At 36.9% G+C, this 136,909-nt stretch overlaps 2 protein-coding genes across 3 annotated transcripts; both read left to right on the forward strand.

Annotated features, from left to right (window-relative positions):
* The first annotated feature begins 43,389 nt into the window (after positions 1–43,389).
* Positions 43,390–91,154, forward strand: LOC131157440 (cyclic nucleotide-gated ion channel 17). 2 transcript variants are annotated; one of them, XM_058111609.1, is made up of 9 exons: positions 43,420–43,618; positions 43,714–43,964; positions 44,055–44,130; positions 44,250–44,817; positions 52,525–52,737; positions 52,944–53,245; positions 72,970–73,081; positions 89,101–89,337; positions 89,977–91,154. In XM_058111609.1, exons 4-9 carry the CDS (start codon positions 44,737–44,739, stop codon positions 90,703–90,705), a joined length of 1,674 nt encoding a protein of 557 aa, XP_057967592.1. In that variant the 5' UTR covers positions 43,420–43,618; positions 43,714–43,964; positions 44,055–44,130; positions 44,250–44,736; the 3' UTR covers positions 90,706–91,154. The 2 variants fall into 2 exon arrangements, with proteins under 2 accessions (XP_057967591.1, XP_057967592.1); XM_058111608.1 differs by lacking the exon at positions 44,055–44,130 and having other exon boundaries at positions 43,390–43,618.
* A 14,450-nt stretch (positions 91,155–105,604) lies between these two features.
* On the forward strand, positions 105,605–106,321 carry LOC131158620 (uncharacterized). The gene is made up of 2 exons (XM_058113485.1): positions 105,605–106,051; positions 106,115–106,321. The coding sequence occupies exons 1-2, from the start codon at positions 105,605–105,607 to the stop codon at positions 106,319–106,321; spliced, it is 654 nt and encodes a 217-aa protein (XP_057969468.1).
* Positions 106,322–136,909: the final 30,588 nt, after the last annotated feature.

Raw genomic sequence — 136,909 nt, forward strand, 5'->3', positions numbered from 1 at the left:
TTCTATCAGTGTAGCACGTATGTGAGAGTGTCAACGACAATCTGTGTATTTCAAGATGTTCAATCAAACACGCTCACACAAAATATCAAGCAAGCCTCAAGAGTATCGAGAATATCTCAATCACATAAATATGTATATGCTTGGACTTGCAATATATATATGATCTTTGTTTTTAGCAAAAATATATGAGTGAATGAATATTGCAACAAAGATGTTTCACCTTAAAAACAAATATCTCCTCAAATGGTTTTCAAAATAAAGAGCAATAGATATATGTAAATGATTTTGAAAATATTTCGCAACCAAAAGAAAATGTCAACTTCTCAAGATGTTACAACGAATATGCAATCTTAGAAGATCTAGTGAGGTCTTCTTAGGATGAACTTATCAGCAAAGTCTCCTAAGAATCCTTTTGGGTTTGGCTCTCAACAAAATGAAACAATCTCACAGCAAAGAGAGAGCAAACCTTTCAATCTAAACACTCAAGAACACTTACAGACGATTTAACAACTTTTGAAGGTAAGCTAGAGTGTATTTGGAAAAGTACGAGTAATGAGAAATATTTTGCTTGAGAGAGAATTTGATTTTCTATTTTTGCTAATCTATATTTAATTCTCCCAAATGAAAGAGTATATATAGACATACCAAAATATTTTACCGTTGGGGGCCTATTAGGGATTGTTAGAAAAGTTAAATGACGTTTAAAGCATTTTAACCCTATTTAAAAAATTTAACTGCGGTAAAAAATAAGGTGTAACCCGAGAGGACCAGTTGACCAGAACAAGTTCGGTTGACTAGGGGAATTTTGAACTAAGGGCTCGGTCAACCAGGAGAGGGCGATTTCTCAATTTTTTGAGGTTCGGTCGACCAGGCCATTTTGAACTGGCTGGTTCGGTCAACCAGACCATTGGGAATTTTCCTGAGGACCCTCGCTCGACCAGGTAGTTGGTGTACAAACCTGGCTCGGTCGACTAGATGGTCAAACTTTTGACCCCAGGGGGTTTCGGTCAACTAGGGCTTTTTTGAACTACCTGGTTTGGTCGACCAGGTGGTCAAAATATTGACCAAAGAGGGTTTTGGTCGAATAGGGGCTTTTTGAACTATTCTAGTTCGGTCAACCAGAACCTTGGTCAATTAGTTGACCCAGGGATGTTTTGGTCGACCAGATCAAAATGAACTGACTTGGCTGGTCGATCGAAAGTGCACCATGTGTGCATTTCGGTCTCGTTTTGAAGCATACAAACCCTATTCAGGTGCCTAAAAAATATATGTGTAAATGTGTGTGCCTAGAGTCACTTAGGGTCCAATTTTAAGACACGGAAAAAGTCCAGTGTTGGTCGACCGAAGGGTAAACCCTAAGGTCTTTCTAAGGTCACTTTTAGGTTTGTATCTGGTTTGAGCTTAGAAAATAAACCAAACATGTGATGTGTGTGCTTATTACAAACCAGATACCCTAATTACTATTACAGACAAATTTCACTACAAAAAATATTACAATCAAGAGCATGAATTTGTCTTCAAACTTTGAGCTTTCACGTGTCATTAATGATCTGCTAATATAGACCTGCACATGAACTAGATATTTATTAAATACAGGAGTATTTATCATTATCAAAACCAGGTGCGACCTATAAGGTCAACATTCTCCCCCTTTTTGATGTTGACAAATACAATTGGCTAAATATAAGGTTAAGCCCAAGAAGGCTCCCCCTCACAATATGCATCCAATTTATTTTTAAACAAACCCATTAATTATTTTTGCCCCTTTCCATCTCCCCCTTTTGGCAACAGCAAAAATGGCCATTTGAATTAAAGTCCTAGGCAATGGGTGATTATTAAATTTATACAAGAATAGTTTTGGAAAGAATTTTTGAAAATTTTGGCAGAGTGCCATTTGTAAATCGAACTTTCCAAAAAAAACTGTATAAGTGTAACCTGTTTGAGTTGAAATTTCCTAGCAATTTATCCACAACTACTCAAACAGTTCAGTATGGTCCAATACTTAAATATATACGTTCAAGATGATCATTTAATGGACAATTTGTGCATCTCAGATGATAATCAATATAAGCATGTGAAAGAAATATAAACTGTGCATACAATCAATAATTAACTTTTCACAGAGTCTCAAGCAGGAAGATAAGTCAACAATAGAATTAGTTGCTAAGACTTGAAAAGTTCCCATGAGAAGAGCTCCCCCTAAAGTTATGCAAGATATGAGACATTTAAGTTTAGGAAGCTTCTCTGCCATGCATTAAGCCTAACTCACATCTAATTTGTATGAACCTATCCTCGGATAGTGGTTTAGTGAATATATCGGCCCACTGTTCATTAGTGCATACAAACTCAAGAGCCACATCTCCTTTTTGCACATAATCATGAAGAAAATGATGTCTAATCTTAATGTGTTTAGTTCGTGAATGTGAGATAGGATTTTTAGAGATGTTGATTGCACTAGTATTATCACATTTAATTGGTATTGTTTCATAATGCAACCTAAAATCCACAAGTTGTTGTTTCATGTAAAGAGTTTGGACACAACAACTTCTAGTTGCAATATATTCAGTTTCGGCTGTGGATAAGGCAACTAAATTTTGCTTCTTGGAGAACCAAGAAATAAGAGATTATCCTAAGTAATGACAAGTGCCGCTAGTGCTTTTTCTATCAACCTTACTACCGGCAAAGTCAGCATCAGTTTAACTAACAATCTCAAAGGTAGTATGCTTAGGGTACCACAATCCTAATTCAATAGTCCCAAATAGATACCTAAGAATTCGTTTAACAGCTTTTAGATGAGATTCCTTAAGAGCAGCTTGAAACCTAGCACACAAGCATACACTAAACATAATGTCGAGCCTAGTAGCAGTGAGATATAGGAGACTTCCAATCATGCCACGATATAGTTTTACATCAACAAGGATTCCTTGCTCATCTTTATCAAACTTTATGGAAGAGTTCATAGGTGTGCCAAGAATTTTACAATCTTCCATATTAAATTTCTTTAGCAAGTCCCTAATGTATTTAGATTGGCATATGAAAGTTCCATGATTAGCTTGCTTAATTTGTAGACCTAAGAAGAAACTAAGTTCACCCATCATGCTCATTTCAAACTCACTTTGCATGCATTTGGAAAACTCATTACACCAACTCATCATTAGTTGCTCCAAAAATGATATCATCCACATAGATTTGAACAATGAGCATATCATCATTTTTGGATTTGAGGAAGAGTGTAGTGTCAATTTTGCCATGGGTAAAACCATTTTCTAGTAGAAAACCACTAAGCCTCTCATACCAAGCTCTAGGAGCTTGTTTCAATCCATACAAGGCTTTAGACAACCGGTGAACATGATCGGAATATTTATGATTCTCAAAATCGGCTGGTTGTTCTACGTATACTTCTTCATTAATGTAGCCATTTAGAAAAGTGCTTTTAACATCCATTTGAAACAATTTAAAATTTTTAAAAGCATCAAAGGCAAGTAACATACGAATGGCTTCTAATCTAGCAACAGGAGCATATGTTTCATCAAAGTCAATCCCTTCTTGTTGGTTATACCCTTGGGCCACTAGTCTAGTTTTATTCATAGTTACTACCCCATTCTCATCTTTCTTATTTCTATATACCCATTTAGTTCCAATGATAGTGTTCTCATTAGGTCTAGGAACTAAGGTCCACACTTTACTTCTTTCAAATTGATTAAGCTCTTCTTACATGGACATCACCCAAGATTCATCTTCTATGGCTTCTTGAATATTTTTAGGTTCTTCTTGGGATAAGAAAGCGGAATGATTCACTATATTTCTCAAGGAGGATCTTGTGGCTACACCATGGGATGGTTCACCTATGATTTGATCTATAGGATGACTTCTAATGTATTTCCAATCTCTAGGCAACTCCTGATTTCCATTTTCATTATTTCAAGTGATTTTTCATTTGCTTCTTGATTTTCACTTGCATTATTTTCAATTGACATTTTCTCTAAGCATTTTCTAATATCAATATCATCTTCATCATCTTTATTAGAAAATGGATTAGACTCATCAAACACAACATGAATAGATTCAATCACAGTTAAGGTTCTTTTATTGAAAACTATATACGCTTTATTGTTAAGTGCATAACCTAGGAAGATGCCTTCATCAAATTTTGAGTCAAATTTTCCTAGGTGTTCATTATCTCTAAGCACAAAGCATTTACAGTCAAACACATGAAAATAGGAAATATTAGGCTTATGGTTGTTCCACAATTCATAAGGGGTTTTATTAATTGATGGTCTAATTAACACCCTATTCATAACATAGCATGTAGTATTAATAGCCTCAGCCCAAAAATATTTAGGTAAGTTATGCTCATTCAACATAGTTCTACCCATTTCTTGCAGTGACCTATTCTTTCTTTCTACTACACCATTTTGTTAAGGTGTCCTGGGTGCAGAGAAGTTATGTGATATGCCCTCTAAGTCACAATATTTTTCTATGCTTTCATTTTTGAATTTTGTGCCTCTATCACTTCTTATGTGAGTGATTTTATATCTCTTTTCATTCTGAATTCTCCTCCAAAGTTTGGTGAATTGTTCACATGATTCATTTTTATGCGCAAGAATTAACACCCATGTGAATCTAGAAAAGTCATCCACAATTACAAAAGCATAAGATTTACCACCAAGACTTTGCACGGAATTAGGTCCAAATAAATCTAAGTGAAGCAACTCCAAGAGTTTACTAGTAGATATGAATTTCTTTTTCTTAAAACTAGATTTTGTTTGTTTACCCATTTGACATGCATCACAGATTTTATCCTTTACAAAAGATATTTTAGGCAAACCTTTAACCAATTCTTTTCTAACAAGTTTAGACAATAAATCCATGCTAGCATGTCCTAAATGTCTATGCCACAACCAACTAGCTTCATTTATAGCAGAAAAACATGTTACTTGTTGTGAAGCTAAATTATCAAGTGAGGTAGTGTAGACATTTTCATGTCTATCAGCAGTAAAGAGCACTTTGTGGTCCGTTTTATTTTCTACTATGCATTTGTCATTTTCAAAAGGTACTTTATATCCTATGTCACACAACTGACTTATGCTAAGTAGATTATGCTTCAATCCATCAACCAGTAAAACATTTTCAATAGTAAGAGAGGAATCCTTACCAACCTTACCTACCCCGATGATGCGTCCTTTGGCATTGTCCCCAAATGTTATGTAGCCTCCATCCTTGGGAACAATTGATGTGAATTTGCCCTTATCGCCGGTCATGTGTCGTGAGCACCCACTATCCAAGTACCACTTGTCCTTGGAGGAGGACGATCTTAGGCATACCTGCAAAATATGCTAGATAACTGATGCTGGTCCCTAAATTTTGTTGGGTCCACGGGGGTTAGTAGAAGGATCTCCCTTAACTACCCATATCTTCCTAATTCTAGCATACTTATTTCTAAGTGGACAATCAAATTGGATGTGACCAATCTTTTTACATTTAAAACATTTCAATCTACACTTAGGTTCTTTAGGAGGAATATGAGATTTTGACTCACGTGTGAAATGTCCTAAGTAAAGATTTGGTCGTCTAACATTTTCAATGCCATTAAAACCAAGACCTTCTTTACTTAAGGAGTTTCTTTGTGCACCAAGTAATTTTTCAAAATTTTTTTTGCCCTTTGTGAATTTAAAAATAATTTTGGAGCAATCCTCCAATTTCCTCTCAAACTCAACAATAGTAGTATCCTTTTCTTTTAAAATAGATGCATGAGAGGTTTTTGCCATATTAAACAATTTTGACCAATTTTCACATTTTTTTTTCAAATCATTATTCTCTTTGGTCATTTTGCCAAGCAATTTTGAAACACGAATATATTCAAATTGTAATTCTCTAAATGTAGGCATGCTGTCAAAATCACAATCATCAGATGAATAATAAGAGGATGATGAACAAGAAGACAATACCTCATCCTCGTGTGCCATCAAGCACAGATTAGCGACCTCCGTGTCACTATGATCTGAATCCGAGTCGCTGCTGCTGAATTGGTCCCATGAAGTCCCAGCCTTCATGGCTTTCTTCATTTTCTTAGCTTCCTTTTTCAGCAGTGGGCAGTCAGGTTTGACATGCCCCACCTTGTTGCAGTTGTAGCATGTAGGAGCATTTGATTTTTCCTTTCTTTTGCTAGACTCTCCCTTCTCATTAGTGGAGTCCCTGTACTTCCTAAATGGCTTCCGGTTCTTACTGAAAAATCTGCTAAACTTTTTAGTTAGCATGGCCATTTCATCATGAGTGTCAGATTCACTACACTCACTAGATGTGTTATTAGATGCTTTTAGTGCAGTCACTTTCTTAGCCCTGTTATGCTCATTAAGTCTTTCATTTATGGACAATTCATAAGTGATTAAGGAACCTATTAGTTCATCTAAGCTCATGGCTTTAAGGTCCCTACCCTCAGCAATGGTCGTAGCCTTGGCTTCCCAAATAGGAGGTAAGCCTCTAAGGATCTTCCTAATCATCTTATATGTGGGATATGTCTTTCCTAATGCATGCAGTGAGTTTATGATGTGTGTGAATCTAGTGTACATGCTCTAAATGGATTCACCTACATTCATCCTAAAAGCCTCATACTCACCGGTCAACATATCTATCCTACTGTCTTTCACATCTCTAGTACCCTCATATGTAACCTCTAACTTATCCCATATTTCTTTTGCAGTAGAACATGCCATAATCCTGTTAAATTCATTTACATCAAGACTAAAGTACAAAATATTCATGGCAGTGGCATTAAGACTAACAGCTTTCATATCATCATCATCATAGTTATCCTCAGTTTTAAGAACCCTAGCTGCACCCTCAATTTTCATAGGGACATAGTTTCCCTTAGAGACAATCCTCCACACCTTCCAATCAGTATTCTGAAGGTAGACACGCATCCTCTATTTCCAGAAGGTGTAATTAACACCACTGAAAATAGGAGGTCGTGTGGAAGATGGTCCCTCAAGGAAAGGGGTCACGGAGTTATGAGCCATATGTGATTTTTTCGCAAAATAACAACTAGCCTATGCTACGTGGCTCTGATACCAATTGTTAGCTTTACCGTGATCCCAAAAGGGGAGGTGAATTGGTATTTTTAAAACCTATCCCCTAGGTATTCCTCCTAACAGTAGTATGTTCACAATCTTATGGTCAATCTAGTGCAAGTAATATCATAAATTAAATAAAGCAGTTTAATCAATTACACAAGCACTAGAAAGCAGTAAAGATAAGGATGACATACAAATATGTTATCGAGGTTCAACCAACTGCCTACGTCCCTGCCTTGGCTAACCAGCACAAGGATTATCACAATAACTTGCTCACTTAAATGGGTGGAGTGGCACCTATACAAACCAGGTCAAATTAACACAGGGCTAACCTCAACCTTTACACCAATCCTTACCGGGCTAGATTACCGCCCCCTCCGGCCACGCCTGGAATCTCTCAGATATACAATCAAAAGGTACAATATAAGGGTGCTTTCACGTAAAGTAAATTTGTACCACAAGTGCGCACAATCACAAACCCCACAGATGATTTAAAATATAAGCTCGATGTGGTCTAAATAGTTCAACTCTCAAATATATTTTCTATCAGTGTAGTACGTACGTGAGAGTGTCAATGGCAATCTGTGTATTTCAAGATGTTCAATCAAATGCACTCACACAAAATATCAAGCAAGCCTCAAGAGTATCGATCAGTAGAATATCTTAATCACATAAATATGTATATGCTTGGACTTGCAAAATATACATGATCTTTGTTTTCAGCAAAAATATATGAGTGAATGAATATTGCAACAAAGATGTTTCACCTCAAAAACAAATATCTCCTCAAATGGTTTTCAAAATAAAGAGCAATAGATATCTATAAATGATTTTGAAAATATTTCGCAACCAAAAGAAAATGTCAACTTCTCAAGATGTTGCAACGAATATGCAATCTTAAAAGATCTAGTCAAGTCTTCTTAGGATGAACTTCTCAACAAAGTCTCCTAAGAATCCTTTTGGGTTTGGCTCTCAACAAAATGAAACAATCTCACAACAAAGAGAGAGCAAACCTTTCAATATAAACACTCAAGAACACTTACAGATGATTTAACAACTTTTGAAGGTAAGCTAGAGTGTATTTGGAAGAGTATGAGCAATGAGAAATATTTTTCTTGAGAGAGAATTTGATTTTCTATTTTTTCTAATCTATATTTAATTCTCCTAAATGAAAGAGTATATATAGACATACCAAAATATTTTACCGTTGGGGACCTATTAGGGATTGTTAGAAAAGTTTAATGACATTTAAAGCATTTTAACCCTATTTAAAAAATTTAACTGCGGTAAAAAATTAGGTGCAACCCAAAGCACCGGTCAACTAGAACAAGTTCAGTCGACCAAGTCTCATATGGTTCGGTTGACCAAGGGAATTTTGAATTAAGGGCTCGGTCGACCAGGAGAGGGCGATTTCTCAATTTTCTGAGGTTCAGTCGACCAGGCCATTTTGAACTGGTTGGTTCGGTCGACCAGACCATTGAAAATTTTCCCAAGGACCCTTGGTCGACCAGGTATTTGGTGTACAAACCTGGCTCAGTTGACCAAATGGTCAAACTTTTGACCCCAGGGGGGTTTCGTTCGACTAGGGCTTTTTTGTACTACCTGGTTCGGTCAACTAGGTGGTCAAAATGTTGACCAGAGAGGGTTTCGGTCGACCAGGGCTTTTTGAACTATTCTGGTTCGGTCGACCAGAACCTTGGTCAATCAGTTGACCTAGGGATGTTTCGGTTGACCAAGTCAAAATGAACTAACTTGGCTGGTCAACCGAAAGTGCACCAAGTGTGCATTTAGGTCCCATTTTGAAGCATACAAACCCTATTCAGGTGCCTAAAAAATATATGTGTAAATGTGTGTGTCCTAGGGTCACTTAGGGTCCAATTTCAAGATACCAAAAAATTCCGGTGTCGGTCGACCGAAGGGTAAACCCTAAAGTCTTTCTAAGTTCACTTTTAGGTTTGTATCTGGTTTAAGCTTAGAAAATAAACCATACATGTGATGTGTGTGCTTATTACAAACTGAATACCCTAATTACTATTACAGACAAATTTCACTACAAAAAGTATTACAATCAAGAGCATGAATTTGTCTTCAAACTTTGAGCTTTCACGTGTCATTAATGATTCGCTAATATAGACCTGCACATGAACTAGATATTTATTAAATACAGGAGTATTTGTCAAAACCGGGCGCGACCAATAAGGTCAACACCCCCCGCCCCAATGCTTTATCACCCCAAGCTAAGTCTATATAGACCTTCTCATTATAAGAACAAATACATAGATTTGAAGTTGAATATAAAAAGAAGCATTTCTTTGCTCGAGCTTGTTAAGCTTTTTCCTCTCCTTGTGAGTGAGTAATGTGAGGCTACAACATTCTCTTCAGTGATCAAGTGGTGAGAGACTACTAATCTATACAATGACTCCATCATCCCCTCCTCCATCTAACACTCTCATGAGCTCCATCAACACCACACGGTCACCACCAACATACGTCCACACTGTCACCTCCCTGACACTCCATAGTTGCATTCGTCTTGTTGTTACAAAGCTTGTATGAAAGACCTACGGTGTGATCTAAATGCATGGGGATAACATCAAGTCATCCAAATGAACCTCTTGGTAAATTCGGTACTTGTTTGCATCCTTGTTTTATTTTGAGAACCATTACTCGTAGCCTACAAATCCATACTTGAAAAAAAAAAAAAAAAAACCTCTTGAATCCAGAGATTGCAATATTGATACTTGCTAGTTAAAATCAAATGTATGAATGTTAGCTTGGTAGCTTAGAACTTGTAATCTTAGCTTTGAAAATAACATCTATATGCATAAGACTTGATACCTCGATCGGTAACTCTTGGGACTTATTTTCTCGACAAACACATACACCTTTTCAAAACTCCAACAACTTGTGAAAGATAACATAAATTTATAGTATTTATGTTGGTTAATTAAATTCCTAAAATAAAGTGTTTTAATTGTATGTGCTTGTGTGAGGGTTGAACTGTAGGAAATTGGCTGAAAAATCCCGTACTACATCATCTTGGCATCAGAGCCTAGGCCGAATTAGGCGAACCCTCTAAGTCCCAATATCTTCATTTTTCGGCCACTGAATTGATGTACAATTTTATCTATCAAAAACTTCCCATCTTCAAAAACATTAAACACAAAAGTTGTGGGAAATATTCTTATCTTTCTTTTAATACCAAGATCACCCTATTTGGAGTTCTCTAACAAACGTTATACTCCAAATACTGAAGGGAATTCGTGGGTGAAATTGCCTATCCAACTAGTGGGATTTCAATTTCAGATTGAAACCGTCGACGGTTTTAGGAAAATAGGTGACAGTTTTTCCTAGAATAGCTTACCCATATTTTGAATTTTGAACATTTGGAACTATAGTTTGGTTAGGTTTAAGAAGAAAACCTTGAAGGAGGAGGATTGTGTTTTTTTATGACAACTCAAGCTGGGAATCATTATCATGGTCATAGGAATGATATAGACCGTGATATACTCTTAGATGACCTACAAGACCAAGTCAATGTCTTAAACCAAGATGTGACCAATGCACTTGTAAGAATTGAGAGGCTAGAAGCTAGTTTAGCTACTAACCCACCTCCAAAAAATTCAGGACAACCCCTTGAAGTTGGCAATGAGCTTGCTTCCCATCACTCTAGGGAGTGAAACCACCCTCCAAGAGAGAGGAAACCACTCCAAGAACAACCTCCCATTCCCCTCCCCCCAACAAAGACCAAAAGCTCCTAGAAGGTTCCAACGTCATGACCCTTATATTCCACACTAAAATGATGAGGATTATGATGAAGAGGATGTCCCACCAAGGAAACCATATCATAGGGAAAATCATGATCTAGATATGGATGTGATGAAAAAAGTAAAAATTGAAGCCCCTACATATGATGGTCAAATGGATCCAAAACTATTTTAGGACTGGTTAGCTAAAATGGATTCAAACATTGATTGGTATAAGATGAATGGCCCACATCAGGTGAGATTTGCAAAGATGAGATTAACCGGGCAAGCAAAGCTTCATTGGGTGAACGTCGAAAGACAAGAAGCTCGCCTTGGTCATAGACCTATAGAACATTGCGATTTAATGAAAGAAAGATTCAAAGAAAAGTATGTCCCAATTTCTTATAGGGAACATCTCATGGATCGGCTCTATAGCCTTAGGCAAGGTAGTATGAGGGTGGCCGAATATATGAGCAGGTTTGATGAACTAACCATTAGATGTCGAGTAGAAGAAAGAATTAACCAACAAATTTTTCATTTTAGGATTGGCTCGAAATCCAACTGAGGAAAGAGTTCCTTCCCCATCACATTGAATCACTTGAGTGTGCTTTTAATTTGGCATGTGACTATGAGCAAATGAAAAAGCTCAAATGGGAAGTAAATTTGGAAACACTTCCAATGACACTTACCAAAGAAAGACCACATCATATGAGAAGACTAGACCCACCAACACAGGTCAAGTAACTTCTATAGGTAGCAATCTAACCATCCAATAACCATTGGACAAAGGAAAAGCACCCATGAATGGGTCTTCAAAACAAAATTCTGGGAATGATGTGTGCTACAAGTGTCACAAAAGAGGCCACTTTGCCAAGCAATGCCTAACGAGAAATTTGGCAATTAAAAGAGAGGATGAAGAGGAAGATTCGGGGAGAAAAACAACCCTATATCCCTGAGAAAGTAGCAAGTGAGGATGAGTTGTCAATGGAGGAAGATGAAAATGCTAATCTGAATGTCATGAGATGCATCATGGTGACCCCTTAAGAGCCAGAGGATTGGCGCCACACTTCTATTTTCCATACTTACATCAAATTTGGGAATAAAAGTTGCAAAAATGATCATTGATGAAGGGAGTTGCATGAATGTAATTTCCAAATCAGCTTCAGAAAAATTAAATTTTAATGTCAAACCTCATCCCCATCCTTACAAAGTTACTTGGTTTAATGTAATAACAATGCCCGTAAGCCATAGGTGCTTAGTCCCCCTCAAGATTGCAGACTATGAAGATGAAATCTGGTTTGACATTCTTCCCATGGATGTTGCTCATATTCTACTAAGAAGACCTTGGCTGTATGATCTTGATGTTGCACACAATGGTTGTGCCAATACCTATACCTTTGGGTGTAATGGGAAAAGTATTGTCTTAAGTCCTTAAGAGCCTAAAAAGGAAAAACAACACAAGAAAAAGAAAAACTTGAAAGGAAGAGATAAAATCGGAAATTCTTTGCATGTTTTAAGCAAAAAGCAATTCGAGCAAGAAAACAAAGAGACACAGATTGTCTATGTTGTGGTAACCAAGGAGAGTGACTCATCTACTTGATGTAAGACGGGATGGATCGACCTATGTCCTACGGTTCAACCCTCACACAAGAACATATACTCAAAATACTTTAAATTAAGAATTTAATTATCTGAACATAAACACCATAAATCATGTTATATTTCACTTGTTGTTGGAATTTTGAAAAGGTGTGCGATTTTGTCCACAAATAAGTCCCCAATATTCTTTCACAAAGGAATCAAGTTAAATGCAAAAAAGATATTATTTCAATATTTCAAGAATGTAAGTTCTATGTTAGCAAACTAACATTCATACAATGATTTTAACTAGCAAGTATCAATATTGAAATCTAATGGTTCAAATGTGCTAGTTTAATATGGAATTTCATATTTTCATCTAAAGGCTTACACAAGATTAAGCAAGGGTTCAAAAAATTTTTGAAGCTACCAAGAGATTTGGTGGATGGCTTGACATTGTTTAACATGAAGCTTGATCATGCTGTAAGTCCTTCATGCAAGCTTGGAGTTACAATATAAACACAGCATAGGAGTGCATGGATAATAGTCGTGTTGGTGTATAAGGAAGTTGGGTGGTGTTGATGGAGGTCGTGGGAGTGTTAGATGGAGGAGGGGCTGATGGAATCATTGGATAGAGTGCTCTCTCACCACTTGATCTCCATAGAGAAAGTTGAAGCCTCGCACTACTCACTCACAAAGAGAGGAACAAGCTTCACAAGCTTAACAATGGAAAACTTCAATTCCTGAACTTTATTCATCTTTTTTCTTACAATAAGAAGGCTATTTATAGACTTACCTTGGGGGCAAGCATGGGAAACAAAGCATGGGCGGTAAGACAAAGTATGTGGAAAACCATCATGGGTTACAAATCATGGGGAGGACAATCATGGGTTACAAATCATGGGGGGACAAAGCATGCTTGCAAAGCATAGGGGGACGAAGCATACTTGCAAAGATAATTACTCCTACTTACTATACACATGCAAGCAAGCTTAATTATCTTACAAATTAAATATAAAACATATGTGAAAGGGAGGCCCAATCTGTGTGGGGCCCATAAAGCTGTGTGGGGCCCACAAAATTGTGTGGGGCCTGCATGGCTTTTAGACTCAACTTCCTTCAAAATATGAACTAAGGTCTTCTTATGCCAAAAGTCTTTAAGTAGTCCTTGAACAACTCCAGGTGTACCTACAAAATAGTTATGAACAAAAATAGACATTTGGAGGTCATCCACGTTCACCATATCTACAAAAGAAATGGGTAAGGTCGGTTGATCCCCATCATCTCTCCCAGACCCAGAAGAATTCTTCTTTGAAGAATGAGAAGTGAACACCTGGGAGTATAATTCTGGGTCAAGACGAAGGAGGTCTTCTTTCAGAATTTAGTTATGCTCAAAAAGTGGTTTACCTCTCGACTTGACTAAGAACTTTTGGTATGATCCTGCTCGTGTAAACGTTGTCTTGTCATCCAAGATCTCTTCAATCTCATCAATGTTCTTTAGCATAGGTAATGGTGGAGGTAAAAGCAATTTCGGTGTTTTAGGTTCATAAGGAGTGGGGAATGGAGTAGAATCACCTGCAAGGTTAGTATTCGATGGATCCATAAAAGAAGATGCTTCAAGAAATGGGTTTAGATCCTCAACATTAAACACATTACTTATGCCAAAATCAACATGAATATCAAGCATGTAAGCATTAGAACTAATTTTCTTTAAAATTTTGAAAGGAACCATTTTTTTAGCATGCAACTTTCTTATCTTTCCTACAGGAATCCACTTAGGATGAATACGGACCATAACCATATCACCGTATGAAAATTCTTGTAACCTGCGATGTATGTCAACACTAGATTTATAATCTTCATAGTTCAGGTTAATTTTCATTCTTATTTCAAAGTGTAGATCATGTATGCGCTTAGCAAAAGCATCAACTTGTTCACTCACTCTAACCTGTGGAGGTAATGGGACAAAATCTATAGGCTTCCTAGGTTGGTAACCAGTGATAACCTGAAAAGGACTCATTCGTGTGGTTCTATTCATTAAACTATTAAATGTAAATTCAGCCATAGGAAGACACAAATCCCACGAACCTATGTTTTCACCTACTAGGCATCTCAATAGGTCACCTAAGCTCCTACTAACTACCTCAGTTTGCCCATGAGTTTGGGAATGGTAAGCACTAAAAAACTGGAGTTTGGTACCTAACATTGCCGACAAGCTTTTTTAGAAGTAACTCACAAATTTTACATCCTGATCAGAAATAATGGTCTTTGGAAGACCATGTAGCCTAACAGCTTCTCTGAAAAAGATAGAGACAACGTTAGAGGCATCATGTGTCATGTTACATGGAATGAAGTGTGACATTTTCGAAAATCTATCCATAACAACAAACACAGAATCATTCCTTCTAGCAGTCCTAGGGAGTCCTAAAATAAAGTCCATGCTAATATCTTGCCAAGGGGTATAGGCCACAGGTAAAGGAGTATACAATCCAGTATTTTGCTTCTTACCCTTTGTCGTTTGGCATGTACCACAATGAGATACAATTCTAGCAACATCCCTTTTTAAGTAGGCCAAAAGAATCTATCCTCTACCATGATCTCTACTAAAGTGACCTATAGCACCACCTACATGCAATTCCCATATCAATTGGTCACGTAGAGATATAGAGGGTATGCATAACCTAGTTCCTCTAAATAGGAATCCACCATGGAGCACAAAATCAAGATGGGATCTAGGAAGTTTTTGTAGGTCAGAAAAGATGTCACAGAAATCAGGACATTGAGAATATTCTTTCTAAATACTCTCAAAGCCTATGACCTTCACCTCTAAAGTTTGCAAAGTTGCCACAACTCGGTTCAAGGCATCAACTGCTTTGTTTTCAACACTGGCTCAATGCTTGAGCACAAAAGTGTATTTTTTAATGTATTCAACCCACTTTACATGCTTATGATTTAGTTTCTTTTGGATGCTTAGTGATCAAAAAATAATACAAACTCCTGTGGGAGTAAGTAATGTCTCTAGTGCCTCAAAGATTGGACCACAACATAGAATTCTTTATCATAGGTGGAGTAACACTGCTTGGCATCATTTAACTTTTTGCTGAAGAAGGCAACAAGATGGCCTTCCTGACTAAGCACTCCTCCTATGCCAACACCTGAAGCATCACAAGCTACTTCAAACAATTTTTGAAAATTAAGGAGGTGTAGCATAGGATCTTTTATTCAGTCCTTAATGTCTAAGAAGGCTTTGGTTGTAGCTTTGGGCCACACAAACTCTCCTTTCTTAAGATAATTTGTAATGGGTGCCATTATGGGACTGAAATTCTTAATGAATCTCCTATAGAATATGGCTAACCCATGGAAACTTTTGGCTTCATGAATATTTCTTGGAGTAGGCCAATTTTGGATAGCCTTGACCTTCTCAGGGTCAATAGAAACTTTACTCTTAGATACAACATATCCTAGAAATATTATCTAAGGAGCCATGAAGGTACACTTTTTCAAATTTGCATACAATTTCTGCTCTTTTAGCACTTCAAATACTCTTCTGAGGTGATTTAGATGCTCTTTCCTTGTTTAACTATAAATAAAAATGTCATCAAAATAAACAACAAGGAAATGCCTAATGAAAGGTCTCAAAATTTGAGTCATCACTCTCATGAAGGTGCTAGGTGCATTAGTAAGGCCAAATGGCATCATCAACCATTTGTACAAGCCATCTTTAGTTTTGAATGCAGTCTTCCATTCATCTCTAGGTCTTATTCTAATCTGATGGTATCCACTATTAAGATCAATTTTTGAAAAGATCTTGGAACTAACCATTTGATCCAACATACCATCCAGCCTGGGTATGGGAAATCTATACTTTACATGTGATTTTATTAATGGCTCTACTAGTAATGCACATTCTCCAAGTTCCATATTTCTTTGGAGTAAGAAGGACAGGACATGCACATAGGCTCATGCTTTCTTGAATAAATCCCTTACTTCTCAACTCATCAACTTGCCTTTTCAGTTCCCCATTGAAATTAAATATGTATTCCCAAGTGGGGGGTGAATTAGGTAATTAAAAATTTATTAGTGAAATTTCAGATTACCTTAAACCTTTTTAATTTAACCTTCCACAACAACCCAATCACAATATCTAAATAGTGACTGTACTATACCAATCGGCAATCCTAGATATGAATATGGAATTATAATTCAATTTCAAACTTTAATTAATTTAGTTGAGCAATTATCAAAATCATATTTTCTGCAAAAATCAATAATATTCTCAAGATACAATTTCAGTAATTCAATCTTGAATTTTCTTACCACTTGTGCTTCAATAGAATAATCAATCTCAAGCACTATACCTTAGCTATTTCAATCTAGAATTCAGATATTAAGGCTTGTCTAATTTTTTAATCCAATCAACACAAACCATCATACAATAGATTTTCTTGATTCAATCATAATCAATTCCCAATATTCAGCAAGTTCCCAATAAATATAAAATCATACACCTAGGTTATAACTTGTAGAAATTTAAAAAGATAAGGAAAAGAAGATCAAACACACAATTTTTTACAAGGTTCAGGCAGTAGCCTACGTCCTTGCCTCAAGCAACCCGCTTTGAGGATTTTCCTTTTCACTTCGTTACCAGGTGAAGTACCCCTCTCTCTGTTCTAGGTGGAGATGCCTCTCTAATGAAAACAATCCTCTTGTTAGGCAACAATTCAAAGCCCTAAATTGTCAATAATAACAACAACAAAACAAGTTTGTTTGTACAATAGAGACACTCCTCAAAAGAGCAGATTTGTACACGTTAGAATCACAATATACTTCAATTAAATCAATAAAGAGATGAAGCTCGAGATTATATCACCAGTAATCTAATTATAGAGTGTGGATTTCAAAAGATCAAAATCAGAATTTCACAATAGTTTCAGTAAGAACTCACAGTGACCCTTTCAGAAAAAGTTTCAGCAGTATAATACAAGTTTTTGAATCGTATATAAGACGTAAGTTAACCTAAATTTGCGAGAATAATACCTTTGTATAGAGTAGAAATATTTTAGACCGTTTTCCCAAAAAATTCTCTAAGTTAGGAAACCAAATCATCCAAATTTAGGAACAAGTTCCGCGTTGTTAACAGTTTAAAACATAGACATCGGTTGATTGGGCCATAGGGTCAGTTGCCCGAGTTCTTTAAAAATAGCGCATTAATAAATTCAGTATTGGGTCAATTGACTGGTCATGATAATTTAGTTGCCTGATCCTATTTTTTTTCGTTCATTAACAAAGTCAGTAGCATATCAGTCACCTGATGCTATATCATCAGTCGCCTGACCACTTAGCGCCATTTTTTTTTTTGAAGTTTGATTCCAAAACTTAAACTTGTAACTTTGAAAACTTAATTTAGACTTTATGAAAATATTTTCCATGATTAATTAAAAATAGGTCTCTAAGTCCATAATAATGCCTAAGATCTTCAATCTTCAATATTGAGATACCAAGTACTCACATGAGACTTTCGAAGAATAAGACTATCTAAGCTCCTAAGTCTTCATATCATATAGCTTCAATGTTTTGTCCAAGCTTTAACAATTCTTCAATATGCTTTATATCCATCTTGACTCATAGCTTTAAGTATCAACCTCATTCAAGCTCTTCAAGCATGTTGAATTAGGTGAAATCCCAAGAGGGGGTGAATTGGGTATTTTTAAATTCTTTGAATTTATTTACCACTTAATCCCTACTTGTATATTTAGCAAACCCAATCTCAGGGATTTATAACAAAACAAATTCAATTTACCAAAGTGTTCTTATTACCCAATTAATTGTGTGCAATATTATTCAAACTACACATGCAATACAAACAATTTAAATGTAGTGCTAAAAGTAAAGAGTAAAGGGAAGAGAGAAGACAAATACAGTTTTTACGAGGTTCAGCCAACTTGGCCTACATCCTTGCCTTGAGCAACCACTCAAGGATTTCACTAAAAATCCTACTCCTTAAATTGGGACAGAGCTTCCCTTACAATCCGCTGCTTACAAGAGGTACAGCTCCTTCCTACTCTGCAGCTTACAAAAGATACAGCTCTCTCCTTAAACCTCGATTCACACATCAAACCATGTATACAATAGAATCTGTAAAAACACTCAAAAATGCTCCCAAACAAAAGCTTGTGAGTACAATTCAAATCCTAATACATTAACATATGTTATAACTTGGAGTTCAAATGTATGAAACGATACAATCGTTTATGTATGGTATGCTTCAACACACAATTCTCTTTTTATCAAATCTCCCAAAATGTTTGTGAGAATCAATACTTTGGAGAAACTTAAGTTAAATCTATGAATACACAAAAATAGTTTTGAAGATTGCAAAGATGTGACACACACTTTGTCAAAACAATATTTCTCTCAAAAGTTCAATCTCAATGTGATCTTGGTAGTATTTGCCCTAATGTATATATATATACATGTGTGTGTGTGTGTGTGTGTGTGTATACATATGTGTGTGTGTGTATGTATAATGAGAATACCAAGTATCAAATACTAATATAATTTTTAGACAATATCCTTCAATACATATAGATCTAGTTATGCTCTTCTTAGGATATCTAATCAACTAGTTTAGAAGTAACTAAAATATCAAATCTTTAACTTTGAACACACTTGAATGATTACTCCTTAAATAATGGCCAAATAAAAACTTTCTCAAGTATTCAACTAGTCAAAGAAATCTTCATATGAACATGAAAACAAAACTCAAAATCAAATTTCTCTAAAGATATTCAATGATAGAAGTTGATATGAGATTCTCTTGAAAAAGCCAAAAGAATCAACCAAACCTCAATACCAATAAGAAGTAAGGTTGTGTGAATGAAAAACCCTTTGATTTTCAAAGTAGATTTGCCCAAGTTTGATAAGTGTAAGTTGAAGTGCGGGCAATCGTGTAGCAAAGTGCTCAACATTCTCAATTCACTTTCAAAAGGTGTTCTCTTTTCTTCTTGTTTTTAAGAGCAAGCGAACTAGGGTTTAGATATTCAGTATATATAGTTTCTTACCTTAGAATTGATCTCAACTGTTGGATCAATGAGACAGCTCGTGAGTTCTATTAATAAAAATTAAATTTTTTAGTTTTCCCGCAAGTTCAAACTACTTTCAAGAGCCTAGACGACTGAAGTCATCTTATCCTTTGGAAAAATAGCCTGGACATAGGGCTAGACGATCGAAGTGCTTTTGTTAGTTTCTATTTTTCCCAAATAAATCGTCAGACGACCGAGCTTATTCTTTAGACATCTAAGGAAATTCTTCAGTCAACCGAACTTAAAGTTCAGTCAACCGAAGTCCCCAATTTTTGAATTTTTCTTTCCTAATTTAAAATTCTGCTTTGCTCTCCTTCTTGGGTCTTTTATAAAACAAAATTTCCATGATTTCAAAAGTTTTTTGAAGTCCATGAAAGTCCCCTAATGATATACATGAAATGCATGAATCCCAAAGTCATTCTAAGTTATGTTGAGCCTCAAATTAAATCATACGAAAATGTAAATACATGAGGTCTAAGTGCCTATTCCCAAGATGTTCTTAAATTTTACCGCTTGCATCTTGATTCTCGTACTCTCTGAGTTCCATGGATCTTGCCAAGATATGTATACTTTACTTGATGGCTTCCATGACTCGTTATTCTTCCATGCATGCTTAATATGGTTCTTGTTCACAAACTCAATGCACAGATCAAATACCAAGTGATTTGTGATTATCAAAACCGGATTGGACTCATAGAGTCAACAATCTCCCCCTTTTTGATGATGACAAATACACGAGCAAAATATATATATATATATATATATATATATATATATATATATATATATAACGAGTTATGCCTAACAAGGCTCCCCCTCAATTAATGCATCAAATATTCAATGAATAACACTATGCTCATGTTCATATACAAAGTGTTTAGCCTGAACCCAAATGAAATATGAAATATGCTCATAATGAATATGCTCATGATTTTTCAACCATGACATCTCCCCCTTTGTATATCTCACCCTTTGCATAACATCAATAACAATTTTTGCTCCCCATTTTTGTTTGCTTCTTTATTATTTTTGCTTTGCTCCCGATTTTTCTCCCCTTTTTGACATCAACAAAAAGGTGTATAATAGTAAGTAATGAATGGACATACCTTTATGTTCTTATCCCCTTTAAAATCTTAAGGTTTTAATCTTGTTCAACCATTAGATTTTTAACAAACTTTACTTCTCCCCCTTTTTATATTAACCATCCCCTTTGCTAATGTATAGGTTTCAAAGATTATGTGAGGATACCAAATATTGATTGATGTGATATCAAACATTGACTAAGATTATCTCAAATGATCATTGGTTTGATACCACGTGATTACATCTTAAGTGACGTTGCTCCCCCTGAATTATGTCATCTAATATAATTCTAAGCAACCTCTCGACTATGCATCAGGCCTAATTCACGCCTAATTTGGATAAACCTATTCTTCGCAAGTGGTTTCATGAATATATCTGCCCATTGTTCATCCGTGCAAACAAACTCTAGTGTCACATCCCCTTTTTGTACATGGTCACGAAGAAAGTGATGTCGTATTTCTACGTGCTTAGTTCGTGAATGTAATATGGGATTCTTTGAAATATTTATCGCACTCGTATTATCACATCTAATAGGGATTGTTTCATAACTTAATCCAAAATCCTTCAGTTATTGCTTCATGTAAAGCATTTAAGCACAACAACTACCTATCGCTATGTATTCAGCCTCAGCTATGGAAAGAGCTATTGAATTTTGTTTCTTGTAAAACCAAGAGACTAAAGAATGTCCTAAGAAATGACAAGTATCACTAGTGCTCTTCCTATCCACTTTGCTACCCGCAAAATTAGCATCTAAATAGCAGATAATCTTAAAAGATGTGGACTTAGGATACCATGACCCAATTTCCACAGTTCCTATTAGGTATCTAAGTATTCGTTTAATGGTTAACAGATGTGACTCTTTTGGTGCTGCCTGAAATCTTGCGTACAAACATACACTAAACATTATATCAGGTCTACTGGCAGTTAGATATAATAAGCTACCTATCATTCCACAATATAGTTTGACATTTACTGGTATACCTTGTTCATCTTTGTTTAATTTTAATGAAGCGCTCATAGGTGTACCTAGTATTTTTCTATCTTCCATATTAAACTTTTTGAGTAAACCTCTAACATACTTTGATTGATTTATGAATATTTCATGTTTTTCTTGTTTGATTTGAAGTCCTAGGAAGAAATTTAACTTTCCCATCATGCTCATCTCAAATTCATTTTGCATTGTATTGGCAAATTCATTAAACAATTCTTTATTTGTGGCTCCAAATATGATGTCATCTACATATACTTGAACTAGGAGAATGTCATCTTTATTAGACTTTATGAACAAGGTTGTATCTATCTTTCCTCTTATAAATCCATTTTCTAATAGAAAACCACTTAGCCTTTCACACCAAGCTCTAGCAGCTTGCTTTAAATCATACAAGTGTTGTTCTACATACACTTCTTCATTTATGTACCCATTTAAAAGTGCATTTTTGATGTCCATTTGATATAGCATGAAATACTTAAAAGTTGCATATGCTAAAAGCATTCGAATGGCTTCCATTCTAGCTACAGGTGCAAATGTTTCTTCAAAATCTATACCTTCTTCTTGATTATATCCCCGAGCTACAAATATAGCCTTATTTCTCACAACTATTCCATGTTCTTCCTTTTTATTCTTATATATCCACTTGGTTCCAATGATTGACTTATCCTCAGGTCTAGGAACTAGAGTCCATACTTTATTTCTCTCAAATTGATTTAACTTTCCTTGTATGGACAACACCCATGATTCATCCTCTATAGCTTCACTCACATTCTTAGGTTCTTCTTGAGATAAAAATGCAGTGTCACAAATCATATTCTTAAGAGAGGATCGAGTGGCTACTCCACGTAATGGTTCACCTATTATTTGTTCAATGGGATGATTCTTTATATATTTCCATTCTCTAGGTGGTTCATTAACCTCATTTTCATTTTGACCAATTTCAATGGATGGTTCCTTAAGTTCATTCATCTTTTCTGAATCATTCTCAATGGATAGTTTCTCAAGTTCTTTGTTTATTTCAATTTCATCTTCATCAGTTCTTTTGGAAAAGGGATTTGACTCATCGAACACTACATGAATAGATTCTATGACTGTCAATGTTCGTTTGTTATATATTCTATAGTCTTTACTATCTAAGACATACCCTAGGAAGATACCTTCATCAGATTTCACATCGAATTTTCCTAAATGCTTATTGTCTCTAAGCACAAAACACTTACAGCCAAAAACATGAAAATATGATATGTTTGGTCCATGGCCATTCCAAAACTCGTACGGAGTCTTATTAAGTGAAGGTCTAATAAGAACTATATTTAGCACATAGCAGGCGGTATTTACTGCCTCAGCCTAGAAGTACTTAGGTAATTTTTGTTCGTTAAGCATAGTTCTAGCCATCTCTTGTATAGACCTATTTTTCCTTTCAACTACACTGTTTTTTTGTGGTGTTCTAGGTACTGAAAAGTTATGGACAATTCCTAATGAATTACAATAGTCTTCCATGCATTAATTTTTGAATTCTCTACCCCTATCACTTCGAATTTTAGTAATTGTATATCCCTTTTCATTTTGGATTTTCTTGCACAAGTTTATGAATTTTTCACATGCTTCATCTTTGTGACCTAAGAATAGTACCCATGTGTATCTTGAAAAATCATCAACTATGACAAAGGCGTATGATTTTCCTCCTAAACTTTGAATTGGGTTTGGTCTAAATAAGTCTAAGTGTAGCATTTGGAGTGGCCTAGTAGTGGAGATCTCTTTCTTCTTCTTAAAGTTTGTTCTTGCTTATTTTCCTAGTTGGCATGCATCACAGATTTAATCTTTCACAAATTTAGTCGTAGGCAGTCCCTTAACTAATTCTTTCTTGACTAGTTTTGAGATTAAATCCATGTTTGCGTGTCCTAGTCTCCTATGTCAAATAAAGCTAATTTCATTCATAGTAGATAAGCATATCACACTCTGTGAAGTTAAGTTATCAAAGCTTGTGGTATATACGTTTTCATGACGCTTAGCAATGAACAATATCTTATTATTAGTTTTGTGTTCAATTATGCACTTATCATGTTCAAAAGATACTTTGTAACCTTTATTGCATAGTTGGCTTATGCTCAATAAGTTATGCTTTAAACCTTCAACTAATAAAACATTATCTATAATGAGTGAGGAATCATTACCGACTTTACCTACACTTGTGATCCTTCCCTTAGCATTATCTTCAAAAGTAACAAACCCTTCATCCTTGGCTATGATGGATGTGAACTTTGCTTTATCCCCAGTTATGTGACGTGAGCATCCGCTATCCATATACCATTTGTCTTTTGAGGATGCTGATCTTAAGCATATCTGCAAAACATAATCAAACAACTAGTTTTGGTACCCAGATTTTCTTGGGTCCAGGGGGGTTAGTGCTAGATTGACCTTTGACCTTCCATACTTTCTTAATTTACATCTTTATTTTTGAAAGGACAGTCGAATTGTATGTGACCCAACCTTCTACATTTAAGGCATGTAGTGTTTCTATAATAATTCTTAGTTGGAACATTTGACTTTGACTCTCTTCTAAAATAATCCATGTAAAGGTGTTTATTCTTTAGATTTTCCTTTCCACTAAAGCCAAACCCTTCCTTTTCTAGGGAATTTCTTTGAGATCTTAGAAGCTTTTCAAAACTGTTTTGTCCCTTAGTAAATTTACAAATAATTTCAGCTTTATCTTTCAAATCCTTTTCTAACTCCTCAATTTTCAAATCTTTATCTTTTATGAAAGATGCATGAGATTCATTTTGGCGTTCAACCAAATTTGAAAGTTCTTTGACTTTTCTTTTCAACTCAGATATTTTCTTTGTTTTCTTCTCAAGCATTTTAATAGAGTATAGGTATTCTTGTTTCAGTTCATTATATGAAATCATGTCATTTTCATTTTCAGACTCACTAGAATGATATGAAAATGATGAAAATGATGATTGTACCTCAAGGTCATCATGGGCCATTAGACACAGATTGGCAATTTTGTCGTCACTGGATTTAGATTCTGAACCGCTAGTGTTCTGAGCATCCTAGCCAACTTTCAGCGCCTTCTTCTTTTTCTTTGAGGCTTTCACAAGCTTGAGGCACTCAGGCTTGATGTGTCCAACTTCTCGGCAGTTGTAGCATGTTGGTGGATCCTCCTTCTTTTTCTTCATGCTAGACTCTCCTCTTTCCGATTTAGAGTTTTTAAATTTTCTGTTGAACTTCTTGTTCTTCTTCAAGAACTTCCCAAACTTCTTGATTAGCAAGCCCATGTCATCATTTGTTTCGGAATCACTTCCTTGACTTGAGTAGCTTGATGATGCCTTAAGTGCAGTGACCTTCTTTGCTTCACTTTGCTCAATCTTCTTCTCATTTATTACCCGCTCAAAGGTGATGAGCGATCCAATGAGTTCATCCACTGACATCTCCTTGAGATTTCTCCCTTTAGCTATTGTCATGGCTTTCGCTTCCCACACTGGAGGTAATCCCCTCAGTATTTTCCTGATCAACTCATAAGTAGGGTAAGTCTTTCCAAGTGCATTTAAGGAATTAATGATGTGTGTGAATCTAGTGTACATGGATTGTATGGATTCATTAGTAGTCATTTTAAATGCTTCATATTCACTAGTGAACATGTCTATCCTACTATCATTGACTTCTTTAGTGCCTTCATATGTAACTTCTAATTTTTTCTAAATTTATTTAGCTGAGTTACATGCCATTACCCTATTAAATTCATTGACATCTAGTGCACAAAAAAGTAAGTTCATGGCAGTAGCATTGATTTGTACTAACTTCCAATCTTCCTCAGTATATTCATCTTCAATTTTAGGTACATTAGTCTTATCAACTGCTTTCATGGGAATGTAATTTCCCTTAGTTACTATTTTCTAAACCTTCCAATCTACATTCAATAGATATATGCTCATCCTACGTTTCCAATAGGTGTAATTTACACCCCAAAAAATGGGTGGCCTAGGGGATGAGTGTCCCTTACCAAATGGAGTTACACCAATGTGTGTCATGTGATCTTTTTAAAAATTGACTATCAAGTCTATGTAAACCCTCTCTAATACCAATTGGTGAATTGGGTGTTTTCAAATTCTTTGAATTTATTTACCACTTAATCCCTACTTATATATTTAGCAAACCCAATCTCAGGGATTTATAACAAAAAAAAAATTCAATTTACCAAAGTGTTCTTATTACCCAATTAATTGTGTGCAATGTTATTCAAACTACACATACAATACGAAAAATTTAAATATAGTGCTGAAAGTAAAGAGTAAAGGGAAGAGAGAAGACAAACACAGTTTTTAGGAGGTTCAGCAAACTTGGCTTACGACTTCGCCTTGAGCAACCACTCAAGGATTTCACTCCTTATGTTGACCTAACTAGGCTTTTCAATCCTTTTTTGATGATAACAAAATGAAGGATGCTTTAACATATGATATTAAGTGATGTGTTTTAGGTAAAAGAACTCTCAAGGTTGATAGGTTGAAGCTCAATGTTAATCTAGTGAAAGCTCCTCAGAATGTTGAAGGCAATGAATGACAAATGAAGAAGTTTAAGGACAAGCAAACCCAAAGTCAAAAGTGAACCTCAAAAGGGTGAAGGAGGCTGAAGAATTTAAGAAGACCACATTTAGAAGAACTGTTGTAAGTACTTCAAAGCCAAATGCTAGTTAGATATGTGAAGCTCTCATAAGTCCAAAGAAACTAAGAAACACCTTGTCAAAAGAGCTTAAAATATGTTTTTTTTTTTTTTTTTTTTCATTTTGAAGATCATTAGGCAAAGAGACTTAGAGATTTTAGTTTAAGTCTTGGAACACATTTTTCAAGGTTAAACTAGTTAATATTCCAAGATTAATTAAGCAAAGAAGAGTTTAATTCAACAATTTAATTAAATGAAAAAATTGTTTTTTTGAAAAATTTTGAATTTCAAAATTATTTCAATAATTTAATGCTACCTAATTTAATGAGGACATTATTCTTTGAAAAAGCCTATAAATACCTCTTTGGGTAATAAAAAAAAAAAAAAAACAAGATAGAGAAAACACAAGAAAAGAGAGAAATCAGATAAAATTTGAAATTCATCTTGTGCTGAAATTCTCTTGAAGTTCTTCTTTGCTCACATCTTTTGCTCGAGAGGAATTCTACAATTTTGGTAGATTGAAAATATAAAGCTCGGTTCCAGGTTGCAATTCCATTTCTCTTTCAAACGAACCATTGGTGACTTCTAAAAACTTTAGAGCTTCATATACTCTAATTTGCTTTGGTTTTTTTGAAGTACAATTTACATCTCAATTTGTACAATCTGCTCTAAATTTTGAGAGTATTTTTTTGTACGCAAAATTTATATTATATTCTTGTTGATTGTGACGATTCTAGGTTTTCTGGATCGTTGGCTAGGCGAGAGATTATCGCTTAGAGAGGTGCTGCTCTAGTCTTCTGAAGGAGTGTGTAAAGGTATTGTTCTACCCGGTAAAGGAACAGGTTTAGTGAATCCTTTGGTGGTTTTTCCAAAGGCGAGGACATAGGTTGTGTTGAAGCCAAACCTCGTAAAATCCTATGTCTCACTCTCTCTTTCCCTTACTATTTATTTTCAGCATATTTATATTGCGTGGATGGTTTAAATTTGAAATCATATACACTACGTATATTTGGAAATCAAACAAACTTAAAGTTTATTTTTGATTTGGGTTGCGGAAACTGAAAGGGAGTACGTTGGTTAAATCTTACTTTATGGAAACCATACGGGAGCACGTTACTTGGTTAAAACACCCAATGAAAATTAACTAATAGTTTACTTGAATTCTGAATTTTGGGAAGAGTGTGGATGTGTGGTTGTAAATCATATAAAAGAAGCAAATTTATTTTAACAAGCATATCATTCAACTACAGGGCTTGATTAATATTTATAAGGCATACATAAACAAACAATCGTCCTAATTTCTTACTACTGTATATCTTAATTTTGGTTTGGTTGTTTGTTTTCAAATTGTGTTTGATTAGTTTGGATAGTGTGGTTGATTGAAAGGTTGTTTGGTGATTTAGTTATTTAAGTGCTTGTGTTGTTGATTGTATAAAAGAAACCAAGTTATTGTGTATTTGACAAATTAAACAAACAAGTAAAAGAATTGGTTAAACAATAAAAGAAGTTAAGTATTCTTAAAAGGAATTAAAAAGAAAGTTTTTAGATTCCCAATTCACCCCCCTCTTGGGAAGTTATCCTAATTTCAATTGGTATCAGAGCCCAGTTATAGCAAAACCTAACAAGTAGCTATATAAATATCTAAATGGCACAAATAGGAGTAGCTCCCTTTGGTGAGGGTCAATCCTCAACTAGGCCACCTATTTTTTGTGGATTAAATTATACCTTTTGGAAGCAACGAGTGAGAATCTACCTATTTTTTGTGGATTAAATTATACCTTTTGGAAGCAACGAGTGAGAATCTACCTTCAAACTATGGACTGGAAGGCATGGGACGTTGTAACAAATGGAAATTTAATCCCCCTAAGGTAATTGATGGAAAAGAAGTACCTAAAGAAGATAAAGAACTAAATGACTCACATTATAAAATGTTGCAAATTAACTCAAGTGCAATAAACGTTTTATACTATGCACTTGATGCAAATGAGTTCAACAGAGTAATGGCATGTAAAACTGCCAAAGAGATTTGGGATAAATTAGAAGTAACCTATGAAGGCACAGTAGATGTTAGGGAAAGTAGAATCGATATGTTAACCAGTGAATATGAAGCCTCTAGAATGAACTCTGATGAGAGTATAACAAGCATGCACACTAGGTTCACTCATATCATAAATCATAAATTCACTTAGTGCTCATATCATAAATCATAAATTCACTTAGTGCCTTAGGAAAAACTTATTCCACCCATGAGATGATCTGTAAAATTCTAAGAGCACTCCCATCTATTTGGGAACCAAAAGCCACGGCCATTACAGAAGGAAGAAATCTTAAAACAACTTCTTTAGATGAACTCATAGGATCTCTTCTAACCTATGAAATGATGTTGAAAGAAATAAGCACAGAAAACAAGAAAGAGTAGAAAAGAAGCTGCGAGAGAGTAGAAGAAGGAAAAGAAGAGCCGAGAGAGAGAGGGTGCCGGAGGCACACAGGAGCATAGGATGGAAAAGGATAAATAAATAGAAGAGGGCTTTTTCCCTAGACCCGGATTACCCAATCCGACAACTTGACCCAATTGGAGTTGACCCAAATTGTTATATTTTTTTTTCATTTTTTTCATTCTCTGTTCATCACAAATTTGACTCTTTTGGAGCCCGTTTCTCACAAAACTCAAAACATGAAAGTTGTAGATAATCCTTTCCTATTTTTCTAGAAATTTGAATCATCTCGATCGAAGCTTGGACAGAAAAGTTATGCACAAAATACGAACAGGTGTTGGTTTTGGTTTCCGAGATTTTTCATGCAACAAAAAATTACCAAAAATTCATAAATTGTGCAATAAAACTCAAGAATGATAATTTTGGCACTTTATTAAAATATTGGACAAATTTTGACATTTAATTAAAAATATAAGCCATAAAGACCGGGTTAAAATGCCCAATTACGCAGTTTTCATGCGTAATCAGCTATGCTTGGCGGGGGCACTAGGGGTAGCACAAGTTAAGGTATCAAGTGATTTCCAATTAGTGGTGGAGCAGGTGAAAGGAGAATTTGAGGTTAGGGATCATAAAATGAAGAAGTATCTAGCCAAGGCCCAAGAATACGCTAAAGCATTCGCTCATTTCGATATAGAGCATGTGCCGAGGGTCGAGAATGCAAAGGCTGGTACACTTGTGAGATTAGCCTCAGCCACTGGCCCAAAATGGAGGGATGCTATTTACCTAGAGTGAGTCAAAAAACCCTCATACAAGGAGAGCAGTGTTAACTTGCTGGATTCTAAAGTCAACGAGGGGCATTGGAGGGCGCCTCTGGAGTGATACCTCCACGACGGATCCTTATCAGAGGACAAGAAGGAATCTTTAAAGGTGAGAAGGAAGGCGGCAAGGTACACACTCATAGACAAAGAGTTGTACAGGCGGTCCTTAACGCTGCCATACCTACGGTGCCTGAGTAATGAAGAAAGAGAGTACGTACTAAGGGAGATCCACGAAGGGGTATGTGGAAATCATCTAGCTAGTAGGGTTTTAACTCACAAGGCTTTACGACAAGGATTCCACTAGCCCACGATAAGAAAGGACGCGGTCGAGTTCGTTAAACGGTGTGATAGGTGCCAGCGATGCGCAGGAATACCTCACATACTATCTAATCTCCTCTCTTCTATGACCAGTCCTTATCCTTTCGCCCAATGGGGACTAGACATCTTGGGGCCTCTACCTCAAGTGACCGGGCAAAGGAAATTCTTGTTGGTGGCAATTAATTACTTCACCAAATGGGTAGAGGTTGAAGCCCTAGCTCATATAACCGAGCGAAACATCACACGATTTGTGTGGACGTCATTGGTTTTCTAGTTCAGAATCCCATGGGCTATAGTCACTGACCACAAGAGATAATTCGATAATGAGCGCTTCAAGAAATTCTGCTCTAACTTGTCCATTAAACTCTTGATCGCATCAGTAGTACATCCCCAAAGTAATGGTCAGGTGAAAAACATGAACTAAACGATATTGCACAGTTTAAGGACACGACTCGAGTCTGCGCAAGGCAGGTGGGTGGAAGAGCTCCCCTCTATAATATGGGCGTACCACACTACCCAATGAGTAGCGGCGGGGAAACCCCATTTATGCTCGCATTTGGAGTAGAGGTCGTTATCCCTGCTGAAGTGGGGATCCCTTCTTGGCGAAGGCAATACTTTGACGAGCAAGACAACAATGAAAAGCTTAGGGTTGAGATAGACCTACTAGAGGAGAGGCAGGAGCAAGCACGTTTAAGAATTGTAGCATACCAGCAAAAGGTGGCGAAGTACTACAATAATCACGTAAGAGTGTGAACCTTCCACCCCGGAGACCTGGTCCTCAGGAAGGCATGGACCAGCCCAGTAGAACCAGGGCCAAACAAGCTAAAGTCGAACTGGGAGGGACCATACCGAGTTACAGTGGAAATAAAGCTAGGGACATACAAATTAGAGGACGTAGAGGGAAAGGAGATAAAAAATACATAGAACTTTGATATGCTAAAAAAATATTACTCTTAAGTTTTTCACTTCACCAAATGTTGTACAAAAGAATAGTGAGTCTCAAATGCAAAATTTGTACCACCAATAAACTCAAAAGTGCATTACATCATATTGAATAAAAACTATAGAGATAGGCTATTTAGTAGAATAGCTGGCTTTGCTCCTCTTTACAGCCTCCTCTTCTTCTGCCTCATCCTCCTTGTCCATCTCATCTATGGACTTGGGACTCTCATTGTGACAACCTGAATAATAATGGGATTTAAATAATAAAGAGGAAAGGAAATGGAAATAGTAACAGAAGGAGGAAGTCGACTTGATTTCGTCAATGACATTGCACTTTGAAAGGAATAACCGAGGGAAATTATCAAGGCCTCATTAATAAAGACAAGATTCGTCGATGAGAAGATACTGAGAGAGGGTTTTGGGGAAGTTTAAAATTCATCGACGAAGGTACAGGTTCGTCGACGAACTTTCTACAGGACTCGTCGATGAGGTGACGTGTCTCGTTGACGAATCCAGTCCTATAAATATCAAAAACCCAGATTTAAACTTCAAAATTAAGAAATCTCTCACTCTCTCTCTCTCTCTCTCTCTCTCCCTTCGGCTCCCTCCTCTTCTCCCTTCAATTGCAGGCCGAATTTCTGCCGGTTTAAGGATCTGAAGCTACCACGACGCTCCCGGGGAAGTTCTCTCCAAATCTGTCAGAGCGGATTGTCGGTGGAACTCCATTGAAAATCATCCCTGAGTTGAGGTAAGGCTTTTTATGCCGAATTTGGTCCTACTATAGTTATAGGAACTGATATTCGCATGAAAATACTGAAGTTTAGTACTGAGAGTTTTCATTTTCAAGATATTGATCAGGAAATCTTATGCGTGTGAGTCTAGAATTTATAGGGGCTTTTCTCAGTAGCCAGGTAAGGGAATAAACTAAAGCAGTTATTTTCCATGCAAATTATTATTATGTATGAATAAATTTATTTTCTGGAAAGCATGTATTATATCTGTATATTACAAAAGGAAATGCACGTTTGGGAAAATACTGCTATTATGTTGAAATGTATATATATTTATGAGATGCCAGAAATTATGATTTTTAGAATACAATGTATAGCTTTATACGGCAAATGTGTGGCATGAATATTACTTTACGTGAAATGTATTACGATATGACTTTGTTACGAATGAAGCATATTTTCAAGAATATGAAATGTTACAGTACAAATGATGTTGAAAATACCTGATAATTGATTTATTTTTAGAATGATATATATGAAACGATTTCGGCACAAGGCCGTATATATATAAGAAATGATTTTTGGCGTGAGGCCATATTTATGAAATGTTCGGCGCGAGGCCGTATATATGGAATGATTTCAGTGCGAGGCCATATTTATGAAATGATTTTTGGCGCGAGGTTGTATTTATGAAATGATGAAAAATGTTATAATATCATGTATTATATGTTATCAGAACCCGGATGTTAGTTTAGTCCAGTTCAGGAGCACGGTACCGTAACTTATAGATCAGATATCTATGATCAGATTGGTGCTAACCACCTCACGAAGGGGTGAGAGATGGATAATCAATGTGGCTTTCAGTAGAGTGTGGACGTCCACCTGGCAGTCCGGACCAGGGTGTGGCGGGCCCATCGTACTTACAGACATTTTTTGACTCGGCAGTAGTTGGCCAGCCATTGTCGGGTCCTGCCTTCGGGCTGCACAACCTATCATGGGGGGTAATACATGACATCAACTAGCTATACTTCCTGGGTATGTTTTCAGTATTATTAGCTATAACAGACATTTCATGATCAGTATGAATTATTAGAAAATATGAAAGCATATGATTATTCCACCATGTTATGATGTATGTTTTTTAGATATATGAAATGTACTGAGTATGTATAACTGCAATAAATATTCGTGTTGCCACACAACTGTATTTAGTATATTTTCCCTTACTGAGAAGTGTCTCACCCCCAAACATTAAATGATTTTCAAGAAACCCAGAAAGACCGGTGGAGCATGATCACCGTTGAGTTTGTCAAGTTATCCCGTTATGAGGGTAAGTCTTGTACTAGGATCAGGAGATTTTTGTTATATGATCCTAGGTTTATTTTGACATTTTTGGAGATTGTATATAAACACAATATTATGGAATTATAGTAGACTCTAGTATTATGTATTCTATGGCTTTGAGAATGTGATTTATATTTACTGTTGCTTAGGTTTCCGCTGTGATTGACGGGTGTCCCCATTACCCACGGGTTCAGGTTGACTATTCTATTTAGTACATTTCATCTTATTGTTAAATAAACAGGTCGTTACACTCATGGTCGTACCCATGTGAACACACACCATCGAGAGGAAGATTAAGGTGCATAGTCATGACCTGCTCTCAGTACCTCCTAAAACCTACCCGATAAGTCTTGGCAATGTCCATGACGAACCATGATGAATCATTATACTCCCTCGCCACAGCTCTAGCAGCATCACCAGCAGCAATAGGAACCTCCTCCCTTCGAATCCTTTCAATCTCTTCTTGAAGGGCCCGCTCGCGGAGCTTGGCCTCATGGAGCTCATTCTGGGCAAAAATGTACTTTTTCCTGACATCCAAGGTCTGTTGATACATCACGGTAACCTTTTCTTACTAAGCCAAGGCCATGGTCGCCAGTTGAGAACAAAAAAAAAGGAAGAATAGGTTTAAAACTCTAAGGAGAAAAAGGGGAAGATGGAAAGACACAGTAAAAAAGCATGAGTTTCAGAGGTACCTGGTACATGGTACATGGTGTGTCTAATCTTGGCGAAAAGGAAATCCAGAAGAGAACATTGAGCTTGCACAAAATCCTTCACGTGAACTGCCCTGCGCAGCACAGGAGCGGAATGGGTCGGCTCATGAAAAATAGTGTCATTAAACACAGCAGAGCCAGGAGGATGTGCTTCTGTCTCCACAGCTGGAGTCTCACTGTCACCTACAGTGGCTGCTTCCCTCTAAGACGACTCTCCCTCGAGTTCCTTCCTCTTCTTCTTGCTCCTGTTCGCTTTTTGTTTCTTAGCTTCGGCTCACTTTTTGTTTCTTAGCTTCAGCCAAGAGAGATTCGTACTTGTTAAACTCCATATTTGCAAAGGGAGAAGAGAAGGTAAGACTACAAAAAACCACTGGAACATCTGGGTATATACATTATAAGATCAAAGGCAAAATAAGACTTGGAGAAATAGGGCTGATGCCCTACTGCACAAGGACTCGCTCCTTGAGCAACTCCTTGTGAGGGACTATCCCCTGTTGACCAAGAGCTCGTAGCTCTTTTAGGACGGTCTGCTTATCAGGAGAGAGCCTCGGAGGTATATGACACACTCGAGCCAAAAGAAAAAGAAAAACCACATAAGCAACATGTACCAACACATAGCTCCTACATACGTAGTAAGTAAATAAAGTCAAGAGAACATCACCATCAAGAGGAGCATACCAAACGCGAGACCAGTATAATTCAACTCCCCGGATACAAGGAAGTACTGATACTTCCAATTGTGTATGGAAGAGCTTCCCGAAGTAAAGAGTTTATAGCTGGACAAAGAGTTGAAGTAGTACAGTTCCTTCTCCACAAAGTGCATCCTTATTTGGAAGCAACTCCAAAAGAGAGGCACCGTGGGCTGATGACCTTTTTTGAGTAGGAGGATAGCAAAGCACACCAGAGAAATGAAAGGGAGAAAAGGAAGTCTAAGACCTAAGTCCAAATAGTCTGTATATAAACAGAGCTCACTGGGGCCAGGATCAAGGGCCGACTCTGAGCTAGTAGGCAACCTAATACTAATGTTCGCAGGAATAGAAAAGAAGTACCAGACATTTTGTATATTTGGGGAGGACAAATCACACTGAGCACTCCTCACTGTGATAGGAGCCCTCGCTGGGGGCGCCGAAGACTCCATGACAAAATCTAAATATGAAGCAAACGAGACAAACAATTTATGCAAACAGATCAAACAGGTGAACCTCCCATAAAAACAAAGAAGATATTGTGCCAAACAAGATCAAATGAGTAGATTTTGCATAAAAACACGACAAACACTATGCAAAAGCAAATAAAAAAGGCAAACTTCTAATAAGAACAACGAAGACCATGAAGAATAAGACAAACAATAATGCCAGATAAAAGTGGAGAAAAACAACCAAGGAAAAGACAGAATGAGAGCATACTTAGCAGAAAGAAGGGACCCTTTGGGTGAGATGAGGAGCGAATAAGGGAGCCCATGACCTTTATAAAGAAAGCCTGCACGGATCCCCAAGAAAGTTGGCATCTCGAGAAGGCGGGAACACATCAACAGGGTGTGCATCTCGAGGGAAAAGATATCAAAATCCCCGTACATACGCTGACGTGGAGCTAGTTCCAAGAATCCTTAACTTCCCGATGTATGACCTATTTGACATGCATTTATTACACTTTTGTAGGGCGGTGGGCATCTGGAAAAGACTACAACGTCGCTTCGAAGTGGTCATATTGATAGCCCAATAAATGAGCATAGCTCATTAGGCAGACAAGACCTAACTGACGAGCACGACTCATGAGGCGGCGCAACCGCCCAATAAATGAACACAACTCATTAGGAAAACAAGGCCCAATTGATGAGCATGGCTCATGAGGCCGCGCAACAGCCCAACAAATGAGCACGACTCATTAAGCGGACAAAGACCAATTGACGAGCACAACACGTGAGGCCATGCAATAGTCCAACCAACGAGCACAACTCAAAGAGCTACTCAGCACAACCAGCTCAACAAAAATGCCCGAAGCAACAGTTTGGCAAAAAAGTGCTTCAAAAAATAGCTCGGCAAAAATGCCTCCAAGTAATGACTCGGCAAAAAGTGCCTCAAAGAGTAGCTCGGCAAAAGCCAGCTCGATAAAAATGCCTCGAAACCACAGCTCAGCAAAAAGTGTTTCGAAGAGCAGTTCGACAAAAATGCCTCGAAGCAAGAGCTTAACAAAAAGTGCTTTGAAGTGCAGCTCAGCAAAAGCCAACTCGACAAAAATGCCTTGAAGCAACAACTCGGCAAAAAATACTTGAAAGAGTAGCTCAGCAAAACCAGCTCGGCAAAAATGTTCGAAGCAACAGCTTGGCAAAAGGTGCTTCGAAGTGCAGCTCGGCAAAAGCCAACTTGGAAAAAATGCCTCGAAGCAACAGCCTAGAAAAAAGTGTTTCAAAGAGTAGTTCAGCAAAAAAAGTTTGGCAAAAAGTGCCTCGAAGAGCAGCTCGGCAAAAAAAGTTTAGCAAAAATGCCTCAAAGCAACAACTCGGCAAAAAGTGCTTCGAAGAGCAACTTGGCAAAAGCCAACTCGGCAAAAATGCCTTGAAGCAACAGCTCGACAAAAAGTGCTTCAAAGAGCAGCTCGGCAAAAACAGCTTGGAAAAAAGTGTCTCGAAGAGTAGCTCGGCAAAAACAGCTCGGTGAAAAATTTCTCTAAGCAACAGCTCGGCAAAAAGTGCTTCGAAGAGCAGTTCGGCAAAAACCAGCTTGGCAAAAAAGCCTTCGAGCAGCCACATGGGGAAAAGTGCCTCGTAGAGCAGCTCGGCCAAAAAAGCTCGACATTAGATGCCAGTGAGAGAAGCTCGGCACAAACAGCTCGGCAAAGTCTCAAGAAGCTATTCGGCAAGTGTCAGGGGGAACAAAATTCCCCTATGAGGGGGCTCGGCAGAATCTGGTTAGGACGATCTGCTCTGCATAAACGAGCAAACTAAGTTGGTGGGAGACGTTTGCTCGGTGCAGGTCCTTGAGAATGGTGGTTTGGAAACAATCAGCTCGGCATAAGCGGGGCGCCACTACGACTCAGATCAATCGTCCTCCCTCAGATCGGCTCGAAGAAGCTGTACCACTCCCCTCTCAGCTCGGTAAGCCGTTTGAGCTCCACCATCAGCTCATATTAGCCATCTTCTCTAAGATCGGCTCGAAAAAGCCGCACCACTCCCCCCTCGGTTCGGCAAGCTATTCGAGCCCCACCATATACTTAGATAAGTAGAATTGGGTTGAAGTCAGCTAGCCGAGCAGCAGATATTCCTAAAATATATATATATATATATATATATATATATATATATATATATATATGATGATAAGGGGTGGGGGACAACTAGTATATATGAGAAGAAGACATATCAACTTTCAAAATTTCTTTTGGAAATTTGAAACTAAGGGGGAGACAACTGATGTGCTCAAAATATATTAGTTAATAAGAGGAAGTCAACACCAAGTCATCACTCCCCAAGTCAGACTTGCTGATAAGAGCAATCAACTCCAACCCAATAAAGAGGAGGAGAGATCCAAGTTGGCACCTTAAACGGTCGGAGTGATACACGTGGGCACTTTATGACCCGGGAGTGATTCACGCCCCTGCCCATAAAGACAATTCAACTCAAGGGTCAACTTTAGCCACTATAAGAAGGGACGCGAGGAAGAGGCCAAGGTAACTCATTCAACACCCATTCTTACTGTTGCATTTAACCTCTCTGAAGTATTTCCCTTACTTAGGCATTAGAGTGATCCCCCGGAGTACACCCCGGGTCCTCCAAGCCTTTCTTCCTTTCCCTTTTTCACATCAACGGAAGTCGGAGAGCAGTCCCGCTGGTCGACGCCAATTTTATCCCGCAGCAAATATATATATTCAGAGAGAGAGAGAGAGAGATAGAGAGAGATCTTTCAAACATACATATTAAAAATTCAGATTATCTTGATTATCTACATAATTATAGTATCATGACCATTATCATCATATCCATGATAATCATCTAATTGAAATTTAAGTATTATTACTATTGGCAAGTTCTTCTAGGTCATTAAAATTAGGATCCTATATGTCAAAAGTTTTATTTTTGACCTCTACCTTTGCTTGAGACTGATAATCACAAAATCAGGTGAAAATATTGACATGCCTTCTTTTTTGCAGCAATCCCCTCATATACTGATACTTGATTTTTTTCTTAATCTCTCATAACATTTGGATTTTACTTCTCGTGATGAGTTTTAGACTCATTTCTTGGACTATTATTTATGGTATATATAAGTAGAGGGAGAAGACAAAAAATGATGTAGGGAGATGAAAAAACTAAGATAAGAATCATTTGGGTAAGTAAATGATAATTGTTGGAGTGTCAAGCTTGATCTGGGACAGATCTGAGCCGTCCACGCTGCTGCAGATCCAAAGGCTGCTGTGGTGTTTTATTTGTTAAAGGGGGCATTGTTGTAATTTGCTTTTAATCCTTCCCTTTACTTCTGAAATTAAAACAGCAGGGAGCAGGGGCGCGAGAGGGAGCTGCGTTGGATCTGGGATAGGCATCTTCGCAGCTTCAAGAAAAACAGCAGCAGGGGGGGTTCTTGAGATTTCTGTTTTGCAGGTTCAGAGGCCAGCTGCACCCGAGCACAAGAGAGGGTTTTCAGCGGCCGTGAGCGAGAGCACTTGCAGCAGGAGGGTTCTTCAGCCGCGCAGGAGAGGAGGCCGCACCAGAGAAGGAATTCGGCAGGAGGTGGGTGCGTCTTCCCTTGCAGAGCCGTGAGGCTTCTTCCTCTACCAACCGCGTGAGAGAGACCTGTGACCTGAGGAGGCCATCACCGCCGAGAGAGAGCACCTGCAGCCGAGAGAGATCCTTCGCCTGTGCATGGGAGTGAAGGAGACGGCAGGAGGGCGGTCGGCGCTGGGTATCTCCAACGGATGTGTACGCAAGGGTAAGTGAAGGTAAAGAAACAGATTTGATTTCTTGGGAGGGGTTTCTTGTAGGGAAATTAGGGAGAACAATAGGAAGAAACCTAGGGTTATTCGCAGGTGCGAAGGGTAGATTTCTTGGGTTGTTCTTGGGCTGATTTCCAGAAGAAATCGGTAAGACAAGAAAGGGTAAATCAGTGTGTACTTGTATTTATTTTCACCGGTTTAATATAGTGTCTCTGGAGGTGAGTTTCTGCCGTGGATGTAGGCCAAGTTTTGGGCCGAACCACGTAAATGTGTTCTTGTGGATTGTGCTTGTGACATGTTTATGCTTTGCTGAATATTGTTTGGTGAACATATATTTTTCTTGATCAGACTTAGCACACGTACACACATCAAAATAAACAGGTTTATGTTTAGGTGTTATTGGGGCTGATTTGGAATTAAATAAAATCTGAAAATAGAATTAGCAATCAGCTGGAATTACACGCAACAAGTGGTATCAGAGCCTGGCTATGTGATGGGGACTGCTAGGTTTGAAATAGAAAAATTTACCGGCAAGAATGACTTTGGTTTGTGGAGGATAAAGATGCGTGCCATCTTGGTATAGCAGGGGCTTGAGGAGGCTCTTCTTGGAGAAAAGAAGGGAGCATCCACTTCACAAGAGGGGAAACAAGATTTTCCCTCCACCGACAAAATGAAGCCCGAAATTCTTCAAAAGGCACATAGTGCCATTATCTTGTCCTTAGGAGACAAAGTGCTTAGGGAAGTTTCCAATGAGGATACGGCAGCTGGAGTGTGGTCAAAACTAGAGAGTTTGTACATGACAAAATCCCTAGCAAATAGACTCCATAAGAAGACTAGACTCTACACCTTTAGAATGACCCCTGGAACATCGTTTGATGAACATTTAGATGAATTTAATAAAATTCTTTTGGATCTTGCTAATATTAATATTAGTATAGATGAAGAAGACCAGGCAATTCTTTTATTGAGTTCTCTTGATTCCACATATGACCATATTAAAGAAACTATGATGTATGGGAGAGAGAGGCTGACTTTGGAAGATGTGCAAGCTGTTTTGCACTCTAGGGAATTGCACACTAAGTTTGAGTCTAAATTAGGGTCAGGGGAAGGGTTAAATGTGAGAGGTAGGTCTGAAAAGAGGAACGAGAAAGGAAAAGACAAGAGGTTTAGATCAAAGTCTAAGAGCAAGGCACTAAAGTGTTATGCATGTCACAAGGAAGGACATTTTAGGAGGGATTGCCCTGAGAGGAAAAATGGTGCAAATGTCACCACCTCTGAATCAAAGGGTAAGGCAGCCGTAGTTTTAGATGGGTATGATAGTGCGGAAGTGTTGAATGTCTCTGATAGAGATTCAGAAAAAGAATGGATATTAGATTCAGGATGTTCCTTCCATTTGTGTCCATTGAAAAATTGGTTTGAGTCCTTTGCATGCTTAGAAGGAGGTCATGTTATCCTAGGAAACAATAAGTCATGTAAAATACAGGGTATAGGGACTGTGAGACTTCTAATGCATGATGGGATGGAGAGAGTGCTAAGAGATGTGAGGTACATACCTGAGCTGAAGAGAAACTTGATTTCTCTGGGTAGCTTAGATAAGACAAGGTACACATTTAAGTCTGAAGGAGGTAGCCTAAGAGTTTGTAGAGGTTCACTGGTAGTGATGAAAGGGGTGCTAAAGAATGGGTTATACGCCTTGGTAGGAAAGACAGTGATGGGTGAGGCTTCACCTATCGATCACAGGGTAGAAAATTAGGTTTCCTAGTGGCATAGTAGGCTAGGACATGTTAGCCTACAGGGCCTAAAGGAGCTGGAGAAACAGGGGCTCCTTGGAGATAGGAAACTTAAGGAATTGTCATTCTGAGAGGAGTGTGTCTTGGGTAAGTCCACTAGGGTTAGTTTTAAGAAGTCCATTCACACCACAAAATAGACTCTTGATTACATACATTCAGACTGTTAGACACTCTGATATTAGTGACTTGCAGCTTGAGGTGGAGCAACCCTCCACTTCTCATAGCCATTTAGAAACAAATGCTGCAGTTTTTGAGGAGCAAAACTTAGAAATGGAAATCTCTGAATTAAGAAAAACTTACCTTCTAGCACGGGATAGGGAGAGGAGGGTCATAAGACCTCCTTAAAGGTATGGGGAAGCTGATATGACAGCGTTTGCTCTTTCTGTTGCTGAAACAGAAATTGAGGTGGAGCCTAGGACTTTTAGAGAGGCCATGGATAGTAAAGAGGCTGAAAAATGGATTCTTGCAATGCAAGAAGAAATGGAGTCGCTAAACCAGAATGAGACATGGGTGATGGTACCTAGACCAAAAAGAAAAAAAAAAATAGAAACTCATAGGATCCAAGTGGATCTTTAAGAGGAAAGAGGGAATCCCTGGAGTTGAACCACCTAGGTATAAAGATAGGTTAGTGGCTAAGGGATTTACACAAAGGGAATGGGTAGACTATAATGAAATATTTTTCCCTTGTTGTGAGGCATAGTTCTATTAGAATTCTATTATCTTTTGTTGCTGTACATGACTTGCATTTGGAACAGCTTGATGTTAAAACTGCTTTCTTGCATGGTACTTTAGAAGAAACAGTTTATATGCAACCTCTTGAGGGCTTTGATACGGAAATGAATAAAAATCATGTATGTTTATTAAAGAAATCTTTATATGGGTTGAAACAATCACCTAGACAATGATATAAATGATTTGATTCTTACATGATTCAAAATGATTTCTGTAGAAGCAATTATGATGGTTGTGTTTATTTTAAATCATGTGATAAATGTCATATATATTTGTTATTATATGTTGATGACATGTTGGTTGCTTGTCAAGACATGGATATGTTAAATCAAGTTAAGCGCATGCTCAAATCTGAATTTTGAAATGAAAGACTTAGGACCTGTTAAAAGGATACTTGGTATGGAAATAACTAGAGAAAGGAATAAAAAGCTTCTCTACTTGTCTCAAAAGTCTTGTATTTCAAAGGTATTAAAAAGATTTGGAATGAGTCATGTTAAATCTACTTCTATTCCTATTGCACAGCATGTTAAGTTGTCTAGCAAACAATGTCCTGAAACTGAAGATGAGTCACTGTTTATGAATAGAATACCTTATGCTAGTATGGTTGGTAGTGTAATGTATGCTATGGTATGTTCTAGACCTGATCTATCTTATGCTGTAAGTCAAGTGAGTAGATTTATGAGCAAACCTGGAAAACCACAATGACATGCTTTGAAACAAATTTTTCAATACTTGTCTGGAATAAAACAGCAAGGATTAATATTTGGTAAAAAGGATATGCATTGTGAAATAGGATTAAAAGGATATGTAGATTCTGACTATGCTAGAAATCTAGATACCATGAAGTCTTTGTCTGGTATGGTTTTTTGTTTTTAGGTAGTGCTATTAGTTGGACTTCGGATGTGATGACTAAAGTAGTATCTAAATCCAAGTTTGAACATGTTTCGAACTTGGTTAACCTTGGAAGCTGTTAGTATTTTGTTTTGCAGGAACCGCCATGGGAGATGCTAAGGAGGTGCAAGGGTTACAAGCTTGCCAAGGTGGAGAATTGTTGGAGTGTCAAGCTTGATCTGGGATAGATCTGAGCCGTCCACGCTGTTGCAGATCCAACGGCTGCTGTGGTGTTTTATTTGTTAAAGGGGGCATTGTTGTAATTTGCTTTTAATCCTTCCCTTTACTTCTGAAATTAAAACAGCAGGGAGCAGGGGCGCGAGAGGGAGCTGCGCTGGATCTGGGAGAGGCATCTTCGCAGCTTCAAGAAAAACAGCAGCAGGGGGGGTTCTTGAGATTTCTGTTTTACAGGTTCAGAGGCCAGCTGCACCCGAGCGCAAGAGAGGGTTTTCAGCGGCCGTGAGCGAGAGCACTTGCAGCAGGAGGGTCCTTCAGCCGCGCAGGAGAGGAGGCCACACCAGAGAAGGAATTCGGCAGGAGGTAGGTGCGTCTTCCCTTGCAGAGCCGTGAGGCTTCTTCCTCTACCAACCGCGTGAGAGAGACCTGTGACCCGAGGAGGCCATCACCGCCGAGAGAGAGCACTTGCAGCCGAGAGAGATCCTTCGCCTGCGCACAGGAGTGAAGGAGACGGCAGGAGGGCGGTCGGCGCTGGGTATCTCCAACGGATGTGTACGCAAGGGTAAGTGAAGGTAAAGACACAGATTTGATTTCTTGGGAGGGGTTTCTTGTAGGGAAATTAGGGAGAACAATAGGAAGAAACCTAGGGTTATTCGCAGGTGCGAAGGGTAGATTTCTTGGGTTGTTCTTGGGCTGATTTCCAGAAGAAATCGATAAGACAAGAAAGGGTAAATCAGTGTGTACTTGTATTTATTTTCACCGGTTTAATATAGTGTCTCTGGAGGTGAGTTTCTGCCGTGGATGTAGGCCAAGTTTTGGGCCGAACCACGTAAATGTGTTCTTGTGGATTGTGCTTGTGACATGTTTATGCTTTGCTGAATATTGTTTGGTGAATATATATTTTTCTTGATCAGACTTAGCACATGTACACACATCAAAATAAACAGGTTTATGTTTAGGTGTTATTGGGGCTGATTTGGAATTAAATAAAATCTGAAAATAGAATTAGCAATCAGCTGGAATTACACGCAACTAAATGAAAAGATTGAAAAAAAGAATTGTTTATACATGGGGAAAAGGTCATAAAAGATGGATTAAAATTGAAAATCTCTTAAATAGTTTGGTCAAATATGTATCGTGGATTTTGCCACAACAACAATTAAGAAAAAGATTTTATGGACAAGTATAATTAATCATATTTGACAACTTTAATGGTTTAAGAAAAATTAATTCAGGTTGATAATTATTAATTAAAAATCACTTAAAATTTAAATATTTAATTAATTATGTAAAATAAGACCCGAGTAAATAATTCAACCCAATTATTTCTCCATTACTTTAAAGCTTAAACAGGCATGTTGACAGCAATGCCCACCGGGCGGAATTCGAGTTCGAAGTTCAGACAGGGCATGTTGGTGCCCCGTGGTCCTATCAATTGGAGCAGGCAGGAAGGAATATTTTCTTTTTTACCAACCGCCGACCAACTAGCGAGTAAGGCAAGAAGTCAAGTCCACATTTTTACGAAATTCTAGTGGGACCCGCCTGGAGATGCAGTGGAAAGCTGGTTTTGGTCGGAAGCCTCTGCGCTGATCAAGGTCAGTTTTTCATGACTTTGGGTCTTCCGTTTCCTCCGTTCATGTTTTATTTTTTATTTTATTTTCTCCCTAGTATTTGTTTTTGTTTTTGGCAGAGGCCATCTTCAATCCAAAGCACGAGTGTACAGAGCAGCCAGTCCCTCCCGGAGCTGCTGGTCGTCTGTCTGTCTGTCTGTCTCTCAAACTCCACTTCCAAACCCTAACTCCTCCCTCTTCCTTGGGAGAGAGGGTCTTGTGGAAGGGGAGGATGAGATTCAGCTTCTCTGTGTTCCGAATATCTTGGGCTGTTGGATTTTTGAGTTAGCCTTGCATGTGGTATGGAGTTTAAGAAAGGAAAGCTCGTGAGGTGGGTAACTGAAATTTTGATCTTTTAATGTCTGTTTGGTTGCTGAGAATGTGTAGGAAAAGAAAATAAAGTTCAAACGTTTATTTTTAGTTTTTGAATATTTAGGACCTTAAGGAAGCAGAATTCGCTCAATTAAGCCTAGGGACCACTGTCTGGGTTGGTTTAAGTGAGTTATCCTTGGCTGTTATGTGGTTTTTTTCTTTTCCTTTCTTTAGTTTTTCTCAGCAACCAAACAAAGAAATTTAAGAAGTTTTTTTGATAAATTTTTTGGTTGATAAATTATAGGTTTTATTCTGATGGAAGGCAAGAGAGAGAATTACCATGGGAAACTACTGATCCATCACGCCCAGCGAAGTCATGTTCTGGATACAAGGTCTCATCTTCCTTGTTGAAAACTGATAATTGTGTGGTAGGGGGCAGAAATAGTTTAACAGAGACTTTTAAATTTGGGAAATCCAAGGTGTTCCCAGAGGACCCAGAGCCATGGCGTAAGCGAATTCTTGATCCGGGCAGCGAGATCGTACTACGGTGGAACTGGGTTTTCATTGTCTCATGCTTGGTGGCACTTTTTATTGATCCTTTATATTTGTACTTGCCTGTTATTGGAGGGAACGCAGACTCACCGTGCGTGAGGACAGATGTAAATTTGCGCATTGCTGTGACCTGTTTACGGACTGCAGCTGATTTCTCCTATTTGTTGCATGTGATTATTAAATTCCGGACAGCATATGTTGCCCCAAGCTCAAGGGTTTTTGGGAGGGGTGAACTTGTTATGGATCCCAAAAAGATTTCCAGGAGGTATATTAGATCCGACTTCTTCATTGATCTGCTTGCTACATTGCCTCTTCCTCAGGTACGTTTTCTGTTTTTATTGCATTGTAATGTGTTTGTATATGTTGCCAGTTTTCAGTTTTTGTTCTTATGCAACAATTGAAAATAATTTTTTTTTCATTTTCTGTAGCAACCTCTAATACTTTATATTGAGAAATTGCTTTTGTGGACTAAATCATTGTGTATACATTTTTTTTAAAAGAGGAAGGATTAATTGAAATGCCCATGTGAGTTTAAAATAATATCTTTTATTTTTATTTTTTTTCCTGTTTTAATTTATTTACGCTTTAAATTTATTTCTAATGTTTAATTTATTAGGGTTTAATAGTGGAATTGTAAAATTTTTTAGTAGTTGGAGGATGTTATGATACTTGTTATTTGATCCACAAGGACAAAAATTATCATGCTGTTCAAACATTTTCTTTACTTTGTTTAGTTTTTTGGGAACCTAACCAAATGTTTTGTGGTCTTTTTGTTTTTAGTTTTTGTTTCCGCTTTATCTCTTTTTCAAGTATATAAATATGTGACTGGATGCAATTATGTAGCTAAAGATTGTGACTGAAATTATATATTTTGTATTGCCCTATTATTTAGTCCAATGTTTTAAAAGGCTCAATCAAGACTAGCCTCAAGATAAGGCATGCCTAAAATACCATGAAACTTACTCTAAAATACCAAATCCCAAAAATTGCCAATGCATTACACACTAAGGCTAACTCATTTGTACTAAAGGCACGGAGTTTGCACCTTTATAGTTGAGGCTTATATGCATATTAGGTGTGTGTCTCACAAGTTAGATTTGGCTAGAAAATTTTAAATCCATATTTATATGAAAGGAATGTTGTAATACTTGATTTCTAAAACTCTTGAACCTGAACCTTTCCAAAGTGATTGAGAGTAGCATCTTAGATCTTGAAAATAATTTGAACTTTGTAATGTTATAGCTATCTCTTGGCATGAGTTACTTAATGAACTCAAGTTAGTATATTTTGAACGGCCAACAAGTCGCCTCCAAATTGTATTTGATTTTCTTAATTTTTCTTTACTTTTGAAATAGATGTAATTTAGTTATATATTTTGTTCAAAAATAAAATTCTCGAAAGACTTATGCCTCGATGCCTTAAGGCTTATGCCTTGTATCTTAAGAATTAAATTGCTTAGCCTTACACACATTTGCCTTTTAAAATATTGATTTAGTTTCTTGTATGTTCTTGAACAAAAATAAGGTCAATGTCTGTTGAAATCGTGGAGATATCCTTGTTTTTATAATATGAGAGACAATGTGTGCAAACCAAATATGAGATAGCTAAAATGTATTTACTAGTTTTGACTAACTGTCTTTTGTATTTCAATATAAACTTGCCTACATATGTGATAATCTAACCTAGACTAAATCATGATAAAATATTTAAATTAAAATGTTATGAAGTTAGAGATGGAGAAGAGTGAAGAAAAGAAGAAGAGAAAAAAGATATATGACAGCAATTTCTTGGAGCCTTACGTACAGATCTAGGTGTGCCCTCTTATATATTAATAATAAAAAAAAGTGAAAGACAAAAATACCCCTACTCACACCACACAATTACTAAAATAGCCTATTCTCTTTTGACACTCCCCCTTAAGCTGCAAGTGTATAAATATCATATTACCCCAACTTGGTACCACCACTAACAATGTAGGCTTGAGACTTACATAATGCCTTTGTGAAAACATCATCTAAATGATCCACATATTTCACAAAAGGAGTCCTCACAACCATCTTCAATACAACATCCCTCAAAAAATGACAGTTAATTTACTGTGTTTTGTCCTATCATGAAACACTTGGTTGCCGATAGCTTGATTATCACAAAACAATTCCATCTTTGACACCAGAGTCTTCAACTCGATAAATGAGCCCTAGCTCGAAATTTTGGTTCGCTACTAGATTTTACTATAGTCGTTTGTTTCTTGCTACCCAAGGTATAAAAAATTACCTTCGACAAATATATAGCATCTAGATCCACCTATCCCGATCTCACATCAGACGTGTTAGGAAAATCTTGGGCATATCAGGATGGTTCAAGGTTGAGCCATGTGAGACACCTTTTATGGGACAAAACTGTGAGGCTAGTGGGTCAAAGCAGCTGATACTTTATGAGTTGGGCTAAGACCGTTACATTTGGTATTAGAGCCATCTCAACATATTGTCATGTGGGTGGATCCTACAGAGAGGTGTAGTTCCCACATGAAGGTGTAGGCAACACTGACGAGGGTGTTAGAGATTGAAAAGGTACGCTTGTTATGATCCGACATAGGATGTGCATTAGGGAGATCTTGGGCATATAAGGATGTTCAAGGTTCAACTACATGAGGTGCATTAAGGCTAGTGGGCCAAAATAGACAATACCTCACCAAAGTTGGACTAAGACCATTACGTGCATCATAGTATCCCATGATCTCACATTTTATATTACATTTATATATTAACCTCGGCCCTAAGAGCCTTTGAAATAATGTAGAATCCTATAAACAACATCCTTGTGTGGTTTGGGATTTTCCATAAACGGACTCACTACCTCTAGAACAAAAGGATAAGTTAGGTCTAGTGATTAACTTGCAAATATCGATATTTTTCTTCAAAGTTTGTGTCCAACATCCCTAAAAAACTTCACGTTGAAAATCATAGGGGTGTCAACGGATTTAGCTCCCAACATACCATTTTCACTTAGCAAGTCCAAGGCATATTTTTTTGCGGAGATAGAATCAACCCTCTCTTACACCCTACAATCTCAATAAGAGAAAGTAATGCAGAGTACCCAATTTCTAGACTTGAAATTTTGCTTAAAGCCATTGCTTGATGTTAGCAACCTTGCTTCAACATGTGAGGAAAGGATTGAAGCACACTAGGAAACATTGACACTCTTAAGAGACTAGGGTATTGGTATCTGACGCATATTAGACACCGACAAGCGCCTAACATATGCTTGACCCATGTCTGAAATGTGTTGGAAATTAATTTCAATGTTTTTATTTTTGGACACGTGTTGGACACTCCAGACACGTCATTGACACTTCCAAATACTTTTGTAGCAAAAGACTATGTTCTGACTTCAAAAATTGCTAAAGAAAGCGAGAGAGGGGTAGAGGATAAATGGGGATAAGGAAGGGATATTTTGGATATCCTTATGTGGGTTTTGAGGGAAAGGAAAAGTGGGATGAGGAAAAGGGTATTTTGGATTTGGGTGTGTGGTTTTTCAATTCTTGGTTGGCTTTTGCTGAGGGCCAATGAATTGTTGAAGAGAGAGAGTGGGAAGGGGAGAGGGAGGGAGGATAACTTTATGTGACAAAGAAGAATCCTCTAAAGGGAACCGTCAAAGACATTCGGCCAAGAGAGCTGTGTTTTTAGTCACCAAATTTCCAAGACCCAAATTGCTCTCCTGTTTAAACCTACAAACTACCTCCCACCTCAGCAAATGATCCCTAAAACCCCCTACACCTAACCAAAGAAAATCTCTCATAATCCTCTCAATCTTACTAGCAACAAATAGAAAGAAAATATGACAGGATACTAGAAAGGCAAGCCTCGATTAGAGTAATCCTACCTCCCAAAAAGAAGGCCTATGTTCCTCTAAGAAAAAGATGGTATCGTCAGCAAACTGAAGGTATGAGAACATAATATGCTCTCTCCCCACTTACAAACCGTTATCTAAACTCTATCCATATCCCTATCAACCAACCTACTCAAAACATCCACCACTAAAGCAAGCAAAACGGGGAAAGAGGATCCTCTTTTCTAATAGCCCTTGTGCCCTAAGCCAAGATTTAGGTTCGCATTTACTATCACTGAATAAAAAGCATTAGAGGTACAACCTTTCATCCATCTTTGCCATCTCTCTCCAAACCAATTTCTCATAAAAATCGTATCCAGAAAGCACCAACTTGCTCTATCATAAGCCTTTTCGAAATCCATCTTAAAGATGAAGCCTTCTTCTTCCTCCTCCTACTGTCCTCAACAGCTTAATTTGTGACCAAAATGGCATCCATCATTTGTCTCCAAGATTCGAAATCGCGGTCGCGGGTAACGTCGCGTAATGGTCTTGAATTTGTTTCACACATGCACAACCATGCCAAAATGGAAGAATAAGCATGAAATCCATTAATATATTATTTTTAATGAATTTTGACTGCTTTTATTCAACATACAAATGCTTTTTAATAAGCATTATGATTTTTATATTAATTTTAGTGCGTTGTTTACAAAAAAAAAAGTCATTTTTTTAATAGCTTGCACTACTTTAATGGGTAAATTTATGTAGAAATGTAATTAAAAGGAAGAATCAATTAATTAGAGACATAAAATTACTAAAAATGAGTCAATACTCAATATACACATACATGAATTTGAAAAATGATTGGTATTAATAGTCAAATGCATGAATACAATATTACAATATAGCCCCATGTCACCACCAAAAAGAATGACGTGGAGGGTCTTCATAATCTGCATCTCTATCTTGAGATTAGGATTGGGAATTATCTCTCCACCCTTGTGGAAATACATAGTTGAATACACTCATGTTCACGTTATTTCGTTGTTGTTATTGAAAATCTATAAGTGGTGAAAATCCAATTGATATAGGAGGTGCATAATCTCCTCCTTGACCATATCTTGAATAATATCCATAAGTTCGGGCTGGGGCTGGCTCTGGGTAGTGTGTAGAAGAAGACTCACTAGATCCCGATCCACTAGGATAAGGATGAGATGCATAATATGGATTATAGTGTTGATGTGGAGGATATGCTTGATGAGATCCATATGATTGTGATGATGAATCATAACCAAAGTCTCCAAAACTACGAACCACACCATATGAATCTTCAACAGAATCACGATCTATGTGTTGGTGACTTCTTCTAGTTTGCGCACCATGACTCCCACTAGGTCCACCACTAGTAGCACCCCTTCTCTTGGGTTGTGAAGATTGGTACTATGGAGGAATACCCAAGTCATAATTTTTGGGTATATTATGTAGTCCATAACGACTAGGAGGATATGTATTCCCTATAAATGATGCCCCTATGTCATACTCATAATCATATTCTGCACCGCCACCACCACCACCATGACCCTCATCCCCAGTTCCAGCACCACTACCACCATCATCATCACTTGGTGGACTCAAACCAAGATTATCATCACTTTGTGTACATTTAGCACTTGAACTTGAGTCATGCATGTTTATTAGGGGTTGATCACCTCCTTCTGCAGTACCACCAACCTCTTCATCTAATCAATTTGAGTTGTCTTGACCGTTGAGTAATGGTGCCTCTCACTCCTCTAGCCATGGACAAAGGATCATCTTTTTTGAAAATATAGTCCAAATTGATATGGTTGAAACTATCTTCGATGTCCTGTTGGCTTCTTCTCATTTTATGTCTTAACTTTAACCTCATGTTGTAATGTACAAAAATAAGTCTTTTTAGTCGCATGTACTTTAGTCTATTTCTTGTTTCGTATGGATGAGGCTAAAGGTGCGCCAATTACGGTCACAGTTCGAAGCTGATGTGATCTGGCTAAGAACTCTGATTGCTATTTTTTGTAGCTTAGGAGCACACATGCCATAATGAATCTACTATTCGGCTGTATAAATAATTGAAGATAAACATATGTCAGTATAGTGTATTTTTGAAAAGTCAAATTTGAACATAAAAATGACAAAATATATCCATTCATCCATTATTTAGCTACATTTACTAGAATTTATTTGTTTTACTGCCCTTTGAGCCAACGGTTTTCCAAATGTCTTCTGCCTATCCTAATATAGCAACAGCTAAAGAAGGAGTATTGTGAAGTATAATTAATTATTTAGATATATATTATAGAATGTATTATACAATACTAAAATAATTCCTTATTCAATAGAATCAGTACTTGATTAATAGCCTATATTTGAGTGTCTATATCGAGTACCAGCTTGGTTATCACTTTTTTAACCCCATCCATGACTTTTCTAGCAACTTTAGGAGAGGGTGGGGCGCCATAAAGAAATTGGTGGTTCAAAAAATATCCTAAAATTGAATTTACAAACATATTAATCAATAATAGTGTTTTAATGCAACTATGCATAATTTAAAAGTTGAAATAATAAGAAATTGTATTTTGTTCATGCTCACCAGCTGCGTGCAAGTCTTGGTGCAATTGAAAACTCCACCGGTTATCAATAATTTTCCTATAATCTTTGTAGAACCGGCAATCTTTTTGAGTAGCCAACTTCGCCTTATCAATTTATTTTTTGCTTGCTATCAACAACCACCTTTTACAGTTACCCTCTGAATCTGACCCAGAACAATGGCAGCATCCAATTCATGCACAATGAGCAATATAGAAGCAGTGATCCAAACTGACTACTACTTTTGGACAAATGGGAAAAATTTCCCCTTATTAAATCACCAATTCGTTAAATTGATAAGGAAAAAATTATACTTTGGTTGGATTTCGAACTGTCCTCAAAGTCACTATGTTCACCTTCCAGAGCAAAAAGATAAGATTCAAAGGAAAATGTACTGTTTTTAATGCTTTCCACTAAAAAGAATTTACCTTTTACTTTACACACCTTGGAAGAGTATAGCAAATTCAAACAAGACATGAAAAATCCATCTTCCAAGTCCCAATCATGCAAGGGTCATCCAAAGGTTGATTCCAGTGTATCCCATTATCTTCTCATGTGATGTTATCAGAAACCCTGAGCATCTTTTTCTACTGCTGTCCTAAACAGATAGGATAATGTACCTTCATAGCCTCTTCCTCACCTCAAATTTATGCCAGGACCTTAGGGTCTTCCACTAATATAAATTAATCCACGGATATGCATTTCAAGGCTTTCTCTTCATTGACTTTGTTAGAATGTCACATTGCCACTTTGCCTAAAAGCTTAAGTTGTTAGGTTGTTGGTCAACAATGTATATAAGCCTTAACACTCCCCTGCACATGCAGCCGGGCAGCACGTGGAGAGATAAACAAATGATAAATAACGCCCATTACATGGAATACAATAATTTTTAAATAGCACTCAATAAATGCGGGCAGCGAGACTAGAACCCAGGATCTCCATGCAACCATGGTTCTGATACCATGTTAGAATGCCACTTTGCCTAAGAGCTTAAGCTGTTAGGTTGTGGGCCAACAACATATATCAAGCCTTAATAGCCTTCATATTTTGATAGCCATTCTGCTGGATTTACTTGCGATGGAGGAGATACCTGTTATATTATTGATGAGATTTTGCAATCATCTAAGATTCGAGCATGTATTGGACTGTAGAGAAATGATCATCTGTTTGTGCTTTTGACCTAGTTAAAAAATTTTCTTAATCTTGTAGTAGATTAATTTCTGTGGTTTTACGATGTGTGCTGTTGTTTATCATCTGAAATTAGATGTAAAAACTAGGAACATGGTAATATATGGGTGCTTGGAAAATTGCGCCTTATTTCCCATTTTCAGCTACTAATCTTGATTCTTTTTAACAAATAAAGATAGCTCATTTAGAATTGAATGACTTTATGGTTAAAACCATGAATAACCTCTTTATTAGTAGTCTCTTGTATCTTTTGCCTGCCCTGAAGTGATTCCTACGACATGGTCGTTCTTTTTACAAAATTAGTATTGTTAGTTGTCACCTATTATATGTCCTACAATTTTGCTAGTTGTGAATGGTGAATACCACTTAATGGAGAACATATTGTGCAGATTGTCATATGGTTCATTATACCAGCAACAAGAAGCCCCCGAACAGATCATAACAACAATGCCCTTGCGCTCATTGTTCTGCTCCAGTATGCTCCTAGATTATATCTGATTTTTCCATTGAGTTCTCAAATTATAAAAGCAACTGGAGTGGTCACGAAGACTGCTTGGGCAGGGGCTGCATATAATCTGCTACTGTACATGTTGGCAAGCCATGTATGTTTGTTGTATTTTATTTTAATTCTAATCATTTTTTATTTATTTATCTATTTTGAAGTCTGCTTCATTCATGGAGGCTTCTAAGAAGAGTAGTATTGCTTGGTAGTCATACTATTGAGCAGAATCATTGTAGATTCTTCAATGTTTTCTTTAGCTGAGTTTAGGACAGTTTTCTAATTTAACTATAACATTTTTGTATGTAGGTTTTAGGGGCAGCATGGTATTTGCTGTCAGTGGACCGACATATTTCATGCTGGAAATCAGAATGCAAAAAGGAATCTGGCCCTATAAAATGCTTTCTTAATTATCTAGATTGCGATGCTTCTAACCATAATGATCGCATGATTTGGGCAAATGGTACAAATGTGTTTAAGAACTGTGATCCTGATAATGATATCAGCTTTAAATATGGCATCTTTGAAAATGCTGTATCAAAACAAGTTGTCTCCACAAGCTTCATTAAGAAGTACTTGTATTGTTTATGGTGGGGCTTACAACAACTAAGGTATGCTTGCATGGCAATACTAGGAATTCCTATGAGTTAGAATCTTTGGTCCTCATTTGTTTGCTACTTGGTATCCTTTATACTTCTACTTTCAGAACAGTGATAATGGTTGTAAGGCCTGTAATATTATGCCGATATTAATGCATGATTTGCTCTGTAATTGCTTTGCTGATCTATATGGCATGGCTTTCATTTGGCTGGTTTAGTAGAGCATCTTGTTGATACTTGTTAGTTATGATAGGTACGTTGGAATTTTATGGATAAGGATTTTGCCAGGAAGGGGTTTGGGGAGAGGTGGTAGTCTTGGATGAGAGGTTTCTTGTCTAATGCTTTCTTTTTGTTTATTGTGAATGGAGACCCTAAATCGTAGTTTAAAGTCATGAGGGTGTTAGACAAGGGGATAGGTAATCTCTTTGTTGTTTGTGTTGCCAATGATGTTTTGAGTGGAATGGTTGAGAGGGCGGTTGATATTGGTCTAGTGAAAGGGTTGGAGCCGGAGGTGGGTAGAGAGGGGTTTTGTGTCTCCTATCTTTCTTAGGTGATCATAGAGATTCTTTGTTGAATCTTCTGATTCTTCTTCAAATATTTGAGAGGGTTTCTGCACTTGAAATCAATCTGGGGAAGTGTGGTATTTGCATCTATTAATATGAGTTCCAATAGATCTAGGGCGTTGGCATAACTAGCGGGTTTTGATCTTTTGGATTGGTCCTTGTCTTATTTAGAAGCCTTGTTGGGTGGTAATCCTAGGTTTGTGGGTTTTTGGGATCCAGTGGTGGAGAGGGTGTCTAGGTGTTTGGATGGGTGGAAAGGCATGTTATTTTCCTAAGTGGGTTGCATTACTCTTATTCAAGCTTGTCTTTCTATTATTCCTCTTTATTATTTGCCTATACTAGGATTCTAGTGGGGACAGCTAGCCAGCTTGAGAAGATTACAATACATTTTGTTTGGTGGTTGGGCAGGAGAGGGATCATTTAGTTAGTTGGGGGATTGGTGTAGGTCTATGGCAGGTGGGGGTTTGGGTCTTGGTAAGTTGGTGTCTAAAAACACTGGTCTTATGGCTAAATGGTTATGGCAGTTTCCTTTAGAGTCTTCTTGTTGGCATAGAGTCATTAGAAGTAAATCTGGCTTGATGAATGAGTGGATGCTAATTTGGTAATCAGATGTTCTTCTGAAAGCCTATGGAGGTGTATTTATTAGATTCACCCCCTTTTGCCCCTTCATTCCTCGTACTAATTTTGTTTTTGTGTAATGGTTTTCGAATTTGTTTTTGGGAAGATATTTGGGTGGGTGATATTGCTTTGTCTATATATTTCCCCATCTTATCACTTGTCTTCTGGGCATAATGATGTTATTTCTTCTTTTTTTATTTCTGAAGGTGACTTATCTTTCTGGGGTTTTCACTTTTGCAGAACTCTAAATGGTGGGGAGGTGGAGGAGATTTCTTCTTTGTTACTTATGTTGGAGATTTGATGTCCTTCCCTCTTTAGATTCTTCAAGGGTTTATTCTTGCAAATCATTATTTGATTTTTTTGACTAATGTTAACATTTTTTTCCTGTCCATAAAACTATTTGGAAGGCAAATGTTCCTTAAAAAAAATCAAGGCTTTTAATTGGTTGGTTGTTCTTAAATGAGTTAACACCAACAATTTGTTGCAGAGTAGGAAACTTTCAAAGGCACTTTTTCCTAATGTATGTTCTTTATGTCTTGATAGTTTAGAGGCAGCATCTCACCTGTTTCTGCATTGCACTTTTGCTTTGAATATTTTGAATAAGCTTTTTGGTATCATGTGAGAAAGTTGGGTTTGTAGTTGGTGGAGGATTTGTTGGTTGTCTCTTTTTGTGATTTTGGTAGACGGGAGGAGCAGATGCTTTGTGGAGCTCTGCAGGGTAGGGTTTATGACTCTGCTTGAATATTTATGGGGAAAAGTCTGAATTCTTCTTTGTTATGGGAGAAGATTGATAATTTGGCCTCCCTTTGGTGTGCTGTGACTGGTTGTTTAAAGGAGTGAGGTTTTCCAATATTCACCAGGATTGGCTAGCTTTATGAGTTTGATGGCTGCTGCATATCTTTTTGTTTTATTTATTTTATTTTTTCTTATTGTTTAGGAGGATTTCTTATTCTCATCTTCTTCTGTCATAAGAAAAATACTTGTTAGTTATGAAGGGGAGAGATTGTACAAGGATGATGAGAAATCCCTGGAACAAACCAGAAAAAACCAAACGAAACAATTACATTCAGAAGACAGAAAAAGCAGGACAACAAAGCCATCTAATCACTCATGAGAGAACCCCACAACAAAGTGAAGAAGACAATATCAAATCAAATTAATAGATGACAACTTGACAAGCATTTCTCTGAAGCCAGAGTGCCCATAAGATGGCAAAAACCGCATGCCACCGCAAAGTGTACTCCTGAAATTTCTGAAATCAATCAGCAGAGATGCCTCCTAAGTCCAAAGAGTAGTCCACGAACAAGCCAAAGTGCTTGTTTGATAGACACCAAGCCATGGAATAATGAAGAAAAAGATGAGCGTGAACTCATCCTCGCCATGCATATAATGCATAACACATACAAAAGAAGATAGAGGCATTTTGTACTTTGTTGTTTTAAGAGGTTTGGAAAGGGGAAGGAGAGAGGCACTTCATGCGTGATCAATTTTGGCTATCTTCTGGTATATTTGGGTGGGGAAAAATGCCAGAATCTTTAAGAACTTGGATACTCCTCTTAACTTGCTTGGAATAGAGTGGTGTTTCTTGCACTGTTCTGGCAAATGGTTTCTTTCAGCATTTACCTTTGTCAGATCTACAATGGGACTAGGTTGCTTTGCTCATAAAATTTGTTCTTTGGTTTTTTAGTTTGTTTTTTTTCCTTGTTGTATCGGGAGGATATCTTATCCTCCCTGTTTTCCTCCTCTCTCTCTCTCTCTCTCTCTCTCTCTATAATAAGATTTTGGTTTGTAAAAAAATGGAGGATGTGATCAATGGATACACAAGTAACACCTGATGACCAGAGTTAGGCCCCTTTATTTGAAGGTTATTGATAGTAAGAACTTTATGCGAAACTTCTTCTCATGCAAATAAAGCAACTTTGGTGAGAACTGGACTCTTGACACCTTTCCATGGAAATGCGAAGCTGATCTGTTTTCATATTCTTATAGTATGAGCTGACAGAAAAAAAGCCATTTTTGTTGAAGGTCCACCTAAGATCAACTGTGGAGTTTGTTATAATCATCCCCATTTGATCTGCAATGGCTTTTGTAACCATACCCATATGACCGTTTAAGTGTTCTTGCACTTGGAAGAACATTCTAAAGGCAAGATATTTAGGTTACGGTTGGTTTGCGGAATAGATATTCATTGGAATAAGATGAAACATAATGAGATATTTGGGAACATAGGAAATGACTATTCCTTGTATATTTCTTAATTATTTCATCCAACATGTTATAAGACAGGAATAGACATTCCTGTGGTGAAATTTGGAAATAATTATTCCTCGTCTATTCCTTTTTATCTATTCATAAAAGTTCACTTGGTTATTTATTTTATGGTAACAGCATACTTTTTTGTGTAACTAATTATAACTAACTTATTATAACTAATCTATTCTTAGGAATAGACATTCTACAAACCAAATGTAACGTTAATATGTTTTGTGCCAAGCATTCTTTTGGAAATGGAAAAACCATTTCTCTTTTTTATAACAACTGGAACCCAAAGAGTCCCTGCTGTTTCACTATGATCTTGCTCTGTCTGTTGATCTTGGTTTCCCTCTTGATGCTATTCTTTCTGCAATTCTAGCAGCTGGATGCTGGAATTGACCTAGGATACTTTCATGTAGAGATGTAAAAGGCCTGGTTTATCTAAACACTGCTATGGATGCTTCCATTGTTTGGATTGTTTCCACATCAGGTTCGTCTCCTTCAATTCGGCCTGGAACTAAATAAATAAGGTTCATGAAGTGAGTTGGCATGCTGCAGTTTCATTCAGGTTTAACATCCCAGAATACTCCTTCATTTCTTGATTTGCAATTTTAGATAGGCTTTCAACATTGAAGAGGCTGTTTCCTTGGGGTGAAATTCAATCCTCTTCTTGCTTGCTGTGTCAACTATCTAGAGGACAGAAATACCTATTTTTCAGCTGTTCTTTCAGTAAAGAAGTCCATCATAAGGTCACAACCTATCTCTATTGTCCAAGTTCATCTTCTAGCTGGAATGAAGGCCCTGGTTTTGGCTGTCCTCTTCGGGCAATTCACATTCCACAGATATTTAAAAGTTTACCTGGAATGTCACTGTCTATCATGAGCGGAAAGCGAGAAGTGCCCTATCATTATTGTGGACTCAATAGTTCATAAAATAGTCTTTTTTGATGTTAGAGGTAGATGTGGTGGTTTTAGGAATTCAGTAGAGTTTCCTTTTCTTCTTGTTTTGTGCTAATATATTCTTATATTACCCCCAGAAAAAGAAGCTAATATTATTTTTTTTTACCTTACCAAAAAATTTTAAAAAATCATAACAAAAGCTAATATGATATAATTAAATTGCATACCTCAAAGTATAGATACCATTTAGGATTATTTGAACTTTCGGTTATGCATGACTTCTATTGACGGCTAAATCAAATCAGTGCCTAAAAATTCTACTAATTTTCTGGAGTGGCATGTTTCCTATTGTGGAGAAGAATGAAATTACGCAGGATTGTAGGACTGAGTTTGGGTTATCTTATTCTAAGAATTTTAATTCTTGTTGAATTGAAAAATCAGGACTTTTTTGTTGGTGCAGAAGGGAATTCAGATGATAAGGGAGTCAATTCGGATGATTTGAAGAGTGAAAATGTTTATGCATTGAATTTGGAAAGGAGGAATTCTTTGGAAGATAATTGGGATTTGTCTGTTGATAAAAAAAAAAAAAAAAATCTCAAAAGAGATACTAAAGTTGGTTTAAGTATGGAGGAGCCAATTGTCGAGAGGGTTAATACAAGTAAGGATAGTAAGACATGGAGCAAGTCTCGAAGGATGATAGCATAGGCAGTAGTGACAAGGGATTGCTTTTTGATCAAACTCGGGAGCAGCTAGGATTTTCTTTTGACTCTTCTTTTGATTGTCTTAGGGATTTACCTTACTTGCCGTGCCGCCTCCTCGTCTGGAAAGTTTAGATGGAATTAATATTTTTGAGGATGATGTTTCTAAAGAAGATCTGAAGGTAAAATATGGAATTTTGCCCACTCTAGTTCAAGACTCTGCAGAGAAAGTCATTCAAACTCTGATTTTGTTGGATAGGTTGGGCCTCATGTTGTCTAATCATAGAGTAGGTGAAGTTAGGCTTGATGGTGGTAAATTTAAGGCGAAGAAGGGTCAGAGGGAATTAGTGTTTGAAGTGTTTGGTGAATTATGATGGGAAAGGATTAGAGAGGGGCTTTCTTGGATAATTTAGGTATCTATTTTTTTTTTCAATTTTTATTGTCCTTATTTATTTATTTTTTGTTCTTTGCTTTTGTTTTTCCTTTTTCTTTTGAGGATTTAGTATCCTCGCTCTGATTTACAGTCTCTTTCTTAATAAATATTCTTTTATTTTAAATTTTTTTACATAATGGTTTTTTGGGCGGCTGGGCCCTCAATACTGTTACACACCGCTAAATTGGTGGGATGAAAATCACATTGTAGCAACCATTACAGACTGCAACTGTTATGTAATGGCCTCTACAACTGAAGTGTAACTGCTATAGGACTGTTATGGAAAAAAAATTATTATCTTAAACTTTTCTTGTCATTTTTCCTCTTTTTTTTTTTTCTGTTTTCATAAATTATTCTTGGTAAGCTACGTGGAATGGGGGGATTATAATGATGATGATAATGATATAGAAATTATTATTTTTTAAATTTAATATTCAAAAAAGGTGCATTAATTAATCATTTGATGTGAACACTATTTTGTTAAAAAATATTTATTTTTTATTAATTTTCTTTTCAACTTCAACCTTCCTTTTCCTTTCTAGTTTTTTTTTTGTTCAAGTTGTTAGTACTTTATTTAGTTAATGATAAATTTTATGACTATATATTATAGTTTTAAGCTTGAGTTATATTTATACAATATAAGTTGTTAGTCAATTTTTTTTAGATTTTTATTACTTGAAATTAATTTAACATATAAAATAATAGAACTAGTTTAATTTATTGTATTATGTGCCTAATAGATTAAAGTAGTGTATATTGAATTTTTTTGTTAATTAAAATTTATCAAACACATGATTGATGAAAAAGTGGATATATATATCCACTATATATATGTATATATGCATTTATATAATTTTCTGTTAATAGTGGTTTACAACTAATGTAAAAATTTGTTGCTCTTATTAAACAATGTTAGCAAGTTGAACTAAAAGATCCAAAATACACTAAAACTCTTTTTAAGAAGATTTTAGAGACTCAAACATGCAAATATACTGATATGCATAGGATTGTGCATGCTTGAAAAAAATTCACGGCCGTCACACTCACTTTCAATTATGTAACATCTGCTACTCCTACTTCTCGCTACACTTGGTACCATTACATTACAATACCCACTACCACTATTTAAACCCATGGTTAGGAGCTTCAAACATTAAAATAAGCCAAAATACATGAGTTTGTGTGTGCTTGAAAAAATATCATGGTTGTTACACCTACTTCTTGTTATGTAACATCCACTACTCTCGCTTCCTGCTACAACAGTTTTACACTACACTAGTCACTATTGCTATTTAAAATCATGTTTGATATGTTTTTCTTGGTTGTGCAAAAATAGGACTCCAATTCAGAATATATCATCTTTGCGTAAAAATTAAGATTTTGGTGTTCATGGGGATTGAATACTTCTTCCTTTTCTTCTTTTTGCTTGTTTATCTTATCAGCAATTCTTTAGGAAGAGAGGTCATAGAGAGGGAGAGAGGAAGTAGAGAGAGAAAGAGTGAAAGAGATTTTGTTTTAGAGAGAATAGGCTTTAAAGAGGGAGTGTGAGAAAATTGAGAATGGAAGGGCAGATTAGGTCACCCAAGCTACCAAGAGCAGCTGCCATGCCTTCTGGATCTCAAGGAAACAGCGAGGGTGGAGAGAAAGAGGCAAGGAAAAGAAGTGCAAGAAGGGAAGAGAGAGGGAAGTAGGAGGAAGGAAGCATAATACGGTTGTGCATGGCTGTTTTCCAGAAAACAGGTGGTGACCAATGGCCCTGGTGGGAGATAGGCGACAGCTGCAACTAGGGGAGCGAGAGAGAGAGAGAGGAAATGAAGATAGGGGCTGCTGTGTTTTCTGGCGGTACAGTAGTGACTAGGAAAGGGTGGTGATGGAGGTCTAGCAGCAGGCTGTGCTTGTAGCAGGCAGCTAGGGTTTTGGAAACCCTAGCACACGAGGATGCGACCTCACCTGCCCTCTTTTGGTATTGTTAACTTGCAGCTGACTTGACCTGATTCAATGTTTTTTTTAAAAAAATTTTTTAATATTTTTATTTTTATTTTTAGTTTCCTTCAATAGATGTTTGAAAATTCCTAAAAATTATCAAAAATAAAAAATAAAAAATTCCCAAAAAATTTTATTATTTTCATGACTTATTAATTGGAATTATTATTATTATTGTTATTATTATCATCATCATCATCATCATCATCATCATCATCATCATTATGATTTTTAGTATTGATTTTAGGCAATGCTAGGTTTTTTAAGGAGCTGTTGTCCTTTCAATTTTTTATTCTTTTTTTTTTTTAGGAAAATTGTCAAAAAAGAAAACAAAAATATAAAATTTAAATAAATGTATAAAAAATCCAAAAGAGTAAAGAAAAATCTTTACAAAATACAAGGGAAAAAAAATGATGGGCTTTGTGTAGAGTTTCACAACACCTTTTAGTCTCCTTCAATACTTGTAATTTGCTCTTATGCTCTTATGCTCTTTAGCTTTCTCCTTAGATGTTCGCACCTATTTTCTTTCATTTTTTGGCCAATGATGCAAGTCCCTAGCACTCGACAATTTCAGATTGCCTCCAAAAATATGAAAATCCTTGTTTTTCCAATCCAATCTTTTTAAACATTCTTTGTTTTTCCGAAGGCATACACAAGTCTAATTTTTCAATTCATTTCATTTTCAAAATTCAAAAAGTAGAGTATGTGAGGCCACATTGTTTTATTTTTTTTTTTAAGTCTCCCCTCTAAAGCTCTAGGGTTTTACAATAATGGCTCTTTAGCCAACCCCATTGTCTGAAAATCACACCATTTTGGTGTTTTGGTTAGTGCACACAAGGAAAGCATCTCTTCACTTTTTTTTTTTTCAAATATATTTTATAACTCATAATTCCAACCTGGACGAGCCCTTCGAACCCTTTCAAGCAGCTCCAAACCAAGAAGGATGTGACTGGCCCCACAACTCCCTTGTGATAAATAAAGAATTGGCCTTCAAGCGGAATTGAACCCAAGACCTCTTCTTACCAAGAGCCTCATTTAATCAATGTGCTGAACCTGAACATGAATGAGTTCATTCATTTTCAGCTCAGTGACAAGGCTTGGTTGGGCTCGTTTCATAGGCGTAGATTAGGCTTGTCTATGGACTTATTTGTCAAGGTTGAATTAGGCTTGATAGATTGAAGTGGACGTAAAAGTAGGGGGTTTTTGGGCATAGGCTAGTTTAGCCCAAACTCTATAACCTAAATTTAGTGATAATGCTACAGCCCAAGGCCCATAGGTTGGATTAGTGGGGGCAAAGAGACCCTAAGGCAATACTAGTCAGAGCTCCTTCGCACCTTTTGTCTACAAAACCCAAAGGGCCCATTTAGTTGTAGAAAGTAATTTTAATTTTCAATTTCAGTTTTCTAAAAAAATTACTAAAAAGTCAGCTAATTTTTCTTTTTTACAATATTTGAATTAAAAAAATGAAGGAAATACACTATTTTCTTGTGGAAATAGTTTTCTTTTCTATTTCTAATTTTTTAAATAATTACAAAAATGTCACCTTGTTTCCAATTTTCCAAATTTATATAGAAAAGTTGATAACATCTTTATATTATATACTAGATTTCCAACTCTTACTTTGCATTGAGGAGCATGGATTCGGATCTTGGACTTTAATTTGTGTGGATTATGTACTGATTTTCTTCAAAAGCCACGCATTCAAATTCAAGTCCCAATATGATCCTACATGCTAAAATTATATAATTTTTTGAAAATTGAAAAGAACTATCTTTTTTTTTTAATAATTATTTTAAAATCTAGAAATGAAAATTGAAAAATTGTTTTGTACATTTAAAAAACTATTTATTTTCTACCTTTTTAATATGAATCTTGAAAAACCAAAAAATGAAATAAAATTTATATAATTCTTTGAAAAACTATGGAAAATGGAAATTGTTTTTTACTACTAAACGGGCTCTAGGAGTGTAATGACTCGGAACATACAAAGCTCTGATACCATTTCTGTAACGTATCTCTGATACCACAGTTATCACTACCTGAAACCCAGTGGGGTCCAGGGTACACCTTTCCATATCAAAATTTAAAACAAACAGCGGAAACACAATAAACCTCAAATACCATACCAGAGTACTAAAACCATACCATTGTTACGTAAGAATTTCCCCAAAACAATATGGAAAAGTAAGGTGTAGTCCCAAGAGAGGGGGGGGGGGGGTGAATTGGATATTATAACTTTCTTTTAATTCCTATGAGAACTTCTTCTTGATTAATTAATTTTAGGCTTGTTTGTTTAATTTGTCAATCACACAAGAACTTAGTTTCCTTTATCCAATCAACAACACAATTAAACAACCAATCAATTAAGCACAATATTCAAACCAAACAACCAATTAATTTCCCAAGTATAAGTTAACTGCAGCACTATTAGATTAATGGAAGTATGCAAGATTGAACACTCTTTGGAATATAAACACATTCAAACTTTAAACCATTCAGCCACAATATATCAATATATTAAATTCAACTTTCAGCTTTTGTTGTCAGCCCTGGGTATAAATTTGAATCAAGCCCTGTAGTAATGGATTTGCTTCTTTAATATGATGTGTAATATGAAATCCAATCAACACAATATCCACACTCTTCCCAATATTCAGAATTCAAATAAACTCTCAGTTAATTTATCTTTGGGATGTTAACCAAGTAACGTACTCCCGTATGGTTTCCGCAAGATATGGTATAACCAACGTACTCCCTTTCGGTTTCGGCAACCCAAGTCAAAATCAGACTTCAAATTTACTTGATTTTCAAATATACATAGTATATATATGATTTCCAATTTAAACCATTCACGCAATTTAAATATGCTGAAAATAAAGAGTAGGGAAAGAGAGAGTGAGACCGGGATTTTTACGAGGTTCGGCTTATACCCAGCCTACGTCCTCGCCTTTGGCAAACCACCAAAGGATTTACTAAACCTGTTCCTTTAACGGGTGGAACAAACCTTTACAACACTCCTTGGTTAAGGTTAGAGCCTGCCTTCTTCAAACGATGTCCCCTCGTTTGGTCACTCCTTAATTAGGCTAGAACCCGCTTCTCTAAGCAATATCCCCTTGTTTAGCCAACGATCCAAACAACCCTTGGAGTCGTCAATCTACAAGATACAAATCAAATATTTGTTTACAAAGAATTTGCTCCTAAAAGAGCTGATTAGTACAACAATTTAGAACTATAATATACTTCAAAGTAAATAATAATATGGAAATTAACTTGAAGCTCAATGAAATATATCACCAATTAATTCTTTCAATGATTGAAATATTTAGAATTTGTAGCACAATTTTGGTGGAAGAAGATCAGCAAAAACTTAGTTGAATTCGTGCAAGTTGAGAGCAAGAGAGAGCCTTGAGAATTTGAGAACAATTGAGAGAGATTTTGAATTTTTGCAGAATTTGAATTCTTGGTGTATTGATTCAATGATCTTTGAGGCTTATTTATAGACTTTAAAAAATATGTAACTTGATCCCCAAGTGACTTGAAGTATTTCCCAAGTTTTCACAAAGTTTGAGCCCCAAGTAAACCATTTAAAAAATGTTTCCGTTGAGTATTTTAAAATTCTGTTCGAGTGGCAGTCGCCTGCCACGATCTGGTAGTCGCTTGCCATGTTATTTTTAAAGGGGCAGTAGGGTGGCAGTCGCCTGCCAGGACAGAAGCAGTCGCCTGGCTTGACCACCGAGGTGCCTGTCATGGTTCAGACAGTCTACTGGCAGAACACAACACTGCTGTCAGTTTTGAGGACCCTTCAGTCTTTCGGTCATAACGTTTTCTGTGTAACTCCAAATTTGATGATCTTGGTGTCAAATGAAAGTTAAGAGAAAATCCTACAACTTTCATGTTGAACACTTTTTAAAATAAAGAGTATTGGATAGAGAAAAATGCACCTCAATGCAGATGTAGAAAAATTGACAGCATTTGGAAAATCCTCTTTTTGGTGCTTTTCATTCCAAAAAAAAAATTCTAACATTTTTGAAACAATTTTTGACCTTATAAAAATATTTTCCAAGTATGTTCAAAGTTATCTATGTCCAATAAATTTAGCTAAGAGCTTCATGCATCCATATTGAAATTCTTTGAAATACTTAACGAAATTTCCTATAAACTCTTTCGAATTTTCAATTCTTGAATTCCTTGAGGTCTTTATGCTTGCTTCATCTTTCTTTGAGCTTTTATCAAGTTATCTTTAATCCTTATGCTCTTATGATCTTCAAGTTTTATCTTTAAATCCATTTTTGAATCCATGCTTTAAGCTTCATATTGATCATCCTTCTTTGAAATATAAACTTTCATGAATTCTTTAACCTTGTATTTATCATTGAGTCATGAAAATACATCACTTAAACAAAACATGTTAAGTTCTACTTGTTTGTTAGCATCAAAACAAGATGTTAAGTCTTGTAAGGTCAATAATTTCCCCCTTTTTGATGATGACAAATAAGAAGCAAAAAATGGAGTGAGGCTTAAAAACTCTCCCTTTCAATAAGCATTAGTGAGCCTTAAAATGACTCCCCCTTTCAATAAGCATCATCTTAACAATATTTGTAAGATCAATATCAATTTCAAATCTTCTTTTACAATCATGCTCATCACTATCAAATACTTCTCCTTTTGATATAAATTATGTTCATGCTCAGTTTTTGCAATTTGCAATTCTATGCTCAATTTTTGATTTAAAACTTCTCTCCCTTTTGACATCCATCAAAAAGGAAAAAAATGATTAAGTTCAAGTAAAATCACATGTTGAGCATATCATCAAACATGCGTATCAAACATATGAATACACTCAATTTATTATTTTTCAATATAGCATGTGTAGTGTGTTATAACATTCAAGTATATGAGTTGTAACTTCATTACTAATGGCTTTTTCCTTTAGACAATATTCAAGATTTCAATTGTTGATTTTATGATACCAATTTAAAATTGAATTCATGATATCTATTTAAAATTCATGATACCAATTGAGAATTGATACCAATTGAAAATTTAATTCATGATACCAATTGAAAATTATCTGAATTGATTAATAGGGAAACAATCATAATATAAGTAATATGACATAATACTCCCCCTGCATTCAATACATTTAGTTTTGTTATCAATTTTGCTTTCATCATCCTATATTTCAAAACATTGATTCACATTATGTATCAAATATCAATATTATGCTCATATCATCAATGTCATACCATGCTCATAGATATAATTATTCTTGTCATGCTTGAAAAACCAATTGATCTTTTAGATTATAATACCAAATGAGCTTTTTTTTTTTTTTTTAATTTTTATAAATTGTGATACCAATTAAAATTTTTAAAATGTGATACCAAAAATATTCATGGATACCAAAGACTTTATAGATACCAAAGTCATCACATTATACATAGCTCATGGATACCAATATAACCATTATATCTCTCATAGCTTATGTTTCATCAATAGTATGCATGATCAAGAATTAATCTCATATCAGAATTCATGCTTATGCTCAATAATCTCATGTTCAAATTTTCAACATAGTGAGTCATAAATTATCAAATCAAGTCAAGTCATATGTAGCATATAGCATATCATATAGGCATGCAAGCATGTAGCATATAGGCTTTCATTCTCAAATATCTTTTTCTTTAATCAAGATACTTATGTAATAAGCTCAATTTGATATTTTCTTAAGTTAAGCCTTGTAAAAATTATCCTATGATTTTGCCAACAATGTTATTTAAATTTTTTATGTATTTCAATAAACACTTTGAGTTTTTCAAGGCTTTTTATCTAGGTACCCATACCTTTTTGGGTCTGGTAGGTTTCACAAGGGATGTTTCTTTTACTCTTCATATTTGTTTAATCTTCACATCCTTCCTTTTAAATGGACATTCAAACTTTATATGCTTTTTCTTACATTGATAGCATATGGTGCTAGTGTAGGCATTAGAAGATGTACTAGTATGATCTTTGGATTCTTTTGAAAAATAACCCATGTAAAGATTCTTTTTCTTTTTATTTTCAATCCCATTAAATCCAATACCTTCTTTGTTTAAGGACATCCTTTGTAAACCTATCATTTTGTTAAAATTTGTTTTTCTTTTGTAAAGTTATAAATGATCTTTTCTTTATCTTTAATCTGATTTTTGAGATCATTTAACTTTATCTCTTTCTTGTTATCAACTTTCTTTTGAGATTTTACTAACTCTAGAGATAATTTTCTTATTTTATCCTCTAATTCAAAAATATGCATATCTTTCTCATATACCGTAGAGGATAGGGATCGAAGGTCTTCTATCATCTTTTCATTCTTGCTTTCTATTTTTTTGATTCTTGAATTCTTTTCTCTTTCAGCAGTTTTAAGGGATTCCAACTCTTTTATTATACCTTCATTCTTGTTTTTTAATGATGTGTTTTGTTTGGTTACTTTAATCAGCATCTTATGTACTTTGAATAGATCATTTTGTAATTCATCATAAGATGACATACACTCATCACTGGATTCATCACTACGAGAATTATTTGAAGATTTAGATAAGAAGCTTTCCTCATCGTCCCAAGCCATAAAGCACGTATAAGCAACCTCTTGGTCACTTGATTCATTTTCTGAACTACTTGTACTCATCATGTCCCAAGTAGTGGCTTTCATGGTCTTTTTCTTTTTCTTTTTAGACTCTTTCTTAAGTACAGGACATTCTGGTTTTAAATGTCCAGCTTTGTTGTAATTATAGCATGTAGGAGTTTACTTTTAGATTTCTTTTTGCTGATTTCTTCTACTTCTTCATCTGATTCGGAGTCTTGATTTCTTCTTTTAAATTTGTTTCTCCTTCTTAGTATCCTTGCTAGCTTTTTAGATATGAAGGCTTCTTCATCTTCATCCATTTCACTACTTGAGTTTTCTTTTAAGGATTTAAAGGCTATTGATTCTTGGACTTTGGTTTTTCCACTCTTTTCATTCATTGTCATTTCATATGTGAGTAAAGAACTTATAAGCTCATCTAAGGAAGTGGTTTTCAGATTTCTTCCTTCTGTTATAGCAGTGGCTTTTGGTTCCCATTTAGGTGGCAACCTTCTAAGAATTTTCCTTTATCTTCTCATATGCAATGTAGATTTTTTCCTAGTGCATTTAGGGAATTGATTATGTGAGTGAACCTAGCAAACATATTAGTTATGGATTCATCCGGGTTCATTTTAAACGCTTCATATTCACTTGTAAGCATATCGATCCTATTATCCCTAACATCTATAGTTCCTTCATATGTTACTTCTAGTTTGTCCCATATCTCCTTAGCTGATTTGCAACCATTATTTTATTAAATTCATTGGCATCTAAAGCACAATATAGAGCATTCATGGCACTAGAATTTACTTGCAGCATCTCATTGTCAAAGTTTGTCATATCAATTTTTTCCTTAGGGACTTGTTTTCCATCAACTATCTTAGTGGGAATTTGGTCACCTTCCATGACAACCTCCCATGCTTTCCAATTCATAGTTTGAAGATATATTTGCATTCTCTTTTTCCATAAGGTATAGTTCAAATCACAAAAGATTGGTGACGTAGTTGAAGATTGTCCCTCTCCAAAGGGAGCTATGCCTAATTGAGCCATTTAGATCTTTTTATAGCTACTAATTAAGATTTGTTATAACCCTGATCTGATACCAATTGAAAAGTAAGGTATAGTCCCGAGAGGGGGGGGGGGGGGGTGAATTGGATTTTAGAATTTTCTTTTAATTCCTATGAGAACTTCTTCTTGATTAATTAATTTTAGGCTTGTTTGTTTAATTTGTCAATCACACAAGAACTTAGTTTTCTTTATCCAATCAACAACACAATTAAACAACCAATCAATTAAGCACAATATTCAAACCAAACAACTAATTAATTTCCCAAGTATAAGTTAACTGCAACACTATTAGATTAATGGAAGTATGCAAAATTCAACACTCTTTGGAATATAAACACATTCAAACTTTAAACCATTCTGCCACAATATATCAATATATTAAATTCAACTTTTAGCTTTTGTTGTCAGCCCTAGTTATAAATTTGAATCAAGCCCTGTAGTAATGGATTTGCTTCTTTAATATGATGTGTAATATGAAATCCAATCAACACAATATCCACACTCTTCCCAATATTCAGAATTCAAATAAACTCTCAGTTAATTTATCTTTGGGATGTTAACCAAGTAACGTACTCCCGTATGGTTTCCGCAAGATATGATATAACCAACGTACTCCCTTTCGGTTTCCGCAACCCAAATCAAAATCAGACTTCAAGTTTACTTGATTTTCAAATATACGTAGTATATATAATTTCCAATTTAAACCATCCACGCAATTTAAATATGCTGAAAATAAAGAGTAGGGAAAGAGAGAGTGAGACCGGGATTTTTACGAGGTTCCGCTTATACCCAGCCTACGTCCTCGCCTTTGTCAAACCACCAAAGGATTTACTAAACCTATTCCTTTAACGGGTGGAACAATTCTTTACAACACTCCTTGGTTAAGGCTAGTGCCTATCTTCTCCAAACGATGCCCCCTCGTTCGGTCACTCCTTAACTAGGCTAGAGCCTGCCTTCCTAAGCAATATCCCCTTGCTTAGCCAACGATCCAAGCAACTCTTGGAATCGTCAATCTACAAGATACAAATCCAATATTTGTGTACAAAGAACTTGTTCCTAAAAGAGATGATTAGTACAACAATTCAGAACTATAATATATTTCAAAGTAATTAACAATATGGAAATTAACTTGAAGCTCAATGAAGTATATCACCAATTAATTCTTTCAATGATTGAAAGATTTAGAATTTGTAGCACAATTCCAGTGGAAGAAGATAAGCAAAAACTTAATTGAATTTGTGCAAGTTGAGAGCAAGAGAGAGCTTTGAGAATTTGAGAGTAATTGAGAGAGATTTTGAATTTTTGCAGAATTTGAATTCTTGGTGTATTGATTCAATGATCTTTGAGGCTTATTTATAGATTTAAAAAAATATGTAACTTGATTCCCAAGTGACTTGAAGTATTCCCCAAGTTTTCACAAAGTTTGAGTCCCAAGTAAACCATTTAAAAAATGTTTCTGTTGAGTACTTTAAAATTCTGTTCAAGTGGCAGCCGCCTGCCACGATCTGGTAGTCGCCTACCATGTTATTTTTAAAGGGGCAGTAGGGTGGCGGTCGCTTGCCGGGACACAGGCAGTCGCCTGGCTTGACCACCCAGGCGCCTGTCATGGTTTAGGAGGTCTACTGGCAGAACACAACACTCTTGTCAGCTTCGAGTACCCTTCAGTCTTTTGGTCATAACGTTTTCTGTGTAACTCCAAATTTGATGATCTTGGTGTCAAATGAAAGTTAAGAGAAAATCGTACAACTTTTATGTTGAACACTTTTTAAAATAAAGAGTTTTGGATAGAGAAAAATGCACCTCAATGCAGATGTAGAAAAATTGACAGCATTTGGAAAATCCTCTTTTTGGTTCTTTTCGTTCCAAAAAAAAAATTCTAACCTTTTTGAAACAATTTTTGACCTTATAAAAATATTTTCCAAGTATGTTCAAAGGTATCTAGGTCCAATAAATTTACCTAAGAGTTTCATGCATCCATATTGAAATTCTTTGAAGTACTTACATGAAATTTCCTATAAACTCTTTCAAATTTTCAATTCTTGAATTCCTTGAGGTCTTTATGCTTGCTTCATCTTTCTTTGAGCTTTCATCAAGTTATCTTTAATCCTCATGCTCTCATGATCTTCAAGCTTTATCTTTAAATCAATTTTTGAATCCATGCTTTAAGCTTCATATTGATCATCCTTCTTTGAAATATAAGATTTCATGAATTCTTTAACCTTGCATTCATCATTGAGTCCTGTAAATACATCACTTAAGCAAAGCATGTTAAGTTCTACTTGTTTGTTAGCATCAAAACATGATGTTAAGCCTTGTAAGACCAACAAATATTACATCCCAAGGTACGCAAAAGTATAACTAGTTCAGTTTCATACAACACTTACCCTAACTCTACTATCTACACCCAACTCTGTAGCTCCTAAGCCTGATTCCCTGTTCGCCCTAAAATGTGAAAATATTTATTGGGGTGTGACACTTCTCAGTAAGATAGAATAAATTATTATCAATGTGTTGCTAACATGAGTTTATTGTAAGCAAATATACCCATTAATTTAACTTTAACTGAAAAGGCATTTATAAACTGTACTCACTCCAGTATAGTTAAATATACATATTTTCCTTCAGTTGGCAACTCCGACTCAATAATAGCCCTAAATATATAAATTTACATATATGTATTTTACATAATACAACCGATTTTCCACAGTTTCCATACATTTAATTATGAAATTTATACTGAGCATCCCTCCCCATCGTTCTCAGTACAAATTTCACAACAGAATTTGCATACTGGGCATCCCTCCCCATCGTTCTCAGTACAAACTTCACAATAGAATTTCCATACTGAGCATCCTTCCCCATCGTTCTCAGTGTAAAACCAGAACTCAGTAGAAAACCACAATTTTCGTCATATGAAATCATAACAATTTCAACAGGTTTAATTTTGTAGTAAAATTAACCATTCTCATGCCACACTTATTTGAGTATTAAATCATAACATGATCAGTTGTAGTTTACTGAAAGTAAAGGTATGATCAACTCCACGGTTTTAGTTCAACTCAAAATATGCGCTTTACATGAAAAAGGAGATGATCACCCTACTCCCTTAAATTATCCCCAAATACATGTATAATACCAAAACCATCCACATACTCAAATTCAATCGGTTCAATTATCAAAATAAGCTGACATAATCTATTTCCCTTACCTGATCCTAAAGATAGGCCTACCACGATCTCGAAACTGAGCCTGCAGCTTTCGGGATATGAAACCCGAGTTTCCTTAAACCTGGCCGAGGAGAGAGAAACATACCGGAGAGGAGGGAGAGAGGATCGGAGAGTGGGAGTGGAGTGAATTCAGGTGAAAGAGGGTGTGAGATACACAGATACACTTTAGAGGGATGGGGGAGGGAAAAAAGAGTAAACTCTAAGGGGGAGAGAGAGAGAGAGAAATGAAATAAAATAACAAAAATTTAAGCTTCCTTTATTTATAGACCCTTACCCTTAGCCCGCACAAAACCGTCAACGGTTTTCCTGAAACTGTTGACGGTTTGGTCTCATACCAAACCAATTTTTCCGTGTTATTGCATAACGACTCTCAGTTGTTTGAAACCGTTGACGGTTTCCCTGAGCTCCCTGAAACTGTCAACGGTTTGGTCTTGTACCAAACCAATTTATTATTTATTATTATTATTATTATTATTATTATTATTATTATTATTATTTCCCGGTCCTTACAAGGAGTATCTCGCCTCTCATAGTGAGAAGGTCCAAAAGAACCAAACTATTCTTGAGCATTTTTGTAGTTTGGCTCGGTAAGGGCTGACGAGCTTTGTTCATTAACATAATGAACAAGCTTGAGAAAGCATACTCAAGCTCAGTTTGAGCAGGGGAGCTTGAGCTTGAGCTCGAGCTTGTTTAAAAGTTTAATGAACAAGCTTGAGCATGGTAAAGCTCGGCTCAGCTCACCTCAGTTTCTTTGCAGCCCTAGTTGCAAATTAAGGTTTGGGATTTTAAAACCCAAAAATCTAAGTTAGTCTTTGTAACTTGAAGGTTAATTTAAGAGTGTTGTTCAATCCGATGTCCATATTCATTCACGTAAGTACGTAACTATGAGTTGATTTAATATTTCTAAACTCTAGGAACCCAAATATTGTAACGAAGTTGGATGTGATCATATAACAAGTTTTGTTTGTTTGTTGATAAAATACTGGCTGCTAGGTTGCAAAAAACTGATGTTTTAACTTTTAGCATGCCATCTGGATTTTCTTTGCCCTTTATGTGAAGGGTGGGTTAACCTTCTCTCTCTGGAAATAAAATATTAGTGTGCCTCTTTTGGGTTGTTTAAGAAGTTCTAATAACTGGCACCTAAGCAGAAAAGGTTCTAATAATTAGCTAGGTCGAGTGCATAATTGTTTTAACTTGTACAAATAACTGTGTTATGCTTATGCTACATCTGAATAGCAACTGATACTTTTTATTGAATAGCTCCTAAAATAGATGCTATGAGCAACAGATGTTTCTTTTCCAGTTTTGTGTAAACAATGAAATTGGATTTCATTCCAGATAATCTGTTAAAAAGAAAAAAAACTGCTGATATATGTCTTTTGCTTTTTTATTTCAGTTCATATGGGCAGAATTTGTCAACAAGCACATTTATTGGGGAAACAGCATTTGCCATACTTATTGCCATCGGGGGTCTGGTTTTGTTTGCACATCTAATTGGGAATATGCAGGTATTTGATAAGGCTTTGTCCTTGAGTCTGCTAGTTGAACTTTAAATTTACAATTTTTCGATAAAATCACCTAGTGACAAGCATATTTTTCATAATTTTTTGTGGAAGTTTCAAAATGATAGATTTTCACTTGAAACTTACTAGATGCCTGTTTTCCGAATTTATGGCTTGGTAGTTGCCTTAGCAGTCTAATATCTTCTATTGATGAAGCAAATCTTCCAAAGACTGAGTTCTCCTTGCCAATTGATCAAATCTTCTATCTATTCAAATTTAAACTTCAAATCAAATTCAAACAATGAAATTTCAGAAAATCCGATTTGAATCTAAAAATGGTCAACTTTGTAGATCGAATCCTGCATCAAACAGGTTGATTTGTTCCAGATTGAACTGATTGATCCAACACATAAGATGTCTCATTTCCACAACTTCTAGAATTTTGACAATTAAAGCCTACTCATTTGATGTTTTCATTTGTCAAGACTATCCAAGTTTAGTTTTGATCACAATCAATCCTTGGAATGAACTAAATGTTTGCATTATGTATGCATGAAAAAAAATTTCTACTACAATTATGAGTTCCATATCTCTTGAGGCTGGCCATAGTCCCAATAGATTCTTAGGTTTTGGCTTGTTTGCAACAAAAGAGGAAGATAGAGAAAAAGGAGAGATAAATGGGGGAGGAAGAAGGAAAGTGGCTGTTTCCTAACAATTGTTTCATTTTGAATCCCTTACAGAAAAGTACTTTTCTGGGAAAAGTTATTATTTGAAAAAGTACTATCTAATAGAAGTCTAGGATTACTTATTATAACAACCTTTTTAGATGAATACTTTATCCAAAAAAATACTTCTATCAAAAATATTTATTTTCTTAAAAAAAATAATTTTGGAGAAGTACTTTTTGAAATAAGTACTTATTTAATTGTAAACCAAACGCTATTTATTGATACAAGCACTTAATTTAAGTACTTTTCATAATAAGTCGGATGTTCCAAATCGGGGCTAAGTTTATAAGTTTATTAGAAGATTCCTATAACTAAGGCATCACAGCATCATCCATGTCAACAAGTTGTACATACAAATAAAATCTGTGGAAACAAAAGAAATAAAAAGATTTAATGGAAAAAGGACAACTTGCCCAAAAAACACAGGTTTATCTAATGAAAAAGGGCCACAGTGATTGTGCTGAGAAAAGAAAATCTCAAATCACCACCTTCAATCCAAATGTAGAGTGCTTCCAGACCTCAAAAGGTCTTTGATTCTTCAGTTTCTCTCTCCCAAAATGCCCAAAACATGACATCTGGGCAGGATCTGCCTGGTTGTCCTCCTTCCTCTCCAAAACTTCCGCTTCTCTGGAAATTTTTCTTGGGTGTTTACTATGATCCAAGCAAGACAAAACAAGGAGAAGAAAATGGCTCTCACCTAACTGGTAATAATATAATTTAATTTATATGAAGGGGCAATAAGTCTATTGTAACCTGCAGTATACTGTTATTTTTGTGAAATCCAGCAGTCCATATAGCATTCCACAAACTCTTTTACGGGTGGCTGCAAGCCTGCAAGTGTTTGCTGATGTCCAATTAACCAAATACAGGACGAAAAACTGAACTACGAATTACTTCAGTGTAGAAGTCTTTGTAAATTGATCTTTGCAATTTAAGAAAGGAATATGGGTTGTGTAGTCTTGAGCATCTGTTAAAATGTTTGTTTACCTGAATCTGTTTCTTTTGGTGTGCTGAATTGCACTATGTTTGTTATACACAATGCTCAATCATTGTCTTGGGACATGTTTATAGGCAAAGGATCATTGATACCTTCACACTCCAGGGCAAAGTGCAAAGACAGAGAAGTTAGTATATGCCATTTGACATGATTCGAAATAGCGTTTGCATTGAGTTCTTGCTCTTGCATTTGCCTCATAATAGAGGACAATATGCTGGGTTGGATCTCCTTTGCAGAGATAAAGACGGAAAAGTCAGAACCAAGTAATCAATGAAAATTTCCTTCCTCATATGGTCTTGCTTAGTCTACCATTACCTTTCTAAAATAAAATTTCTAATGAACCTCCCACTTAAGTGAACTTTTGGGCTTTGGCTATTCAATGGGAGGTATCCCATCTCTTATCCCAAACCCCTTCCCACCCCCTTCCAAGGTTGAAACAGAAGACCTCCAATATTTGTACCAATATCTAAGTTCTAACCAGTGGGATGTCCCCTGTGACACCTTAAAACCTTAAGTGACTATTTCTTGAGAGATAAATAGTAGGAGCTTGTGATCTTTGATTATAGAGTGATTTTGACTGATCCTTCATATGACACCTTTAGAAAAATAAAAATAGGTTCTTCATTTAGTTATTTAGGTCCACAATTATTAATTGGTGATTAAAGGCTGGGTGCAGCCAAAAAGAGAAAAAGGGGGGGGGGGGGGTGGGAGAAGAAAAAGTAATAAATGGCTATATGTGAAATTTGAGGCTCTTTGACAGTCTGATTCTTGTATTTTATTCCAATAATTATGTGATTGATGCAAACTTGTAGGGAAGATGGAGGAGGAATTCATATGGAATAATTTGTTTTTGAAGGGCATTAAATATGTGTAAGGGGGAAGAAAGCAATTTTTCCTAGTTCTATTTTAATTTTTGGCAATGTTCTGAACCTCATGCTACTCAACATGATGATATTTACTCTTTCAGGATTCAGATTTTAAATTTTATTTGTGTAACTTATGGCACTTAATACATATCAGAAAATTTGGTGATATAAAGCAAAATACGATCCAATTACTACAATTGAGCTTGATGAGGTTCTCATAGTTGATTTTATATTTGACTGGTTACTGTAGGAGTTGTCAGTGTTTCTTTGCTAATAATTGGACGTTGTTAGGACTTTGTGAAGAGTTTTCATGATGGATGAGGAGACGCCATACAATATTTAATTTGTTATATGAACATGAACTGATCTTCTTTTGTCTTTGTTAATATATTGGGATAGTATTTTAGCAACTTCTTTGTGAAGCAATGTTAATAAAAGTAATTTGCAGATCAAAATTTGACCTAAAGCTTAAACTGTTTGATGGGGCCCCAGGAACTGTTTTTAATATCTCTAACATGTCTATGGTTGCCTATCTAGGCTGAAGAGTGGAGAAAGCACAAGCCAACCATACTTTAAGCTGAAACGTTAGTTTTTATTAGAGGAATAGGGCAGTGATATCAAACTTTAGACCTTCTAGTCAATGAGGCTCTCATACCATGCCAAAGAACTTATTCACCTGTGTTAAAGCTCGATATAAATTGTTGGCCCACAACCTACTAACTTAAGTTTTTAGGTAAAGTAGTATTCTAACATGATATCTGAGTTGGTTACCAGGAGGTCGTGGGTTCTAATCTTGTTGCTCACATTTATTGTATGGTATTGCATGGGTTCTAATCTTCAAGAGAAAAGCCTTGGTCAACGTCAGAAAGGGCTTCTTTCAATTCCCTGATCTTGTTATCCCTGTCCAATAAACTGCTCTTGTACCTTGCAATTCTTTCCTGCAGCTTTGAAACCTCTCTTTTTCTCTGCATCAAGTTTGTGTCGCGGCGTCGCCACATTGCAATACCTTTTTCAGCTAAATCAACCAGATCTTGTAGCTTAGTGATGTCTTTCTCTAAATCTTGAAGCCTTTCTTTGGTGACTCTTAGCTCTTCCATTAGCATATGAATCTTGTGATCCATCACATCTGGATCACTTCTTTCCTGAAATCCCAATACCTGTTCCTCCTCCAATTCTTGCTTGGCCTTGTCTTTCTAAGATGATTCACCTACTTGCAAATTATCATTGAATTCTGAGGACCCATATTTCTGAAGCTCAATATTCAACCTAGAAATCTCTTCTTCTGAAACCTAAATCTCCTCTCTTGTAACCTTTAGCTCTTCATCTTAATTTGCTATTCTAAGAAGAAGATTTTCAGATTGAGGAATCTTATTTCTTTAATATTCTTGGACGTGAATCTTGAATTTATATTGAAGAATTCTTGCAATCCCTCGTTGCTTGAATATTGTTCGATTGATTTTAGTTAGCAACATCAAATTTCTTGTGTCAAAGGGTACTTATTGTAGTATTTTTCAAGTGGTTGTCTTTACGGTTTTAGCTCAATCATTGGTGAGATCTTCTCCTCTCTTGTTATTTCTTTTCTTATTACTATTATTAATAATTATTCCAGTAGTTGGTTAGTAGTGGAGATTTTGTGTTTATGATTTGTAGGCTTAGTATATGCATTTTTGTGTTTTTGTGTTTTTGTGTTTTCCATTTGCAATTTTTGGAATATACAAAAATTTTCTTAAGTACTATTGCATGGTTTTTTTTTTTTTTTTGGGGTAGTTGTATACTAGCTTGGATTCACACCCAAAATTGTATGCTTTAAATTTATTATTTTTTTAATTCATTATATTGTGTGTGTGGGGTTTCTACAAGTTGTAGGGTGTGATTTAGAAAATTTTATATGTGAAAAAAAAAAAAAAAAAAAAAAAAGCAAACGTGTACTTCACTTGTGTAATACAAATTTTTTGTACACAATAGATGGTCCCAAACCCGGATAAAGGAGCAAGGTTGTGTTAGGTAGCTAACAGCTAGCCTAAAACTTTGTCAGGCTTTTTATCATGAATTCTTACCAATTTCACTTAGGTGAAGGGAATAAACCGACCAATAGACCAGGTCAGTATAAAAGGGAGAGGGTTAATAAGTTAGGACAAGAAACTAAGATTAGATTAGCAACTTGTAATAAAGGGACTCTTACAGAATAAAGTAAGAAAATAATGGAAATAATGTTTAGAAGGAAAGTTAGCTTAATCTTCCTTCTGAGACGAAATAAGTAGGAGAGAAAGCTAGAGAAATTGAAAAATAAGGATTTAAACTTTGGTACATTGGTAAAGAGAAACATAAAAAGGGGTGAAAATTATTGTGGACAAAGACCTAAAAGATAACGTAGTAGATGTTAAAAGAATAGGGGATATGATAATTAAAATTAGGATATCTTTAGGGATACCAACGTCATAGAAGCTGATTTGAATGGTCATAGTGGAAAAGATAATATAGGTTATGTGAGGATACATGGAGGCCATGGAGATATGGAGATAGAAAATGAGGCTAGTTATACAATCTTAGATTTTGCTATGTCTTACGATTTGGTTATAATGAATACTTGTTTTATTAAAAGAGAACCCTTAATAATTTTCTAGAGTGGTTAATTCTATCGTAAGGATAGAAAAAAAAAACAAGTTTTAGGTGAGTTCAAAGGAAGATATTTGAGTATAATAAAAGTCAATTAGATTTCTTCTTAACTAGGAACGGGGATCGTCTATCTTGTAAGGATTGTAAAGTTATCCCTAGTGAAAGTTTGGCTAAATAACATAGTCTTAGTATTAGATATACATACTAAAAAATGGAGGAGTAACATAAATCAACACAAGAGAACTAGATGGTGAAACTTGAAGGGAGATAATATAGTAAAATTTAAAGATAAAATGATCAAAGAGTGTGATTGGATAGTAGAAGATAAGGTAGATGCAAATACTGTTTGGAATAAAATGGTTAATTCTATCGCTAGGATAGAAAAAAAAAACAGGTTTTAGGTTAGTCCAAAGGAAGATATTTGGGTAGTAAAGAAAGTTGGTGGTGGGATCAAGAAGCCTAAAAAGTTGTTAAGACAAAAAGAAATTGGTATAAAATATTGCAAAGTTGTAGAATTATAGAAAATCTTGAAAGATATAAAGAAGTGAGAAAAAAATGCAGAAAAGACTATTAGTGAAGCTAAATATAGAGCCTTTGATACTTTATATAGTAAACAAGATATAAAAAGAGAAAAAACATTTATAAACTTGCTAGAGCTAAAGAAAGAAAATGCAAAGATTTAGGTGATGTAAAATGTATAAAGGACAAGAATGATAATATATTATTTAGAAAAGAAGACATAAAAGAAATGTGGTGAAGATATTTTGATAAGTTGTTTAATGAAAACCGAAATTAAAGATTGAACTTGGAAGTGACAAATGAGGAGAAGACTAAGAAACAAAGATTTTAGAAAATCAATTTGGTTTTATGCCTTGGAGATCAACAAAGGAAGTTATTTATCTTTTAATAAATTTAATAAAATTTTAGGGAAAAGAAGAGGGATTTGCATATGGTTTTTATTGACCTAGAGAAGCATATGATAGAGTACCTAGGAAATACCTTTGGTGGTTATTAGAAAAGAATGGGGTTTGCAGTAGATGTATGAGATCATTAAAGATATCTATAATAGAGTAGTGACTAGCGTTAGGACTGTAGGAGGGGAATCTAGAGATTTTCCTATCACAATAGGTGTACATTGAGGTTCTAATTTGAATCCTTATCTTTTTGCTTTAGTAATTCATGAACTTACTAGGAATATCCAAAATGATCCCATGGTGTATGTTGTTTGCAGATGATATTGTGTTGCTTGATGATAGGAGTGGAGTGGAATCTAAGTTAGAACTTTAGAGAGCTACATTAGAGTCTAAAGGGTTTACGATAAGTAGATATAAGACTGAATATATGAAATGTAATTTCAGTAATGTCAAGAGTAGCAATGGAGAGAAGATTAAATTTGATGATCAAGAGATTAATAGCACTAATAGATTTTGAAAGCTTGGATCTATTATGCAAGTTGAAGGGGAAATTGAAGAAAATGTACTACATAGAATTAAAACAGATTGGGTAAAATGGAGGAGTGCGTTAGGTGTGTTGTGTGATTGTAGAATACCCTTGTAAACAGAAGGAAAGTTTTATAAGACTACTATAAGGCTGGCTATGCTTGTGGTTTAGAATGTTAAGCAACCGAGAAACAATATGTACAAGAAGTTAAAGTTGTTGAAGTGCGAATGTTAAAGTGGATGAGTGTTTTAACATTAAAAGATAAAGTAATAAACGAGCATATAAGGTATAGCACTAGTTGAAAATAAGATAAGGGAGGAGCATTTTAGATGATTTAGGCATTTGAAATGCATACCTAGCAGAGCACCTGTGAAGAGGAGTGAGTTCGTTATTGTTTCTGACATGAAAAGGGTAGGGGTAGACCTAAAATAACTTGGGATGAGGTAGTAAGGAAGGATTTAATAGTCCTTAATCTAATAGGGGAAAATGCTCTCAATCGGGTGCATTGGCGGAAAATGATCCATGTAGCCGACCCCATCTAGTGGGACTTAAGGTTTGGTGGTGATATTAAAAATTATTACATTTCCTGTAGTGAGAGTTATCTATCGTGTGTTTTTCTCTCCACATGCTGTCAGGTTATATGTGCAGGGAAGTGTTAGATCTTGATATACATTGTTAGCCACTATTAGGTAAAGTGGCAATCTAACAATTTGAAAGCTTAAGTAGGTAGTGGGCCAAAATGTGTATCTAGCCATCCAATGCATAGTGCATGGTTTTCAAATGATTGGATTGCCCTATTAGTTGTCAGACTGGAACCAACCACTCTATCAGCATTTTCAATACATGCGGATTGGAATTTGACGCCCTGACAGGGATGACTATCCAAAATGTGGTAATTGACCATTATCATGCACTTTATAGGTTCCTAGAGTTGCCACTAACCTTTTTTACCTGGGAGTGGTTAAGTTCACCTAATTACTATTAATTAATCGGTCTTTTGCAAATCCTAGGCCAAGGAATTGATAGTCTGTAGTCTACATGCTAGAGTCGAATTTGGGAGTTAGTTATGTGAGAGGAAGGTACTAGCCCCCTACACACCCATTCTTTCAAATGGTGCCATGATAAAATTGGGATGTTCAAACATTGATTAAGCACAATCTTTGGTTCTTTAATGAATTAGATTACCTCTCCTTTTAATATTGTTCCACCTTACAACCATTGGGTACCTTGCTAGAGCTGTAAAACTTCCCTCACCTCAAGAATCTCACAAAGAACAATATCTTGCTGCTTTGTTCATCGTCGGATTCATTGATTAAAGGTTATAATTTCCTTCAATGTGGTTCTTTCTCAAGCCTCTAAGGGGATTTTTGAACATGCTATGTCGTATTCATTTCAAAACTTCCTGAGTATACAACTCACATCATATTCTCAATACATAAGTACATCCATGCTTCACATAAAATGATTTCTCGCATAGTCTCAAGACGAAGTGAGTTCTGTTTAGTGGACCTATTTACCTTCCTTTTAGATATTGTTTCACATTACAACCATCAAGTACCCCGTCAAAGTTGTTAGGCTTCCTCACCTCAAGAGCCACGCAAAGAACAATATCATGTCACTTCGGGGTTCCATCATCGGATTCAATAATTATTGTTTTTTTTTTTTTCAATTTCACACATTTTAATTTTCAATGCCACGAATCCAAACATACCACTGTACTTGCAGCAGCACGTCTCTGGCTACCTGCAGCTTCCTCCAGCCAGTATGTGACGCTGCTCACCATCGCTGCCACTGTTGAAGACTGCCTCTGGCGATCTACTGCTTCCTTCCCTCTTATTCTTCTTCTTCTTCTTCCATCTTGTGTCTTGTTCTTCTGCCTTTTAATTGCCCAATCATTCGAGCACCAGCTCCTTTGACCTGCTCAGCCACTCTCCAGAGCCACCTTTTCCTGCCACTCCAGCTGGCGCTGAAGAGTTATCCCAGCTGCCATGACCGAATTGGGTTGCCATGACTGTAATAGGTTGCCATGGCTGTTCCTTTTTTCCCTGCCAGTGTTGTATCCTTGGTTGCAGCAATTCCATGGTCGCCCACCAATCCCACGACACAATTCTCTCTCTCCCTATCTCAATCCTTCACGACCCTCAATGAAACATCGAAACCATGGTATGTAGTATGCTTGCTCATAAAAATGAAACTTTAAGAATTTGGTGAAGTTGTACGCATCAATAGAATTTCATCCTTCACCGAACACCGAGAAATCATGGGAATATAGTGCTACCATAGAATCAAGAACATGACTTTAATCATGAACACAACACAAAATTGCAAGTGTAGTACACAAACATTAAGTAAAGGTTGCAATTTTTAACCCACTATCATGAAGATCATGCTTTTAGCAAAGAGATGGAATAAAGTTCATGACTTTAACCCAACCATACAAAACTTGGGAGTTTTAACAAACATAAGGGCAAGGCTTCAACTTTAACATACATTTGAAGCATATATGCAACAAAAATCAAGTACACATCATACTAATGCTCCAATATTAAAAATCATGTTGTGGAATAATCAAAAGAATACCTTGAGTTCTCTTTCTTCTCAACTAGAACTAGAGGATGTTTATGCTCATTTTCTCTTCTACCATTTTTTCTTTTTCTGAACATCCCACCTATGCCCCCTTAGGGTGAGAGCAAAGCTTCCCTTTTATAGAGAAAAAGGAAGCTAGCAAGCCCTAGCTTCAAGATTCCAAAATTGCCCCTTTGACTTGAAAAGATTGCTCACTTTGTCCTAACAAGATGTTTGGGCAACATCTAAGACTTGTCCTCAATTAAAATTCCAATTAAAATAGGAATAAGACCCAATTTTATCTAATAATGACTTTAAAACGTGAAATTGAGGCTCCAAAGTACTCCGGACACACAATTTGTAGACTATAGCACTAGAAGGGAGAGCAAGGGTCAAATTGACTATTCTAGATTCAAATTCACCCCTTGAGTGCCCAATTAATTCTAAATTGACCCAAAAATTATCTAATTGACCATGGACAAAATAGGGTGTCAGCATGCATAATGCCACAAAGCTGGCCAGGTTGATCCAGCCTCATAAAATAAAATCATAGTTTTGGTGCCAAGGAAATTTGAACCCATGACCTCGTGGAGGGAGCTGATGAAGCTAAATAACACAGCCAGCATTGCTTGTGTATTAATTGAACGGACCTTATACACACACACACACACACACATAAAATACTGCATCTAAATAGATACAAACACCCACATATATAATTATGTAGAATTAATCAAATTCTGAATTCTTTTACTCCAGATTCACCCGGATGCTTATTTAATATTTATAGATTAACGGATTACCCTTGATTAAATTTTAATTGAATCGAATCATATCTCATTATTGTTTTGTATTTGTTTTGACTTCTAATAATAATAATAATAATAATAATATTATTATTATTATTATTATTATCACCACCACCACCGTAAACCCTGTTTTACATACTGATAGACAGATAAATTTATGTGTGTTTGTTATTGGATTTATCTTAAACCATCAGTTTGTCCACTAGTTTGACTCATTGGTCCAATTGGTTTGATTAATTTAGTGGCTTTATCGGGTTGGTCATTGCTCCATGTTATAAAATAATGACACGTAGTATTGTAGCCGTCTCCACTAGAAACCAAATTAATATGCATTATATGCATTTTTCCTCTTGAAAGCCTTCTATTCTGTTTTACTTTTTCTCTTTGATTCTACTTTGTTCTATTTTGTTTTGTTGTACCTTGATGTAGTATGGTTGGTTTCAATTGATAGTCAGTTACATTACATTTGACTATTGATAGGATTTCACTAGCTATTGGGGTTTTTTTTTTTTTTTTTGTGTGTGAAGTTAGGGATGGAGAATAAAAGGAGGCGAGAAAAATCTGTGGGCATTTTCCTAGAGCCTCATGTACTGCTTCCCTCATATATATTAATAATAAAAAGACATCTGAAAAAAATACTCCCACTCACACCTCGAAACTACTAAAATAACTTTCTTCTCTAAAATTCCCCCTTAAGCTGGATGTTTATAAATATCATCTGACGCTAGCTTGTTACAACATTTAGACAAAGCAATCTTAAATAAAAAGCTTTTGTGAAAACATTGCCTAATTGATCCATTGATCTCACAAATGAAGATATCATCCCTCATGAAACAGCAGTCAACTTCAATGTGCTTTGTCCTCTCATGAAATATTGGATTGCTAGCAGTATAAGTCGCAGCTTGATTTGACAAATCATATCTATGGGTTTTGCTACCAATACCAAGAATCCCATCATTGAAAAGTGGGTTATTAACAATATAAATGGCAGCTTGATCGTGACGAAACATATCTACGGGTTTTGTTACAAAAGAGACTTCAACCACATTATCTTATTCATAGTAATAGCCATAGTTCGGTTTTTGCTCTAGTAGTGTATCTTACCTTCAATAATTTTTGGTGCCATAGTTCTGTATTTTGCTCTAGTACTATGTCTATCTTCAATAATTTTTTCTTGCTAAGACAGATGACAAAGTTGCCCCCCACCAAATGTAGAATATCTTATGGTAGATCTTCAGTCATTAAAAACACTAGCCTAATTTGCATGAGTATCATGATTTCTCAGTTTCTATTAACAGTTATATGTCAAGCCTCTACTAGGAGAGTTTTGAGAGAATAGAATCTTGAGAGCTTTGAGATACAATAGAATCCTACAAATAGAACCTAGACTCTTAGTGTGGCTATGTGAGATTTTTCAGAAGCTGACTCACCTCTTCGACAACAAAAGATATGTTAGGTTGGTGATAGTCAAGTAGATCAACTTGCGAACTAGCTACCTATATCAATATTTGTCTTTAAAGTTTAATCCAACATCCTAGGCAACTCAAGTTGGTATGCATAGGTGTATCAACTGGTTTAGTGCCCAACATTACGAGTCTTACTTAACAAGTCCAAGGTATATTTTCGTTGAGATAAATTCGACCCTTGACACTGTAAAAATCTCAATACAAAGAAAGCATAGTATTCAGGTCCTTGATTTGGAACTTTTTTGAAGGATTTCTTGACGTCTGCAATCCTGCTTTAATCTCTACTAATGATAATGTCTAACATAAACTACTAGAAATACAATACCTGTCTCCTTTTTGTGAACAAAATGATTTGAGTAGCTTTGGATAAAAGCAAATGCAAAGACCACCCAATTTGTCACACTAGGCTCAAGGTGTCTGCTTAAGACCATAAATGGCCTCATGCAACCTATATACCTTACCATTCTCCCTTGAGCAACATACACTGGAACTTGCTCCATGTATACCTCTTTGTGCAAATTTCCATGTGAAAAGACATTCTTCACATCCAAATGGTATAAAGGGCAAAAATATTTCTAACAAGATCAATACACAAACAAGATTTAGTCGGCTGGGAGAGATCTCAAAATAATCAATACCATATGTTAGGGTGTACTCATTGTTACCAACTGAGCCTTAAGCTGCTTCATAAACCTGTCAAGAAGATATTTGATGGTTTGGGCACAATTACACCCAACGAATTCCTTATCAAGGAGAAAAATCCACTAGGTCTCATGTCCCTCGAGTGATCAAGGCATGCAATTCTACATCCATTGCATGCTTGGCAAGCGCTTCAACATGTGTGGCAGGGATAGAAGCAAAGGAAATGACGAGACAAAAGAATGCATAGGACTAGGAAGGTAAAGAATTGAAACATAATGAGCAATAGGATAAGCAACTAAAGGCTGTTGCATTCATGTTCTAGTACCTCTCCAGTAAGCAATTGGCAACTTCAAGTCATGTCAAGATAGATCTCTAGAACCAGAAGTCAAAACAACAAAGTGTAGAAGAGGTCGCTGTATTGTCCTAGTGATGTCTATGCATGCATTCCCTTGTTCATAAATCCCTAAATATTTCTTTGGGTCACACAATGACACCCAACGAACTCCTTATTGAGAGGAAGATCCACTAGGTCTCATGTCTCTCAAGTGGTTAAGGTATTTTTATTCTACATCCATTGCATGATTTCACCAAGGGTTAGAAAGCGCTTGAAAATGTGAGGAAGGGATAGAGACAAAGGAAATGACAAAGGCGAAAGAACGCATGGGACTAGGAAGGTGGAGAATTGAAACATAACAAGCAGTAGGATAAGCAACTAAGGACTGTTGGGTTCATGTTTTGGTACCGTTCTGGTGAGGTGAGCAATTTGAAAATTCAAGTAATCTTGAGGCGGATCTCCAAAATTTGAAGTCTGAACAACAAAGGGTAGAAGAGGTAGCTGCATTGTGATAGTGATGTCCGTGTCTTCTTTTCTTTGTTCATAAACCGTTCATTGTTTCTCTGGGTCAACAATTAATGGATATGGAAGATGAATAGAAGTTTTCTCCAAAGAGGTAAGGGTTAGAACAAGAGGATCAATGCGTGAAGGGAACTAGAAATTGTTGATGAACTCAAAATACATTCATCCAAGGAGGGCCCAACACGAGAAATAAAGTGTCCCCTAAAAAAGGCAACGTTTGCACTAACATATTTCCTTGCAAGTGTGGGGATCATAACATCTATGTTCTTTTACAGTTCTTGAGCACCTAACAAGGCATGTTTAATGGTACAAGAAGAGAACTTGTCTTGACAAGAGGAAAAACAGAGAACATGGGTGTTTTTGTGTACACGATAGAAAATAGGTTGTAAGACATTGCAAAGGGTTATAGGAACATGCATATGACGGAGCAGAGATCATGCTATGACTAGTAAGTGTTTGTTCTTTGGTTTAGCTACTCCATTCTGCAGAGGGATATGTACACATCAGGTGTGATGAATAATCCCTTCAGCCAAGCAAGAACACTGATGCTCAGTTTGAATTAATTCAAGTGCATTATGAATACTAATGCCAAAAAAGTTCCTATATCTTGGTAGAATTGAGTAAATATCTAAAAGTACTTAGACCTATATTTTAAGAGATGAAAAATCATTCAAAAATGCCACAAAATATTAATGACCATTCAAATTCTTGACCCTACACATATCCCAAATATTTGAATGAATAAGATAAACAATGATTCGCTATGTGACTCAAATCTTGATGGAAAAGATGTCTTGATATGCTTTTGTAATTGACAGCCCAACATTCAGAACGAGAAGTGTGCTTGAGTGTGGGAAAAACTTCATGTAGTTTTTGAAGAGATGGATGAACCGAATGACCATGCCACAGATCCTAAGAAACACGATGAGTAGAAATTGAAGTTTTAAGACAAGAACTTGATCTACCACATCTATCGGAATATTACAGGCCATCCTTCTTAAGCCCTCTACCAATCCAATTCTTTATATGGAGAAATGGATAACAGTATGGGAAGGAAATAAGGTTGAAGAACAGTTATGTTACTTAGCTAATTGACTAGTTGATAACATGTTTAAGAGAAATTTAGGCACATATAATATAGAGGAAACATGAATAGAAGGAAATGAAAGAATATTGCCACAACCAAAAACAATATTTAAACCATCAGCAATAGCAACCATAGAATGTAATGGGTTTCAAGGGCTAAAATAAGTTTAGAGTTTAGGATTACTTGTCATTCAGGATGAGGTTCAAGAATCATTAACCCATGGTGAGGATGAAGAGGCACGCCAATGGGCCATGGTAGAACTAGATGTAGAAGATTGAATCTGGAGTTGTTAAGCCATGTGAACGAGATTGTTATATTCTTCTTAGGACATGGTAGATGATGTACTCAACTACCTAGTGGAGTGGCCAGGTGGACTTAAGTGTCCATACTAGAATCACCTTGACTAGATACTCATCTAGGCTTCCCATGGAGATCAACAATATAGTTGTCCTCACTACAGTATGTGCAAATGTTAGATTTTCCATGATGAACCCCTCATCTTGATACACTACCACTGACAGGGCAAACATTTGGAAAGCATTGCTGATCCTTGATGTTGGGTGTTTACTAATTTAGCACTGAATCTTTGTAGTAAGCATTGGTTTTTCTTCATTTTACTGGAAAATCTACCAGGATAGCACTGATATAGGCTTCTCATTTCAGTCTCTAACTTGAGAGTAATTATACTGAGAAAGCAAGTGAATTTGGAAAGAGAAGTTTTGAGACTTGAACCAAGTTAATTGGTAAGACTCAAAAGTTATCCAGCCTATTAAGTGAGCCGACAAATTAAAGCTTGTTACATAGCCAAGCTGAATTAATCATGCTACAAGGCCAATATTTTTAATATCCCTAAAATTGAAATTTAATATTTCAATTATCAAGGAAAGTTCTCAACAACTTCCAGGTAATTGCATTAGCGCTTGATTTCTCTTTTGCCTATATTACTTCTTCAAAATTTTCTGCATTGCTTGTTAACAAACTATTTGGTGCTTGTGATGCGATACAACCAGAAAAGTGAATCAGCCATTATTTATGTTTTGAATGTATGGTTTCAAGAGATTTCATGTACCTTCTATAAACATTTGAAAAAAGGAGAAAAAGAATTTCTTGATTATCATTTGCTGTTATTGTATAGCTTTTTCCTTTCAGATGATAGGGAGTGAAATCTATGATTTGCAGTTCAGAACATTGGTTTCCATGTTATTTATGTGATTTTACCATATTCTCAGTACGATAATAAGTATGCTATTCTGGAGCTGATTTAATTGTTTCTGTTTCAATATGTTAACAGTAGAGTCTACAGAATTTGGGTTTTAGATTTATTATTGGAACAACTGAGTTAGTTAGCATGATTGAATGATGGCTTGTTTACTGGGGTATCAGGTGAAGTCAATTATTTGCAGTTTACAGTTTGTTATATTTTGCAGCTTAAAAGGGAAGGTTGGATCCACATCTTATTTGATAATTTATTGTATTTTTTAATGAAAAAATAATGGTGCATGCTTTATAGGACTAATTTAGTTGTAAGCTTGTGTTATAATAATTGTGCACATGCATGCATGCACTGGTGGCTTTTAGGTTTTGGGCATAGAAACTTTGGTACCAAGAATTCGCATTGTTGACACTTATAAGCTCTTCTATTATTATATTACCATTTTTTCCCCCTTTTAATCTACTGTCATATTTGGCTCTTTACTGAGGTAAGCTAATTTTCTTTTCTTATATTTTCTTTCCAATTTTTATTTTTATTTTTTATCTATCCCCACTCACCAGAAACACAACACCCAGCACCCTGCTGGGCCCATTTCTTTTCTGAATTTGTTGTTAACACTGAATTAAGGTTGTGCTTGTACTTGGACCTTTAAAAAACTTCTGTTGATCCTTTTCCCTTTGCTTATGTTCGTTTTTTCTACCTTCTATTTATGATTTCATGGACTATGTTCTTTGATGTAGACGTACCTGCAATCCATCACTGTGAGGCTTGAGGAATGGAGACTTAAGCGAAGAGACACTGAGGAGTGGATGAGACATCGCCAGCTCCCTGAAGACCTGAGAGAGCGTGTTAGGCGTTTTGTTCAATATAAGTGGCTTGCAACTCGAGGAGTTGATGAAGAAACTATTTTGCGTGGCCTACCTGCTGATCTTCGTCGTGATATTCAACGTCATTTATGCTTGGACCTTGTTCGACGTGTATGATTTTTCCTTCGTATTTTATAATTCAGAGTCAAGCTACACTTTTTGTTTAATTACTGTCTTATTAAATCCATATTAGAGATTAGAATATTAGATCATATGGTACTTTCATCATAGAGAACTTTTTATGCATGTTTGATTTCATTTAGTGTGTCTCGTTTTTCTTAATGAAAAATTAGAAACAAGCATTGGTTAGTTTTGAGTGTGACACTGTTGTTTGCAGCATCTAGGTCACACATTGTGCATTAGATTGGGAGTTTCTTGCCAAGTCATATATAGGCACTCACAGCCTTTAATGCCCTGCCTTCAGAATTATATCCCAAAAATGTGTGTTATTTTCTCTTTGAATTCATCTGACCATTTATTTGCTATAATTTTCAAAATACATGGCTTTTCTTTGGTTTCTTTGATTTTGAAAATTACCTGATTATGTAAACTGGTCCATCATATAGAGTTGACAATTGCAATGCACTCTTATAACAGTTGGTCCCCACTGTATTGCATGAAAACGGTGCATAGTTTAGCCCAAGAAAATTATTTATGTTGCTTGTATCTTGATCTCCATAAAAGATAACGGTTACATCATGTTATAGTTTGTATTAGTGTGATAGTTTGTTTTGCTTTTCTCATTTGCAGGTGCCCTTCTTCTCACAAATGGATGATCAATTGCTTGATGCAATATGTGAGCGTCTAGTGTCCTCCTTATGCACTGAGGGCACTTATATTGTTCGTGAGGATGACCCTGTGACAGAGATGCTCTTTATTATTAGGGGGAGATTGGAGAGTTCAACTACCAATGGAGGACGGACTGGTTTTTTCAATTCAATTACATTGAGACCTGGAGATTTTTGTGGGGAGGAGCTGCTTGCATGGGCATTGCTTCCAAAATCCACCCTTAATTTGCCTTCTTCAACTAGAACAGTCAGAGCCCTTGTTGAAGTGGAAGCGTTCGCACTGCGAGCTGAAGATCTCAAGTTTGTAGCCAATCAATTTAGACGTCTCCATAGCAAGAAGCTGCAGCACACCTTCCGGTTTTACTCCCATCATTGGAGGACATGGGCTGCCTGCTTTGTACAGGCTGCATGGCGTCGGTACAAGAGGAGGATGATGGCTAAAGACCTCGCAACAATGGAATCATTTGCTTTCGATGAGAAAGCTGCTGAGGAGACAGGGCAAGAGGAGGAAGCAGCCAATTTCTCTGCATGTCCAAATCCTCAGGCAAAGCCAAACCTTGGGGTCACGATATTGGCATCAAGGTTTGCCGCAAACACAAGGAGAGGAGTTCAGAGGATTAAGGGTGTTGAGATGCCCAAGTTGCAGAAACCTGAAGAACCTGACTTCTCTGCAGAGCCTGATGATGATTAGTAGCCTTCCAGCGGGTAGGGGAGTAAGTAATTGCTATAGCTTTTGTTTTTCATTTTTTTTTTTTTTAAATTATTCATTGGGGGAAACATACCAGAGGCAAGTTAGACTCCTTTCCAAATAGGTGCTGGATGTTGGCGTACCCAGTGAATGCCTAATGCTTCTACGTTGGAAATTTTCGCCCTTGCGCATCCTAATGGCGGATCTGTTGTCATTGGAGGCAGGGCAAGTAAATCAGTGGTCTGTAGGCTACCCCACCCTGGAGTCAAAGGCGGGGTGTGTGTGCAAATGGCCTTGGGTCTTACCTATGTAAAATCAGCCCGTTGAATGTATTATTATTATTATTATTATTATTATTAATTTAGTGGCTTATGTTTATCATACAATTTGTGATTTGCTGTTGCAAATTCGACTACGTACTACTGCATATAACAACGCCGAATTTTACACTACTTCCATGTGCAGTCCCTGTTTTGAACGGATGACAATTCCCATTATTTCCATTCCTTGCTGATAGTCATGGCGTGTATAATGTATGGTTTGTTTAATTTGTTCAAGTATTAATTAGTTTATTAGCTGTAACTGTTTCAGTAATCTAATTAATTAAGATGTTCAATTAATATTATTTTAAGATGTTAAACTGCTAGACATAAAAAAAGTAGTGATATGGCTACTAAATCAATTACGAGTTTATTATGAATGCTTTTGTGCAACTCATTTGAAATTTTGGCGCACTGAAGTGTAAGAGTAGAATTTTATAAAAATAAAATAAAATTGAATGTAAAATAAACTGATTCCTCAACTTTTTTTTTTTTTTGGGGGGGGGGGGGGGGGGGGGGGGGGTGGGGTGTAAAAAAAAAAAAGGCACTGAAACTAACTTTTCTATTGTGGAACACAAATTTTCATGTTTTTTCTAATTAATTACCAAGTTTTTATTATTATTAATGTTTCAGGTAGTAAGCTAAGTTTGAATCTTATAAATATGCACAAAATCAATATCATCAAATGCTTACATGTACATTACATGCATGCCTTCATTTTCCATGTCATCCAGTATACACATAATGTAAAAATTCATAATAAACCCAATCCAAACTAAGATCAACAACTTGAATATGTTCATATGTAATCTCCAAAAACATAAAAATTGTTATTTGTGGCTCCTATACTTGAGTTTTGATAAGCAAAGAAGGAAGGAGGAAAAACATAAAGGGGCAGCACAACAAGACTTGTTGACGAAGCGCCTATGCTTGTTGACGAGAAAACAACAGAAGTTTGTTGGCGAAGATTTTGAAACTCGTTGACGAATAATTATCGAAAGTAGGAATTTTTTAGACTTTTGGCATCGTCGACGAGAGTCTTGTATTCGTCGACGAAGGGTCTTCTTGGTCTCGTCAACGAGGTTCTGTGTTCGTTGACGAGAGGCGTTTGGGTTGTGACAATTTTTCCGAATTTTGAATTTTTGAATGTTGAGTGGTTAGGTAAACGGGGGGAAACCTCCGAGGAAACTCTATATATGTCATTTGTACATATTTTGAGAGTGAGAGTGATCATTATTGAAGTGTATTGTGTACATTTTGATTTCCTTAGTGAAATTTGTATGCCATTGCTTCAGTGGATATAGGCTTTACCGAACCATGTAAATTTTTGTGTTGATCTTGTTCTGGTTGTGTGCTTTATTTACATTCACTTGTTGTTGTTTATTCCGTTGTGCATCTTCATTATACGATCCATATCACAACAAATTGGTATCAGAGCGATTGTTGTTACGACATCAGGATCGTCTTTTGCATGATTTGACATTGTCAAATTCGATGGAACCGAAAATTTCGGTTTATGGTAGAGGAGAGTGAAAGATATTCTTGTGTAACAAGGAATGACTAAGACTTTGCTTGATACTCAACCAGAAGGAATGGATGAGGCAACATGGTTAGATTTGAATGCAAAGGTAGCGTTGACAAAATGCTTGTGTTTGGACGACGAAGTTCTTTATTGGGTGATGGAGGAGGATTCTCCAGAGGCTATCTGGAAAAAGTTAGAAAGTCTGTACATGTCTAAATCCCTCACTAACAAACTTTTTCTTCAGCAGCGTTTATATTGGTTTAAGATGGTAGAAGGATCTAGTCTAGATCAACACATCAATGCGTTTAACCAAATAATAAGTGATCTTATAAGAGTTGATGTGAAGTTTGATGAAGATGATAAGACTTTGATGCTGTTAAATTCTTTGCCCTTGGCTCATACCTACGAAAATCTTGTGACCACTCTTACGTGGGGAAAAAAAGCACTTGATTTGGAAGAGGTAACAAGTGCTTTGTTAAATTTTCATCAAAAGTTGAAAATATGTGATGAAGAGGAAGGACTTGTGGTAAAAGGTTGTAATGAGCGAGGCAAAGGAAAGTTTTAAAATGGGTCTAATCAGAAATCCCGAAATCAATCCAAGAAGAAGAAGGAAATATAGTATTAAATGCGGTAAGAAGGGGCATATAAAACCAGAGTATTCAGATTGGAAGAAGGGAAATGCTAATAAGTATGAGGAGATTTCTAAATCTATGAATGTTGTTCAAGAAAAGGATTCAACAAATGGTGATGTTCTATCAGTTTTAGCGGAGTCGGAAAATCTAAAAGACTTGGATACTTGACTCGACATGTTCTTATCACACGACTCCAAACAATGAGTGGTTCAGCACTTGCAGGTTAGTAAATTTTGGAACAGTTCTTACGGGTAATGATACTTCTTGCAAGGTCGTTGGCATAAGAAATGTAAAGATAAAAATATTTGATGGTGCTTTAAGAATATTGTGTAATGTAAGACATATACCTGAGTTAAGAAAGAGTTTGATATCTCTTGGCACTTTGGATTGTAATAGCTTTAATTACAAGTCCAAAGGTAGAGTCTTGATGGTATGGAAAGGTAATCTGACTGTGATAAAAGGGCAGAAACTGGATGAGAATATTTACTCGTTGCAGGGAACTACCATTGTAGGTGGAGTTGCAGTCGTGGATGTTGAATCAGACGAGACCGTCTTGAGGCGTATGTTTCTTGGGCATATGGGAGAATATGACATGAAAGAACTACACAAGAGAAAATTGTTGAAAGGTTTAAAATCATGTCAGTTGAAATTTTGCAGATTTTGTGTTATTGGAAAACAGAACAAGGAAAATTTTAGTTCAGCTACTCACAAGACGAAAGGAATTCTTGACTATATAAATTCAGATGTTTGGGGCCCAATTAGAGTTGCATCAAAGGGTGGACATGTCTACTATGTGAGTTTCATTAATGATTACTTACGAAAGGTTTGAGTTTACTTCATGTGTCACAAATCTAGTACGTTTGCCAAGTTTTTAGATTTGGAAGCCTGAAGTGGAAAACCTGACAGGGAGGAGAATCAAATATTTAAGGTTGGATAATGGAACCGAGTATGCTGATTCTTGGTTTATGGAGTTTTGTGCGGAGCAGGGCATCAAGAGACATTTTATAGTTCGTCGGACACATTAGCAAAATGGTGTAGAAGAACAGATGAACTGGACTCTTGCTGATAGGGTTCGGTGTCTCAGATTGAATGCAGGGCTACCAAAGAATTTCTGGGCCGAGGCAGTTAGTATGACTTGCTTTCTAGTTAACTGATCACCAAGGGAATCACTAGCAGGTAAAGTGGCGGAAGAGGTTTGGATGGGAAATGCAGTAGACTACTTCGAATTGAAGGTATTCGGGTGTCTAGCCTATGTCCACGTGTCCAATGAGGAGAGGTCTAAGCTTGACCCGAAGTCTCGTCATTGCATCTTCTTAGGATATCCAGAGGGTGTGAAGGGGTATAAGTTATGGGTCCCAGTAACAAACAAGGTGGTGATCAGTAGAGATGTAGTCTTTGATGAGAAGGCTATGGTGAAGCGTACTCAAGAGTTTGACGAGCAGAAACAAGAGCTAGAAAGTTAGGGCACTGATGAACATGTTATGCAGGTGGAGTTGGAAGCTCAGGGCAACAAAAATGATCATGGTCCCGTGGTTGCAGGGAACTCTAACTCGAGAAACTAGCAAGTCGACGATATTCCTATATGGAGATCTGGATGCACTATCAGGCCTCCATCGATGAGTTAGTATCTTATGCTTTCCTCACTTGTTGCAACGATCCAACTTCTTTTCAAGAGGCAGTGCACAGCTAGGATAAAGATAGGTGGATGGGAGCATTGATTGAGGAAATGAAATCACTACATAAGAACAAAACTTGGGAATTGGTGGAGCTTCCAGATGGGAAGAAAATGATAGGTTGCAAATGGGTATATAGGAAGAAAGAGACAATTTCAGAAAAGGAAGGAGAGAAATTCAAGGCACGGTTTGTGACAAAACGATACTCACAAAAGAAGAGGATAGATTATGATGAAATCTTTTCTCTAGTGGTTAATACTTGGGATGGAGATTCACCGAGACAGGACTACAGGGAGATTATGGCTATCTGAAGGCGGTTATGTGTAGACGGTGTTGGAGAGGTTTAGCATGGTTGACGCAAGACCGGTGTGTACACCTCTAGCGAATCATTTCAAATTCTCTACTATAGATTGCCTAAGTTCAGATGAGAAAATTCGGGACATGTCAAAGGTCCCCTATGCTAGTATTGTGGGGAGTTTAATGTATGTCATGGTATGTACGAGGCTAGATTTGGCACATGCGGTAAGCGTGGTGAGCAAGTTCCTCTCTAATCCAGGAAGACATCATTGGGAAGCTGTAAAATGGATACTCAGATACTTGCGGGGTACATTGGGATATGACATCATGTTCGGTAAGCAACAGGATTGTCCTTCAGTTATGGGGTTTGTTGATGCAGATTATGCTGGAGATATGGATGACAAAAGATCTACAACGGGATATGTGTTTACTTTTGTAGGAGGACCGGTATGTTGGAGATCCATGGTACAGTCCCTGGTTGCATTGTCCATGACTGAGGTGAAATATATGACAGTTGCCAAAGCTGCAAAGGAAGCCTTATGACGTACTAGTTTAGTCAGAGAGCTGGGGTTAAAGCAAGATGGTGTGGTGCTACATTGTGATAGGTAGAGTGTGTTGACCTTATTGGTCACGCCCGGTTTTGATTATGACAAATACTCATTGCATCTAATGAGTGCTTGAGTTTTTGTGCAGGAATTAAGAATGTTAAAATAAAGATGTGCACAAAGTCAAGTAATGCCCGAAGACCAAAGTTTTATTCCATATTGTAATATATTTAATTGGTCTGTAATAGTAAGTAGGTACTTGGTTTGTAATAAGCTCACACACATCACATGTATGATTTACTACGTAAGTTCAAACAAACCATGAATGAGAAAATGACCATAGAAAGACCTTAGGATTTTCCCCCCGAAGGTCGACCGACACCGGACTTTTTCGGTGTCTTCAAATTGGACCCCAAATGCTTTAGGACGCTCACACCTTCACATATATTTGTTAGGCACTTGAATAGGGTTTGTTTGTTTCAAGATGAGACCGAAATACACACATGATGCACTTTTGATCGACCAGCCAAGCCAGTACATTTTGGCCTGGTTGACCGAAACCGGTCCGGGTCAACTTTTGACCAAGGCCCTGGTCGATTGAGCCCTTACAGTTCATTTGACCTCGGTCGACCGAACCACCTAGGAGTCAACATTTTGACCTCCCGATCGACCGACCACTTTTGTACTCCAACTACCTGGTCGACTGGAGGGTCCTTGTGAGAATTCCCAACGGTCTGGTCGACCGAACCAGCCAGTTCAAAATGACTTGGTGGACCGAACCTCGAAAATTTGGAAAATCGCCTTGCCCCGGTCGACCAACCACTCAGTTCAAAATACCCCTGGTCGACCGTACCACTTGAGTCCTGGTCGACCGGACCTCTCGGGTTGCCCTGATTTTTTACCGCAGTTAATATTTTTTAAACAGGGTTAAAATGCTTTAAACATCATTAAAATTTTCTAATAATACCCAATAGGTCCCCAACGATCATATTTTCTTCCATGTCTATATATATGACTTCATTTGATAAAATTAAGGGTGATTAGCCACTTTGATTAGGGAAGAATTCTCTGAAAAATAAAAACCCTATATCACTCATTTTCTTAGCAAAAATCACTCATACTTGCCTTCTATTGTTGCCTACATCACTTGTAAGTTGATTGAGTGTTTTACTTTAATAGGTTTGCTCTCCCATTCATATTTGATTGATTTATTTTCATCAAGAGCTAAACCTAAGGACTCTTAAGAGGTTTTTGCTAGTAAGCCAATCCTAAGAAGACCTTACTTGATCTTCTGAGCTTGCACTTTTATTGCAAGATCTTAAGAAGATCGTATTTGTTTTTGGTTGCAAAACCTTTCAAACACTTCCAAATATCTATTGGGCTTTTATCCCGTAAAATATTCGAAGAGATATTTGTTTGTGTGATAGTAATCTTTGTTGCAATATTTTTCACTCATATATTATTTGCTGAATACAAAGATTACACATCTTTTGCAAACCAAGCATATACATCATTTAATACTTACATGCTTGAGATATCTTACTGATTGAAATACATAAGACTTGACATCTTTGTGTGAACCTATTTTTGAATATCTTGTGATACAAAGATTGTTTGTTTGACACTCTCACATACGCATTACACTGATAGAATATACTTTGAGAGTTGAACCATCTAGACCACATTGAGCTTACATATTATTTCATATTGTGGTGTATGTGATTGAACGTAATTGGGTACAAATCTGCTTTACTTGAAAGCACAATCACTATACCGTTTGTTTTATTAAGCAAACCTATTGTATTCCAGGCATGGGCCTGAAGAGGGAGACTAGCCCTGGAATAGTCCCGAATTGGTTTAGACCCGGTTAGGAAAGCTAGGTGTGTCGTCCTGTTAAGGCGTGTAGGTTGAGGTCAGCCCCGCTAATTGACCTGGTTAAGGTTGAGGTCAGCCCTGTGTTAATTTGACTTGGTTGTAAATGGTGTCGCTCCACCCTTAAGTGAGTTATTAGTGGAATCCTTCGGCTTGCGAGTTAGAGGCGGGGACGTAGGCACAGTTAGCCGAACCCCGATAACATATCGTGTGTTCACTTATATTTCCACACTTTATATTTACCGCACATGTATGTTATGGGTGAATGATGCGTATGACTTAATTTTCACATTATATTTATCTACGCATTTGGAAATTGCATAGACTGACCCTAGGTTGAGTGTATACTGTTGTTGGATAGATTAACCTAGGAGAAAAAGGTTTTAAATTCCAATTCACCCCCCCCTCTTGGGAATACACCAATTCTAACAGAGTGTCATTTACTTGGCGAAGAATCAGGTATACCATGCTAGAACCAAACACATTGATGTGAGGTTCCACAGGGTTCGAGAATTGATTGCTTCTGGTGAACTTGTGTTGGAAAAAGTTCACACATATGATAATGCAGGAGATATACTGACCAAATTAGTTACTTCAGAGAAGTTCAAGCATTGCTTGGACTTACTTCATGTCTCCAAGTGATAGAAGGGAGACATACCCAACTAGGCATTTTTAAATTCAAAGTGAAGCAATTCATGTTTTTGAAATCCTCCTAAGGGGCATGTAATCGCCAAGGTGAAGATTGTTATTTGTGGCTTTTATACTTCTATTTTGATAAGCAAAGAAGGAAGGAAGAAAAACATTAAGGGGCAGTTCAGCAGGACTCGTCGACGAAGGGCCTATGTTCATCGATGAGGAAACATTAGAGGTTCGTCGACGAAGGCTTTGAAGCTCATTGATGAATAATTACCAAGAGCAGGAACTTTTAAGACTTCTAGCATCGTCGAAGAGAGCCCTATATTTGTCGACGAAGGATCTTCTTAGTCTCGTCGACGAGGCTCTATGTTCGTCGATAAGAGGCGCCTGGGCTGCCGCAGTTTTTTTGAATTTTGAAATTTTAAACGTTGGGTGGTTGAGCGAACGGGGGGAAACCTCCAAGAAAACTCTATATATGTCATCTGGGCATATTTTGAGAGTGAGAGTGATCATATTGAAGTGTATTGTGTGCATTTTGATTTACTTAATGAAATTTGTGTGCCATTTCTTCCGTGGATGTAGGTTTTGCTGAACCACGTAAATTTTTGTGTTGATCTTATTCCGGTTGTGTGTGTTATTTACATTCACTTATTGTTGTTGTTTATTCCGTTGTGCATCTTCATTTTACGATCCATATCACAACAAAAATGTCAACATGTGACTTAGAATTGTTTTGGGCCCAGAAAACATGAACATATATAAGCTCCAATCTTCACATTATTTGCAATCAAAAGAGTCTCGGGCAAATGCATGACTACAAAGCTATGCGGTTGGCAATTAAAACTCAATCATACCTTAGATGCAGAAGGAAAAAAAAATTAATTAAATATGAGCAATGTTGCTGCTTTTAATTAAAGAAATTAAGAGCAATGCTTCTTACAAAATATGAGCAATGTTGAACCCAAAAGATAAAAAGAACTAACTTCTTTATACGCACATCCTTCTACAAACTTCTCATTATTATTCAAGGGCTTAATAGGGGTTGGGGTGAAACAAAGCAAGACAAAAACCACAAGGAGAAGACGCATGCAATGTGCCAAAGCCATCAAACTGCAGTGGTATTGATGATCTTCTAGTTAATTTGTATTGATGTATTTTGTTTCTGTTGAAGCCACTTCGTGATAGCTGCTCTCTTTCGTAGGCAAATTAATATGGGCTACCTAGCTACATAGTATCAGCTCATGACACTCACGTTGTGAATATATCTACCCAAGTAGTATATATGGAATTCCACAAGCATTAATTTCATGTTTACACTGACAAATGTCTTGTATACTGCATGTTTCCGCTGTTAGACGGGCTGGGATGCATGGATGGAATTTGCCCACTTGAGGTGAATGATCTTTTAAACAAGTCCTTGAACCCTATTTTTAATTTTCTTTATTCTTTTTTTCTATGTTTAAAGTTAATAAATATTGATTAATTTGTTGACAGACATGTAGTGATACACAGGGAACAAGGGGCAGAGATGGCTTCAAACATGCAGGAACATTTGTGGGTTTCACTTCACACCTAATCTCCAGCGACACTAGAGCAGCAATAATATATATTAATATTCTTCAACCTAAACTATCAATCATTATAAATATAAATATATATTTCTTTCCTTATAATATCAAGAGGGAAAAGAAAAATAAGAAAAAGTATGTGTGCATGTCTATATATATATATATTTATGTACGTGATGAGGAGCAATTTTTGCATTAAAATTAATGGTGGGTTTGGGTTTGGCTGAAGCAAAAATATAAGGGAATATTATGTACATAAAATTCCTAGAAATTTCAAATTCTTATTTGAAACTTGATAAAATATTGAAGAAAGGGTAAGAAAATATAAAAGAAGTTGTCCCCTTCGTCTCTTTCTTGCATCTTTGTGAATACTATAGGAAAAGTAAGTAAAGCCATTACTAAGACCAACAATTAGTTCAATTTTGTATGAAATCTTTAAAGTCTCAATACTTGCACACAAAATGGAGTTATTTCATTAATATTGAGCAACACATAATGACGTGCTTGCATCAACGAGACTTATTCAAGGATAATGTAAGATATTGATCTCATGGCTTCATTGATGTTCCTAATTGGTTGATTGAATATCATTTCAATAGATTCCAAGTATCTCGAACAAAATGTTGAACACTCTTCTGCCTAGAACCCTTTCGTAATGGAACCCTTCATATAGGTTTTATTACATATACGAAATTTAATATGTTTTAGGAAGCTATGAGAAAAAGAGTTTTAATAAGGAAACATATGGTTGGATATTATGTTTGGATCGAAAGCAAAACCCCTCTGAATTCTAGACCAAGTCATTGACGATAATGGGGAAATAGTCGATGATTTCCTCAATAAACTCCAGCATACTATTTTCACAATGTTTTCTCTTTGTGAATGCCTTCCACTCACAATATGAGTCACATATCATAACAATCTCTACCTTGGTGAATATACGCCCTTTAGAAGAAAACTGAAAACATAAAACATAAAAACTTGCCGCTCCACTTTGGAACTATAGGTTGAGACCATCTCCCTTCTAGCAACTGGAGACAAAAACCAAGTCCATGTAACGTTTGAACTTGTCCATGGCAGCTTTGGCTTCTGTCAAAACCCCGACTTAGTTGCAGATGTTACAACCAGAGACTGCACCCTAAACTTCCAATAAGGCCTTCCCACAATAGTAAACATAAACTTTGTTGTAAACCTTCTATCATCAAAGCCCCCTACATAGTCTATATACACAAATCTCACAACTGACGGAACACTCTGTTTCCTGCCGAAACACCCAATTACACTAGCATAGGGACCTTTAAAATATCCCAAACTTCACCGTCCATACTTTGGGTACCAAACAGTAGACATTTTACATTGATTCTCCACGGAACCACCTTGAGATGACAAACAAAATCTCCTTGCAGTTCTGTCCACAAAACCACCCTGAGATAACCTCAATCTCCCTGCTGCCATGTCCTTGCGAATCTCCAAACCAAGAATTTTCTTGGTCGTACCCAAAACCTTCATGTCAAAACCTTTTCTCAACAGAGTCCCCAATTGATTAGCTTTAACCAAAGCCTTCTTAACAAATAACATGTTATTCACAAACAACAAAAACATCAACCCCTTGCATTCTATCACCCTCTTCCTTTCTGTAAGCTCCACCAACTCCCACTTCTGATTCTTATACAGTAACTCCATTTCCTCCACTATACACTCATCCATCTATTTTTCTCTTTGCTGTGCACTGCATCTTGGAAAATAGTAGGAACCTTGCTGGTAGTGATGAATGCATTATACACCAGAACATTAAATTTATACCTAAGTGTTGTCCTAATAGTGCATTTGGACCCATTGTTTTCTTGCTGGTCTCCCGAGTTAAAACTCCCTGCAATATGAACCATGTCATCTCTGCCCTGAGTCTATAACTCCACCTGCATCACATGTTCATTACTACTGCAGTTTTATGGCATATGTTTTTCTTCCTTTACCTAAGTATGCTGCACCATGACTTTCTCACCAAAAATCATGTCTCCACTGATCACCACCTTGTTTACCATTGGATCACCCAACTTGAACCCTCCTTTCTTATAACCTAGAAATGTGTACCGTTCGGACATTACACCAATCCTAGATCTCACTTCGCTAGAAACGTGCACGACTGGACATCCAAACACTCTCACACTGTAGTGGTCTACCAAATAACATATCCACATCTCTCCTACAACTCTCCTATCTAGTGATACCCTTGGTGACCGTTTAAATAAGAAATGCATCATACTCATTGACTTCACCAATAAGTTCTTTACAAACCCTACATACAATCTATTATGCTCACAAAACTCCATGAACAAAACCAACATACTCAATACCAATGTTTGACCTGAGGATCTCTCTCCTGATTTGGTTTTCCACCTTAGCCACAAGTTAAAGTTGGCAAACATTTCTGACTTATGTCTCATGGGATACACCAAGACCTTTCATGATAAACCCATGAAATACATATATCCACCCCTTGATGCTATCCTCACCGGTCCCCAAACATCTAAATAAATGTAGTCACCCATATGGCCTAATTGGATATGCCACAGAACATTTGACTTAGATTCTATAGCTGTAACTCCACTTACAATTGTGATACCCTACCATGCATAGATATTTATCGCTAACTTTTGTCCTTTCATCACCATTAAGTCGCCTTCACATGCTTTCATTATCCCACTTTCAGACTTGTAACTATACCTGTTACAATCTAAAGTGCACAATGAAATCACATTCTTCTTTAGATCTCGTACATGCCTTACATCATATAAATTTCTCACAACACCATCATACATCTTAATTCTGACATTTCATATTCAACTATTTTGCATACAACATCATTTCCCATTAGAACATAAGCAAAATTAACTGACGTGTAGGTGTTGAATTAATTTATATTTGGTATCATGTGATAAGTGCATCTGGAATCTAGGATCCAAGAATCTGTGAGACATTCTAAACCCAATTAAAAAAATAGCATATCACCATCATGGCTCCTTGAGTCTCCTCTTACTACATTTGCAGATTTTGATTAACCCTCTTGATTTTCAGCATTCCCTTTCTTCCACATCAGACATTCTAGTTATATGTGGCAAATTTTCCCATACTTAAAAAACCTTATGTACTTTTTCTTTCAGGACTGCAACTATAATAACCTAGATAATTATGGGAATTAAATAATAAAGAAAAGAGATGGAAAAATAATTTTAAAGGGGGACGCAGCATGGCCTCGTCGACGAAAGCTTCGCGTTCGTTGACGAACAGTTTTCTTGGGCTTGTTGAAGTTGATGCGTGTCTCGTCGATAAGAGTTTATCGAGGGGCTATTTTTGGGGCTTGAAACTTGTCAACAAGGGTTAGGTGCTCCCTCGACGAACTTCTTTCTTGAACTCGTCAACAAGGTGGCGTGGCTTGTTAACAAGGCCACGTGGCAAAAGGTCTATAAATAGTAGAAAATTGGGTTTCAGTAAGAGAAATTAATTTCTCTCTTTTCTTTATCTCTCTAACTCGGTTCTCTATCCTTCTCTCTACGATTGTTGCCCCATTTCTCCCTATTTTGACGATCAAAAGTTGCCACATTGATCTTAGGGAGATTCTCTACAAGTCTTTTAGAACAAATTGTTGGTTTGGCCAACTTGGACACCATCCCAAAACCAGGGTAAGTAGATTATTGGGGTATTTTCAGTATAACAAGGCTTACCTAAGTTTATAATTTTTTTTATATGAAAATATACTGGTATTTTGTGGAATAAATTAGGTTGTTATGATTTCAAGATTAGGGTGTTTTTGGGACCCTACAGACATGGATTGAGGACCCAGTGAATATTTCTTGGAGCTCAAGTATATTATAGTTCAGAAAATTATGAGTATGTAGGTTCAGAGAAATATAGTTGATTTATTCGAAATATGCATATATGTATTATTTCAGGATTTTGGGGAAAGAATGCCATGAGCGTGAGGATAAAGTTGGAGGTGAGCCTCCCAACCATCTAGGTAAGGGAAATATGTTATGCTAGTAAATTCAGAAATATATCAGTATATTATAGTATTTGTTTATTAAGGTACGTGGTATAAATTGTACAGTTTTATAGATTTCAGAATGTGAGTGTTATTAATTATGTGGTCTGAGTAGATATTTGTTAAGTACAGAATTTATATAATTTTTCATAATATCAGGATTTACAGTGTATATATATAGAAAGATATATTTTATAGATAGATATTTACGAGATAGATATTTTACAAATATTATACAGACAAGTATTTTATAGTATTTATAGAATGTCATGCTTTTCAAAACCATAACACTCAAACATTACAGATTATTCAGTCAGATATGACAGTTAGATATTACAGATATTACAGTCAGATATTATAGTTATTACAGTCAGATATTACAATTATTTTACTCAGATATTACAGTATTTTCAGATCAGATTTATAGTATTATGGTTATTTTGGAAATATGATGAAAATAGTTGGATATCTATAAAAATAGTATATACAGTATCAGAGCCTGATGAATCAAGTTATGTTCAGTTAGCAGAGCACGATACCCTTGCTAGTATAGATCAAAGTGCAACCACACATCTTAGATAGTGTGTGGATGGTTTCCGTCAACCGTGGCTGGAGGGATTGCAGACTCCCCAGAAAACATGGCTGAGGTGGCCAGTTTGACAAGGTAGTTACCAGTTTTGTGCCTAGGGAGGTTGTAATTTGGCTGGGCTGAGGATTGGTAGAGTTACAGTTGACTTACTTGGTAGACCAACCAAGATTAAGTCCCGCCTACGGGCCACATAACCCTATCACGAGGGGTTAAATCATGACGTACATTTTTTTAGGGTAAACACCTCAGCTATGTGTATGTAAACAAATTTACAGAACATTAGCAGCTATAGTATGATAGTAGAAGTATGAAAAAGTAGAAAACTCAAATATTACAGTTATACTTTAAACTATGATAGATGCAAATTATACTGTATACTAAATTATCAGCTTTTACAGTTTTAGATATTGTCAGTATAGTATTTACAGAACTCAGTCGCCACACACTAGTAATAGCATATTTTCTCTTAGAGAGCGTTGTCTCATCCTAGTGATTTAACATTTTTCAGGTGATCCAGCTAGGCAAGCAGATTTGGCTCGCAGATAGAGAGATCTTTTGTATTGCCCTATTTATAGAGTAAGTGTATTCAGCGGATTGTATTTTTGAATAGATGATATTGGGGTGACATGTAAATATGTATGTATGGTTTGGAAACATTGAATTATGGTATTGTTTAAATGGATGGACAATTTTATAATTTTTCACTACATAGGTATGTAATATAATCAGGTTTCCTCAGTGCTCACTTGGGGCCTGAGATGTTAGAGTAGATATTATCAGAAGTATGAGAGTATATTATTTTGTAGTTTATTTTTGAGGAAAAAAAATAGTATGAAATTTTAGGTCATTACAGTTTGGTATCAGAGCCTAGGTTGTTAGGTTCTGTAGACTCTAGAGTGCAGTGGAAAACAATACCAGAATATAGGAATAGAGTTTGGAGAAAGATAGAACATAGTATTAGTTAATTAATATTGGGGAATTACGATGAGAATTTAGGGTTCTGTTGTGCGGTCTGGAGGCAGAATTTTGGGGTGGTTTCTGTGATTTTTCTGGGGTGACTATTTCTAGAAAGCCATAGTAAATTATTATCGAATTCTATTTCCATATGGTAGGGTCAGACCTTTAATTAGTGATAGGAGGTAAGGGGTATTTTAGTTAGTATAGCATTGTATGGTTTGCATTCTTAGAATAATTTGGTAATATTGTAGGATGGACCCAAGAGGTAGTAACGCCTGCGCTAGTGGTGACAACGAAGCAGGGTCTTCTGGTGGAGGAGGCGGGGATTCAGATGCTATGTTACGCAATGTGGCTCAGCAGGTCATGACTGAGATTTCCCAGAGTTCCAAGGAACAAGGAGGTCCATCTATAGCTCAGGGATGCACAATAGAAAAATTTACAAAGATGAACCCACCAGCATTTTCAAGAGCGGCTGACCCTACATTTTCTGAGAACTGGATGCAGGAGATAGAGAAGATTTTGACGGTTCTTCACTGTACCGATGAGCAAAGGGTTCTTTACGCCACGTATAAGATGACAAGGGAGGCCAAAAGATGGTGGATGACCACAATATTACTAGAGGAGCAGAGATCCATTCTAATGTCGATGACCTGGGCCCGATTCAGGGATATATTCTTTGACATATACTATCCTGCCTTGGTCAGAGAGGCTAAAGTATAGAATTTTTTTAGCTTGTCTTAGGGATTAATGACAGTCTAGCAGTATGCGGCAAAATTCATTGAGTTGTCGCGCTTCTACCCTTATATTGTCGCAGATGAAGCTAAGAAGGCCAAGATGTTCGAGAGGAATTTGAGGTGGGATGGTTATAAACAAGTGGCAATTCTTAAGATACAGGACTTCTTGAAGTTAGTAGATAGGACCATGGTAGCAGAGGAGAGCAAGCAGGCAGATATAGGAGTACCGAGTTAGAGGAAGAGGCCCACGCCCCCGAGTTTTCAAACCAGACCTAGTTGGGGTCCATGGAGAGGAGGCAGAGTTGGTAAGGGTTAGAGGCAGATGATAGGATACAATGGGTATCGGAGTTGGTAGACTTATCCCACCTACCCCAGGTCTGGTAGGAGATATTCGGGCGAGTGCCGGTTTGGTGAGAATGTTTGTTACTGATGTGGGACACTTGACCATATGACTCGATCTTGTTGGGGACCTTCGAACTATGCACCAGCTCCCAGACCATTTCGGGGTGGTTACCAGGCATCCCGTGGAGGCCAGCAGAGGAACATAGCATTGACGAGGGTTTATGCTTTGACACCGGGAGATGCCGAGGCTGTTGTAGATGTTGTTATAGGTATACTTACTACTTTACCATATAAAGTTGTTGTTTTATTTGATATAGGTGTCACCCATTCCTTTGTATCAGTGGGGTGTGTTAAAGTAATTGGGGTAGAGGCACAATTATTAGATGTTGAGTTGTCTGTAATCGTGCTGACGGGATCTATGGTGAGGTGTAGGAAGGTACTTCAGAACTTTCTAGTGAGCATTTAGGAGAAAGTAATACCAGTTGATCTCATGGAACTAGATATGCAGGGGTTTGATGTAATACTAGGTATGGATTAGCTGACAGTTAATCACGCCAGCATAGATTACCATAAAAAATAAGTGATTTTTAGACCCCCGTGTGAGCAAGAATATAAATTTTTGGGTTCACGTAAGCCTGCCTCGCCATAGCTTGTGTCAGCTATTCAGGTGAGGAGACTGCTATTGGGTGGTTGCTAGGGGTATGTTGCCTACATAAAGGAATTGCCAAAAGAAGAACTAAAACAGGTTGATATTTTAGTAGTCAGGGAATTTTTAGATGTTTTTCCAAAAGAATTGTCTGGCTTACCACCAGATCGGGAGATTGAATTTACCATGGATCTACTACCAGGGTCGACACCGGTATCTAAATCATAATACCCTATGGCTCTAGCTGAATTAAAGGAATTAAAAGATCAGTTGCAGGAGTTGCTGGATAAAGGATTTATCAGACCCAGTGTGTCGCCGTGGGGGACCCCTTTCCTATTTGTGAAAAAGAAATATGGGACTATAAGGATGTGTATAGATTATAGGGAGATAAACGAATTAACAGTCAAGAATAAATATCTTCTTCCCAGGATTGATGACTTATTTGATCAGCTCCAAGGGACCCGGGTCTACTCTAAAATTGATCTGTGGTCGGGTTATCATCAGGTACAAGTTAGAGCAAAGGAAATTTCAAAAACAACATTTCAAACCAGATATGGGTATTATAAATTTTTGGTTATATCGTTTGGGTTAACTAATGCACTAGTAGTATTTATGGATTTAATAAATCAGGTGTTCCATCAGTACTTGGACCAATTTGTTGTGGTATTCATTGATGATATACTGTTCTACTCGAGGAGTTTGGAGGAGCACAAGCATCATCTAAGGCCAGTGTTGCAGATATTGAGAGAAAGAAAGTTGTACACAAAATTCAAGAAATTTGAATTCTGGTCAAGGCATGTTACTTTCCTCGGGCATGTGATATTTAAGGATAGTATATTGGTTGACCTGAGTAAGATAAAGGTAGTGGTGAGTTGGGTGAGGCCAAGAAATGTCCAAAAGGTCAGGAGTTTTTGGGTTTGGCAGGCTACTACCGACTCTTCGTAGATGGTTTCTCCAGATTATCGGGTCCACTAACACAACTCAAGAAGAAAAATGTGAAGTTTGATTGGACCGATGATTGTGAGAAGAGCTTCTAGGAGTAGCGGCGGTTGGTTTTAGCACTAGTACTAGCTATTCCATTAGGGGAGGATGAATTTTTGATATACAGTGATGCATCTTTAAAGGGACTTGGATAAGTGTTAATGCAGCATGGAAGAGTCATCACCTATGCATCTGGACGGCTTAAAGAATATGAAAAGAATTATCATGTGCATGACCTAGAGTTTGCTGCAGTGGTGTATGCACTGAAGATCTGGAGGCACTATCTTTATGGAGGGAAATGCGAGATTTTCACTAATCATAAAAGCTTAAAGTATTTCTTCACCCAGAAAGATTTGAATATGCGGCAGAGAAGATGGTTGAAGTTCATCAAGGGTTGTGATTGTACTATCAGCTACCATCCAAGGAAAGCAAATGTGGTGAATGATGCATTGAGCAGAAAAATGACATGAGCAGTGGTGTCAGTAGTGGAGGTTGAGTGCTATATTTAGATGGATTTGGAGAGGTTAGGTGTGGAGCTGATAGAGGCTGATCATTAGACATTTATTGTCAACCTGGTGTTACAACCTACATTACAATAAAAGATTAAAAATGCCCAGAGAAACTGATCCAAAGTTAGAAAAGTTGATAGAGAAAGTGCAAGACGGACAGAAGGAGGAGTTCAGCATATCAAATGATGAAGCTCTAAGATTCCATACCAGATTATGTGTTCCTGCAGATGTTGTGATCAAGAGGATTATCTTAGAGGAGGCACAAAGATCTCTATATACTGTGCGTCCAGGTAGTGCAAAAATGTATTGGGTCCTACGAGAATCCTTCTAGTGGAGTGATATGAAGAAGGAGATTGCTGAATTCATAAAGCAGTGCTTAACGTGCTAGCAGATAAAGGCTGAGCACCAAAGACCCGCAGGGAAGTTGCAGCAACTCTACATTCCTGAGTTGAAATGGGATAACGTCTCCATGGAGTTTGTCACAAGGCTACCACCAACGCGACAGGGACAAAACGCTATTTGGGTGGTCATAGATCGATTAACGAAGACCACTCACTTTATCCCTATCAAAGTCAACTATACTATGGACAGGCTAGCAGAGTTGTACATTCAGGAGATAGTTCGCTCCCATGGAGTGCCGGTATCCATAGTCTCAGTCCGTGACCCCCGATTTACGTCACGATTTTGGAAGAGTTTTTAGGAGGCCATGGGGTCACAGTTAGCATTCAGTACAACTTTTCATCCTCTGACTGATGGGCAAACTGAGAGGATGATTCAGATACCTAAGGATATGCAGCGAGCTTGTGTGCTAGATTTTGGGGGTTGCTGCACCTAGTATCTACGGCTGGTTGAGTTCACATATAATAATAGCTATTAGGCCAGCATTGAGAAGGCACCGTATGAGGCTTTATATGGTAGGAGGTGCCGTTCTCCATTATATTGAGATGAAGTAGGAGAAAGGCAAGTATTGGGACCAGAGTTGGTGCAACAGGCTTATTAAAGATAGAATCAATGCAGCTCAGAGTCGGCAAAAAAGTTATGCGGATACTCGCTGCCGGGAGTTAGAATTTGACGTGGGTGATCTAGTATTTTTGAAGGTAGCTCCACTGAGAGGAGTTATGAGATTTGGAACGAAGGGTAAGTTGAGCCGTAAGTACATTGGCCCATTTGAGATACTTGAGAGAGTGGGGTTAGTTTCTTACAAGCTAGCTCTACCACCAGTCCTATTTAAAATTAACTAGGTATTTCATGTTTCCATGTTGAGTAAATACATCCCAGACCCTTCCCACGTGATCAGCTATGCAGAGTTAGAGTTTAGAGATTCATTGGCATATGAGGAAGCACCGGAGCAGATCTTAGATAGAAAGGAACATGAATTGCGTACTAAGAAAATTTAGTTAGTAAAAGTCTTGTGGAGGAATCATGCCATAGAAGAAGCTTCATGGGAGCTTGAGGAAGAGATCAGACAGGAATACCCACACCTGTTTAATGGGATATAGTAATAGTTAGTGTTATTCAGATAACAATAATTTTATTTTATTCAGTACAGAGTGATGAATATATAGTTGTATTTTAGATTATAGGATTGGTAGTGTTTTGGTTTTGAGAGAATTTTCTTGTATGAGTATATTTGTAATCTCCCAGAATTGTAGTTGTAACCACGATATTCCTCCACCATAAGTGAGGGTAAGTAATAAAATAAGTAGCCTATTTTCCTCAAAGGATGGTGTTCAATATAGATAGTAAATTTCGAGGATGAAATTTTATAAGGAGGTGAGAATGTAGTAACCAGGATAATATTGGAATTAAATAATAAAGAAAATAGAGGGAAAAAGAATTTTAAAGGGGAACGCAGCAAGGGCTCGTTGACGAAGGCTCGACGTTCATCGATGAACAGTCTTCTTGGGCTCATCAACGTGGACGCATGTCTCATCGACGAGAGTTTACCAAAGGGCTATTTTTTGGGCTTGAAACTCGTCGACGTGGGTTAGGTGCTCATCGACGAACTTCCTTCTTGAACTCATTGACGAAGTGATGTGGCTCATTGACGAGGCCGTGTGGCAAAAGGTCTATCAATAGTAGAAAATCTTGTTTCAGCGAGAGAAATTAATTTCTCTCTTTTCTTTCACTCTCTAACTTGGTTCTCTCTCCTTCTCTCTATGATTCACGCCCCGTTTCGACGATTAGAAGCCGCCACGTTGATCCAAGAGAGATTCTCTACAAGTCTGCTGGAACAAATTGTTGGTTTGGCTAAGTTGGGCACCATCCCAAAACCAGGGTAAGTAGATTATTGGGGTATTTTTAGTATTACTAGGCTTACCTGAGTTTAGATTTTGTGTTATATGGAAATATATTGATTTTTTGTGGAATAAATTAGGATGTTATGATTTCAGAACTAGAGTATTTTTGGGACCCTGCAGACATGGGTTGAGGACCCAGGGAATATTTCTAGGAGCTCAAGTAAATTATATTTCACAAAATTATGAGTATATAGGTTCGAAGAAATATAGTTGATTTATTGAAAATATGTATATATGTATTATTTCAGGATTTTGGATTTGGGGTAGTACGCCGTGAGCGTGAGGATAAAGTTGGAGGTGAGCCTCCCAGCTAGTTAGGTCATGGAAATATGCTATGCTAGTAAATTTAGAAATATTATCAGTAAATTATAGTATTTGTTTATTAAGGTATAGGGTATAAATTATACAATTTTACAGATTTTAGAACGTGAGTGTTATTAATTGTGTGGCCTGAGTAGATATTTTTTAAGTACAGGATTTATATAATTTTTCAGAATATCTAGATTTATAGTGTATATATATACATAGACAGATATATTTTACAAATAGATATTACCAAACAGATATTTTACAAAATATTATATAGACAAGTATTTTATAGTATTTGCAGAATGTCATGCTTTTCAAAATCATAACACTGAGACATTACAGATTATTCAGTCAGATATTACAGATATTAAAGTCATATATTACAGTTATTACAGTCAGATATTACAGTTATTTTAGTCAGATATTATAGTATTTTCAGATCAAATTTATAGTGTTATGGTTATTTTGGAAACGTGATGAAAACATTAGGATATCTATAGAAATAGTATATACAGTATCAGACCATGATGAATCAAGTTATGTTCAGTTAGTAGAGAATGGTACCGTTGCTAGTATAGATTAAAGTGCAAACACAAATCTTAGATAGTGTGTGGATGGTTTCCATCAATCGTGCCTGAAGGGATTGCAGACTCCCCAGAAGACTGGTTTGAGGTGGCCGGTTTAACGAGGTAGTTACCAGTTTCGTGCCTAGGAGAGGTTGTAGTTTTGCCATGATGAGCATTGGTAGAGTTACAGTTGACTTACCTGGTAGGCCAACTAGGATTAAGTCCCGCCTACGGGCCACACAACCATGTCATGAGGGATTAAATCATGACGTACATTTTTATAGGGTAAACACCTCAGCTATGTATTTGTAAATAGATTTACAAAACATCAACAGCTATAGTACGATACTAGAAGTATGAAAATGCAGAAAACTCAAATATTACAATTATACTTTAAACTATGATAGATGCAAATTATACTGTATACTAAGTTATCAGCTTTTACAGTTTCAGATATTGTCAATATAGTATTTACGGAACTTAGTCGCCACACACGAGTAATAGCATATTTCCTTTTACTAAGCGTTGTTTCAGTGTTTTAACATTTTTCAGGTGATCTAGCTAGGCGAGCAGATCAGGCTCGCAGATAGAGAGATCTTTTGTACTGCCTTGTTTGTAGGGTAAGTGTATTCAGCGGATTGTATTTTTGGGTAGATGATATTGGGGTGACGTGTAAATATGTATGTATGGTTTGGAAACATTGAATTATGGTATTGCTTATATGGATGGACAGTTTTATATTTTTCCGCTACATAGGTATGTAATATAATCAGGTTTCCTCAGTGCTCACTTGGGGCCTGGGTTGTTATAGCAGATATTATCAGGAGTATCAAAGTATATTATTTTGAAGTTTATTTTTGAGGAAAAAAAATGGTATGAAATTTTAGGTCGTTACAGTTTGGTATCAGAGCCTAGGTTGCTAGGTTCTATAGACTCTAGAGTGTAGTGGAAAACAATACCAAAATATAGGAATAGAGTTTGGAGAATTTCCAAACTCTTCTTACATAAAGGAATTGCCAAAAGAAGAACTAAAATAGGTTGATATTTCAGTAGTTAGAGAATTTCCAAATATTTTTCTAGAAGATGTGCATGGCTTACCACTAGACCGAGAGATTGAATTTACCGTGGATCTACTACTAAGGTCGGTACTAGTATCTAAAGCACCATACCATATGGCTCCATTCGAATTGAAGGAATTGAAAGATTAGTTGCAAAAGTTGCTGGATAAAGGATTTATCAAGCTCAATGTGTCACCGTGGGGACCCCCAGTCTTGTTCGGGAAAAAGAATGATGAGACTATGAGGATGTGTATAGATTATAGGGAGATGAATAAATTAATTGTCAAGAATAAATATCCTCATCCCTGGATTGATGACTTATTTGATCAGCTCCAGGGACCCGGGTCTACTCTAAAATTGATCTGTGGTCGGCTTATCATCAGGTAAAAGTTAGAGCAGAGGACATTTCGAAAACAGCATTCCGAACCAGATATAGGCGTTATGAATTTTTGGTTATGTCGTTTGGGTTAACTAATGCACCAGTAGTATTTATGGATTTAATGAATCGGGTGTTCCATCAGTACTTGGACCAGTTTTTTGTGGTATTCATTGATGGTATACTGGTTTACTCGAGGAGTTTGGAGACGCACGAGCATCATCTGAGGCTGGTGTTGCAGATATTGAGAAAAAGAAAGTTGTATGCAAAATTCAAGAAATGTGAATTCTGGTTAAGGCATGTTACTTTCCTCAGGCATGTGATCTCTAAGGATGGTATATTGGTTGACCCGAGTAAGATAGAGGTAGCAGTGAGTTGGGTGAGGCCAGGAAATGTCCAGGAGGTTAGGAGTTTTCTAGGTTTGGCAGGCTACTATAGACGCCTCGTAGATGGTATCTGCATATTATCGGATCCACTAACATGACTCACGAGGAAAAATGTGAAGTTTGATTGGACCGATGATTGTGAGAAGAGCTTCCAGGAGTTAAAGCAGCGGTTGGTTTCAGCACCGGTACTAGCTATTCCATTAGGGGAGGACGAATTTGTGATATACAGTGATGCATCTTTAAAGGGACTTGGACGTGTGTTAATGCAACATGGAAAAGTCATTGCCTACGCATTTATATAGCTTAAAGAATATGAAATGAATTACCTTGTGCACGACCTAGAGTTAGCCGCAGTAGTGTATGCACTGAAGATCTGGAGGCACTATCTTTATGGAGGGAAATGCTAGATTTTCACTGATCATAAAAACTTAAAGTATTTCTTCACCGAAAAAGATTTGAATATGCAGCAGAGAAGATGGTTGGAGCTCATCAAGGACTATGATTGTACTATTAGCTACCATCTAGGGAAAGTAAATGTGGTGGCTGATGCATTGAGTAGGAAAAAAGCAGGAGCAGTGGTGTCAGTAGTGGAGGATCAGCGCTCTATTCAAATGGATTTGGAGAGGAAGTGTGGAGATGATAGAGGGTGATCACCAAACATTTATTGCCGACCTGGTGTTAAAGCCTACATTGCAAGAAGGGATTAAAACTGCCTAGAGAACTGATTAGAGTTAGCAAAGTTGATAGAGAAAGTGCAAGACGAGCAGGAGGAGGAGTTCAGTATATTAGATAAAAGAGCCCTACGGTTCCATACCAGATTATGTGTTCCTGTAGATGCTGTGATCAGGAGGATTATCTTAAAAGAGGCACACATATCTCTGCATACCGTGTGTCTAGGTAGTACAAAAATGTATCAGGTTCTACAAGAATCCTTTTGGTGGAACGATGTGAAGAAGGAGATTGCTGAATTCGTAAAGAAGTGCTCGACGTGCCAGCAAATAAAGGCTGAGCACCAAAGACCCGCAGGGAAGTTGTAGCAATTCTACATTCTTGAGTGGAAATGGGATCATGTCTCCATGGAGTTTGTGACAGGGCTACCACCAGCACGACAGGGAAAAAACTCTATTTGGGTGGTCATAGATCGATTGACAAGGACCGCTCACTTTATTCCTATTAAAGTCAACTATACTATGGACACGCTAGCAGAGTTGTACATTCAGGAGATAGTTCGCTCCCATGGAGTGCGAGTATCCATAGTCTCAGACCGTGACCCCCGATTTATAACACAATTTTGGAAGAGCTTTTTGGAGACCATGGGGTCACAGCTAGCATTCAACACAGCTTTTCATCCTCAGACTGATGGGCATACCGAGAGGCGATTTAGATACCTAAGGATATGCAGCGAGCTTGTGTGCTAGATTTTGGGGGTTGCTGCACCTAGTATCTGCTGCTGGTTGAGTTCGCATATAATAATCACTATCAAGCCAGCATTGGGATGACACCATATGAGACTTTATATGGTGGGAGGTTTCATTCTCCATTATACTGGGATGAAGTAGGAGAAAGGTGAGTATTGGGACCAGAGTTGGTGCAGCAGGCGTACGATAAAGTCAAGCTTATTTAAGATAGAATCAGTGCAGCTCAAAGTCGTAGTTGTAACCATGATACTGCTCCATTATATGTGAGGGTAAGTAATAAAATAAGTAGCCTATTTTCCTCAAAGGATGGTGTTCAATATAGATAGTAAATTTCGAGGACAAAATTTTATAAGGAGGGGAGAATGTAGTAACCTGGATAATTATGGAAATTAAATAATAAAGAAAAGAGAGGGAAAAATAATTTTAAAGGGGGACGCTATAGGGCCTCATCGACGAAGGCTTCGTATTCATCGACGAATAGTCTTTTTGTGCTCATCAACGTGGACGCGTGTCTCGTCGATGCGAGTTTACCGAGGGGATATTTTCAGGGCCTGAAACTCGTCGACGAGGGTTAGATGCTTATTGATGAACTTCCTTCTTGAACTCATCGACGAGGTGACGTGGCTCGTTGACGAGGCCGCATGGAAAAAGGTCTATAAATAGTAGAAAATCAGGTTTCAGTGAGAGAAATTCATTTCTCTTTTTTATTTCTCTCTCTAACTCAGTTCTCTCTCCTTATCTCTACATACGCCCTGTTTTGATGATCAGAAGCCACCACGTTGATCCTGGGGAGATTCTCTACAAGTCTACCGGAACAAATTGTTGGTTTGGCCAACTTGGGCAGCATCCCAAAACTAGGGCAAGTAGATTATTGGCGTATTTTCAGTATTACTAGGCTTACCTGAGTTTATATTTTGTGTTATATGGAAATATGCTGATGTTTTGTGGAATAAATTAGGATGTTATGATTTCAGGACTAGGGTGTTTTTGGGACCTTGCAAACATGGGTTGAGAACCCAGTGAATATTTCTAGGAGCTCAGGTAAATTATAGTTCAGAAAATTATGAGTATGTAGGTTCGGAGAAATATAGTTGATTTATTAGAAATACGTATATATGAATTATTTCAAGATTTTGGGGATAGTATGCCGTGAGCGTGAGGATAAAGTTGGAGGTGAGCCTCCTAGCCAGTTAGGTAATGGATATATGCTATGCTAGTAAATTCAGAAATATTATCAGTAAATTGTAGTATTTGTTTATTAAGGTATAGGGTATAAATTATACAGTTTTATAGATTTTAGAACATGAATGTTATTAATTGTGTGGCTTGAGTAGATATTTGTTAAGTACAAAATTTATATGATTTTTTTGAATATCATGATTTACATTGTATATATAAAGATAGATATATTTTACAAACAAATATTTACCAGACATATATTTTACAAATATTATACACACAAGTATTTTATAGTATTTATAGAGTGTCATGCTTTCCAAAATCATAACACTCAGACATTACAGATTATTCAGTCAGATATGATGGTCAGATATTACAGTTTGATATTGCAAATATTAAAGTCAGATATTACAGTTATTACAGTCATATATTATAGTTATAGACTCAGATATTACAGTAATTTTAGTAAGATATTATAGTATTTTCATATCAGATTTATAGTGTTATGCTTATTTTGGAAACATAATGAAAACAATAGGATATCTATGGAAATAGTATATACAGTATCAGACCCTGATGAATCAAGTTATGTTCAGTTAGCAGAGAATGGTACCATTACTAGTATAGATCAGAGTGCAACCACAAATCTTAGATAGTGTGTGGATGGTTTCCGTCAACCGTACCTAGAGGGATTGCGTACTCCCTAGAAGACTGGGTTGAGGTGGCCGATTTGACGAGGTAGTTACCAATTCCATTCCTAGGGGAGGTTGTAGTTTTGTTGGGTTGAGGATTGGTAGAGTTGTAGTTGACTTACTTGGTAGGCCAACCAGGATTAAGTCTCTCCTACGGGCTGCACAACCCTATCATGAGGGTTTAAATCATGACATACAGTTTTCTAGGGTAAACAACTCAGCTATGTATATGTAAAAAAATTTACAGAACATCAACAGTTATAGTATGATACTAGAAGTATGAAAATGTAGAAAACTCAGATATTACAGTTATACTTTAAACTATGATAGATGTAAATTATACTGTATACTAAATTATCAACTTTTATAGTTTCAAATATTGTCAACATAGTATTTACGGAACTCAGTCGCCACGCACTAGTAATAACATATTTCCTCTTACTTAACGTTGTCTCATCCCAGTGATTTAACATTTTTTAGGTGATCCAGCTAGACAAGTAGATCAAGCTCGAAGATAGGGAGATCCTTTGTACTGCCCTGTTTATAGGGTAAGTGTATTCAGGGGATTGTATTTTTGAGTAGATGATACTGGGGTGATGTGTAAATATGTATGTATGGTTTGGAAACATTGAATTATGGTATTGTTTATATGGATGGACATTTTTATGTTTTTTCGCTACATAGGTATGTAATATAACTAGGTTTCCTTAGTACTCACTTGGGGCCTAAGATGTTATAGCAGATATTATTAGCAGTATTAGAGTATATTATTTTGTAGTTTATTTTTGGGAAAAAAAATGGTATGAAATTTTAGGTCGTTATAGCAACTGAGATCCACTCCGGGACTTGCTTCTCCCACGCTCTTGGTTACCCTTAACCACTAGCCCTTCACCATGTGAAATTTCTTCACTAGCCATCTTTCTTTACCCAGCAATGTACTATTTACCTCTTCAAAATTCAGGGTTTCTTTGCCCCATGTTATAGTCGTAACCAAGTTTTTATATGTGTGAGATGCAGGTAGGGAATTCAATAGCATCAGCGCTTTGTCATCTTCCTCGAATTTCATATCAACCCGCATTAAATCACTTATGATTTGATTAAATGTATTAATGTGTTGGTTCAAATCCGAACCTTCCATCATCTTAAGCTAATATAACTTTTTTTTAGGAAATAATTTATTTGTAAGAGATTTAGACATATATCGGCTTTCAAGTTTCTGCCAAACAACTGCGGGAGAATCCTCTTCCACGATGTGTTACAACACATCATCGGCCAACCTGATAGTAGCCTCAAACTTTGTTCCAATTCTTTCCAATTTGTATCATCTATGCCTTTCGGTTGAACTCCGTTTAAGGCCTTCGCCATACCTTTCTGCACTAACAGATTTTTCACCCTTCTCTGCCATAAACTGAAGTTTTTGATTCCATCGAACTTGACAACATTGAACTTGGCAAAAGAAGTTCTAGAGGTAATTACAACAACACTTTAATACCAATTTGTTGTGAAAATCAAATGCATAGTGGAATAATATGATCATACAACACAACACTCAACGGTGAATAATACAGAAACAACACAATCATGTAGATTATATAAAAGCAATAACAAAGGCACAAAGAATTACATGGTTCTGCAATGCCTAAATCCATGAGAGCAATCAGCAATGATATCTTACTATCTTGTGTCAAAGACACGAACTCTCTTACAAATACATCATATGAAACATATATATAAAAGTTTCCCAGAGGCTTTCCCTCCAAACCGCAACCAAACTAACGTCCTTATTCAAATTTGAAAATATGCGCTAGGTTTTCGAGCGAAACCGTCGACGGTTTGTAGGCATATCGTTGAGGGTTTAATACCGAGAGCAAGACCCCTTTGAATTCTGGACCAAATTGTTGACGGTTATAGGGAAACCATTGATGGTTTCCTTATAAAAATCTAGCATACTATTTTCACCATGTTTTCTCTTTGTTCATGCCTTCCACTCACAATATGAGCCACATATCACAACTTCCCGTCTTGCTTACAAAGAGCTTTCAAGCAAGGTTCACCAAGAACCCTTTAAGTTAAGTTCACCAAGAACCTTTTACAAGTTGAAGAAGATATGAATGTGTTGTTGAATAGATGATGTTCCTTGAATGAGCTAATTACAACACAAAGAAATCCTCACACTAATCTCTCAAGTAATGAATCACATACAAGTATATAGAGCAAGAGAGATAGTGAGCACTAAAAAGATGAACTAAGATGCAAAGTGTTTGTAAATAATATTCACTAATTGTGAAGTACTTGGACTAATACTAGAACAAGTTAGAAACCTTGTATATTTGTAAGAAAAATTGAGTTCTAGCCATTTTATGGCCATTGGGCATAAAAAATAAATTTAAATTATGAAAACTAGTCGTTTATAGCTGTCGGGTTGTAAATCCCAACACAAACTGTCAACGGAATCACAAAATAATGGATGGTTTTCTCTAAACTACCGACGATTTCCCTAAAACCATGGACGGTTTGCTTTAGGCCAAATTCCTATTATGCTTCTACCTAAAACTGTCGATGTACCTATGGAAAACCGGCAACAGTTTTCCCTGTTTCTTCAAAACCTTGATTTTCTTGTATTTTAGGTACATAAAAATAGTCTTAACCAAACCGAGACCAAGTATATTAAAGTGTACAACACTTAGACCACCTAACCCTTGTCCCATAATAAACAAAGTTGAGTATATGACAGTATCATATAAGTCATGGTTTTATCTTTGAAAAATCTTAAGTATAAAACAATGAAAAACTTATTTTTCATTTGAATGAATGATTGATATCCTATGTACACTATGGACTAGTATGCATATGCAAACTGCTCAACGCTTGCTCAATACGCTTGCGTGAAACAGTACTACAAGAGTAACAATAATTCTACCTCAATCACTCCCCATTACATATAATTTTACACTTGATCCATCGAATGTGCTTGAGATCTTCCATGTGAGTGTCCACTTGATCTTTGCCTATGTGAGTGTCCTCTTGATCTTTCCATTTTAACCTGTATCTTCATGATTTTGCCATTTTTACCTATTATAGCTTGATATGCAAAGATTAGTTAACTTCGAACCACTAATGGGTTGTAATCATCAAAATACGATAATTAGGATCATGTAGCCCCTTTTTTTTTTTTTTTTATGATGGCAAACCATTGGTGTTTCTACAAGATATGCATTATAATCTTATCTCTGAAAGGTATTACACCCTATGCGGACCAAATGACATCAACCTCAAGCAAGCTTATCTCAATAGCTTGCCTGATCCACTTGGAGAAGAAGTCCTTTGAGAATTGCGAATGAGTGGAAAAAGACTTGAAAACACTTCCCTTGGTAAACTTACCAGAGTGCTCTTATGAATCTAGATGCGCTCTGTAGAAAATATGATATGTACAGAAGAGTCTAGAAGGCAGGAATGAAAATCACCAAGGAATGCAAAAGGAAGGACCTTCTCATCAAATGCAAAACAAACAAGCAATGTTTTTTAAGCTCCCCCTTATTTTATGCATATAGTCGAACAAAATAAAAGTTTGCTTCCCTTTAGTTTGCTCTATAGTAACCCGAACCAAGAAAATAAAGAAATAAATAAAAGAAAAAAGAAAGGAAAAGGAAAAAGAGGAAATTGGTTTGGCCAGGAGAAAATCGGCGACGATTTTTTGAGGATTAGAAAAACTGTCGATAGTTTTCCTGAAGGTAAACAATACCATCTTGTTTTGATGCTAACAAACAAGTAAAACTTAACATGCTTTGTTTAAGTGATGTATTTTCAAGACTCAATGATGAATGCAAGGTTAAAGAATTCAGGAAAGCTTATATTTCAAAGAATGATGATTTATATCAAGCTTGAAGCATGGATTCAAAAATGAATTTAAAGATAAAGCTTGAAGATCATGAGAGCATGAGGATTAATGAGAACTTTATGAAAGCTCAAAGAAATATGAAGCAAGCGTAAAGACCTCATGGAATTCAAGAATTGGAAATTTGAAGGAGTTTATAGGAAATTTCATGTACGTACTTCAAATAATTTCAATATGGATACATGAAACTCTTAGGTTAATTTATTGGACCTAGATACCTTTAACCATACTTGGAAAATATTTTTATAAGGTCAAAAATTATTTCAAAAAGGTTAGAATCATTTTTGGAATGAAAAGCATCAAAAAGTGGATTTTCAAAATGCTGTTAATTTTTATACATGTGCATTGATATGTATTTTTATCTATCAAAAACTATTTATTTTAAAAAGTGTTCAACATGAAAGTTGTAGGATGTTATCCTAGCTTTCATTTGACACTAAGATCATCAAATTTGGAGTTATACAGAAAAAGCATGACTAAAAAATAGGAGTGTACTCGAAGCTGACAGCAGCATGTGTGCATGCCAGGCGACTGCCTAAACAAGACAGGCGCCTGCGTGAACATGACAGGCGACTGCCTTAGTTCTGGCAGGCGATTGACAAGCTACTGCCCCTACTGTTTCTTTAAATAATTTCATGGCAGGCACCTGGAGGAATGGGTAGGCGACTGCCACGCGGCTGTTTTGATTTCTTTCTCATAACGATAAAATTTTTAAATGGGGTTATTTATGGCTCGAAATTTATGGAAACTTGGGGGATATTTCAAAACATTTGGGGACCAATTTAATCACCTTTTAAAGTCTATAAATAAGCCTCAAATATTATTGAATCATAGATCAAGAATTCAAATTTAGCAAAAATTCAAAATCTCTCTCAAATTGCTCTCCAATTTTCAAGGCTCTCTCTTGATCTCAACTTGCACGAAGCTTACTGAGTTCTTGTTGATTTTACTCACCAAGTTTGTGCTACAATTCTAAAATATTTCATTCATTGAAAGAATTAAATTGGTGATATACTTCCTTGAGCTTCAATTTGAATATTCATATTGTTATTTACTTTGAAGTATATAGTTCTGAATTGTTGTACTAATCAACTCTTTTAGGAGCAAATTATTTGTACACAAATATTTGATCTGTTTATTATGGATTGATGATTCCAAGGGTTGTTTGGATTGTTGGCTAAGCAAGGGGATATTGCTTAGATAGGCGGGCTCTAGCCTATGTAAGGGGTGACCGGACAAGGGGATATCGTTTGGAGAAGGCGGGCTCTAGCCTTAACCAAGGAGTATTGTAAAGGTTTGTTCCACCCGTCAATTGAACAAGTTTAGTAATCCTTTGGTGGTTTGCCAAAGGCAAGGACGTAGGCTGGGTATAAGCCAAACCTCGTAAAAATCTCCGTCTCACTCTCTCTTTCCCTATTCTTTATTTTCAGTACATATTTAAATTGTGTGGATGATTTAAATTGAAAATCAAATATACTACGCATATTTGGAAATCAAGCAAACTTAAAGATTAATTTTGATTTGGGTTGCGGAAACCAAAAGGGAGTACGTTGGTGAAACCATATTTTACGGAAACCATACGGGAGTATGTTTCTTGGTTAAACACTCAAAGATAAATTAACTGAAAGTTTATTTGAGTTTTGAATATTTGGAAAGAGTGATTGAATGTTGTATTAAACATCATATTAAGAAAATCCATATATACAGGGCTTGATTAAAATTTATATCTAGGGCTGACTACAAAAGCTTTATTGTGTTTGTGAAAGGATTGTTGAATATTAAATTACATTCTTCACAAAGTTTTCAAATTCATAATCACGGGACTTATATAAACAAACAAACAATCTCAAGATCTTATATTACCAAAGTGCTAAATAGTTTATATCTTGGTTTGGTTCTTTGATGTTTAACTTGTACTTGGCAAATAAATTGATTGTTTGGTTTGAAGATTGTGTTTAATTGATTGGTTGTTTAATTGTGTTATTGATTGGATAAAAGAACTAAGTTCTTATGTGATTGATGAAATTAAAAAAACAAGTTAAAGAATTGGTTAAGTGTTTAAAGAAGTTAAAAGAAAATTTTGAAAGCCAATTCACCCCCCCTCTTGGGAAGCTATTCCTAATTTCACAACCGAGAGCAGGTTTAAGGCCAAACCGTCGCCAGTTTTGTCAAGCCCAGAAAAATCGGCGATGGTTTTCCTACGGGTCTGTTTACTTAAGGGCTAAGTTACACTTTTTATTTCATAATTTACATTTGCTCTCTCTCTCTCTCTCTCTCTCTCTAAAAATTAGGGTTTTGGTTCTTTTTCTCTCTCTAGCTCGGGAACTCTCTGCTAGTGCTAATTAATCCTCTCTCCCTTCTCCCGGCACATAGTTCGTCGATCTTCGGTGGATTCATGCAATTAGATTTTCCTAGTTTTGAAGGTTTAGCCATTTTCTTCAGCAACAGGTAGGGAGGGTTATATTATGCCAATTGTTTTTGAATTATGGACCGATTAAAATGCAGTATATGTTTATGTACATATGATTACAACTTTTACTTTCTAATCCAACCGTTCAAACTGAGGTTTTCGAGCTTACGGTTCGGTTTATAAATATTATTTTTGAAACCAATCGATTAAATTTGAATATGAGATTACTGGATTGAAGTACTAGATTTTCTGAACATTTTGACTGATTGAAATTATTGATTTCAAATTGTTATGTGTGTTTTATTAAGGATCAAAGTGAGTAGGGTTGATTATCTCCATTTTCCTTTATATATATATATATATGTATGTATATATATATTAATCAAATAAAATTTGTTGAGATAATTAAACCTATATTTTTAACAAAGCAGATATTTAGCATGATATGACATGTTTTCAGTCAATAATATAATTATGATTTATTAGATGAAAATTGTGTGGCATAAAAATGGTTTAAATGGCATATATGATTAGAATGTTTTCACCGATACTATACAGTATGATACAACAACTATATGCCGAGATTTACATAATGGCCGGTGGCTGGGATTTTCATAACGTTTGGGGGCCGCAATTTACATAACGAACAGGGGCTGGGTTATACATAACGGCTGGGGGTCAAGTTTTACATAACGGTCGGGGCCGGGTTTTATTGAATGGCACGTTTTATAGGAAATGGGATATAATACAATTTTTATTACATAAATTGTCATATATGATTTTTGAGCTCTATGGATATGAAATGTGATATTATGAGCACAGTACCATAGCTAAATTTGGAGGAGGTGCAGTCACACGAGGATGGAAGTGTGATAGGGGATAGTTGATTGGAGAACTGGGCACAATACTCCCTCGAGGCCAGTGTTGGGGGGGGGGGCATCCAATGCAATTTTGGGTGACCGCAGGTAGGCACAATCGTACTTACAACCATTTTCTGACTTAGCTATGGTCGGCCGGTCATAAGCTGAGGCCAGCCTGCGGGCCGCACAACTCGTCATGGGGGGAAGCATGTCATATTAGTATATGATAGTGTGACGATGCAAATTCAGCTGTCACGCCCTAAACCCAAAAATGGGACCCAGTGGTGAATTAGTAACCTAACCTATCCCTATATCATTCAAATATCAACAATACAGCACAATGGATGAGGGTCCGAAGCCGTGGGGCTCCCAGGCACCCTATACGCATCCACATAAAATCAGGTACACAGTGGAAAAAGGTCATTACATACATATACTGTACCATACCAGAGTCTACACAAAAAGAGTTAGAGCTCTATAATACACAATACAAAACCCGGGTGTCAACCCAAAACCACAAAAGACAACCCGATATAGTCCTAGTACTTACCTAAGTACTATTTGTAGTACACCGACCACTAAGCTCCCACACAAGGACGCTAGTTCTGATTACTTGAAGGACCTAAAAAATATGTACGTATAGTAAGGATGAGACACCTCTCAGTAAGGGCAGATACAGGTTATATCGATGTGTGGCATTTGAGTGTTATCACGATACACAACATACACAGTTAAATATAATTTCAGTATTTTCACAAAACAGTTCTAGTACAGTGCATACATGCACACACACACATGATCAACCCGGTGTCCTCACACCCTTCGGCCCATAGCCGGCTCGCAATACCTGGCGTCGGCCCGTAGCGCGATACATGGCATCCCCAACACATGGCGAACCCTAGGCTCCCATGGCATCGTACCAATACAAACAGGTGGATTCACACCCTTCGATGATTAGCCAGTAAGACTCAAGCCCTCGAATATAGAGCCAGACACCCTTGCTAAACATAGCCAACAATTTCATACGCACTCGGATATAAAGCCAGACACTCTTTTGTACTTAGAACAAGTCGGAACCCAGTTCCTATTGCATATTTATAAAAAAATCATGCATGCTCATATAACCAAACATACCACACCCATTTGGTAATCTAAAATCATGATTTTCCAAACATATACAGTTTAAACAAGTCAAGGCACGACCATCCCTATAACACAGTATAAATCACCATATACATACGGTTTTCAACAAAACTAGGGATGCGACCCAATACCCCCTTTTTCCCAAAACTATAACATGAAAAATCCATAATTTTTACCCATTAGATTCCCCTAAATGAACCAAAACGCACGTAAGATCATGATCCACAATTCTACCAAGTCCGATTTCAAAAATAACTGACATAAACTAAATCCCCTTACCTTTCCCCCAAATGACAAATCCCAAACTCTAAGGCTTGTAAACAGCAAATCGAGTTCCAAAACCTACAAGTCGCAGTACAGAAAAGACTCACAACACTGTTCTCTATAGAACTACTAGAGCAGAATTGAAAACCGAGCTTTACCTCGATTTTGAGCAAAAACTCGAAAATGCCCAAAACAAAAATATGATCCATAGAACTTGTAGAGAATCCTTCCACGATCCTCATGGTAACTTTAGATTAACGATTCCCACAACCAACAGCGCAGAAATCTAGAGAGAGAGAAAATGTAGGATGAGTTTCGAGAGAGATAGAGAGAGAAAATGAGATTTCTTTGCTGAGAAGTAATGAAAACTGATATTTATAGCACCTTTGACTCGACCATCCTCATTGACAAATGGCGTCCTTGTCGACGAGCCTATATAGACATCTCGTCGACGAAGCAATGACCTCGTCGACGAGCCTGAGATTCTCGATTTCCCAAAACCCCTCGGCTTCTCCTCGTCGATGAGCACCTGAAATTCGTCACCGAGAAACATGGGGCCTTCGTCGACGAACTCTGGCTTCGTCGATGAAGCCTGCTCAATTCCTAATTTCCCTTCTCTTAGTTAGTTAAATTTATATATCACGGTTCAGGTTCTTACAACCTCCCCTCCTTTAAACAAAATTTCGTCCTCTAAATTTGCAATATCTCATTCACAAACTCAAACATACAACAAATTATATATACACTCAACTCTAAAGAGAATCGGTGACTACTAAACCACAGCCCCGTCACAATATATACATACTCTCACTTATAGTGGAGGAATACCGTGGTTACATACATAAACCGTCTCAGAAGTTCACCAAAATATACACTCCTAACGACTAACCACATATCCAAAACCAAAGTAAGGAAATGCGCACATACTCAGAACAACTGTGGATACTTCCGATGTATTTCCACTTCCAGCTCCCAAGAAGCTTCTTCAACCTCGTGATTCCGCCATAATACCTTTACTAATGGTATTTCCTTGGTACAAAACTTCTGAACTTTACGGTCCATAATCTGAATAGGTGCTTCCTCATATGCTAAAGTATCCCCAATCTCCAAGTTCTTATAACTGATAACATGCGATGGATCCAGCACGTACCTTCTTAACATGGATACGTGAAACACATCGTAGATCCTCGAGAGTGCTGGGGGTAGAGCAATCCTATAGGCCACTGGACCCACTCGCTCAAGAACCTCGAATGGTCCGATATACCTCGGGCTCAGCTTGCCCTTCTTCCCGAATCTCATCACCCCTTTCATTAGAGCGATCTTCAGAAATACTTTACCCCTCACTTCAAACTCTAACTCACGGTGGCGAACATCCGCATAACTCTTTTGCTGACTTTGAGCTGATCTAATCCTATTTTGGATCAAACCCACCTTCTCAGATGCCTGCTGTACAAGCTTAGGTCCTAACACCTGAAATTCACCAACCTCATCCTAATACAAAGGAGATCGACACCTCCAACCATGCAGAGCCTCAAACGGTGCAATCCCAATACTAGCTTGGAAGCTATTGTTATAGGCGAACTCTACTAGTGGCATAAATTGTAACCAACTACCACCGAAATCTAACACACAAGCCCGCAACATATCTCCCAAGATCTATATTGTCCTCTTTGACTATCCATCAGTCTGGGGGTGGAACACTGTACTAAAGATAAGCTTCGTCCCCAGTGCTTCCTGCAAGCTTGTCTAGAATCAAGAAGTAAACCTCAGGTCTCGATCTGACACAATGGACGCCGGTACCCCATGCATCCTAACTATCTCATGCACGTACATATCTACTAGCCTACTCAAAGGATAGCTAACCTTCATCGGTAAAAAGTGAGCAGATTTCATTAACTTATCCACGATCACCCAGATAGCATTCTGCCTATGAAGTGCTGGCGGCAATTCAGTTACAAAATCCATGGAAATATGCTCCCATTTCCATTTCGGAATAGTTAAAGGCTGCAGTGGCCCTACGGGCCTCTGTTGTTCAGCTTTCACCTGCTGACACATTAGACACTACTCCACGAACTGAGCAATCTTCCTTTTCATACTACTCCACCAGAAGGTCTCTCGCAAATCTCAATACATCTTTGTACTACCCGGATGTACCGTATACAAAGAACAATGCGCTTCCTCCAGAATCATCATTCTGATCTCGTCATCATTCAGAACACATAACTTGGTCTCAAACCTCAACACACCTCCCTCAGAGATGTTAAAATCCACAGCCAACTCCTCCTACACTTTCTCCACAATCTCAGCTAACTCTGCATCAACAGCCTGCGCGGCTTTAATACACTCGAACAAAGTCAATTGGACCACTAAACTAGCAATGAAAGCCTGATGATCACCAAAAACCAACTTTATACCCAAGCTCTTCAGATCCCATCTGATGTGATGCTGAGCTACAACTATAGATATTGCAGCATTTTCCGACTTCTGGCTCAATGCATTGGCTACCACATTAGCTTTCCCCGGGTGATAATTGATGGTGCAATCATAGTATTTAATCAATTCAAGCCACCGTCTCTGCCTCATATTCAACTCCTTTTTCTTGAAAAAGTACCTAAGGTTTTTTTGATAAGTGAAAATCTCGCATTGCACACCATACAAATAGTGTCACCAGATCTTTAGTGCATATACAACAACAACCAACTCCCGATCATGCCTACGTAATTCTTCTCATAATCCTTCAATTGCCGAGAAGTATAAGCTATTACCTTACCCTGCTGCATAAGCACGCAACCTAAACCTTTCAGAGACGTGTCTCTATAGATCACAAAACTGCCACCCCCAGAAAGAATGGTCAAAACCGGGGCAATAACCAGCCAGTGCTTCAACTCCAGGAAGCACTCCTCACAATCACTGGTCCACTTAAAATTTACCCCCTTCCTGGTTAATCGTGTCAGAGGCCTAGACAACTTAGAAAACCCTTCCACGAACTGAGGATAATAACCCGTCAATCCTAGAAAACTCCAAACCTCCTGTACATTCTTCAGCCTCACCCAATTGATCACAACTTTGATCTTACTAGGATCCACTGAGATACCGTTCTTAGACACCACATAGCCTAAGAATGCAACCTGATTCAACTAGAATTCACACTTCTTTAGCTTATCATACATCTTCTTCTCTCGTAGAATCTGTAATACTAACCTCAGATGGCTTTGATGCTCTTCTGAACTCCTTGAGTATACTAGAATATCATCAATAAACACCACTACACACCGATCCAAGTACTCATGGAAAACTCTGTTCATAAGATCCATGAACACTACCAGAGCATTCTTTAGCCCAAAAGGCATAACCAAGAACTCATAGTGGCCATATCTAGTCCAGAAAGTAGTCTTCGCAACATCCTCAGGTCTGACCCTCACCTGATGATACCGTAAGTTGATCTTCGAAAAGACCTGCATCCCCTACAGCTGGTCAAAGATATCATCAATACGAGGCAAAGGGTAACGATTCTTCACAGTTACCTTATTAATCTCACGGTAATCAATGCACATGCGCATCAACCTGTCCTTCTTCTTCAAAAATAGAACTGGAGCTCCCAGGGCGAAACACTAGATCGAATGAAACCTTTGTCCAGTAATTCCTGTAACTGCTCCTTTAATTCTTGAAATTCTGTTGGAGCCATCCAGTACAAAGCCTTAGAGATTGGTGCCTTGCCAGGTAGCAACTCTATCACAAACTCCACCTCACGATCCAAAGGTAGACCAAGTAAATCATCTGGAAACACATTCGAGAATTTGCTAACTACCCGAATATCCTCGAGTCTCAACTCATCCCGCGGCGGTTCTTTCACACAAGCTAGGTACCCCTAGCATCCGTCCAAGAGAAATCTCCTCGCCTGCAATTCCGATAGAATCTATGGCGTCAAACACACACACGAACCTATAAACTCATACTCCTACTCCCGAGGAGGTCTAAATACTACCACCTTTCTACGACAGTCGATCACAGCATAACTGGAGAATAACCAATCCATCCTCAGTATGACATCAAACCTTGACATGTCATATACTACAAGGTTTGCTGGTAGCAGCTTCCCTTGGATTACCACTGGGCAGTCCTCCAACATCCTCTTACAGAATGATACACTCCTAGATGGTGTAGTCACAAACAACTCTTTATTCATGACTTGGGTCTCCACCCCACACAATTTCACAAAATTAATAAATATAAAGGAGTGGGTCACACTCAAATCAAATAAAACCACAGCTCTATTTAAAAGAAACATCATAGTACCTGTCACCACATTCCCCACATGCTCAGCATCCACTGGAGTAAGAGAGTACACTCGTGCTAGAGCTATGTTCATCTAATACGTCCTTTAGGATACCTGATTACTTCCCCGATTCTGACTCGAAGAAGGTGTACCCCTCTTTGGCGTGTGACAATCTCGAGCCATGTGACTTGACTGGCCACAGTTGTAACAGTTACCCCCAAACGGCTGGCATTCACCATTGTGGCACTTGTGGCACCTAGTACAACGATCACCCGACTGGCTCGCTTGAGAAATTTGGCGCTCGGTATTCTAACGGTAACCCGAGCCCCTGTTCCTCTTCTTCCATGATCCTTGATGAGATTCAGACTAAGAACCAGAAGGTACTGGCCTCTTCTTCGGCTCCTGATCCACCTCATCCTTTTGAATACTTGTCTCGATCATAGCGGCCCTATCCACCAAAATCGAGAAGTCACGAATCTAAAGCATACCCACCAATCTACAGATGTCCTTCCTCAGGCCCTTCTCGAACCTCCAAGTCTTCTTATACTCATTTGAGATCAAGCACAACGTGAATCGGGATAACTCTATATACCGAGCCGCATACCCCTACACCGTCATACTTCCCTGAGTCAAAGCAAAAAACTCATCTGCTTTAGCATCACGTGTGGAAGCTGGGAAGTATCTGTCAAAGAAAACATCCTTGAAACGGCTCCATGTCATCTCCACCGGACCAGCTCTTTGCTTCTCTAGCAGACTCACAGTAGTCCACCATCGCCCTGCCTCCCCAGACAACTGGAAGGTTGCATAGAGGACTCGCTGCCTATCCATGCAATGAAGAACCTCCTAAATCCTCTCAGTCTTCTTAACCCAGTCCTTGGCGATCATCAGGTCGGGTTCTCCTGAGAATGTCGGAGGATGCATGCATGTAAACCTCTCAATGGTGCACCCCATAGACGTAAGAGAGCATTCGAGTCTCCTAACACTCCGCCCAATCTCCCGCAAGACCTGCCTTGTCAACCCTCGAGGTATAGAAGGAGACTCATCACTCGCAGTCTCCTCGGAGCTACTTTCCAAGTTGTTATCCTTGGGCTCTATTCTAAAAACACCATAGGAACTTGTCAGTATCCTATAATATGTACCGTTAACAAAACTATCTACTACTAATCATGTTAACCACCACCTCACGAGTCCAGGTCTGTCCTATCACACCGACACAAAAGTCATCAATGGTCTGCTCTGCTTTCAATGAAATCGTCATTCTAGGAAAAACATGGAATATCGTCGACGAGTCCCGGTCTTGTAACAAAACAACCCTCAACCCACTCTACCCATTTCCAATATCCTAAGTCTGGTATGTACACACAAATATGTCTAACCAAGTCTACAAGACCTAATAACTTGGTTAGCTTTGATACCAAGCTGTCACGCCCCGAACTCAAAAATGGGACCCAAGGGTGAATTAGTAACCTAACCTATTCCTGTATCATATAAATATCAATGATACAGCACAATGGATGAGGGTCCAACCCCATGGGGTTCCTAGGCACCCTATACACATCCACATAAAATCAAGTACACAACGGAAACAAAGTCATTACATACATATACTGTACCATACCAGAGTCTACACAAAAGGAGTCAGAGCTCCATAATACATAATACAAAACCCAGGTGTCAACCCAAAACAACAAAAGACAACCCAATATAGTTCTAGTACTTACCCAAGTACTGTCCACAATACACCGACCACTACGCTCCCACACAAGGACGCTAGTTCCAATTACTTGAAGGACCTGCAAAATATGTACGTACAGTAGGGGTGAGACACCTCTCAGTAAGGGCACATACATGTTATATCGGTGTGTGGCATTCGAGTGTTATCATGATACACAACATACACAGTTAAATGCAATTTCAGTATTTTCACAAAATAGTTCCAGTACGGTGCATACAGGCACATACACGAATGATCAACCTGGTGTCATCACACCTTTTGGCCCATAGCCAGCACGCAATACCCAACGTCGGCCCGTAGCCGGCCCACGATACACGGCGTGCCCGACACATGGTGAACCCCAAGCTCCCATGGCATCATACCGGTACAAACTGGTGGATCCACACCCTTCGGTGATCAGTCGGTAAGGCTCACGCCCATGGATATAGAGTCGGACACTCTTGCCAAACATGGCCAGCGATTTCATACGCCTTCGAATATAAAGTTGGACACTCTTTTGTACTTGGAACAAGTCGGAACCCAGTTCCTATTGCATATTTACAAAACAACCATGCATGCTCATATAACCAAATATACCACACCGATTTGGTAATCTAAAATCATGATTTTCCAAACATATACAGTTTAAACAAGTCAAGGCACGACCATCTCTATAACACAGTATAAATCACCATATATATACAGTTTTCAACAAAACTAGAGATGCAACCCAATACCCCATTTTTCCCAAAACTGTAACATGAAAAACCCATAATTTTTACCTGTTAGATTCCCCTAAATGAGTAACAAAAATGCACGCAGGACCGTGAACCACAGTTCTACCAAGTCTGATTTCAAAAATAACCGACATAAACTGAATCCCCTTACCGTTCCCCCAAATGAAAAATTTCGAACTTTAAGGCTTCTAAACAGCGAATCAAGTTCCAAAACCTACAAGCCATAGTACAAAAAATACTCACAAACACTGTTCTCTACAGAACTATCGGAGTAGAATTGAAAACCGAGCCTTACCTTGATTTTGAGCCAAAACCCGAAAATGTTCGAAACGAAAATGCAATCTGTAGAACTTGTAGAGAATCCTTCCACGATCCTCATGGTAATCTCGGATCAACGATTCCCGCAACCAATAACGTAGAAATCTAGAGAGAGAGAGAGAGAGAGAGAGAGAGAGAGAGAGAGATAGAGAGAGAAAATGAGATTTCTTAGCTGAGAAGTAATGGAAATTGATATTTATAGCACCTTTGACTCGGCCATCCTCGTTGACGAATGGCGTCCTCGTCGACAAAGCGGTGACCTCGTCGACGGGTTCAGAAAACCACGGCAATCCATCAACGGTTTTGTTTCCAAGTAGAAGGGCCAGAACTTAGAATTAGAATGGGAATATGAAATTGGAAGAGTATGTCGTAAATTAGGGGAGAAGATTTAGGACAATATTTGAAATTTATTTAAAGTGAGCATTTTAGTGTTATAATTGCACTATACATGTTAGGATATTAGAATTCTAAATTCGTTTTGGTTCTATCTTCAAGATGGATCCTAGGGACAGTAATGCTATTGTCGGAGGGAGTAGCAGTGAGGGGGCTGCCCATGAGGGTGGCAACGACTCTACAGTGGTGCTTTGGGATTTCGCCCAGCAATTTATGGCAGAGGTTATGCGAAGTTCTCGGGGGCAGAATCATCCCACTGCTGAACTGGGAGATTCTATCTAGAAGTTTACTCGCTTGAAAGCCTCCTACCTTTATAGGAAGTACCGACCCGATTTTTTTGGAGAATTGGATTCAGGAAATTGAAAAGATCTTGGTCATACTACGATGCACAGATGAGCATAAGGTGCTCTATGTCATGTTTGAATTTACTAGAGAGGCTGAGAGATGGTGGGAAGTGGTAAAGCTGCTAGAGAAGCAGAGACTGGTACCGGTGGCGATGACGTTGAGCCGCTTTAGAGAGGTTTTCTTTGATCGGTATTTTCCAATTTCTGTCAGAAAAGCAAAGGCAGAAGAATTCCTAAACTTGACTCAAGAACAGCTGACTGGTCACCAGCATGTCGCCCAATTTGTGGGGTTATCACATTTTGCTCCTTATATGGTTCCTGATGAGTCCATGAAGGCTTGAAAGTTTTAGAGGGGTATGAGGCAAGTTATAAAGCAGGCACAAGTGTAGGAGTTCACTGCACTGGTGGATAAGGCCACTATGGCAGTGACAAGCCTATAGGGAGATGTGGAGATTTATAACTCAAAGTGGAGGCCAATGCCTTCTCCAGCGCGCAACGGGTAGAATTATTTTTAATAAGCAATATTTCTTTTTGATCCAACGGCCAGGAAATGCCTAGATCCTGAAAATACTTATAAATATCAAAAACTAAACCCTAGTTGAACAATTTTTGATCCTTTTGCCAATACTCTTCACATAAAAACATTCTTGGGAATTCTTTACGTTGATTTTAAGATCAAAGGGCATTCACTCATATCTTTTGCAAACATCTTGGGTATTGAGGTTTGGTAAACAAGTTTTAATTTTTGAGTATCCAATCATCATATTCAAACTATTTCTTCTCTCATATTCTTTTATTTTTAATATCTTATTGAGAGCAAGAACTCTAGTTTTTCATTGATTTATTATTTGAAATCTTTATTTTGGAAAAAGTTTTACTAGAGTTTAAATCTTTGAAAGCATTCATGTTTATAATTATTCAAAGATTTCATCGTATTCCACTATTGCAAAAACTATTTGAGAGCAAATCCTAAAATCTCCAAAATACATATTTTTAAGATATCTTTTGTGGATAAATTTTTTAAATAAAATTTAGATCTTTGGAGCAACTTTTCATATACATTGTTTTATACAAAGATTATACATTATTTTCTTGCAAAAAGTTCATTCAGAATATTACATTCACTCCATTAAGCTTCGAGATTATATCCTGCGAGTATGTTTAGGATTGTATTGTACTCATTAGCTTATGGAAAAGCATCTAAATGTTCAGGAATCTCATTCAACTAGTCTATTAATAGTTCGAGTTGTAAACCGGGAAGGAGGAAGTTGTGCCTCTTGTAAGCAGTGGAGTAGGAGGAAGTTGTACCTCTTGTAAGTAGCGGAGTAGGAGGAAGTTGTGCCTCTTATAAGCAGCAGGTTGTAACAGGAAGTTCCGCCAGGGTTTAAGGAGCAGATTCGTGGAATCATTGGGTGTTTTTCCCCAGGCGAGGACATAGGCCGAGTTTGGCTAAACCTTATACAATTTTGTGTTTGGATCTCTCTTCCCTTATCTTTTTAATTCTGCCTACACTTAATTAATTATTTATTGTGTATACTTTATACAATTGCTGCACTTAAAACTAATTGGATAATACTGAATTGCTTGAGATAATATTAACTTGATTTTATTAAATTGAGAAATACTGAAATTAAATATCTCCAAGCTAGCATTTGTGGTTGTGATTTTAAAATTAGAATTTAAAGGACTTAGATTTTTTTAAAATACCCAATTCACCTCTCCTTTTGGGATTACACCTAAATTCACAATATGTCGTGTGCTTTGAGCTCAAATCTTTCATGGCTTTTATGAAGTGTTTTAATTGCAAAGGTTTGTGGATATTTCTGGTCTGACCTTGTTTAACACATCATATAGTACTAATCCCAATTGGCCAGTTATACTACTATTTGTATATGCCCAGATTTTAAATCAAATAGGGGGAGTTCCTTTTTAAGTCAAGATTTCTTTTAAATGCTAAAATTATTTTATACTTAACTTAACCCCTTTGCTGATGCCAAAAGGGGGAGAGGTTGTTGATCAAAATTTTAAACATTTTTATACTCCCTACTTATTTAATAGTTCTAAATAGGATGAGCATCTGAGCCTTAATGCTAAATCTAAATGCATAATTCATTTGAAATGTCTTCTTTCTTGATATGCCCAAGCTATGCTGCTTATCTTTTAAGATCATGCATATTGTTAGGGGGAGCCTTTTCAGGCTGCACCCATTTTGCTCGTATGTGTTTGTCATCATCAAAGAGGGGGAGATTGTTGACTTTTTAAGTCTGATCCCTATTTTGATGCTGACAAAGCCTTGTATCTTATGTGTGTATTTAGTGGATGAGCAAGTTTATAAATCGGCACATACACAAATGAGAGGTACAATGGAAGCCATGAGGATCCAAAAGCTCATACACACTTGGCATATTCCATGGAAATGTGAAGAGCAAAAGGAAAAGAAGACACATGATTTTACTTGTATTGCATTTAGTTTAGATTTCAATTTGTAATAATGCATATCATGCATGATGGAATGAATGCTTAAACAAAGACCATAGACTGACCTTAGGGAACCCAAATTTTCATGAAAAACCCTTCACTTAAAATGTCATACTCATACACATAGGATTAGAATTTTTCAAGGTCAAAATTAGGGCAAAACCTTAGGCTTTCACTGACCTCGGTCGACCAAACCCTTCACATTCAAAATTAGGGCAAAACCTTAGTGTATAGATGACTTTTCCCCACTATTCTTTTGTTCATAAAAATAACTAAATTACCTTGCCACCCTTGTGTGTGTTTGTGTGAACTTGTTAACAAAAAACCCATCATCAATTCATTAGTTTAGTGTTACTACACAAAGTCTTGCAATGCTTCCACCTCTCCACTACTAGTGATCCACCGTTCATAGTGATATTTATCCTTAGTTTGCTCAACCTTTCAATGTTTAGACTCTCACACTCAAATCCCTATTTTAAAAGGCTCAATTTTCATCTTTTTGCTCATTGTCCAAGTGCTCCACTGCAACTCAACCTTGGAGCTTGAGGTAGGTTCTCCATTTTCTTCTTCTTTAGTTCATTTTCATAGGTTTGAAACCTTTGAAGGGGTTTCATTGATCCTAATGTTGAAAGCAAATAATGTTCTACCCTTGAGTTTTACTTTTTGAATTTTGAGCTCACTTACCTCTGAATCTTGCTTCCCTCAACCTAATCAAAATATTGATCTTGGTGGATGTTATAAGCCAAATTACTTAGTTTGAATCAACAAACAATTAGTTGATACAGTTTTCCAAATTGTAGAATCTAACTAGTTCTATTGTCCCAAGTTTGATTTTGAATAATTCATTTTGCTTTCTCCTTTTAAACATAAAATTTTCTAGGACAAAAGATATAACCTCCCCTAAGACTTGGCATAAAGACATTGAGCTCGTCTGAGGTTTCAAAAATTTTATCAAAAATTTCACAAATCTCCCTTGAGTTTTGCTAGAAAAACACAAACCTTTCCCTATATTTTACAAAAAAAGATGAGATTTTTAGGAATGTAAGTATCTCAAAAATCATATGTCAAGAGACATCTGACATTTTTGAAACCTTAGGGGACATAGACCTCCCTTGAGTTTTGCCAAAAAAAAACACAAACCCTTCTTTAAAATCACTCTTGTCAATCATAATCTTCTATCCAAAATAGCTTACGATACTTCACCATGGAAGGATCATCTTCGTTTGTAT

This window comes from Malania oleifera, chromosome 6 (genome assembly GCF_029873635.1).
Source record: "Malania oleifera isolate guangnan ecotype guangnan chromosome 6, ASM2987363v1, whole genome shotgun sequence".
Classification (NCBI taxonomy): Eukaryota; Viridiplantae; Streptophyta; class Magnoliopsida; order Santalales; family Ximeniaceae; genus Malania; species Malania oleifera.

Bases quoted from the DNA above. Each gene is read 5' to 3' on its own strand.
- LOC131157440 (XM_058111608.1), top strand. From the start codon at position 43,936: ATGGAGTTTAAGAAAGGAAAGCTCGTGAG. The intron at 53,246-72,969 runs GTATGCTTGCAT...TTTTTATTTCAG, and splicing joins TGGGGCTTACAACAACTAAG to TTCATATGGGCAGAATTTGT. The intron at 89,338-89,976 runs GTATGATTTTTC...TCTCATTTGCAG, and splicing joins GCTTGGACCTTGTTCGACGT to GTGCCCTTCTTCTCACAAAT.
- LOC131158620 (XM_058113485.1), top strand. From the start codon at position 105,605: ATGGACCCAAGAGGTAGTAACGCCTGCGCTAGTGGTGACAACGAAGCA. The intron at 106,052-106,114 runs GTCAGAGAGGCT...ACAGTCTAGCAG, and splicing joins ACATATACTATCCTGCCTTG to TATGCGGCAAAATTCATTGA.